The 117,408-nt window shown below is 38.8% G+C and overlaps 2 protein-coding genes across 3 annotated transcripts; one reads left to right on the forward strand and one right to left on the reverse strand.

Annotated features, from left to right (window-relative positions):
* Positions 1–7,568: 7,568 nt before the first annotated feature.
* On the reverse strand, positions 7,569–65,930 carry fam163ba (family with sequence similarity 163 member B, genome duplicate a). 2 transcript variants are annotated; one of them, XM_041811372.1, is made up of 3 exons: positions 65,083–65,930; positions 18,252–18,367; positions 7,569–9,989 (listed from the first exon to the last, which is right to left on the reverse strand). In XM_041811372.1, exons 2-3 carry the CDS (start codon positions 18,342–18,344, stop codon positions 9,552–9,554), a joined length of 531 nt encoding a protein of 176 aa, XP_041667306.1. In that variant the 5' UTR covers positions 18,345–18,367; positions 65,083–65,930; the 3' UTR covers positions 7,569–9,551. The 2 variants fall into 2 exon arrangements, with proteins under 2 accessions (XP_041667306.1, XP_041667307.1); XM_041811373.1 differs by lacking the exon at positions 65,083–65,930 and adding an exon at positions 46,992–47,104.
* An 11,270-nt stretch (positions 65,931–77,200) lies between these two features.
* Positions 77,201–113,096, forward strand: dbh (dopamine beta-hydroxylase (dopamine beta-monooxygenase)). Its single transcript, XM_041811166.1, has 12 exons — positions 77,201–77,569; positions 86,235–86,381; positions 90,594–90,851; positions 91,710–91,886; positions 96,838–96,940; positions 99,070–99,236; positions 99,406–99,549; positions 104,094–104,132; positions 104,553–104,612; positions 104,841–104,968; positions 105,290–105,449; positions 112,983–113,096. Exons 1-12 carry the CDS (start codon positions 77,201–77,203, stop codon positions 113,094–113,096), a joined length of 1,866 nt encoding a protein of 621 aa, XP_041667100.1.
* The last annotated feature ends 4,312 nt before the right edge of the window (positions 113,097–117,408 follow it).

The following is a 117,408-nucleotide window of genomic DNA, read 5'->3' on the forward strand; positions in this document are numbered from 1 at the left end:
TCATGGTCAATATAATTTGGCTCTTTTTGATTGTTTTTTTTTTTTCAGAAACAACTCTTAAATGTCAAAATGAAAGCAGATTACCACAAAGTAACATCAATTAGAAATATGCGATTGCAAAAATAGTCAGCCCCTTTAAAGTGACTGAGCTAAGGTCCTGGCAGTTGGTGCTATTAGTCTCACAGTTGGTGAAATGGATCATCTGAGTGCAGTGAATGCATTTTAAGTGATTTTAGTATAAAGTAGAATAAGATCTGTGTCTGTAAGGTCACTGGTTGATCAATATTCCTGGCTACCGTTACACCATGAAGACAAAAGAACACTCCGAGCAACTCAGAGAAAAGTTATTAAAAATCTTAAGATGGATACAAAAAATGTCCAAAGCACTGAAAATGCCCTGGAGTTCGGTTAAATCCATCATCAAAAATGGGAGGAATAGGGCACTAGGATCGGGTATTGTTTGGGTTTTTTCTGATAGGCTACAAGTACTTTTATACAATGCCTAAGTGGTGCCTGGTTGATACTTTTGAGTGGAAAAAATGTGTGTTGAAAGTCAGCAGGAGAATTAAAGCTATCTAGCCATCATACATAATTCGCAGAAATATCTTCATAAAATACCAGTCTAAAATAGGATATGAAAGGAAACCCGTGTAACTCAACACATAAACCACACAGATTCCTTAATGTATTTCTTGCCTTTCATTTGGTGGCAGGGTATCAAATGAAGTATCGATATCTGTGTTGTAATTCGGTCCAGTAGGTATCGGATGTGTTGGTACTGGTACCATGTCAGTACTGGTTTTTAATACTGGGGTTGCTTCTCGGCAGCTGGACCTGGAAGGCATGTGAAGGTAGAGGGTAAAATGAATGTGGCAAACAATAGGAAAATCCTGGAGGACTATCTCATTCAGTTTGCAAGAGAGGGAGAAGATTTACTTTCCAGCAAGACTTTGACCAAAGCTTACAGTGAAAGCCACACAGAAATGATTTAAAGACAACAATGTGAATTCTTTAGTGGGCGAGTCAAAGCTCAGACCTTGATCCAGAGAGTCACTTATTTTACATTACATATTTTTATCATATTATATCATATCTTTTCACTTTGACATTGTCAGGAACAAATAAGTCTAAAATGGATCAAATAATGAGTCAGAATTATTTTTAGGATCTTTCCTATTGTTATAGTGCAGTGATAAATTCTCACAGTATTAGAAACAGTGGGACAAACAAACATCCTTCCATATTGAAGCACAAGCTGTTTGTCAAAGTCTTTGAGAACCACAAACAAAACTAAAGACATGGCAGCAGAAAACCTTGAAAAATGTATTTCAAAACTTCAGGAAATGAAAAGCAGACTCCCTATTTATCTTCCTGCTGACAATGTAATACAAGTTCGCTGTCAGGGTTGTATATAATACAGATTATGTAGGATGTATAGGGGGAGAGTGCTGAGTAAAAAAGCATAAGAGGTAGGAAATCTGTGAAGGACTGTATGTGAGCTGGACAGGAGGATGAAACAGAAGGAGACCAAGAGGAGAGGAGGAGAAGCGAGAGGGAGCTCTGGCTTGTAATGCTAGTTGGAGAGCCTTGTATGTATCATGTCCATAATTCATGGAATCCCAGCAGCTCTGCTGTACTGCATCTAAATTCAACTGTTGGAGAGTTATGGCCAGGGACCATAAAATACACACACATACACACTGTACTGTAATACTAGAGTTAGGGGGGAGCAGATGAAGCAGAGGAAGGAGAGAGAGAGAGCAGGGCTGCAGGATGAGGGGTAGATGAGGGGAATGATTCAAAGCGTGTCATAAAACATCGATACACCTCTAAAGGCCCCTCTGCTTACACTGGAGGCGATTATGCCACTAAATAATTTACATTGGCTGCAAAAGCACTCATTCATATAAATTCAGTACAAACATTTACAAAAATGCTCACTACAATCAAACACTGCACACAACAGCATATATTTTAACACTTTATAGAAGCATAGCATTAAAAATGAGTGTTTGTTTTAAATACTGGAGGTCTGGCTGGAGATCATGTGTCAGATGGAAAGATTAGTGTTTATCTTTAGCCCAGTCAGACTCGCATCCAGAGCCTGTGTGAAGGACTGTCAGACACAGAGCAGCTGATGGATTGTTAGTCTGTTGTAGTTATGAGGCAGACTCTGCTGAGCTGGACAAAGTCAGACATGATGAAGAGTTACTGTCACGAGCCTCTGACCCCACTTTTACAACAACATCTCAATCATATCAGGATTTTTTTCAAACTAAATGTTATTAATGAGCATCTGCCTCTGGTGCTAAAAAATGAAGCCAATGAAAAAGAGCAGGGTCCAAAAACCAATGCAATCCCATTAACAGCCATGTTAAAGTTCCCATTTTTTACAGCAGAAAAAACTTATATTTGCAGTCTGCTTCTTAAAACTAATAGGGTCTGAATATTCTGTGAGTTTCAGCTTAACAGGAACAGCGGTAAAATTACATTAATTTTAATGAATCGATTTATGATCCAAATTCACGCATCACTGAGCGCTGACATAATATGTGACGGGAGACGCTCATATGACGAGATTACATGGATTTTAATAAATCATTTATAATAAATGATTCATATTAAAATAATAACTGATGGTGAAACATAAAAGCAGAATCAGCTTTCTTGTATTTTTTCAGTTAAATGAAAAGATGTACTTCATGGTTTAAAATAAAATCATTTGCTATATAATACAGTTTCATATATGTGTAGATATTTTTTATTTTGAATTTATAAATTAATATATGTAAGTTAATCTGATCATTTGAGCTTTTTATCCTGAAAACTTGCACAATTCTTGTCTACTGTATTGAATGAGGTAGCAACTTGCCTCTGCCAACATGGCTGCGACATCAGTGTCAGGCCAGCCAGCCAATATTGCGTTGCATATTATGTCTGTGTAAAAGTGATTTATTTGGATCATAAAGCAATTTATCAGAATTAATGTTATGTAATAGCTGTGCTTGTTAGTCTAAAAACTCCCGTGTTCTTTGTCTACCTGTATTTCCTTATGTGGCTGACTTGCCTATATTAATACGTCTGCGATGCACGAAGAAAACAACGAAGAAGACGTTCAGTTCAAGTGACTACCGATGTTAGAAGACAAGCTATTGCAGCGCTCATCTGACTTCCAGTATAAGGTGGAGGTCCTCACCTGCATCCAGGTCCCTCTCGAGTCTGATGTCATTTTTTTCTATAACCTTTTTGTCTGAAGCCTTTTTTCCCTGACAATCTAGGATTGGAGGTCATAGAGTTTGTGTTTCATGATATTGTGAAAACGCCATGCTTTTCCTAAAAAAGAAGGCTGATAACATCCAAACTTTTGTCTTCTACAGGAGAATATGCTAATTTTCACACCAAGGTAGCTTGAGTCTACCTTGGTTTTGGCATGACTAATACTTAATATCTAAACATAGCACAAAAAGTAAGGACATTTGTGTTTGGTAGATTATTTCTTTGTTGTAACAATGCTTCTTGGCAATAAACCTTATACCATTGAAAAGCCTGCTGATAGCTGAGTATGTGGGTTGCACCCATGAAAAAACAAGACAAACTAGCAATTTAACAATTTATTTATCTAACAAACAGGAGCCTCAGGCCCTGTCCACATGGACACGAAAACGATATATTGGCGTTTTGTTTTGAAAAAGTTTTCCGTAAAGACAGAGTCGTTTCAAGAAATATCCGCATCAGCATGAAACCACTGGAAACGACTGAAAATGCTGTAGGGAGCTACGCTGTGTGTGTGATGTAATCATTTCAAGAAAGATATGAGTAGCTGTCCACACAGAGACGAAATAGTAGTCGTTTATGGATTTATGCACTCTGGGACCCGTTTTCAAAAAGTGTCGTTTACAGTCACCCAAAACGCCGTTTCTGTGTGGATGAAACGCCGATACGACACAAAACTTTTGTGTATACACCTGAATTCGTCTCTGTATGGACGGGGCCTTAGTAGCGTGCGGAAGAACCACACACAACCACAACAGCCATTGCACCTTTTCCTCATGCTGGTCACCAGCCTGGTCACACACTTCTGTGGGATGGCGTCCCATTCTTCAACCAGCATTTGTCTCAGGTCAGCCAATGTGGTTGTGTTGGTCACTCTGGCACGCCCACTTCATGGTCTGTCTCTGACATCTACTGTTATACAGCACTTGGCCTTCAGTTCAGAGATGGTACTAGGACTCACTCCAAATAATTCTGCAACATGGTTTTGCAGAACATCAGCTTGAAAGTGCCCTCTTCCATGGGCCCTATCCAGATCAGTCAAACACAGCATGCCAGTTCCATGCAGACACATACTGACAGGGGTTGACAATCAGATGCCAATCAGGCACCTGTCAGCAGCTGGGGGTACCAGAAGCTCAAAACAAGAATCAATGGAAACAGCAGCCATTTGGCATTGGCGGAGAAGATTTGGCAAATTTTTCATAGTCAGCTTTGCTACTCATCCTACAAATGCATGTTCCTTACAAATGTGGCACCATTTAAAAGAGAAATAAACAGGCTTTTCAATGGTATAAGCCACCAAGAAGCATTGTTACAACAAAGAAATAATCTTCCAAACAGATTTACTTACTTTTGTGCTAAATGTAATAATCTAACATTTAAATCTGCAAACCCAGTATGATGTGGCTGATAAGGGACAGTAGGGAGGAGTGCATGGACGTGTTTAATCCCTCCCTCTCCTGGCCCGTGTTAACTCATCATCTTTCCTCACTCAGAATATCAAAGTGAGCCACACCTTTAATCCAGGGTTATTATGAAATCTCATGTTGACTTCTGATGGATATATTTACTTCCACCACAGAGGCTATGTGATCGGGAGCGTTTGTTCGTTTGTTAGTTTGTTAGCAACATAACTCAAAAAGTTATGGACAGAGTTTGATGAAATTTTCAGGAAATGTTAGAAATGGCATAAGGAAGAACTGATTAGACTTTGGAAATGACCCGGATCACCGTCTGGTTTCAGGAATTTTTTGAAGGATTCTGTACTATTGGGAGATAGGGCTAATGGCGGAGGTCTGTGCTCTCGAGTGCTTTTCTAGTTTTTTAGTGTGGGGGTCCTTGGGGGTAGAAGCTCTGGTGACAAAAAGTAGAACCACAGCTAGATCTTCAAAGGAGTGGTCGAAGTATTTCTACATGCAAATTATGGCCTTAGAATAAGAGTCAATAATTACATTTCCAACCAATTTTCCTTGTGGGTGGAAAGCAAGTGTGACATTAATTCCCCGTTACAGTGCTTGCATTTTATGTAGAATTAAAGTGAAAGCTTGAATAATGGCACATCAAAGAGGATCCATCATAATCTGAAAGGTTTTTCATGTCTGAAGCAGTGCTGTTGTATTAATGCCATCACAAAATGGCTATTCATGTCTGTGCCAGGGAGGCCTCGGTTTGATATCAGTTCCTCGCCGCCTCCATCTGTCGGTGTGTTCTTGTGTTATGTGCTATTCCTCATTCATTAGTTCTGACTCATTCTTCTAATAACTACTTCAGCTTCCTCTCTGAAAAAACAGTTTTAGTTGTGTTTCTATTGTATGATAAGTCTGCTTTCCTCTCTGTCTGACTCACTTTATCGTCTGAATAATGCTTCCCGTTTGCTCTTTTAGCCTTCCTGCAGGGATGACTTCTCATTGTGACTATCGCCTGCGTGCCTCTTACTGTCAGGTCAGGTTATCTTCACACTTAAGCGTCCTATTCTGGTTTCTTACCCTTCCAATTCAAACATGTCTGCTGTCAAAACTCTTACCTTGTTGCCTCAGGGCTGACTGGATCCATGTGCAGACAGGCGTTAGTGCTGTGGATTAAGGTTTGGCAGGCTTCATTGTTTCCTCATGTGAGTGATCGGTCACTGTATGTCTAGCTCTCTGTTTCTAATTTAACAAAAAACACATTAAAGTAATTTCACAGGAACCCATTTTCAAAATTGTGAACACCTTCAAAGCAACTTTTAGCTGCTAATTATTCTCTACAAGGTGAGGTGCAGATGCTAGCTTATTGGCATCGTAATAACAGTTAGCTGATGAATGCACCATTCCTTAGCTGAATCTAAAGGAAGACCCTGCAGGTGAATTCCTCCTGCAAAAGCTCATATAACTGCTTCAAATAAATTATCCACACTCAAAAGCACAATCCAGTTATTTTGAAAAGAGTTTGCGTGAGTTACTTATCAATAGGTGTATAAAAGGTCACAAAAGTAAGGTCAGTGCTGACCATTATCAACCATAAATAATATGCTTTGATGCATCTCATAAAACTCTAATTCAAACTTAAAACTGTCCCTGTAAATCCAGCAGTCAAATGTAGAAAACTGCACGCAATAGCCAAGAACGGGTATGCACAGTGCCCTTGAAATGTATTTACCCCCTTGGATGTTTACCCTTTTATTGATTTTATAAATCAATCATGGTCAAAATTTTGGGGCTTTTTTGACCCAGAATTCACATTGTTGACTTTAAACCTTTTTCTTTTTGCTGTATGCTTCAGGTCATCGTCTTGCTGGGAAATAAATCTTCTCCCAAGCTGTAGTTCTCTAGTAGACTGAATAAGATTGTGCTCCAGGATTTTCTCATATTTTAAATTAATTTTACCCTCTACCTTGACAAGCCTTCCAGGGCCAGCTGCTGAGAAGCACCCCACAGTATGGTGCTGCCACCACTGTGCTTCACAATGGAGATGGTTTGTTTGTGGTGGTGCACTTGACCATGGAGTCTCTCACATGCCGTCTGGCAAAATCAAGTCGAGATTTGTGGAGTTTTTTCAATCGTGGCTTTCTCTTTGCCACTCTCAACACCACTCAACTGTGCAACAGTTGTGCAGCTGACGCTTTTAATTCCTTCAGAATAGTCATAGGTGTCTTGATGGCCCCTCTCACTAGTGTCCTTCTTGCATGGTCACAGTTTTTGAGGACGGCCTGATCTAGGCAGATTTATATGTGTGCCATATTTCTTTAATTTCTTGATGATGAATTTAACTAAAATCTGGGGGATGTTCAGTGCCTTGGAATTTTTTTACATTCATCCCCTGACTTATATTTTTCAATAACCTTTTCTTTAATTTCTTGGGGTGTTCTTTTGTCTTATAATCACTTGAGACACATTCACTGTGCTCAGGTGATTCCTATTTCAGTAATTGTGAGACTACAAGAACCAACTGGCTTGCCTCCTGTTGAGTTAGGTCACTTTAAAGGGGGTAAATATTTATGCAGTCACTTACTTTACTTTAAATATTATTTTTTCATTGACATTACTTTGTAGAAATCTGTTTTCTGTTTTGTAATTTTGTTTTGTAAAAAAAATCCAAATTATTATGACCATTATAGATTTATAAAATCAATAGAAAGGTAAAACATCCTTAAATTGATTGGTGTTTTGCTAATGAATGCACCTTTTCCTCCATATTCCTTGTACTGAAATCAACAAACCAAAAAAGAGATGATACAGATTTTCACACCATTTTATTAGCAACAATGTGTCTGTTAGTTATACATTAGAAACAAGGACAGAAACATTTCTGCTGTACTGTACTGAGTCTGAAAAACCAGCTGGATCATAAAATAAAGCGAGTAATTCAAATACTTCAGGGTTAAAGCAACACTGCATTTGAATATACACTTGTAATAATAATAATGATACTCATAATAATAATATTAATAATTCTCTCATAAGTCTTTATGGCACTACATTTCTTGTGCAACTGTCACATTTCTGTTTAAAAAGTTAGGAAAGCAAAGCATCGACGACTCTGTTTGTGTGTATGGTTTGTTGTGTATTTGCAGGGAAGCACATGTCACAAGAGGGGGAAAATTAGAACAAAATCACTCACTGTTTCACCCTTTGGGAAAATAAATGAGCATGATAAAAAATTAACAGAGACGCAAAGAAATCAAAGCGAAGCAAAAGAGAAAGAGCATCCATTTAAAGGGAGGGAGTGGGGGTTGTCCAATCAGCTTCAAGCTCCTCACTCTACTGGCAGCATTTCTTCTTCAAATCAAGCTTTAATTAACTTCATTCATTAAGTGTGTTTCTTTGTCCAAAATGCTCCTCCTGTTACAATGAGCCCTCCAGCCAGGCCGCTTAGCCGAGCGCAGAAAATCAAAAGCATCCCTAGATGAACTCTCAGAGCAAATATTCCTCAGTCCAACGAGTGGAAAGCAAAGAGAGAGAGCAAGAGAGAGAAAGAGCGAGAGAGGGACTGGGGTGTATGCTATATGGCCTGTTAAATATTTATAAAAGTTGCTTTAAAAGTGAAATTTCTTCAGCACATGAATCTATGTATCAACAAATTGGGGACGACACAAAGAATGCAGTGAAGAGTCCATAAAGCTGAGACTTCAGTTCACATTGTAAAGAGTTTCTGCGCTGACTGTCGCCTGAAAATCCAGCCTGTTACGGCATAAATCAGTAAAATTAACATTTACAAAATAGCTTCAAATTTAGTGAAATGATCTGGCTGAGTCAGTCAGAAGTTTAAAAACAACAGCGCACACAAAAATCAATACAGTCCCTTCACTCTTTACATTAAATTTTCAAAATGTTATTGCAACCCCACTCTGGGTTTAGTATACATACAGTAGAGGTGACAGACTGTGTTAAACTGTATGGAATAAGAGCTCTGGTATAACAAGTTAAAGTTATACACGCACACGCATGCAAGCACAGTCACACAATCACACAAAAAATGCAAGAGCCCGCCCCCCCTTTGGCACCAACCCGCCTGCACTCAGAGGTCTTTTTCTGTAGAAGTGTAGTGTGGTGTATCAGAGAAAGCAGTCCCCCGTTGAACTGGAGCCCTCTATGATAAAGGATGTGAAAAACAAGCAGGGATTTCCATCTTCTGTGAGCCCTTTATGTCTTAAAATATTATGGCCTAAGTTAAGATAAGTCTAAAATGTCTGCGGCTGGCAGCTTAAACATAGTATCCCCCCTTCCTCTTCTAGCTTTCCACTGCTCCAGAGTGATATTTTATAATCTTTCTAATCTGTGGATGGAGGAACAGACAGATCATCCCACCACGGGAGGGGGAGAAACCACTGGACTTCACCTAATCATATTTTGTCTGTAGCAGCGATGGCAGACAGAAAATCCCTGCTGATTATGTCATTTGGACATGGCAGGAATTTGTCTATCATTCAGGCCATGGGTAGAAAAGTTCAGAGGACTCAGGGCTAAACAAACTTTATCAAATCGTAAAACAAAAGCCATTCTTTAAGTTTAAAAAATAACTATTCAAAACAAGCCACAGCAAGGAGTTAATTTAACATTTTTTTAAATACTTTAAATCTTTTTTCAGCCCAAGAGCAATGTCCTGGACCTGAGCATAGTACCTTTAAAAATCCTGTCCTGAGAGCAGTCTGAGTCCTTCATTCTGCAGGAGGAGCGCAGTAGAACAAGAGCAGACTGGATCAGACAACACCAGACTGGACTACACTGGTCAAGATGACAGAAAACAATCAGACTTAAGCCCAGTCCAGCCTAGGCCATCTTAATTCACTTGTGTCCCAGCTAAACATCAGTGCTGATGCTACAGCTGCGTTGGAACATTTCCCTCATGGTGACCGAGCGGGCCAGGTTTGGTTTCCTGTAGTTTGAAATGTTCACAGGCACAGGAAGCTCCAGGTCTTGCTGCTGCACGCTGCGGTAGCTGATCCGGTCTCCTCCGTTCCTCAACCCATCAGGCTGATGGTGGATCTGCGGCTGAGGCGGCTGGAGGTAGAAAGGCAGCTCATAGTGCGTACAGGATGGACAGAAGGTCTGTGAGCGTGTCAGTTTCCGGGCCAGAGGGGGGGTGGAGAAAAGGGCGGGGCCATTTGGGATGGAGGAGGCGGCGGCCGTCGCCGCCACAATGTTGTGATTGGAGTGGACCGGTGGGATGCGAGACGTGACGGCAAAGTCTGGCTCCTCCTCCTCCGACTCGGACTCTTCCTTCTTACAGCAATAGTACTGGAAGAGAGAGGAAGAAAGAGAGGAAGAGAAGTGAGTAATTAGGGACAAATTAAATGTAAGATAGATGAGGTTTAAAAGTGCAATAAAGAGAGAAAGTTATTGGACTACTTTATCTTCTTGATGCTATTAACAAAACATAGGAAAAGCTTTGGCAAACACATTTTTATGATATTGTGATGATTCAAGTACTGCTTTTTTTTTTTTTTTTAAGATTTATTTTCGGCCTTTATTAGATAGGACAGTGGATAAAGTCAGAAACAGGGAAGAGAGCGGGGAGAAACACGCAGGAAATAGTGCCACGGGCCAGATTCGAACCCCGGGTCGCCTGCATACATGGCGCACGCCCCAACCACTCAACCACCGGCGCGCCTTATTTTTTGGTTTTGTTTGAAGAGACCAAAATAGAACTTTGTGGGTATCAGACAAGACACTCTAACACTGCACATCACCAAAGACAGACACACCATCTCCACTGTGGGGCATGGTGGAGGCAGCATCATGCCGGGGGGATGCTTCTCAGCAGCCATAAAGGTAGAGGGTAAATGCTTAAAAATACAAGAAAATCCTGGAGGACAACCTTATTCAGTCTGCAAGAGAACTACGACTCGGTAGAAGATTTATTTCCCAGCAAGACGATGACCTGAAGCACACAGCAAGGTTTGAAATGGTTTGAACAAGTGCATCATTATTCACTGTATTTAAATACATGTATGATAAAGAATATAATACATGTTGATTGTAAACTATATTGTATTAATAGGTGAATTTGCTTGATTCTTTTTTTGCACACACAAACAACATGACTGCAAGAACTTCATTAATTAAATACATTTCCAGACATGCTGACACAATATGTTGAGTAAGCCAATGTTAATTTTGGCAGCTATTTTTAATTTTAGTCTTAGTTTTAGTCTTTAAATAAAATGCATTTTAGTTTTAGTCACATTTTAGTCATTTCAATCCTTTTTTAGTGTTAGTCTAGTTTTAGTTGACGAAAACTCAAAACATGCATTTATTTTCTTGCCTTAATCTGGTACCAAGTCATGGTAGTATTTTCTCTGCACTCTGCCAAAACTGGGGTCCCTGCTTTCTACAGCTGAGAGGAAGAACAGCTACAGCTGCATTGTTTTTTGACAGATTTACCCACAGTGGAGAAATATCACAGATTTTGAATGTCTGACAAAAACTACATTACATTTTGTCTAGTTTTAGACAAAAAAAAATAAACTAAACTAAACTAACTAAAAACTAAACTTCGTTTTTGGCAGTTTTAGTCATCAAATATCTATTTTTGTTAGTTTTAGTCTAGTTTTTGTCATGAAAAAAAGGCTTTCGACAAATAGTTTTAGTCATAGTTTTAGTCAACAAAATTAACACTGGAGTGAGCTGAACACCGAATAAAGGTAAGCCATAAACATTTATTTACTGATTTTCTCTACTGGAATTCTTGGCTGAAATCTGTGTATGAAGGGTGCTGAACAGTCTGTAGTATTATCTGTGGGCTATATTTAGGAGCACTCATCTGACTGACAGTTAGATACAATATGAGATTTACTATAAATCCAACGCTCTGCTGCAGGAGAGTGTGTGAATGCTTCTGTGTGTTGTGTTAGAACGTGCACTAGAGCAAGAATGCACGGAGGAGAGCTCGTAAACAGGCAAAAACTAAAGCTTGCACTCTCTCCGTCTCATTAAAAACTTTATTTGAATGCATCAGCAAATGCCCTGATGTTAAACTGTGGAGTAGATGTGCTGCTGTGCATCCTCTATGTGTAAAACAAGCTCAGTAAATGTTATGTCCATCTTTTTAATATGCTTGAATGTAAACAGTTTTAAGGAGGTTTAAGGTTCAGTTGTTAAGACTGGAACCCATCAGCTTTGTGAGTGACAACCACACATTTTCAGACAAACAAACCTATGGATGCAAGATTGTGTGCTATTTTAACACTGTGAGAGCTGCAAGCCAAAGCGCTTGTTGCCAGGCATACATTAGGACCTTAAGTACTGATAAAGCTAAATACTGTAGACAAACAACACAATAATGCAGCAGCTGAGGTAGAAGGCTCAGACACAGATTAGCAATGAAAAAGGTAATTGTGCAATAATAATAAAAATCAGAGCAGTAAGGAGCACTGGTTAAGGGCTGCTATGACTTGATTGAAACTAATTCTTATACTTCTTAGATGTTTAGTTTTATATCCATCACCTTTATAACACCTACTGGAAGAGTTAAGATGTGTTTTCAGGGGCTTCGACAAACCAGTAAAGTCACAAAAATTGTCTTTAGTTTGTACACTGTGCACTCAAAGTTTATACTCAGTCAGCATTTTTATGTCCAACAGCCCATTTCCCTCATCTCCACCCAGTGTGGTAAAAGTGCTAAAGCTGCACATGTTTAACATCATGATGTCAAAAAGGTTATTGTCTCTCATGGTTTGTGTGTTTATGTCTCTTATTTTTTTAATTGTGCCAAATCCCTCAACAATTACTGCACAAACACTCATGAATACATAATCCACTTTCCAGTGGAGAATTTGTGGTTGCTATTTCTGGCCAAGAACATGTAGCTCTCAAATTAATTCCTGGCATCCAGCCAGCTAATATGAAGCCATAATAAGGGATTAGTTTTGATTCTGTTGTGAAATATAAGAATCTTAAGGAGTCCAATTAACTTTAAGTGGAGAAGCTCAGGCATTTTCCACTGAAAGCATCATACCTGTGTTTCCTATGGGTCCTACTAAATGGACTGCATTCATCAGCTTTAATGTTTAGATTTAAGTTTGACTTTCCTGTCCAAGGATCATAAATACACATAACTTGGGTATAAACAAAGGGCAAGGTTCTGGAAAATCTGGAGAAATCTGGAAAAATCTTTGCATGTAAGGGCAGTACTGAAAACCAACACTGAACACCTATGACCTTTAACCCCTCAGGTGGCACTGCATTTCAAACCAAAATTATTCTGTGCTGGATTACACCATGGACTCTGGAACACTTTGGAAAATCATTTTCAGTTAACATGGTATGTCACTGCATCTACAAATGTAAGTTGAGACTCTGCCATAGAAAGCCAAAGCCACATCTGAGCTCATCTAAGACAGACTGAGATAAAGCGCTGTGGTGTGGGGGTGTATTAGTGCCCATGGCATGGGTAACTTTCACATCTGTGAAAGCACCATTAATACAGGTTATGGAGCACCATCCAGATGATTCCTTTTTAGGGGCCTTCTTGCTTGTTTCAGCAACAATGCCAAGCCACGTTCTACAACAGCCACTAATTTAAAATGTATGGAGCATTATAAAGGCTAAAATGTTACAGTGGAAACCCTGTACTGTTGAGCAACTTCAGATGTCCAACAAGCAAGACTGGTACTGGTTTCCACTTTCAGTACTTGCAATGTTTTGTTAGAAGAAAATAAAATGACATAACAGAGTGGTAAACATGCTCCTGTCCCAACTTTTTGGGGAACATGCTGCAGACCTCAAATTCAGAATGTGCGTATATCTAAAACAGGGATGGGCAACTTAGGTTACCAAGAGGGCTGCAATAATTTCATTTCCAATGCTTAAGGGCCTGTTTCAGATTGTTGGATTATTGGATGTGGATTGAACTCTGTGATCACTAAAATTTCAGTGAGAGGAAGAATATGTTGCTTTCATGAAGATTTATTATACCAGCATTTATGTTGTTAAACTCAACTGTAAACAGAAATAGTTTTTAATGAGAAACACAGAATTAAATCAATTTCAAGCTGCTTTTTGAATGCAGTGAACATGATTGTTATTTGTTACTTTACTTGCATATTTATTTTTTAACAATTGCATTTAGTGATGGGTGTAAAAAAAGGTTTTACAGAAACTCTTCCATCCAATAAAATCCACAAAAAAAGCTAAATCAACGAAATATAAACAATATCAAATCAAAAATTAATTAAGAAAGAAAAAATTTTAAAAAATCTAATTTCAATAAAATGAAATACATAAAAAAAAGAAATAAAGAAGTTGATAAATTAATTTCTATTTTAAAACAAATAAAAAACTAAAAGTTACTTCATCAAAAATACAATGAAATACAATAATACAAATAACAAATAAAAAAAAAAAAAACAAAAGTATTGAAAACAAGATTCAAATTGTTTTAATAAAAACCAGAAACTAAAGAAAAGAACTGATCATATACCAGTGGTTAATTACTATCAGAGAAATGTTTTTTTAATGTTTTCTTAAAGTTTATAATTTACTAGTATTTGAAATTGACCTATGCTGCATTGAGTGACTTGGAAGGCCACATGTGAGCATAAAGAATTTCCCCATTGTACTGTGGTCAATTGAATATAGGTTAAAATGGCTTTGCAAACCACTGTATTCTGTTTTAAACTCGTATTTCATGCTATGTCCCAACTTTTTTAGAATTTGGGTATTTATACTTAAAAGAGGAGGGTCCTGTTCATTGTACTTTTAAAGGGAGATAACTGCAATAATGTCATCGTACAGTAATAAAGTGTGAGTGTTTGGAGCTAAGTCTATAAAACTAATGAGCGTCTGAAACTGAGTTTGAGATCTTTGATGAAACTTTGATGAAAAGATCTATCTTTTATGTCCCTAGACTGAGCTGTTGAGACTAAATCTTGCGTGTATTAAAGCTGGATAAATGACTCATTCACAGATGTTCAAATGAGGAGTGCTGATAAGAGGATTCATTTTCTCTTGGATGTATAATCTGAGTCCTGATACTAAGGGTCTGAGTCCATGTTTGGCACAGAAGAGGGCTCAGTTTTGAAGGTGTGAATATGGCTTTTAATATGGAATATTCTGCAAAGTTTTGATATTTCTACTGAAAACCTTGAGAACAGGGCAGAGATTGTCACATGGTACAGCTTCTCAGTCACATATTGAATTCAAACTACTTTAATCTGAGTGGGTGAAATGCGTCATGATATCTAGAGTTCACTCTGAGGGCATTTAGATCTTCTATCATCTTGTTACAGTCACAGCTTGTACAGCTAAACAAGATAAAGCTGTACTGTTAGACGTGGATAAATCAAAGCGTAAGTTTGCCATTTTGGGAAATCTGTTATTTGGTTCCTTGCCAAGAGTTAGATGAAAAGATTGATCCCACTCTCATTTCTGTAAGGTAAAAAAAGCCATTAGCCAGCAGTTTGTCATCTTAGCTTAGCATTCAAACAACCACAAAATCAGCCTACCAGCTCCTCTGAAGCTCAGATAGTAACATCTTGGTTTATTGCCAAAAAGTGATGTGTAATAATGAAAATATGCTGCTTTTTATGAAGGTTTATGTGTCAAATTATTACGTGAGTTTGAGCTGTTGCCAGGCAGCTGGGATAGGCTCCAGGATGTTGTTTGGTTGTGGCCAAGGAATGGCATAACTGTTACATAAACAGTGATTAACCAGCATTTCATCATACTATGAAGACGGTATTGTTTGCTTTTTTTTCTTTTTTTGGTACAGAAAAAAAAACAAGAGTCATAGATACACTGTTGTTTTGTTACCATCCGATGATGCCAACCTGGCTTAGCTTTTGGTTGTATTAAAGAACTCATAGTGCCATATTACCCCTCTGGAACATAAAGCTCCCAGAACACAGCACAGTCTTAAAGGCACACACACATTACGCTCATTGCCCCAGCATGATTTTAACCTCCCCTGGATCCCTGATAGCTTCTTATTCACACAATCTAACCTTGCCTAAGCACGGTTACCTCTCGTACAAACATTATCAAGCTAAACACAGGGTTTTGTTTACAAGAGTCAGCACAATGGGAGTGAACATGTTTGCAACTTGACTGACTTTCAGTGTTTCCCCATAACCCCCATGCCACTCCTAATGAAAGTAAGAAATACTTTCTTAATTCAGAGTTGGCACATAATTTACTGATTTCATTTCAACAGAGAGCTAACATGTTTTGCCGTCCTGATCGGAGTCTCTGCTCTGCTTGCGTGCTCCTGCCCAGGGCAAATTTGACTCTTGCATAAAAAGTCAGTTTCCTTTTCTCATATCATATTTTTTTTGTCTTCTTCTAAAGATATTTCTCTGAAACATTTAAGACACTGAGACAGCTTTAATTCCCCCACTGGACTTGAATATTTTAATTGACTCTCAAGTAAAGCAGGCTGCTCTTTCCATGTTAAAACACAACCCCAACTCCAAAAAAGTTGTGGTCCTGTGTAAAATGTTAATAAAAGCAGATAACTCATATTTTATTCACTATAGAACGTAAACAACACACCTGATGCTGAAACTAAGACATTTTACCATTTCATTGAAAAATAATAGCTCTTGTAGAATTTGATGGCAGCAACACATCTCAAAAAAGTAGGAATGGGCAGCAAAAGGCAGGAAAACTAAAAAACATAAAATTGAAAAGACTATCTCAGAATCTAGAGTACATAATATCATCACAAGATTTAGAGAATCTGGAGTAATCTCTGCACACAAGGCACAAGGCCAAAGGCACAAGGCCAAAGGCTAATATTGGATGCTTGTTATTTTCGGGCCTTAGGATGGCACTGCATTAAAACCAGGCATGAATCTGTACTGGAAATCACTGCATGTACCCAGGAACACTTCCAGAAATCACTGTCTGTCAGCACAGTTTGCTCTGTTATCCATTAATGCAAATTAAAAAAGTATCATCAAAGGAGAAGTCATATTTGAATACAATCCAGAAATGCCATGGATGGAAAGGGGATTGAGGCAAAATGGAAAACTGTTCTGTGGTCAGAGCAAAGAAAATTTGAAATTCTTTTTGGACACCCAGGTGCGATGTCCTTCGGACGGTTGGCCTGGCAGTCTTGGTGCTGATATCTGGCATTTAACCGATTTTTTGGATTTACCGATAATAGGCCAAAATCCATTTATTAAAACAGTGTTTCCAAACCATTTTTCCCTGGCACCCCCTACAGGTTCCTAAGAATAGCGGACCCCCACCCCAGGACCCAAGAAAGAAGTAATAGTGACACACTGCTGTCAAAAATCAACATAGATTTTCAATTGTTTCACTGATAAAACCCTAAAAAGGACATATGCATGCTGTTCTTATCATAATACCTTTGTATAAACAACTTAATCACTGCTTTATCATGGTTTCAATCAATATTTGCAAATCTAATTTTGGCAGCCTTACAACAGACAAAGCCCCCCTAAGATCTTTGACCCCCCCCCCCCCCCCCCCGGGGGGTCCCAGACCCCAGGTTAGGGACCAATGTATTAAAAGATTTGCTACTTTGGATCCACTACAAGGTAAGGTGTGTCTTCCACTCTGGTTTTGTTTTCACTCAAAACAGTCTGCCCCACCCACAACACAATCTGACTGGCTTGATGTCACCCAAAATACCAACACAGAGGCCTGGGTGCAACTGACACAGGAAGTATGTGGCATCACTTCCTGTTTCCTTTTGCTACATTTTTTGCTCTTTATTATTGTTCATGTTCAAAGCTAAATCGCTTAATTTCCTTCATTTTTAACATGCGGTTTTCCTTTTGCCACACTAAGTACATTTTGTCTGGCATGACAAATGTGTACTAATTCCAAATACCAATTTTCAGTCACATGTGCTTCTAATTAATCAGTATAATCAGCCCTGAAAAACCAGTACCGATCAACCCTTACAAAAGAGAGTCATCATCCAGCTCATTATCAGCGCACAGTTCAAAAGCCTGCATCTCTGATGGTATGGGGTTGTATTAGTTTAGTGTAGGCTGCTTACACATCTGGAAAAACAGTATCAATACTGAAAATATAGAGATTTTAGAGCAACATATGTTCCCATCCAGACAATGTCTCTTTCAGAATAGGCCCAACACATGGCTTTACAATAGAAGAGTCCAGCCTGCCAGCCGTCCAATAGAAAACATTTGGTGCATCATAAAAAAACAACCTCGGAAAAGAAGACCTAGAAGTGTTGAGCAGCTAGAATGGAAGAACGGGACAACATTCCTCTCCCAAAACTCCAGCAACTGCTCTCCTCACTTCCTAGATGTTTGCAGACTGTTGTTGAAAGAGGAGAGGATGCTACACATTGGTAAACATGGCCCTGTCCCTACTTTTTTGAGATGAGCGATCTGCATGCACAGTAGTCACAACATGTAAATAAACCATACACTTAAGTAAAATAGATGGCTGTGGAAAAAACAACTATATCTTTCTTTGACCAACATTGAAGTGCTGTAATCAGAAACATCTTTTCTTTCCAGCTCTGTGAACTTACAGACAATGTAACCGATAACGTGGTCTCACCTGCAGCCTACAGTAGCACAGTACAGCGATGATAAGGAGTAATATAACCGTAGCAAGAATTCCACCAGTGATGACCACTGTCCCGGCTGTCATTCGAAAGGCTCTCCATCAACACCCTGCAGAGAGGGAGAGAAGAGGAACAGAGAGAGAAAAGGAGTGGGATAGAGTCGAAGGGGGGGGGGCGTTGGGAGTGAGTCAAAGAAGAAAGAGCAGAGGAGAAAGTGCACAATTCATCAGCACTGTGGTTTCATTAAGTAGATTATAACTGTGTGTCATCTCACTGGTGCTTATTGAATTATCCAGCAGTTAGGAGACATGTAATAGAATCATCCTACAAGTACCGCTCATAATATAGACCAGATCTCAGGCTGGAACACAGAGAGGAATAAAAAAGTGTGAGGGAGAGAGAGAAGCCTGGAAACGACAGAAGAGCAGAGATAAATGGATGGTAGGAGTTTGGAGCGCTGAAGTGACTGAGCAGGTGAGAGAAACAAAGACGGAGTGAGCAGTGAATTGATGTGGAGCGAGTGGGAGAAGGAGGTCAAGATGAGCCCAGTAACAGGCAGAGAGAGGGATTTGATGAATGGATGTAAAACAGGGAAATAAAATGATGGAGGGAATGGAGAAGGAGGGGTGAGAGGTGGAAAATAAACAGAGGGAACGTCAGAATTAAGAAAAATGGATGAGAAAAGGGATTTTGCTGAGATTTTGTGTTGCAAACTCGGGATTGAATGACAATGAAACCAAATTCTTTTATGCATGCATCCAGGACTCATGAATGCCTAATCTCAGAGACTTTTCCTCACGCTTAACGCTTCAAATCTTCAGAAAAAAACATAAAAAGTACTCGAGAGAAAGCCTTGGTCAGGAATTTTGCTTCCTTAAGGCCTGGACTACACCAAAACCCCCTCTACCCCCATGATAACAATTTTCTAATAGTATGTGCAAAAAAAAAAAAAGATTAAATCATAAAACCACACTCTAACAGATTCCAAACATAAAACAACTACAGCATCAAGTCTAAAAAAAAGAAATCTCCATGGTTTAGATACAAACTATACATGATAAAGCATGGTGTCAAAGTGAAGTTTCATTTGGAGGGGAGAGAGAGAGAAAAGGGGAGCTGCAGTCGCTGCTCTGCAAAGTAAATCACTCATTTAAATGACTAAAGAATCAAACCAGTTTAAAAAAAAAAGACAAAAAAAAGAAAGATGAAAATGTTGCAGCCAGTGTGCAAACATCAACACGACATTAAATCATTTCTTTTTTAACCGAATTTCATACCAAAAAAAAAACTTGTGTGCAAAGGTCTTCAGTGGTTAAAAGACCAATAAGTTCATAGCAGCACTTGGTAAAGGTGTGAAGTTCACTATAGACAATAGCCAATGTTAGCAGTGCTAGCACTGCCAGCTGTTGATCCTCTTTGCAGGCTAACCTCGGCTTTCCTAAGTTGAATGCTGTTGTTCAGGGCTGCAGTTATACTAGTGTGGTAGTACTGGTCGTGGTCTCAAGACCAGTCTCAAGACCAGGTTTTGAATGTCTTGGTTTTGTCTTGGTATTGAGAGCAATCTTGGTCTCAGACTGGCCAGGCTCAGGATTTTCCATCAAGGCCAGTGGAAACCACCACTGATGTGTTATTCTTGGATGTCATTAAGTGCTAATAAGGAGAAACCCTAAACAACACCAAATGCTTCTTCTGTACTCATGGAGGTGAGGACTGATTTTTGAGTATTTTGTTACTGAATTATTGTTGTTGTTCTTCATATTAACTATATGATATTGGTATCAGCAGATATTAGCCTAAAAAGTGAATTACTGGTACGAGCAGATATTCTTACCACTGATATTTTGGATACAAAAATCTGCCTATATCATCCGTAAATATTGGTCATGTGGACAGATAAGTTAGTGGAGTTTTAGACTGGCCCAACAAACCTACATCAGCTGAAGTCTTTATTCATCCTAATTCTTTTCTTTTTAAAGTGTTTTAAGGACTAAATTTGCTTATCTGTTTATCCTCGAACTTTAATTTTTGTGTTTTAAGCACTGGAGTTTTAGGTCTGAACTACGTTTAACCCGCCTGTATTCCTAAGGGTATTATTTAACCTTTTGGACTTTCTTTTCTGGATAACTCTGGTCGTTTTGATGCATATAGCATACATTTTGCTGAGGGTGTGTATTTTGGGATGAATTTTGGTATTTCGGGAAAAAATATTTTTAAAGTCTTTAATTCATTGTGTAAAAAAATAGTCACACTTGTGTCTCTAAGGGTATTTTTTACCCCACTGACTCCCATTAAAAACAGATTTTTTGAATATACTGCCTTTGCAGTTTGATTTATTATATTTTTCATTCCTTGGTGTTGAAATCCCTTCAAAATTTTATTTTCTATTGTTTTTCACTAGGTGGTGATATTTCTCATATACTATCTATTCACCATTGAGAGGCCAAAACAAAATCTATTTTGCATGTATGTGATGGAAAATAATTCACTCTTTTTAAAAATTATTATTATTATTAAAAAATTCAAATTCTAATCACAAAAACTTTCATTTAAGGGGTTAAAATTTCAGAACAAAAATTCCTGATATATGGTGAGGGCTGAAGTTACTTATAGTTTTTGTACAAAAAAACTGGAGTGATCCACTAATACATGAGTTTTCTATGGCAGTCTTTATTGGAGGGTATTTTTTTACCCTCAGGGACATGGGTGTCACTCTTTTTTAAGGGATGCAGGAGGGTTAAATATCAGTATTGATATCTGTATTGTCCAAAAATATTTTGCATATATTAGCACATCGGATATCAGCAAAAATCAAACATCTTGCATCCTTAGTGTGTTTCTACTCTGTAAATGTTTGTACCCTGCTCTGCATGCAAAAAAGACATGCAAAAAAGAATCATTATCCTTTTATCAATACACAAACTTTTCCTCTTCCTCCCAGTGTAAAATCATTTCTGTGATTCTTTTTTTATTTATTTATTTATTTTAATTTGCAGAGTTTCCAGTCAGAGTGTTTTTTAATGTGCAAATTGAAAATACGTATAAAGACTGGTCGATGGAAACCCCACAGTGGTGCTGTGGGCAGGGCCTGCACTTCAGTTTAGGAATTGGCCGTGATAGTTTCTCTGCTAGATTTTAATGAAAAATCAGGTACACAAACAGTAACACTATGCTTATGGTTAGGTGGTGGAAATTGCTTAAACATGGGCCATCATGTTACAGTTTCATTCAATGTGTATCCTGCCCAACAGGATATTGAGGAGTGAACAATTAATGTGTTTATTATGTATTATTTAATAACAATTTAGCCCTTTTGCACTCCTGAGCATATCAGTTCACTCTCAAGATACCTTAACCACAATAAAATCTAGTAAGATGATATCTAGAATCTAAAAAATAAAAGAAATGTCAAACTTTTATCAGACAAGAGAAATCAGGACCAAAACTGGCCTTATTGTAATGTAACATGTACCCCATTTAAGCAGATGCATTACTCCTAAAGAAACAGGGACTATTTTAAAACCTTATCATAGAGAATATCAACTATAGAAAAAAAAAGAAAATAGATGTATGACTTAAAATTAGTGAGAAAGGCACAAAAAGGAGAAAAGGAGAAAAGGAAGGAAACAGGAACAACAGACACAAAATAAAACCAGCAGATAGAGAAAGACATTGTCATTCATCACATAAACTAGTGGAAAACATCCATCTGGACAGCTGTGGTTGACCTTGGCCTTAAATCAGGGCTCAAAAATGAAAAACAAATGCAGATGTTGACCTCAGCGCTCCAAGCTTAAATTAATCTGGCTCAGAAGAATCAACAATCACTCTGATCTACAGTGTCTTTATTCTTTTGGTGGGATTGCACTGTTGTGTTTTCCTAATAGAAGTAAGCAAATTTAATAAGCATTTGTTTCCCTTGTTACTAAAGTTTTAAACTACATTTTAAATTATGTATATAAGACATACCGTATTACTGAGAGGCTGTCAGTGATTTATAACAGGGCTATAAATTTACACAGTCAGATTCAAATTAGTAGGAGTGGAAGAAAAAATCGATACAACATAGTATCGCGATATTTTGTCTGGTGATATATCATATCCTCTCGTCCACTAAGTATTGATTTTTTTTCAAATCATTGGTAATATGAACTGAACTTTATGATAATGGCACCAGGGGAAGGACATTAGAAATGCAAGAAGGGCACGAATGAGATGGACAACACTCATGAGGTTTGCAAGAAGTGCTACATGAAAATAAAATACTGCGGAAATATGATAAACATGAGGGCAAGGCTAACACCAAATCAGCTAAACAGTTGAAAAAATGGTATAGATGGCAATATATCACAATACCCACTGTATTCCAAAATGTTTAAAATCTCAATAGTATCTGGCGCGCTGGTAGTCAAGTGGTTAAGGCGCACACCATATACGCAGGCGACCTGGGTTCGAATCCGGCCTGTGGCACTATTTCCTGCATGTCTCTCCCCACTCTCTCCAATGTTTCCGACTATATCCACTCTCCTATCAAATAAAGGCAAAAAGGCCAAAAATAAATCTTAAAAAAAAAAAAATCTCAATAGTATCGTATCGTGATAATATCGTATCATGGGGCCACTTTTGATTCCCACCCCTACAAATTAAGTACAAATTTTGCAACTACCGTACACCGTGTTCCACATTATTATGCAAACAATGTTTTCCTCTGATTTTCTAAGTATCAATGCAAATTACAGTCAGAATATTTTTCAAGTCATCAGCAGTAAGAGTATAATTTAAATGTTTTTGAACAAACTTCATAATGATAACTATTATTTAAAAAAAAAAAAAAAAACCTCAAAATGCACTTTTCCACATGTTCCACATTATTAAGCAGGCCACAGGTTTCAGCAATATGGGAAAGAAAAAGGATCTCCCTGCTGCTGAAAAGTGTCAAATAGTGTAATGCCTTGGACAAGGAATGAAAACATTCGATATTTCAGGAAAAATTAAGCATGATCATCATACTGTGAAGAAATTTGTGGCTGATTCAGAGCACAGACGGGTTTGTGCAGATAAAGGCATAATGAGGAAGGTTTCTGATGGACAAATACATCAGATTAAGAGAGCAGATGCTAAAATACCATTACAAAGCAGCAAACAGGTATTTGAAGCTGCTGGTGCCTCTGGAGTACCACCAACCTCAAGGTGTAGGATTCTCCAGAGGCTTGCAGTCGTGTATAAACCTACTATTCAGCCGACCCTAACCAGTGCTCACAAGAAGAAATGGTTGCAGTGGGCCCAGAAATACATGAAGACTCATTTTCAAACAGTCTTGTTGACTGATGAGTGCATGCAACCCTGGATGGTCCAGATGGAGGAGGAGTGGATGGTTGGTGGATGGCCACCATGTCCCAACGAGGCCGGGATGTCAACAAGGAGGGGGCGGAGTCATGTTTGGGCCGGAATCATGAGGAGAGAGCTGATAGGCCCCTTTAGGGTCCCTTGAAGGTGTGAAAATGACCTTGACAAAGTATATAGAGTTTCTGACTGACCACTTTCTTCCATGGTACAAAAAGAGAACCGTGCCTTCTGTAGCAAAATTTTCTTCATGCATGACAATGCACCATCTCATGCTGCAAAGAATCCCTCTGTGTCATTGGCTGCTATGGGCATAAAAGGAGAGAAACTCATGGTGTGGCCCCCATCCTCCCCTGACCTTTAACCCTACTGAGAACCTTTGGAGCATCCTCAAGCTAAAGATCTATGAGGGTGGGAGGCAGTTCACATCAAAACAGCAGCTCTGGGAGGATATTCTGACATCCTGCAAAGAAATTCAAGCAGAAACTCTCCAAAAACTCAAAAGTTCAATAGATGCAGGAATAGTGAAGGTGGTATCAAAGAAGGGCTCCTATGTTAACATGAAACTTGTCCTGTTAAGATGTTTTTGATTGAAAAAGCTTTGATTTCAGTAAATATGACCTCCTAATGCTGCAATTTCTACAAATGACCATTTCAGTTCTTTACAATCTATAAAATGTTTTAAAAAGCTGTTGTGCTTAATAATGTGGAACATTGCATTTTGAGGTTTTTATTTTTAAAAAAATAATTTTTGTCATTATGAAGTTTGTTCAAAAACATTTGAATTATGCTCTAACGGCTGATGACTTGAAAAATATTCTGACTGTCATTTGCATTAATATTTAGGAAAATCAGAGAAAAATATCATCTGCATAATAATGTGGAACGCAGTGTATTTGAGCTCAATTCTCACGGTTTCCCAATCATTAGTGAAGTTTTCATCCAAATCTACCGTAAATTCAAACAGAAAAGAAAATGCACATTCATGCATGCTTCTATCCATTAATATTATGCAATTATTAGAGGTCAACAAGTTGAGCAGTTGGTGGTGTTGTTCATGCAATATAAAAATAAAACTGTGGAAAAGGAGGACTTAAGGCTGTGGTGCACCATTGTAGACAACCTCTGTCTTTGAAGCTAGCAAAAATATAACAGATGAAGGAGGATTTTATTTGCGGAAACAGAATTCATACAAAAAACCCAACTTTTTCTACTCCAGAGAACTCTAGTGACAGCCCTTAGTGTTAACATAAATGTGTCTGTCCAGTGACATCATCAATTATTCGCTGAATATGTTTCTGCAACAAAAAGTCACATTTTTCTTTTATTAATATTCCAACTTTTAAAGTCCTGCAAGCATAAAAACTTTTTAACGATATTGTAAGTTTCACTTTGTATTGTGCAAAAATGGATGGATTGCTGTATATTAAGATGGACGTAAAGACAACCACCTGGGAGTGAAGCTGAAAAATTTAGAGCTCCTCCTGTTGGCTAGCAGCAGTGTATGTCACAGACCCAGCCTCTTCCACGTAAACACGAGTCAAAACACAGCATAAAGTTAAAATAAAAATCATGTCATGATGGCTCATTGTTATCATGCTAATGTCTATTGAAAAATTCATTTAGAGTAGTTTTGTTTTAAGAAGTAAAAAGAGTTGAAACAATGTCATGATTGACACCTCTGCTAACAAATACTCTTAGCAGGATTCTTAGCTAGCAAAGTAACAGTGAAATAATTGAAATTTCCATTATCATCAGCATCTGCTTAAAACCAACGCTAGCATCTTTTATGGACTGTACCAACCAAAATAGTAGCCATTTCCTCTTTTGCAGGAAATTATCACAGGTGCAATATTTCAGCGCCTGTTGTGAGGGTATATTGGCTTCACTTTTTTTTACAGTAGGTAGGGACAGAGATGTGCTGACCATATTTATATACAGTTAATAGACTTACTGAGGTGTTGAGTAAAAAAATGTGTCATATGCCATGATCTCCTGCAGTTGTCACCATCACTGATTCTAGCTCACATTTGTCCTGATTTTCTTTACAGACATTTAATTCTCTGTCAGCTGTGATAATCCCACCCTTCAAAAGCCTGTGTCATACCTACTTCTGAATACATTTCCCCTTAGCCTCTGTTCCGGATATCTGAAATGAATTACATCTATTTGTAAGGCATTTCAGGTTGTGCAACTTCAGCTTAGCCTGCCATTTTTTAGAAAGATTCAAATAAATTCAAGATCATTGTGCAGATCTACTTCCCTCAGGCACTAGTTAACTGTGGAAAACCTTCCTGCACAGTACAGTGGTTCTTACATGCAGACAAAAATGACTGCAGTACGTCATAAGAGGGTTTTGCAGCAGTGTGATTGACTTGAGACTGAACTGACCTCATTCTGGCTTTATTAGATCAATGCTTCCCTTTAATTAGCTCCTTTCAGTCACTACAGCAGCTGGATTACCGGAAGAAGCCTGGAGCCTGGGGGGGCGCTTTGAAAACTCAATCTACTCTCTAAGGTAACGTACAGTCATCACAACATTTAAAGTGCCAAAATTATTTCCTTTCTTCATTCTAACCTCAAACTGTAAAAATGAAGGATGTGACAGGCTGAGTTTAATCACTGCAGCAGTGGTTGTGTTTTATTAACAAAGCCTTAATGTGAAGAATAAGCTATAGATCCTGTTTATACCTTTCATTAACACCTGTGTTGGGCATTTCAATACTGTGTGGTAATCCCTAATGTTTGGTGTGAATGCACCTCAATGCTTAGTAAAGATGATCTGATATCTGCTAGCTGTGGTATGGGATGCCTCCATCTGGATTGGTTTGGGAGTGTGGATACTATGAGTACTGGCACGTATTAAAGACCACCTGTCAGTTGAAGTAATCGGCGGTAGTCCACTAATAAACAAAAAAGCATGGCTTTATTTACAAGCATCTAGCCCTAGACATTTGGGGGTCACAGGCAAACATGAGGCCCCTCCACATTTAGCTAAAAACAATCACAGCCAGGAAACAAAATATTTTGTTATTTGTTATAACATTTATTATCTCTTTTCAGGTACTACTAGACATATAAAAATCTGAAATATGATTGAAAATGAATATAAAACCCATAACTTCTTTATTAGCTCCGAGAAGAGCATTATAACTCAAATTCCCCATATCATAATATGTTAACATGTCTGTAGACCAGGTGGAACTTAAAAAAATGAAAAATATATATGATCACTATTGGTGCAATATCCATTCCTTTGCAACAAATCATACATTTTTATATTCTGCATTCATTTTACCAACCAGTAATCCACTAATTCACTGTGTCAATATGTCCACATATTTCAAACTAATAGAACTGTCTTAATATGAGTTTTTGGGCTTTTTGATGGCTCCAGAGGTCCTCCCCAGGGACTTTTTTGGATAATAAAAATATATTTTGATGCTTTTTTATTCACTTTAGGCCAGAGCTTCTCAAACTGTGAGGTGTGACCCTACAAATGAAGCTGTTTGTGTTAAATTGAGGCTAAACAGCTGGTTTAAAAACAACAGCTGCTAGAGGTTAGCCAATAAGACAAATGTAGAAGCCCCCCCCCATAATCGCACAATCTTATGACAGTAATGTATTGTTATTGTGAAGAACTTGTTGAAAAAAGGCTTCATTATCAACAATTTAACTTAGCTTTAGCAGAGGTGCTATTACGTGTACTGAGCAACTGTGTTTACAGCTGCTTCTCTGACTTTGTTTAACATCCCAACCAGCTTCTTTGAATCATCATAGGTTTGAATTAGCGAGTCATCATTTTACCCTTCAACTTGCATTTTTACCATGTGGTTGACCTTTTTTTCGCTGCCATATTGCTGCTTATCTTTGGCTGTTTATCCCCATTTACCTCACTGAATAGTGTATGTAACACCGACTATATCCACTGGGTGGCGCTGCTGTACATTAATATGATTGTCTGGAAACAGTGGGAAAAAATGGAAGTGTCTCTGTGCTGCACAGCTCCTCCGAAATCTCACAGAGTAAGAGCAAACGTCCAGGTAAGAAAAAATCTTTGCACATATCATTTCTAGACCCTCTAAAAATTACATTTTAGCTGAAGGAAATCAATTTGAAAATAAAATATACATGTCTAGGACTCCTCAGAAAACTGGGTCAACCACCTGATTGAGTTGCCAGATTGTGGAAACAGCCTGGCTCAAGTCGCAAATTTCTCATTTTGTACATGTTTTCTAACCATTGCTGCTTATTCAATTTGAAAGCTACACAGAAATAATATACGTCAAAATATCTGTCTACTTGTCAGGATTCATAAAGTGTAAAACTCTAAGCTGTGACTTTTATACTTTTTGAGATAGTGCTGTCCGAAGACACACATGCAGTTCTTGATAGCAGATTAGCACAGTTCATTTGAATGGTGAGCACTGTTTTTGAACCAATAGTCACAGTCACATAAAGCCCTGGTCAGACCGACAGAGACAGTCTGCAAAGTAAGCACACCTGCTATATGTTGCTGTTATTACAAAAATCCATTACTACAGAGAAGAGGACAAATTTTTACCTCATTCATGTGCTTCATGTTGATTACACTGACAAGTTAGGCTTGTTTCCTGCCTGCTCTATAGCTTTAGAGTAAAACTGATTGGGCTCAGACTGAGCTGTTGTCTATTACATAACACTTCCATGCTAAGGCGGTAACGATTATGCCTTTGTAGGTGCACTACAACACAATGCATGCAGCTAAACCGGTGATGACGGTGTTGCAACCCTCCTCCACCCCAGCTCCTCTTTTTGTCTGCTTCCGACTTAATCAATGTCATTCTGTTGCCACTGATGCCTGCTCTGCTCTGCTCTGGGGTTCTCACTGCTTCCCTGCCTGACTTATGCGTCCCATATATACATAGGATGTAATTATACAGGTGACAGTAATACAAAATCTCTGTAATTCTTTAAGCCTTTAATCAAAAATCTAAATGCAGGACGAACAAAAACAATGTGATACAGGAATAACACAATTATTTTGAGGTAAAGTTGAAATTTTTTTTACTCCTCTGCTGACTGATGCAGAAGTATCAGCATCTTTGCAAAGTAAAAGCTGTGACTAACTTCCCAGTTTTGGTAACATTCCTATAAAAACCTGGATACCCTCACAGACACTTGACAGATGTGCCTACAGACCTCTTTTTCCCTTCATTACATCCACAATCTGGAAGTGTCGTAGCACCCCACCATCACACTGCATTGTGGATAATTGCCTGAAACCAAAAATAGGCCAGCAGGCTTGTTGCTAAGCTATGACTCAATGGTGCGAGCCATTATCAGCAGCAAGCACACAGCAGCATAGGCCCATGTTGTCAAGATCTAATTCAATGGTGACATGGACACGCCCATAAATAGAACTCGTATGAAAATAAGCAGACTGCTGAATCCATGGCAGGAGCATCGTGACGTAAACATAAAAGAAATGTTATTTCCTCTTTTACCAGTATGACTCTTGCATCGATTGTTGCAGATTCTACTTCCTCATCCTGAAAACAATGCTCTCCATCAGCATCCTTCAATCAGCTGACACTTCACTCAAAGACAGAGTACTTGTGAGCGGCAGCGACAACCTTCTAACCCTGAAAAGCTCTCTAATTGTGTTTAATTCCTAGCTAAAGTGTCCAAAGCACAAGAGCTTTTATTGTGTTTCTTTTACTCTCCTGAAATGCTTTATACAGTTAGAATGGATCAGATCAGACTGTCTCTACTGTGTTCTTGGTACAATCTGCCCTGTCTACAAACACATCACAGCCACTCTCCCCTCAGGCTGGAATACAACTGGACGCTAATCCAATCTGCAGGCCACACAGTCCACCAAGCAAATCAATATGGTGGAAAACAAGAAGAGAGCGCTTTGGCCTTGGAGGCTTTTGAGCTAAACTGGAGAGGGAAATGTGGATGCTTTGTGACATTTTTGGGTGTCAGAGAAAGACAAAATGAAATGAAGGAGAAGAGTTTTAGTTCTCTGGGTTTGTGTGGCACTGATGTTAAGCTTAGAGTAAATGATGTAATGGACTGCAGGCAAAGAGCTTAAAAGAGCAGAAATCAATACATTCATAGCAAAAATGGGGCAGATGACAACATGTGATGTGAAATGGATCATTCACAGTGAAAACGCCCCTACACAACTCCGAAGTTGCCTTCAGCTTTATGGAGTATATCAGCATCTTTAAGCTCATTATTTCGGTTTTACAGCACTAAACATTTTAAGTTCACTTTTACTGCTCTGGAGTTGGGGGGAGACCAACACAACACTGTGGATGCCAACTGGTGTAAAAATCTTGAAGAAGAGGAGCCAAGGTAGACCTGGTGCAAATGCAAAAAGGTATTTAAAGGTCACATATTATGCAAGATGCACTTTTTCAGGCTTTTCTAACAAAAATATGAGCCCCTGGCCTGTCCACAGTCTCCCCAAGAATCAGAAAAATCCATTCCCTGTCCTGCTCTCTTTCCCCACCTTTCAGAAAATGTGTGCTGAAATAAGCTGTTCTCAGATTTTCCCCTCATGATGTCATGTGGGTGTTAGCCCCGCCCCCAGGTTCGATATCCTCCCTGCTTGGAAGAACATTCCGCCTTCCTCTCCTGATTGACAGTTGAGAGGAGGATCAGGAGAGCCAAACCAATTTAGCCACATCCATGAGAGAGTTGTAGTCAGGGGCGGAGTCAGACAGCTCATTAACATTTAAAGCCACAGACACAGAAACAGCTCATTCTGAGCAGGGCTGAAACAGAGGGGTTTTTGGACATGCAAAAATCTTATACTGGAGTGTTTTTTTCTAGCAACAAACTTCACAGGCATGTTTCAGGGCCCTCAGAAACCAATATAAACTTGTCTTAAAAGGGTAAAATATGTGACCTTTAAAAGCTACAGTTTCAGAAATGGAGGCCAATGATTCCCAAATGGTGGCCCATGTGCCACGTCTAGCCCACAAATATCAGTTACTAAGGACTGGGCAGTATCCATATTTCAACACCATTACACCTTTCCCAAATTTCCTGCTGTATATGGCATTACCACCACGTGATCAGAAATAACATTATAAATTAAGTAATTTAGACCAAACATGTACTACTGTCCACACTGCATGTCTGTCATGTATATCGCAAGTTTTTGGATATATTAAAAGACTTAGAGCGTTAAAATACACTAAAGACAGTAAGAGTGCTAATTATTGGTACTGATATTGCATAACTTTTTATTATTCCAATGATAAAATATTAACTGATAAACTTCACCAATAATAAAAGCGTTTGATTTCTTTCTCACCATACTACACATTCCAAAACAATAGGTTATAGTACGTGACCCGTCATTAAGCCAAGAGAAGAAGATGCCTCCATACTGAGAGATAAACGCACGTCTAATAACACAGTGTCACTGGTATAGTTATCAAATATTTAAGAGGAGGACAACGCGGAAGTGTGTGTAAAACTTGACCCATAAAGGTCCCCAAGAGTGGAAAAAAGTCCTTGAGTTTTAACACAACAAATCTTATTAGTCACTTTAGAGTCGTCCTAACAACAAATTGTTAAAGGAATATAAAGCGGCATTAACTGCTAGCATTAGGACCAAGCCGAAGGCTAACACCAGGCAGAGAGCTGATTCAGCAGGCATTTGAAACTGCAGAAGTTTGTCAGAGAGCCAAAAGGCAAGTCTATTAATGACAAAATCAGTCTGACAGTGTCCTGATCCGCTTCCCCTTCTTAGACGCATCCCGCCCTGTTGTTTGATGTGGATTTATTCACAGTCTGATCAACAACATCAACATTTTTTACCTATCTCTGATATGACTTTCGTTAGTGCATATTTGAATCTTTATGAAGAACATCAGCTCTCTTTCAGCTCTGACTTGTGCATTAAAAAAACAACTGTCCTCCAAACCTCTCCATTTATTAAGCATGACAGTCTGTTATCATTTATACTGTTTTCTGTCTGGACATGTGTCAATTGAATTCTTGTTTAGTTGATAGGAACACCAGTATTGATAGTTTGTCAAGAGATTCAAATTCATTGTGTTGGAAAAGGGGAAAAAAATAAACTCATTAGGACCAAAGTATGTTAATGTTAGTTTAAAATGTACTCTGTTTGATACACAAATGTTCTACTTAAAGTTCAAAAAGAATAACAGCTGTAAAGTCAGGATTGTTCTTTGTTTTTTGATGTAAACATGAGTGATGTTAGTTAGAATTGGTTATATATTTCCTCACTATATCAACAAATGTTGCCCCAAGATGTGCATAAATATATAAAATAAACTTCCTTTGAAAATCAACAACTGAAAAAGAATGATCTGTTCTTTTCGGTTATCGGCCATCATGAGTAGGAAATTAGGCCCCCCAAAATACTTATCCTGCATCATTAATACGTAACTAAACTGCCGTGTAAGACATAAGATAAAGGACAAGAGACCTAAGAAAATTTGATACACAATATTGGAATTCCCCCACCAGAGGGCTCTCTACCAAAACAGTAATAAAATATGCTGTTCAGCTCCATTGTACACTTCCTGTTTTGAACACCACATAAAGTGTGTTTCCGAAACAGTGGAGTTTTATGGATGAACGTCACAACAAGAGGGAAAAAGCTGTAAAAATTTTCTTGCTGGTTTGTTCTACTTCAAAGTATTCTGGGATCTCTTGCAGTGTTAATGAGGCATGCCACTTTTAACAGCTTTTCTCCCTTTTGTGACATTCATCCATGAAATAAAAATTATGGTTTACTATATGTATGAAGTTCAGTTAAAAAAAAAAAAAATCCTCAATTCGATATAACAAGTAATCCACGGAGGTGGACGGCTTAGCTTGACTTTGAAATGTCTAGTGGGACCACAATGTTGCACAGCTGATGGCAGAGAATAATCATGGTCCACCACATGTAAGCAGCACAAAACATGAATTAAATGTTTTGGTAGTTCATGCTCTCTTGTGTAGCAGTGTTTGATTTAACATCCAGAGGTAAATATTTCTTGTTTGTCACTGCTGCTTTGTCAAAACACAGACCATTAGAACTACAAAAATTAGAAGTTTCATGAGAACTTTAATATATTTTATAAATCAATGTTTCTAAATTTGGGGTTTCAATTAATCAAAATGTAAGCTGTAGTGTTTTTTAGTGCTGACATATAATATCATTTTGACTTTCAAAATAAAACTGATAATCTTGTTCTGAGTTTGTAATAGCATGATGGTGTTGACCATGCATTCTGCAGAAAACTGCCCTTACTCCTTAGACCCTTTTAAATGAATGCAAATTTAAAGTCTGCAAGATAAACAAACATATTTGTAATGCTGGGAATACAACATTGCTGAATAACATCAAGCATGCACAGCATGCATACAAACGAACAAACACAAATGGCGCAGGAAAAGTCATTACTCATGTGTACACACACAATGAACGCATAAACAAGCACATACAAACATGTCCATGCATTAGTCACTACACAGGGAGGCTTGCTGTGTGTATCTCTTCCAGCTCCTTTAATCAGAGGATGTGTGTGAGGGATGAGGAGCAGCCAGGCGACGGACAACGTTAATTATTTAACCACACATACATACACTAACATGCAACTCCGACTCCATTGTGAATTAGCACCGAAGAGAGGCAAACTTGTCTGCTCAGCTCCTTTCTGCTGGTATTCCTCCACAGGAATGACAAGAGGTTAGGTGGAAAAAAAAAGACAGATAGTAGCAGGAACACAAGCACACACACACAAACACTCACATGCAATAATTTTAGTAGTAGCTAACATGCTCAGACAGTGGGCTTTGGAATATATTGCCACGCTTTGATGAAACATGGCAGGGATCACAGCAGAGGTCTTGCTAGGAATAATAGTTGTTGACAGGCTTTCAGCTGAGTGGGGTACACGCACACGGTAGGTGGCGGGTTCGAGAAATACACAAGAGACAATAACATGGCCTGAGAACAATGGAAAGAGCTCTATTACAGCTGTACCTGTCAGAGGGGGATTTCACTCATATATTCACAGCAATATACAAAGATACAGAGCCTACACACAAGCAAGCTTCTTCTGGGAAATCACACAACTGAAACAGGTCTTAAATTTATTAGAAGTTTGATGAAAGATGGCTCTAGGAGAGCCCAAGTTATTATGCAGGAAGTTTACTTTCATAGATTGTTTATCTGTAACCAAGTATCCATGCATCATCAGGGTTTACATTAGAGCAGAGCTTTTTCTTTGTCTACCTTTAACAAGGTGCAGTTTCCACATAGTTTTCAACCTACAGAGCTTGCAGCTACAGTGTGAATGAGCTCAACCTATGAAATTAGAATGAATTCAGAGCAACATTTTTTCTCATCCACCATCACTTACCGATGTGTGATACACACTATTAACACCATCATGGACTCAATGAAGAACCACTGTGATCCCACTTTTACACCTCATTACTGTTTCTTTGGAGCTCAACCTGTCATGCAGTGACATGTCTATAACACAGCTGTAGTTTAAAAGGGATAGTTCAACATTTCCTTATCTGATTTCTTACTGTAATTTCAATGTATACACTAAAGTGCATATCCATATGTGGTCTGACTTTACTCAGTCTGGATACCAGGCATTTTTGTTCTCCAATCATAAGTTTGCAAAATTGGTTTACAGAATGTGGACAGCTTAGCAGTATTAGCAACACTGGCCATCGATCCTCATTGCAGGTTAATGCCCTCTTTCTCAGGCCTGTCATTCACTGCTTCAGTTACATGTAAATATAATCTGCCTCTGGAAAATTTTATGCCATTTTCGAGACCAAATCCTCCTAAACTGCGCTGTTCCTACAAGATGCTATTGATCCTATCAGTTAACCGTTGTTTACGCTGGGTTAAAAAGCATTGTAGCAGTGAAACCGTAGCCATTAAGAACTAGATCATCAAATCAATATGGCAATATATTGTCAGGTGCTCCTTGCCGATAGTTGTTAAAGGATCATTATGGCCATAAATGCTGGGATGGCACTCTAAAAATGAACACCACCTACAGTGCAGTCAGCCAAAAAACCAACAGGCGGCAGTGTAGCTGACATGCATAAAGCAAAACATGCTTCGGGACAATACAAACAGCCTGCAAAAGGGATGAGGAAGTATATCTGCTGCTAGCAAGACTACTAAAGTTTATTTTAAACCCCAGAGAGTAGGACATGAGTCACTGGATATGCAAGGTGTGCAGAAAACAAGGTAAAATACAGCAGTAACACCAGTCTCACCAGTCAGCTAGGCTTGGTAATCTGTGTGCATCCAGCACTGAGGGATGATGTAAAGTCAAAATTTCCCTCAACTTCTACATACTACCCCTGATCAGGGGAGTTGGACTGGTGCACTTCTTTTTCCTATGTATAATGCAGTTTTGGATCTCTCTCTTTAACAATCTAAATAACACTTCCAACCAGAATAACGTGACTTCGCCCCAGCATAGAGGTCTCCAACCAAACGCCCCAGCGTAGAGGTTTGCCCAAGGGCTGCAGCCAGATGCCTCTCCCAAAATAGGGAAAAAGATCACAGAAAACTGACACAAACTTTCTTCCAGTTGCCCTTCTGGTTGTCAGACACAACATTCGTCTAATCACCCTATGTGTTTTTTTAAAGAAGGTTCTGTCCTTCCCAAACTCCAAATATGGACCATTGCCCAGATGAATATGACCTATCCCCCATGCCATGGATATGTGAAACAGTATCTGGTGTGTCAGGTTAACTTTATGACTGTGCTGAGACAATTTACAATGACGCCCATGTGCATAAATGTTCCCAAGGGAGGGAGAAGTTACCTAACAGTTATATGATGGGGATAAATTATACAAAATGAGCTTAAGCTATGATGTGATAGCATAACATTGCTTTGACTGGTTGTTTATTTGTTTTCTTTAATCTCCATTAAGCCTCAACGCATGTTGATGTAGACCTAAAAAATACTTCACCTCGTCAACACCACTCAAGTGAGGCCCACTTTGAAATAAGCTCACAAATTTCTCCTTAAGGGTCGTCATAATATTATCCTGTCAGCCGGCTCTGACCCTGACTGCTGCATCACTTGATTTTCCCTCTCAGCCTCCTGCAGGCTCACCCTGTTCCAGCACAAAATTTCACCGCAAAATGTATTTAGCCATTGATACTTTGTGTCCCTGCACCCATCTCTCAGAATAACGACAACACGGAGGCAGCCTCAGGTACACCTCTCCCTCCTCATCCATCTACTGAAAGATATTTAGAAGCTTAGCTAACCTCAAGCCCGACCTCTTCAAGGATATCCCAAAGGCTGTCAGAGAAGGAGGGAGATATGGAAAAGATTTAGGGCTGTGGATGAAGAAAGAGAGCAGCAATAAATGGAATCCAGGAATAGTTTTTATCCCTCTCGTGTTCTGCAGCGTTTCTGTAATTAGTGCCCCTCTGTGAATGATACATAATAAAAAAGGCTCTCGGCTAGAATGACTGCAGCACCATGAGGACGTTTGAAGAAGAAAAAATACACGTAATGGTGACCAGGGGGTTTCTTCATTTAATTATACAGCTCCCTTAAATGTCTCTCATCCATCTGAATGACCTTGCTTAGTCGCTCTCCCAGTTCAGATTGCATGCTGATGTAAGAAGTGCCGCTGAAACTTTAAACGTGTAGTGCATGCAGTGGCAGAAACAGAGCACGCACAGAAAGAAGTCAAATCTTCACAATCTAATTTCACCTGTTAAATCCAGATAAGCATCTCATTATAACATATTACAAGCAAAAACAGGGCCTCAATACTTATTGTGAGTAAAAATGTTTGCCCCCTGAAAAACAAGAATCTTACTTGTTGAGTGCCTTTAAATGACATGTCCACAGTGCCTTTAAAACGTATTCATCCCATTGGATGTTTTACTCTTTTATTGATTTTAGAAATCAATTATGGTCAATATAATTTGGCTATTTTGACATAAAAATGCAAAAAAAAAACTTTTTTCTTTTTTGATTTCTAGAAAGTAATGTCAAATATATAAAAATATGTGATGTAAAATAAGTGACTGCATAAATATTCACCCCATTTAAAGTGACTTTGATTTTCCAAGTCACTGTACATCCCCTGGACTTCAGTAAAATCAATCTTAAAAAAAATGGTAGGAATATGGCGCATGTAAATCAGCCTAGATCAGGCCGTCCTCACACACAGAATGACCGAACAAGAAGGAGACTAGTGAGAGAGGCCACCAAAACACCAATGACTACTCTGAAGGAGTTATAAGCTTCAGTAGCTGAGATGGGAGAGACTCTGAATACAACTGTTGCCCGGGTTCTTCACCAGTCAAAGTTTTATGGGAGAGTGGCAAAGAGAAAGCCACTATTGAAGAAAACTCATTTAATCTCAACAAGAGTTCACCAAAAGGCATGTGGGAGACTGGAAGAAAGTTCTTTGGTCTGATGAGACCAAAATAGTGCTTTTTGGCCGTCAGACAAGATGTTTGGCGGACACCAAACACTGCACATCACCACAAACACATCCCCAATGTGAAGCACAGTGGTGGCAGCATCATGCTGTGGGGATGCTTCTTGGCAGCCAGCCCTGGAAGGCATGTAAAGGTAGAGGATAAAATGAATGTGGAAAAATATGAGAAAATCCCGTATGGCAATCTTCTGCACTCTGTAAGAGAATGACAGTTTGAGAGAAGATTTCTTTTCCAGCAAGACGATGACTCGAAACATACACAAAAGCTACACAAAGTGGTTTAAAGACAACAAGCTGAATTTTCTAGAGTGGCTGAGTCAAAGCCCAGACCTTGATTCAATAGAGAATTTGTGGCTGGAGTTGTAAAGGGCTGCTCATGCCTGATCCCCATGTTACCTGATAGAACTTGAGCTCTCCTTGAAAAGAGTAAAATTACAGTGTCCAGATGTGGAAGCCTGATTTTGAGACATATCCACACAGACTCAGTGCTGTGATTGCAGCCAAAGGTTCATCTACTAAATGCTGACGTGAAGGGGTGAGTATTATTGCGGGCATCTATTTTATATATTTTATTTACTTGACATTACTTTGAAGAAATCTGCGTCCACTTCAACATAAAAGAGTAAGCTTATGAAAATAGTAAGCTTATCATCTATAAAGCATTATTAACCAAACCGAACCACACACACAGCTATAAAAGCTTCTGTTATGCATCATCAAGCATTAGTAAAGTATTAGGGGCATGGTTAGGGTCAAGGTTAAGGTTATAAATGCTATAAAGTGTTACCAACCTATGGAACAGCGTCTCGCTCCTCAATGTCACATTTCCCTCACTGACCAATAAAAACCAAGAAGGGGCGGGACTTATGATACCAGCTCTTTCAACAACAATGGTAGTGAAGAAACTAATAAAACTCATTTCTTTTGCAGGTTAGTCTGCAAATCTACAGCTGATGCCAGGACAAGAATCTTTTAAATGAATATGTTTTACTGTTGATATGTCCTCGGATGCAGGGAATAACTAAGAACTGTTTAAAGTGTCCTTTTGCCATTTCCTCTTAATAAAGGCAAAAGGACACTTAACCTAGCAACTTGCTTTAGTCTAGGAATTCTAATAATACGCCAATCTGGCATGGAAAATATAGAAGAAAAAGCTTATTGGCGGTGGGCAGCTAATTATTTTGTCTGCACCTACTCTCCAAACAATGGGTTCAGACACTAAAAATAACTATAGAGCCACAAATCTGTCACTTTACAGAAGTTTGGGCATTTTGTCCTAGTTTTTGAATTGTAACCACTGCAGGAAACAATTTAAAAAATTGCATTAAAAAAATTACAGTTCCTTATGAAATTCTCATCCTATTAAGAAAATTAAAACCAATACATAGTCCATATTTTGGAGAGAACTGTCTGTAGACTTTAGACTTCAGGCGATGAAATTTCACCATAATCCATCTCTGCTGTTACTAAAAAGCTCCTTTACATTTGTTTAAAGGATTTGCTGGGGATGTTTCCTCTTTAATTGCTTGTAGGCAGTAAGAGATATTCTGAATGTATTTGAAACTGGTTTTATTTTTGCTTTAGATCCTTTCCCTCCAGCTACAGCTATAAATCTCTTCTATGATTAATGTACTTTATGCATAATTCATACGGCATCTGCTGTAACTATCACCTGTATTCAAAGACCCTGAGCTCTAATACTACATACAGAAATGTGATAGAACTTCATGGATCATCATGGTTTCCTACAATCACAATCAGATAAAGTTTTCAGATGATTATATGAGTCACATCACATCAGATAAACATTCTTATGGTACTGCTGTAAAAGAAGTGATCATGTTACAGCATGGACAGCAGAAAATATTGGATAAAGCCTGAGTGACGTCAGTCATTTGGTTACTTAAGGGGGCTGTTGAATATGATCCAAAACTGTCTGAGGCAAGAAACAAACGAAGTGGAGCTGACAAACATTGCACTTTAACATGAGGTTTGAATGTGGCTTCTGTTGTGTCTGCTGTCAGGTTTAGGGGACACTCCAGGATTTGCTGGTTTTTGCAGTTCCTCACTGGCTTCATTTTTCAACCATTTTGTCAAATGCACAGTATATAAATTAGATTGCCAGGAGGCTCCCAGTAAATCACTGTTTTTGTTCTATGGATTGATTTCATATAATGAGGGACAAAAGCTGTTTAAAGTGTGTCTCCTGGTTTACGCTGTAAGTGATCACAGAATGCTTTATAAGCTTACAGCATTAACCAGGAAGGTCATTTTTAATTGTTTTTCTCCCTCGTTGTGTGAAATTCATCCATAAATCAAAAAAGGTGGTTTCATGTTTAGTAAATACACCGTATGAAGTGCAGTTTCCATAAACAGAGTCCTTGATTCAAAATGAGATATAATAGTCAGAGCTGAGCTCTGTGTCTTGTCTCTACTTGACAGGGATATGCCAAGTCCAGATTAGGGATGGGGTGACCAGAGCTACAGGGGGCACTTGGGTGATAGGATCTTGGCTGATGACTATTATTCATTAGCTATTTTAACTTTAGTCTTTGTCTTGAGATTAAAATTCTCTGCAGTTTTAGTCACATTGTAGTCATTTTTAACCTTTATAGTGTTGGTCTACTTTTAGTGGACAACAACTCAAAAACATTTAGATCAGTTTTACTTAATAAAAAGCCATAGTCTGGTCTTTACTTTCAGTCAAGTCAATTATTTTATTTTAATTAGCTTAATCAGCCAAATTGTAAGATTAATAGAAGTGTAAAACACTCTTACAAGAATGCTCTTGCTCTATCAAGACATAAACAGATTTAAAATACACCAATGGAAATACTGGCAAATGCATAGTGGAGCAGTATTAGGAATTTAAAAGTCCAGAAATCCAGCACTAACATTTCTGTCTCATTTTAGAGTCCTTGACAAGAACTAAACTTACTCATCGGCAGTTCTTATCACTAAAGATCTATTTTTTCTAGTCCTGACCTCGCCTTCCTGGTGGTAAAAGGTCGCTGACTGACGTTTTAGTCATCATTTTAGTGGACGCATTAAACACCGCTGATGGCAGATAATAATTGTGGTCCATCACAACTGAGAAGCACAAAACATGAAGGAGATACAGCAACAGAACAGCAGCTTCAAGTCGCAGCACATACTTCCATGTTTCAGTCACGACTACTTTGTCAAGAAACACCCTGCCCTCATCCCCCTGCCCTTCAACAAGCCTACGTTCCTGTGGCATGTTCCTGCTGCATGTTCCTAATAAAAATGAAAACATAGGGCAGAGAGAGAAGCTGCAAAAAAACCAGAGCAGAGCAGGCATCACTGACAACACAAAAACACCGGTTGAGTCAGAAGCAGATCTAAGGTGGAGCTGGGGTGGAGGAGGACTGCAAGAGCAGCGAGAGCATAGCCAGGCAAGCGCAATTTCAATAAGGCAGCATGAGAGCGATTAGCCAATGTGTGCTTATAACAAATCAGCTGGCCATCACCTGATGAGGGCTTTCATGATCAGCTGATCTCAACTGTGGCAGCACTTGGCTCCGTGACCTGCCTTGACTTACACTATACTTGATGCATGGGACCATTCAGTGCTTTCACAGCACCTTTTTGCATGTGTTAGGTGGCTCTTTAATGGCAAGAAACGGACTGTTCCAATTATAGAAATCAAGAATTTCTCTGACTTTGAAAACCTATTGGAGATACCTGAAATAATCAAACTAATCAACTTAGAAATATAAGGAAGATAGAAATATGTTTGTACCTTCAAAGCATCTAGATGTGTGAATACAAATGTCTGTTGTTGCACTTGAAAGAAGGATCTATTTGTAGAATATGGTTCATATGGTATATTAATTAGTTCATTTTAGGAAGCATATTAAACCTAATAAAAAATCACCAAATACATCATCTGTCACTCTGAGTACACTGTTAAAAGAAAATGAGCTTTCACTTTCAAATCATGTCAAAATAATTGTCTGTAATCACACTGTGTCAGTCTGTCACTGCATCTCCTGCTCCTCCCCTCTGCCATGCCATGCTCTCCCCTCTGCTGTGCAAATAACACAATGAGGCTGTGTGACAGGCTATAATCTCAGCACCAGCAGGAGCTGGAGTTGGCTGGGAAATATAAAAGTCTTTTGAACCTCACAGCTGATGGATTGAAGAGCAGTTCTTAGCCTTGAATTTGAGCAGTGTAAGTGGTATAAAGGTGCACTCAGTGCTCTATAGCTGTCGTCATAGAAATATACTGTAAAGTTCAGGGTTGAAAATAAGGCTGTGGGTGAATGTGTAAAAACGCTACTTTTTGGCACTGAATAACAAACACATGCAGCAGTCCTACTTTACAAAGCATTCACAAAATTCCTTGATACTGCAGAGCCCCAAATGCATAAATAAATACATGAATAAGTAAGTAATTAAGAAAATAAGTGAATAAATGAATAAAGGAAGGAGTGGATGTAACTTCTTGGTTTCAACCTGGATTCAATTAAAAATTGCCTTAACCTACATTTCCTGTATAGGCCAGCAGTAGGTAACCCATTGGTTTGCAAAAATGAATTTGATTAAATGAACCTAGTATGCTGTTTATTTGTTACCATATTATTTCCAGAATGAGTTTATGGTCTCAGTCCCTTGTTTAAAGTCTTTTTTAGATCAGATAGGATGATCTTTTGATATGAAGTTCTTAAGTTGTGAAGATGCCGTACAAAATAGTCTTTAATGGCTCCAAAACTAAGTTGGCCATGGTACCGTACTAACTCAAATCTTGCACAAAGAGGTTTCATTAACCCATGTTAAATGCCATGTTGGCTTTAACCACTTCAACTACAGTTTCTGGCTGTAACAGGTGTGAGAATCAGAGATATTTGACTCAAACTAGGTCTATGTAATGCACACAAGATCTCACAGACTGCATCTGCTGCTGATTCAACAGGCTCAGTGAGCCTCTGATGAGCCCTGACTGGTGCCAGCAGTGCTGGACACATCGCAAAACCCACAGCCAGCGGTCTGCTACTGAGGCTCAGCGATGGCTCAGCGCCATCGGATTTATGGATGTCAGCTTAGAGCATCAAAGTCCATTAGATACACATAGTGAACAGGCAACAATTGCAATTGCAACACATGCAGTAAAAACACAAAGCCTAATGCATTAAGAATGGACTGTGGTCACTTACAGTCACAAAACTGAATTTGTCACTCATCATTAGTATTGCAGGAAACGTGTTATAAAGTAACTTGAGTTCTCAGGTCACTTTTTTGTTGTAACATGAAATGTAACGGCTAAGTTTTGACTTCCTATTGTTAGTTACCTTTTTATGAGAGTAATCCATTACAGGAAAACTGTCTTATTTCAAAATTGTCAAAAAAGAATGAAAAAGAAAACCCTTGAGCATCTGGACTGTTTTTGTCTCTTTTCTACCTGTTGGCATGAGCGTGTCCAAAGGTAGCCGAATGAGCCTGTGAAATGGCAGAAAGCAAAGCATTACACAATGGTATTATCCCTACTATGTTGAAGTTTTGGACGAAAAAGGCAAGAACAACCTCACTGTGAAAGGTAAATCCATAAGCTTGTACTGTATTGTTTTCTTCAATGAGTCATACAGTATTACACACAGCCTGTGTGTACATAAAAGTTATTTTTTAGAGTACATTTTAAAATCAGTGCTTTTACTTCTACTTAAGTGAATTTTAACCAGATTAACTGTACTTTTCTTGAAGTACTCTTGTACTTTACCCATCTCTGTTGACTACACTGCATTTTCAAATCTGGGGGATACATGGGTGGAGTTCCTCATCATTCCCTAAGGTAAAATGTTTTTAGATGTGTTTTAATGTGTTTGCCTGTTGTGCAGTAATCACACAGCTGGGATTCTTTTAAGACGAGTTTCACTGTACTCTGCAGCAATCCACACTTACATAAATTGCTCCATTTCTACAGTCAGTCTTTGCAACTCAACAGCACACGCTCTGGGCCGTCTCTGGTGTGTGCCAGAAGCGCTACACCACACTGCTCGACTCAAGATACACACTGAATATTTTTAGTGGATTCTGCAGCCTAAACACAATCATCCACAAAGAGCAGACTGACCCAAACAGGAGTTATAACAGACAAATTTAACCAAACAACACTACGCACAGAGTCCCCGAAGGCAATTCTGGTCACTATAACAACATTATTTCCCATCCTGATAGAACACAATGTGTTCAGAAAGTTGGTTCTACCTCTTCTTATCTGGAGGTCACTAAAGGTGTGCCCCAAGGTTCAATCTTAGGACGAATTTTATTCTATATTTATATGAATCATTTATGTAATAGCCTGTCAAATGCCTTGTATCATTTTTATGCAGATGATACCGTCATTATGATGATAATAACTAAACTCATGGTATTTTCTAATACAAGTGAGTTACCATATCAGGTTAAAGCTTCCTCCCAGAGTGTAACAAACAATGACAACTTAAATGAGTAAAAACAGCAGTAACATCCTCATATGTAACAGGTGCAGACCTTTACAGACATTTTGATAAAGCGTGAAGAGTAATGGTTACCTATTTTTTACAGATGATTTATTTTTAAGTCATAAATAAGTGGAATATATTGTTACAAGGCAGATAATGCAAGACAGTAACAACAAACTCTGCAGATTGAAATCTCTTCACTTTAACTGGTTTGCATTAAGGTTGATATGACAGAGAAAGTAGTTTTGGGCAAGGTTAGATCATGGCTCTTGTGTTTTCCAACATGTCCACTAACACACATGCACTCTCTCACTAACTCTCTCTCTCCTATCCACACAAACATTCATGCATCTCAAACAACTTCAGTCTAATAGCATAAACAGTTCTGTTTCTGCTCAGCGCTGCATAAATACAGCAGACAGCCGAGCCATTACTCGACTGCATCTCCAATTCGAGAGCCCTGCGGAAATAAACTGCTGCTTACAACACAATATCAGTCTGCTGAGAGAGGTATTTATGCAAACTCACTGCACTATTTGTTCTCTTATATTGGCTAATAAAAAGAACAATAATGGAAGCAACAAACAAACCAAATCTCAGCATGTTTTACCCTTGGCCTTCCAAATTCTCTGTATGCTTGTAGAGTGCTCCGGTGAGTCTATTTTATTCCGTTGTAGCTCCAAACTGAATGATAACAGTGTAAGAGTAGTCGCTGCCTGCCTGCCTGCTGTTGGTTCACATGGTTTATAAGTTCACTGTCAGTCAAGTCTGCTCCTGAGAAATTGCAGCGACAGAGGGAACGGTTTGTTGTGACACTCGGTGCTTCGTTGGGACCTCCTGGTGGGAAAAACCACGCAGCCATGTTAGCCATGCAAGCAGATAACACCATGCTGAGTCTGGCCCTATGACAGATTAATATATTACTGCAAAACAAGCACACACACATAAACCCCCACACACAAGCCTTCCCTCTGGCTACATGCTCTGTTCAGGGTAATACACTGCCCTCAAATAAATTGAATTCCTTTTCCTCTTCCTGAATTAGATAAGACACCATTAAATTACATTTGCTCCTTGACACTTGACAATGAGATCATTCCTGTTTTAGACTCTTTCCCTACTTTGCCTTCTTTCCCCCAGCAACAGAAGTTCACATGAATTGAATGGTAATGGACTTCACTTACAGTGAGAGGTCCTGTTCTAGTTTTCTAAATGCTGAACACCAATTCACTCCTACGCTATTTTGCCATGGGTTTAGGGCTGGTAAGCATCCACAGTTTGGATGAACAAAAATAGCCAAGATCTCCAGCTCTCAGTTGGCATATGATTTGCAAATTTTGTTCTATGATTATTCATCACTGTAACCAGCAAAAGTAGAAATTAAAAGTAACTCTGTGAATCAGTAAAAACAGCTACATTTGTATGCCCCTCCAGGATTTTGCTTTTCCTTGATTGTTACAGCCTAAAATGCTTTGTTTTTTGTAGTGACTTAAAAAAAAGAAGTTAAAATGTAAGTTGTGTTGTGTAGGTGTAGTGTATATATAGTATATATAGGCCAATTTTGTGTAGCTTTTGTGTACTACATGTACAAATAGAGGTGGGCATTGAAGGCTAAATGACAATTTGTTATCATATGATACAATATGATATGATACAATAGGATACAATATGATATGATACAATAGGATACAATATGATATGATACAATGCTAAAGAATATGGTACAACAGAATGCGATATGATATATGATCAGTATGATACAATATGATGCAATGCGATACAGTACTTACAATATATTCAATACCATATGATAGGATATGATACTAAAGGACAGGTTAAAAAAAAGATAGGATAGGATCCAATTCGATACATTGTGACACAAAATGATAAACTATATTGCTATAAAATATGGTACAATAGGATATGATATATTCCAATACAATATGATATGATACGATATAGGATACAATTTGATCTAATACAATACAATAAAATAGCATAACATAGCATAGAATAGCATAGAATAACATACTATACCATCCTGTACCATACAGTAGCATAGCATAACATACCATAGCATATAATACTTGGGATACACAATATAAACCGATACCACTAAATTATTAATGATAATGCAAATATTTTTCAAAATTTTATCATTTCAATAATAAAATCTCTGGTATCAATGGTGTTTGTTTACAATTATAGCAATTTCCTACAAAATGTGAGATAAGTTTATGGTCACAAGTGCCATATATTTGACTTTAATTTGGTATTTTGTTGTTTCTTTTGTCCCTCTCCTCTTCTTGCTTTTCTCCAACCCTAGCCTTCCTTCTAGTCCTTTCCAAACCCAGCGCAGCTTCAGCAGAGGGCTGTCAACATAAGTCTGGTCTGCTCGACAGTCCTGCCCTATAGTTAGGGGTCCTCATGTTTCAACACAAGAGATCTTAAAAGTCACGTAAGAGTCATCATCCTAATAATGGACTAGTAACAGGATATAAAGTGGCAGTAGTTGCTAGCATTAACACCAAGCCAAAGGCTAATAGCGTAGTGCTGGTTCAGCAGGCATTTAAACACTAAAGAAAGTTTGACAAAGTAAGTCTCACAGCCTCCTGATCCGCTGCTACTTCTGCTTTATAAGTGTGCATCTTGCTGTTTCCACAAATATTCAGTCTGATCGACAACATCAGTAACATAAATTTCACCATGGACAACACCATTATTATGTATTAGGGTACATTTTTTCCTCCTTTTGATATGGCTACTGTGAGTTCATATTTTGAATCCTTATGAACAACATAAGCTCTCTTTAAGTTCTGATTTGTGCATAAAAAATAACACACTTTAAACTTTTGCATTCATAAAGCATGATGGGGTGCTCTATAACTTATGACGTGTTTTATCTGCCGACCAATTAGCATCAGGTCTTTAGCTCTTTGATTTTCACAGTGGCTGCTATTGTTGCAAACTATTACTGGAGCCAGTTGGTGCAACAAACTCTGTCTGAAGCTGATCAGGAGAAGATAAAAATCATCATTTCTGCTAAATATTTTTCTTCCAGTTCTGACAAAAACTGCAGCCATACTTTTCAGAAGACTTCAGTCTCAACTACAACTCCTGGCTAGCTTAAAAGCTAACAACAATTGCCAGTAACTGCAACGGAACACTGCCTGATCAACAGGAGACTACTGAATGCTACCTACTGAGGTAGCATGGGGCGGCGCGAACAACAAATGCATTGGCCTACACCAGAACTAACTGCATGCCCACAGAGTTTATATCTTTCCTGATGTAGATTATCTGGAGAATGGGGCGCTCGGAGACTGACAGGAGGAGAACATGGAGCAGCACAACACCTACAGCCAGCAAGGAGAAGGCAGCGACAGCATTGTGCAAGAAGGGGAAAGCGGGGCAAACAAGCCGGGCTGCAGGCTAGGCTAAGAGCGGCCACACACAAACCTGCCGTACTGAGCATCTTCCTCCCGGGTGCCCACTCCCTCGCCAGCAGGATGGATGACGTGAGGCTGCAGATTTCTAACCACCGCTTGGACCACTGTGTTTGCTGCTACAGAGGAGATTGCCAAATGTGATTTCGTTGCATTTTCACAATGCAATGACAATAAACGACTATCTATCTAGCTACATCCAGGCTAATTGCTATACCGGCAGCAATTGTAGGCTTACAGAACAGCTAAACTCTGGCTGTAACCAATGGAAACTAATGCCAACAACTGGGCGCTATCATTTCAGATTAAAGCGTTGCAAGATGGATCTGTCTCATGACTGACCAATCCATCTGCTTTGCAAAGTTAGAAAAATTGCAAAGAATGTGGAAAACTGCAAAGTCATGAACACATGCTGCCATTAAAAGAGGACAAGAAATCACTAAAAATCACTGGTGGTATGATTTTGTAAATTTCTTAGAATACAACAGTTGACTGAAGGAGGACTGACATAGATGTAGATTTCTGATTTGGATTTCTAGCAGCTGTCTCTGTCTCACACTGAGGAGTCAACATACACAAAGTGGCAGATAAACAATCTTGCTGTTTGTCTGCATGTATCAAGCATCACTTCTTCCCTTGCATTCAAAACCAGACTCGACACTCTTTCTTGTTCTGAAATTTCACTACCTGCAGGAAGTCACTTCACAGTGTGATGGTAATGTTGGATTTCATATCCTATCTTGTTTGCTTTTGTGTGTGCAAACGCTGGCTGTTTACACTTTTCATGCACGGTCAACCCCGGTGTGTGACTCTCTGTATGCCTGTCAAACAAAGTTTTGCTGTGAATAGAGAGAATACGCGCCTTTATGTGCACAAGGTGTTAGTGTCTTGCAAGCTGTATTCATGTATCTGTTTGGTGGCATTTCCGCTCTTAAATGCAGCCTATAACACTTCATTTTCATTTAAAGTATCTCACTTGTCACAGTCCTTGATAGATATTAGAGCAATCTCTTTACAGCTCATGTTCTTTTATGTTTCCTAGCTTTGATAAAATGTCTTTCTCTCTTTGTGTTTCTTAGAATAATGCCTGCATGAGAGGAGATAAGGTTGAAACAAAGGGTTGTTTTGCAGCAGAGTGAATATTGAGTCAAGGACACGTAACCTAATCAGCCATAATGTCCTCATTCTGGATAATGGATATTTCATGTGATATTTAATCTGAATGTGTGCATTAAAAAGCCCCATACAATACCTGAGGGGGATAAGTACTCACACTTTGCAGTGACACGCACACGCAAATGCACACACGCTTGGCCAGGTGCCAGAGTAAATGTAGTGAAACAAGAGGTAGTGTTGTGAAGGTCAAGTCATATTATAGCATCATAACCTGGTTAGCTCAGCGCTCACCGCTACATAACCCCAACTGCTGCTGCTGTTCATGCTAACATCTGGCTAAACAGAAGGTTTATAAGCAGCAGAATAAGCACAGGACTGTTCTTGAAACCAGACTTAACTGGAAGGCTTGGATGTTTGTGGAAGTTTGCAGTACACTGCAGGCTAAACTTCCTTGCAGCTGCTTGTGTTTCTGTGCATGTTGTTGTTTTTCCTTTGCTAAAAGCTGTCTCTAAAGCCAGCTGTGCACCTGTGCTGCTCTGCTGCTCTCCTTTATCTTTTTATATCCACATCAAAATTCTTGGCTGACTGCCAGCCGTGTCACTCACTTTTTTTTTTGTCATCTTTTGCTTTTACTCCACCTGCTCTCTTGCTGTCTCTGCTGTTGTAGCCTCCGTCTCTTTGTTTAGCCTCTCTTTGTATTAACTTTTTTCGTCTTTGTCTGTTCTCAGCTGGTGAAGACAAGCAGCCGCAGGGAGCGAAGGCAGGCCTCTGTGTTTTGAACATAGTTTTGAGCTGCATAGCCACCCACAAGCAGAGAAGGCAGCTCCAACAGAGAGACTGAGAGATGCTGCTGAATGCTACATTGCATACTGAAATGTGTCTGTGGTGTCTACAAGAAGTTACAGGAGACTAAAGCTAGAGATATACTTGCTCTTTCCTTGCATGTGTCCGTTTCAGGTAAATATATTTGCCTATGCACACATTAAAGGTCTTGAGGGTGCATGAGAAATCTCCCATATACAATGCATTCAAAAAGTATTCAGACCCCCTTCACTTTTTTCAATTTTGTTGTGTTGCAGCCTGATGCCATGATTTAGCTCAGGTTTCCCATTTCTCTGGATCGTTACTGGGATATTTCTATGCCTTGATTTGAGTCCAACTGTGGTAAATCAAATTGATTGGACATGATTTGATTGGACTTCTCTCTACAGAAGGCCTCACAGCTGACAATATATATTGGAGCAAAAACTAGCCACAGACAGGATTGCTGCAAGGGACAGATCTGGGGAAGGCTACAAAAAATTCTGCTGTACTGAAGGTTACCCAGAGCACAGTGGACTCCATAATTCTCAAATGGATGAAGTTTGACACAACCAGGACTCTTTCAAGAGCTGGTTGCCCGGCCAAACTGAGCAATTGGGGGTTGGTGAGGTAACAAAGATCCTGATGGTCACTCTGACAGAGCTCCAGAGATCCTGTGTGGAGATGGAACAAAGTTCAGTGAAGAACAACAATCACTGCAGCACTCCACTGATGTAGGCTGCAGTGATGAATGCCTAGACAGAAGCCTCTCCTCAGTGCAAAACAAATGACAGCTTGCTAGGAGCTGCCAAAGCACCTGAATGACTCTCAGACTCTTGAAAGATTGAAATGTTTGCTGTCAGTTCTAAAATTATGTCTGGAGGAAACCAGGCATCTACCCAATACCATCCCAACATTGAAGCATGATGGTGGCAGCATCATGCTGTGGGGGTGTTTTTCAACAGCAGGGACTGGGAGACTGGTCAGGGTTGAGGGAAAGCTGAATTGGGCAAAGTACAGAGATATCTTCAATGAAAACCTGTTCTGCAGCGCTCAGGACCCCAGACTGGGCCGAAGGTTCACCTTCCAACATGACAATGACCCTTGGCACACAGACAAGACAACATAGCTGTGGCTTGGGGACAATTCTGTCAGTGTGCTAGAGTGGCCAAGCCAGAGCCCTGACTTGAACCTCATTGAACGTCCCTGAAGAGACCTGAAAATAACTGAGATTGAGAGGATTTGCAAGAAGAATGGCAGAAAATCCCCCAATCCAGGTGTGCAAAACTTGTTGAGTCATATTCAAAAAGACAAGGTGCTTCAACCATGTACTGAGTAAAGGGTCTGAATACTTATGTCAGTGTGATATTTGTTCTTTTTGATAAATTTGTAAAAAAAAAAATCTTAAACTCTGTTTTCACTGTGTAGATCAATTACAAAAAAAAAAAAAAAAATTTAAATGGCTGCAGCATCAGGCTGCAACATAAAACTGAAAAAAGTGAAGGGGTCTGAATGCACTACCTGATGTGTTGGATGTAAACTACATAAATGGCGACACTCAAGGAGATTACTAAGATGAATAATGAGATCAGAAATCACTAAATATCAAAATCAATGATCAATGGTCATAAGACACCATTTGCAGAAGGTTTCTACAGCATTTCCTCCACAAACAGTCGCAAAGCTCCCAGTATATCAATTTAAATAGTGACTGTGTCAACTGGTAACTTACAACTGGCTGCTTTTGTCTATGTGGTCATTACAGCAACTGATAAAAACAGAGTTCTCACTAATGTCCCTTTTTTGTTTATCATTATGTCAGAACATTTGTGTTGCATTTAATAAAATATAAACAAATAGAAACAACCACAGATGCATTTAGCTGAAAGTCACCAGGTTGAACTGAAACAGCAATCTTACAAAACAAGCGAGCTAATATTGCTTGGGACGAGATGGTCTCAAGTCAATTTCAACCAAACCCTGAAATGGTTTATTTGCAGTGAAAACACACTTGACCAAACAGCTGGAACAAACAACTGGTTGTCTCATCACATTTCAAATACATCTGATGTTAAATAATAAGAATAGTAGGCTAACAGTACTCACTGTCTGCTCGGCAGAAGTTCAGAGAGCTTGATCACATCGTCTGGTTCAACAGCTTGCTTAGTTTCCTGCTTCTTGTACTAGGAGAATGTGTAATTTTCATAACTAGAACCTCTACTTTTGGCAAACTTTCCACTAACATTACAAACAGTTATGTGTGGCGGTTTCAGAGTGACCATATTATTTGGTAGTATTTAGCCACTTGGCTGTGATGCTGAAGTTACAAAAGATGTTGGGAATGCAAAGAGTGCTCATGAAAATGGGTGTGAATCTTTTGGTATCTGACGATGTGATCTGGTTTGACTGGATTAAATTGATTTTTATTCTGTTAGATTCCAGGATCATGACAGGGTTCACAAATGTTGCCTGCAAAGAGAAGGAAAGGAATATGGGAAAATGCATGGAAATTTTAGGATACTAAAACTAATTAATAATTGTGTTTACTTTATCTTGTTGTGTTTGCTTTATCTTGTTGTTTTATTGTTCTCTTTTAATCTGTAAAGTGACCTTGAGTGTTGAGAAAGGTGCTTATAAATAAAATATATTATCATTATTATTAATTATGAGGCTACTTCCAAGATATGCAAATTAAGCTTTCAACCTGGGACATTAGGAAGCAAAACTAACCTTGAAAAGTCGATTGACTGGCTAGATTTCATGTCTGTCGTCAGGCAGATTGAACTTGCATGCATCAATCTGAAACAAGTGTGTCGGTTCTCAGACCAGACCAATCAGCAACATTTGAGGAGGAGAGGGTAACCTCTGGTGAAATTAAGTTGTACTGCAAGCTCGCGAACAATGGCGACAAGTGTAGCAATTAGCTCAGATGTAGCTATGGCAGCAGTTTTGAGCAGAATTGGACCACCTTTTTTCATTACAAGAAGAGCTGGACTGGACACATATGTTAAACTGTGGATATGGTGTGTCAGGTTAAATCAAAGCCATTGACTCCTTTTATATCCCAAATGCATCAACACTGCAGTGCAGAAAAAACCTTGCGTGGATCAGAAACTCAAATCTACTTGATTTATTTAAAAAGTGTGCAGAAAGCCTGACAGGGCAAAAAGTTAAGTCCATGTTGGTAGAGTACTAGCTACTTGTTTGATCTGGTCAGTGGCAAAGCATGCCAAAATCTGACCACTTGAAAGCCCACAATGTTTGCTCTTTTAGGGATTTTCTCCGATTGTTGTTCCCCTTCAAGTAACAAAATACCAAAGTGGCAAAACAGCAGAAAAAACTGTCATCTGAAAAATGCCACTTCCCTGAGATTTGTTCCTTTCACCTTCATGTAAGAAGTCTAAATGTCAAACTTAACACTCCTCTGATCTCGTCTTCCCAGAGCTGCCCACTCAGTGATCTGGAAAAAACACTTTGATTTGTTTTTCAAAAAGCAAAACTCTTATCCAACAAAGGCCTCTGCTCTGTAAAAACTATAACTTCTTTCTGTAAGGAAAGAATGCAAAATCACCATTTCACTGTAGGACCAAATGTGCATGCTTATGCCTTCTATGGACTACAAGAAGTCAGTGCTGGTTCAAACCATTAAAATCAGACTAAATTCAATTATTACAACAGCGTATTAGAGACACTTTCAAAAATAAAAACAATAAAAAGGATTTGTTATTTACAACCATTAACCCAAAATTCTTAGGTTTTAAAAGTCATAACTCTAAAAAAAAAAAAAAAAATCCTTTGAAAGTCATAAATACACATGAAAATACACACCAAAACTATGAGTTTTTAAGACTATTCAGCAAAAACAGAAGAACAGTTTCCAGTTTAGTTTCTTGTGAATTTCTGATTTTACACTGACGTAATTTTTTAAAAATAAAAGCCTGACATTTTTGAGTTTCTATTGTTAAAATTTATGACTTTTTTATCTTGGGAATTTCTAGGATTTTTTTTCTCAAAAAATGTACAACTTTTTAAACTTTTCTAGTAAAGGTTTCTAGTAAATGTCAGATTTTATGGTCACAAAAAGTGTCCCTTTTTACTCACAAATGAACAGATAATCATATTTTTTAATCTTTTGGGGTGGCCCCAATACACTGTCATACAACATGTTTCTAATTAGGGTTTTAGTAAAATAATTGCACAACTATGTTTGACAACATCAGAGCAGAGAGGACCTTGCACCCCCCTTTTTGCAGGATGGGTGAACAAACTTTCAGCAGAAAAAATTAAGTTACTTTCCATATAGTTTGCAAATATAGTCCATAGTAGAAATGGCATTCAAAACTGAGAATCTGAGGCACTTTGATGTAATAAAAATCTATTAACCAGGGATAACTGATGAGGACTGTTTAGGGCAATGGGAATACGGGTTTTACAAGTTCACTACAAATGTAAAATCCAAACGCAAAATCTCTTCCTATATATTTTTTGACATTCTTTATGTGCATAAATTCAAACTGTAAACATTCATAGTGTCGATAATGATCTGCATTCTGTGAAAAAGGATTTAACCTTTAAAATCAGATGAGTTATGTGCAGCTTATCTGACATACGCACACACAACTGAAAAGTGTAATGTACTGAATAAATATTCTCCTCACCTACAGAAAAATGTCCTGGAGGCAAAGTCTTACATACGTTTGAGCTAACATATAAAATGCATGATCTTTCAGTATATTCTGCTAAAGCTAGCCCTTTAACTTCCTCTACTGCATCCAAAGGTCCAAATATTCATGCAGGTGCATCAGGGGACATGTTTTAATAAATCTACGGAAAGGTGTATGAGGTGGTAGCAAAGAGTTAGATATAAAAGCATGGAGAAGAGTGGTATGCAGGAATAAAAAAAGAGAAGAAGAGGAAGAGTGAGCAGAGTGCACCTTTAAGAGCATGAGAGGATGGATATAAGTCCTTCATTAAATGTATAGACAGTTAAAGGAAATGTGTTCAAAAGCTCGGGGGTGATGATTGCTTAGCTGTTAGCGCTAATGGTCAGTGTTCAAGCAACAGTATGTGTAAAAGTACAAACGGGGCTTCAGTTACTATGGTAACGGGGCTTTTACAGACTGACATTTTACCATCGCCTGTTCTGTGTCTTGAGTGGGTGGTTTAGGCTTAGAAGTTCTGGCTTTATTGTACTTGAAGCAACTTTTTTTTACCAGCTTTAAAACAGCATGATCCTCTCTTAACCGACAACATGACTGTGCAGACAAACAGTGTCACAAAATAAAGGAAAAGTAGTATTTCTGATTGTAAATCTTCATGTTTCTAGGGATCAAGCTTTGTCAGAGTATGTCACAACCTTGCTTAGTTCTCTTGTTTAAAATACTTTTGCTCTTGCCACTTTCTGCTGCAACAAGTTGACAAATGTCTTCCTGTCTCTGATTTGCAGCTTTTCTTTACTATTCCTATAATGAGGGTGAAGCCTTTGCAGCATAACGTTTGTAATGAGAAAGCCCCCCAGGGTTCTTTTAAATGTACTGTGTATACTGTAAGTTCTACTTAAAGACGTGATGCAAATGTAAAAGTTATAGTGTGTCGTCTGCCTTTATAAATGCCGTGTAATATATGCAGCATGCTGCAGGCCATTTAGACAGGCAAACTTTGCAAGGCTTAAAGGGAACTCCTGTTATTTTCTTCTTATATTTAAGGCCACAGACATCATTGCTACCTCTCAATTTAATTCAAAGTCTACTTCAAGCATCCATTTTACCTCATCTATCACTGTACTGTGAAGACTTTAAAAGTAGTTAAATTTGCAGTATGTAGACTCTGCCGCAAGGGAGCTCTCAGCCACAGCAGTGACAAAAGATGACAAGTACAGGCATGGCACTCCGCTCCCCATCTTCTGCTGCTTACTTCTTGTTTTGAAATGAAGTGTGAATACATGAATAATTGTGAATAATTTTTACACAATGAGGGAGAAAAGCTGTCAAAAAGTGACCTTTCTGGTTTGTGCTGCTTGCAAAGCACTTTGGTGTTTTTTGTGGCATTAACCAGCAAGGCCAGTTTTTATGATTATTTTGGGGGATTTCTGCCTTTATTTTGATAGGACAGCTGAAAAGAGACACGAAATATGGGGAAAAAAACACAGGGGAAGACATGCACCGAAGTGGTGACCAGTGCATAAAGAGTCTTGACTCTGTATATGGGCGTCTGCTTTACCAGCTGAGCTAAACCAGTGCCTAAGCAAGGCCACTTTTAACTGCTTTTCTCCCTCATTAAATGAAAGCAATCCATGAAATGACAAGAGCAGGTTACTGGTCCGTCAAAAAACCTTACAGACTTCATGAATATCTATAAAGTTCTCACTTCAAAACAAGTAGTAAACTGAGGTGTGGAACTAATCAGTGCTCCTGTACTCAACTTGAAAATGTCTAACAGTGTTATGTAGTCAGGGGGTTGAAGACAAGGGATAGAGTACCTTACTGGCAATGCTTGGGCAACAGGATGCTCTGCTGATGGCAGATTATGATCATGGTCCATTGCAAGTGAGCAGCAATGAACATGAACTAGGGCTGCAAACAATACTGAAGGGCCCTCGCACAATGGCACATGTCAGGGTGTGTCACAGTGGGGATGCCACTGCTGGGTGTTGGTAAACCATACACTGTGTTGCAGACCTTGTAGATCCTCCCAGGACTGTCATTTAATTGAAAATAATGAGTATGTTGCACTTTGTATATGAGATAGTACTGGCTGTCAACACTAGGGGGCAGGATGTCAAAGCAAGTTGCTAAGATGTAGATATTGAGTTACACCAACAAACTGTCAAGATTATCAAAATGCCATGGCCAGTGAGGCGTCCTTTAATCAAACACATCTATGTTGTGGAATATTACTGAGGAGTTCAGTTCTGAGCTTGATAGTTCATCATCACAGTAAGAGAGGAATTAACATATGACCCATTTGTGTGGTTTTCTGTTACCAGTAGAGGGCGCTATGATGAGATGTTTGCATTAGGTCGTGTTCAGTGTGATGCTGTTGTCAAAGAACGCAGAATAATTTCAACGAAAGTCCCAACAGGTTAAAGTTGGCACCATCAAAAACACATTATTTTTAAACTGACCCAAAGCTGGTGGACTTCCTGTTAGGATTCTGGCATGGGTACAAGAGGCCATTTTGCAGGTATCACGATGATGCATATGCAGACCAAAAATCATAAGGTCTAGACCTAGGTTGAATGGTCCGCAGAGGCTGATGGAATAGATTTTAGAGGAGATGATAATGATTCAAACTCTGGGATCAGATTGTAGCCTTGTTTTGAGGTGAAAACTCACAGTTCTCAAAACTTAAGATCTCCATCTAGTCTAGAATTATCAAAAACATCTTGAGACAAGATTAAAAAAAAGGAAAAATCCCTTAGCAGAGTCTGTTAAAATGGGTGACCTTGCTTTGCAACACAGAAGTTCAATAAATATGTTTTTTTTAATGGGTCATCTGTAAAATGTAAAAAAATAAATTTGTTTATTGGTTGTCTCGACATGATACATACATGTACCGATTTTCCTGCATAAAGACCAAACTTTGTGTAGGGGCCCCACAAGAAGTTTTTGTTTTTGCCCGCACACACACAAAACCACCAAAATGTGTATTTTTTCACAAGGGTTGTTATGTCTGCAAAGTTTGTGAGTTTTGAGCATGTTAAGCCCCAAAATTAGCAATTGTTTTGAGAGATATGAACACCATCAGCAACGTCTACTGGCTTGCAGGTAATCTGATCAGAATGTTACCTGCTGCTTTCACACATTGTCTCATCCTGACTTCTTACAGAACTTTTACAAAAGATGGCAGGAAAAACTCCTTCAATAGACCCAATCTCTATAAACCACGAACGTCAACCAGACATCAACAATAAGACCGGAAATTTGTAGATACAGATTTCTCAAAGGGGAGAAAATGAAGGGACTACACCAAATTGTCCTCAAATCAGCATGGTAGGAACTCTGTTGAAGTGTCTGTTGAATTTTAACACAAGTGCATGTCCTGATTTAATGATTTCTTGACAAGCCAAAACAAAACAGTGGCTTTACTTTTGCACCAATAGTGGTATAATGTTACCAAAGAGCAATGTGAAAGACACATTAAATTTGATTCGTGAACACTTCTTAAGTAATTGTTTGTTAAAGTGGACATGAACATGTCCTTATTTAAAAATAAGGCGTTTTTTGTTACCGCAGCCAGCTGTTATTACCTGCAAAAGACTTCAGTGAGAACATTTTATTTTGCAAAGTTGTGAATTGTATTTTTTATTTCATTTTACATACACAAATCTGAACTTTTGAAATGCATATTTTATGGTCTCTTGATTTTTTTTCGTGGGGCTGTATGTCATTGTCATGGGAGAAAGTCTGTGTGTATACTTTCTCCAGCCAAACGTAACAGAGAGTACTAAATCAAATTCTAAGTAAAAACAGACAGACACTTCCTCCTGAGATTTCATGTACAGGGCTCAGCACAAAGATCAAACTACCTCAGGGTCCACTAAAATAGACAAAATAAAGTTCCACACAGTTGCTTCAACATGACTCTGAGCGAACAGCTTGTCAGTAAAATGTCAGATGTGTTTACCACTTGACTTTTCAAAATAATGATTTCTTAAACGGCTGAAAAAAGAGTTTGTTTCCAACTCAAACAATCCCAGACAGTTCAGGACCAATTTTCACAATTATGACTTCAACTGAACACAGTACATTTTTGTTGTGATCTGGCTGTTTGTTATACAATCACAAGAAAAGCATTCCTGCTGATTTCATTGTGATTCAATGTGCTGTTCAACAGTTAACAAAGAGAAAATCGCACCAAAGTTGGGGACTCTGCTGTTGGTTCTACTCTGTCTGAGAGAGTGTGTGCAGTCATACAACTAAACTATCAAACATGACTGAAATCATCTAACCAGTTGGGACCAGCTGGTCAGGCCGTGCTTGGCTGACGTTTCCTCCTTTACAAAGCACAATAAATGACGCACAATCACGCTGGAAGTTGGTGCAACTTTAAAGAGACATCAAGTCTATAACCTTATGCAGTATGTGACTAACATCACTTATAACATCACTGTTTCATAAACGTTGCATCATAGCATTACAGTAAATTAGCCTAAGACAGCTAATGCTAAGGGCAACTTCAGCTTTGTAACATCATTTCATCATATCTTTTTGACTAACTCTTAGAGCTAGTCCACATTAACATTTGTGATACAAAATAGTTCTTAAGAGCTCAGTGACATCAAGCATGCTACTGTGATGGATGCCACCTTTGTAATAAGACAGATCTGAAAATTTCATACCTGCTGGATATTCTACAGTCAACTGTAAGTGATATTATTAGAAACTGGAAGCGTTTAGGAACAACAGCAACTCAGCCATGAAGCAGAAGACCATGTAAAATTACAGAGTGGGATCAGTAACTGCTAAGGTGCATAAAAATTGCCAATGCTTTACTGACTCACAGCTGAAGAGTTCTGAACTTCCACTGGCATTAATATGACACAAAATTTGTTTGGCGGAAGCTTCATGGAATGGAATTCCATGGATGTGCAGCTGCAAGCATGCCTCACATCACCAAGTCCAGGTTTGATAGATGCCAGGAGAACAATACCTGACTGGCTGTATTGCGCCAAGCTTCCTGCTTATGAGACAACAGGGATAATGGTATGGGGTTGTTCAGGGTTTGGGCTAGGCCCCTTATTGCCACTGAAGGACAAGCTTCATGCTCCAGCATACCAAGACATTTTGGACAATGCTATGCTTCTAACTTCGTGGCAACTGTTTGGGAAAGGCCCTTTCTTTTTTCCAACATGACTGTGCCCCACTGCACAAAGCAAGGACCATAACGACATGAGCCCTGACCTAAAATCCATCAAGCACCTTTGGGATGAACTGGAATGGAGCCAGGCCTTCTCATCCTACATCAGTGCCTGACCTCCTAAACGCACTCTACAGAATGAATGGGCACAGATTCCCATGAAAACACTCCAAAATCTTGTGGAAAGCCTTCCAAGAAGATTGGAGGCTGTCATAGCAGCAAAAGGGGGACAACTCCATATTAAAGTCCATGTATGAATACAATGTCATCACAGTACTTGTTGGTGTAATAGTCAGGTGGCCGATTACTTTGTCCATATAGTGTATTTTTGACGATGGAGGTTTTTGTTTGTTTTTGTACAAAAGGCCAAAACACAGAGACAGTCCTCTGTGTTCAAAAAATACCTGCCAATGTGTAGACAAGGCCTTAGCATTTGATTTTTTAACAGTCTGAAATTAGTGTTAACTGTAGCAAAAGGTTGTAGTTAGTTGTTTTCAGGTTGAGTTAAGGGTGTAGGATCCAGCAATGGGTCAATTGAGATGGTGAGCGAGAAGTTGGATGGCTAAAACTAAGGAAATACAACAGAATCTTGGAGGGAAAATCACCAACTCTAATTCTACTCTGATTGTTTTTGAGATTTAGTAAAAATTTTGGCTGTTTTTAATGGGAAATGACTGATATTCATGCTGCTCTGGCTAGGAAAGAAGGGCACAGAACCATAGCTGTTTCCTCTGCTGCTGTGCCTCCTCACCCTCTTTCTGTTCCTCCCTCCCCGCCTCCCCTCTACTCTTCAGAATGAGCTCCAGATTTTTACAATCACTCTTCGGGATGAGGGCAGCTGACCAGCGGCTCATGCGTGTGCTGGCGTGTACGTGTGCGCCACTGACACTGGTGTCTGTGTGGAGACGAATCTGTGCGTGAGCATGATGTGTTAGCATGTCAGGGGTGTAGCTGCGGGGGGGGGGGGGGGGGAGCACAGAGAGATCACCGTGCTGAAGGGGGGGATGGGGAGGGAGAAGGAGCGGGTGGTGACTATTTAACATGATCATTGAGCAGCCATATTCCCTCCCTCTCCCTCCAGTCTCCATCCATCCACTCCATTCACTTCTCCTCTTTATCTCCACCACAGCAGCTCTATCATGATTCTTCCTCCCAGCAGAGCATTTTAAAGGTAATTAAGCTGAAATGTGAGTACACTTTAAATACCCTGGAAAAAAAGTGCTTTCTCTATAATTGTATTCACTCTTAAACCTCCTCTCCTCTTCTTCTCCGTCCCTCTCGCGCCCTGTTTTAGATGCGTTCTTCTCTCCACACCTTTCCTCTTCATCTTTTTTTTTCCCATCACCCATCTGTCTTTGAAATTTGCTTCTCCATCCCACTCATCTGCTTGTCCTTCAACTCCCTCGCTCTCATCCTCGTCTTCTGCAGAAGCAGCAAGGAGGCAAGAAACACACAGTCACTCATAGTCACGCTGTGTCTATGTGCAGGAGGGAGTATGAATGATCTCCCAGGGGGCCAAGGTTGTTCCGAGGGTCATTGAAGAAGTCACCATGGGAACACAAGCCCCGCCTTGTCTTTCAATGTTGTAGCCCCTCTTAAAGCACTGTATGTATTTGTGCAGACTGAGTCCCACTTGTTATTCCTTATGCTTGCTTAAGGTCACACGTTGTTTGACTAGCTTATATGGTACTGAGTGTGCAAAGCAAGGCATGATGAGGCTAAAACCAAGGCAACAGAAGCAGAAGAAAATAAGTAATGACAACGTTCATTGTCATTCATTAAATGAGGAAATGCAGCAGAATATTCCAGATATCAATCTGAGTTAGTTAGCAACCTCTAGCCATTGGTGCTCCTGGGAAATTAATGGAAAGACCAACATTAAGCATCTTAGTTGAGGGTTGGTGTCACCATAAACCTCCAGAGTATCCTTGTAGCTACACAAGCAGAACGAACACCATCCTTTAAAAGACACTTGGGTTTTTGATGATGACAGCTACATGAATATATTCACATTAATATATTCAACGGCTTGGGATGCACAATATTTGATTTTTGCCAATATCCGATAAGCTAATTCTTCCAAACTCATTTTAGCCTATACTAATACTAATATACACCTTTTCTAAACTGAAAAAATACCAAGTGTCTCCTGTGCAAAGAGAGGTAGAGCTGAGAGAGGAGCAGGAAGTAGACCATTTTATCTCCGCCAAGGAGGCTATGTGATCAGGTGGGTTTGTTTGTTGGTTAGTTTGTTAGCAACATAACTCAAAAAGTCTTGGATGGATTTTGATGAAATTTTCAGGAAATTTCAAAAAATGGCATAAGGAAGAACTGTTTAGATTTTGGGAGTGATCCGGATCACCATCTGGATCCAGGAATTTATCAATGATTCTGTACTATTGGGAGATAGGGCTAACGGTGGAGGTCTGTGCTCTCTGAGTACTTTATGTAAAGTGTTATTACATAAGTTTTGTTTTGCTTTATATGAATAAAAACTGAATCAATGGAATTAAAACTTGATTTAAGCTTCTTAATGTACAAACAAGTTAGGGTGATCAGTTCAGAAAATCAAAATCAGTATCTTTAAATCAAATTTACCAGTAAATGAGCGATATAAATGAGAAATCATTAATAGATACAAGATGATGGCACAAAAATCACACATGAGAAAGTTACGGACCATTTGAATTTTTACTCCAACTTAGTAGTAGAAGACAAGTTGTTTTACAGTGACAAGCTAGCCCTTAACTGACCTGTACTCACTGTCGAGTCAGTGGATCAGGATCCAACTACATAGTCAAAGTTAAAGCGGCCAGACATCTTTGTTTGCTTTGTCGAGAAACCAGAATCTTTACCAAAGATGAGCTCAAAAATATCCACACATAGGTGGGTATTTTTGAAAACAAAGATTCTTATGCCCATTTTGGCCTTCAGGTTTGTGTTTGTAAAGTCATACTGGGTGACAGTTTTTCCTCTGGTTGATGTCACTGGTGTGCAATGTTATTACTTTCATCTTCATGGCAGACATAACCAAATTTGTAATGGTGATAAGATTGCTAATTAGACTTTTGTCATGCTTCCACATACACAGAGACACCTGAATTGGCTACAACTGTGGTTACTTCTACTTCATGCAAGACTCCAAAGACACAACTATCAGCAGTTCTGGACAAGACTAAGACTTAAGTTTGGGTTGGTGGGACAACTTAGGACAATTAAATGGCCATTGCAGAGGACCACAGACATTTTCAAGCTTGCTGGAGTTTTTGCTGTCTCTGATGCGACACGACTGTTGACTTGTTTATAAAAAATAAATACTTCTAACAGCATGTAAAAGTGCATTTTTGCATTTTCCTGCAGAAAAAGAGAGCATAAGTATGCGGACGGGACTTTTTTTAAATACAGTGGAGAAAAAAAAAAACACCATTTTCAAAAATATCTATGGACAAGCCCTTAACTTTCTGTTAACTAAGTTCCATAAAATACTTATAAGTCCCCCTGGTACCATGGTTCCTGACCTTTTTTCCTGCCCTCCCTTACTCATATCGTAGAAAAACCAAGCCCCCTCAGGACCAACTTGGAAACTTGAACATAAATTTTGGATCTCTTCAAAAGATCTATGTATTAACTATTCATTAGTACGATGACATATAGGGCTGCTCAAAAAAGGAAAAAAACTTTCTTTGACTTCACAGTTATTAAAAGTTTTTAATTTTCATGACACAAACTTAGAACTTCTTAGATTATAAAGTTAAAAACAGACAGTTGCCTGGAAGAAAATCCTACCAAATGAAGCTGTTTTCCTTGCACAAGTTCTACAGTTGAGAGCCTAATTTAATCATACATTTTACTGGGACTGATCAATAAGTAAATTCTTGGGATTTTAGTCCAGAAACATCACTTTATCAAATGACCTTAGAAGAAACATTTCTGTAGACTGGGGTTATTCTACCACTGTTTTCAGATTGGTCTCTTGTAAATTTCGGACTTGAAAAATGTTTGTGTTTATAATGTCAAAAATTCAGACATTTTAAACTTGGAAATTCATTTCTTTTTATAATTTGTTTGGTTTCTTGTAAATAAACAACTTTATAATCTCAAAAATTTCAAGTTTATTCTCAAAAATATTTTGTTTCCAAAAAAATTAACAGATACTCTATTTTTTTTAATCTTTTGGGTTGGCCCTGCCAGGCATTGGGTTTGTACTTGAATGCACATCTAATGGGTTTTATGCATGGATTGCTTCCACATTTGGCATTAGGTGGCTCCCAAACTTCTGGTCGGGAGATTGAATGCAGAAGAGTATGATGGCATATGATGGCAGATTTGTTGCGGTTTACTCACTATTTGTATTAGTTACTCAAGCTGACTGTCAAAGACGAGTAAATTTAGCTGAAGATTTACACTGTAGTACACAGCAATGATGTCGAGAAGGGCTATTAACACATTTTTGAAACATCATTTTGGCACGTTTGGATGCCATTATAATAAAGATTTAACACAAACAACAATCGAAACGAACAAACAAACAAAAACAGACAAATAAACCCAGTATCGGACGGTTTAGATTCTGTTTTGGATTAGCATGTATTGTGGAACGGAAATTGAAAAGTGGCCTTATTTTCCACCGGAAATACGTCATACCCTGCCTTGCATAGAGTCTATTTGGTCAGCGTCTGAGCAGACAGGGCCCTACCCTGAGATCTCTGACGCCCCCCCAGGGGTGCCCGGACCCCAGATTGGGAACCAATGCCCTAGTATTTTAGCTGCAGTCTATTTTTGAAATCTCCAAAGAGGGAAAAATTTAAACTATCCTCCTGAGTGACAATCTAAATTTTGTGCAGCAAAGCCCAAAACATGCAGTTTTTGTGTAGCTGTGTAGCTCTTTCAGTACCATCTGTTTTCGCTGTATGGAGTCTGCGCATCTCTTAGCTCTAATACGGTAGTTGAGTTCTTAGCCTGCAGTGATGAGACAGATTTACAACCTGTGAATTGCCCTGCACTTCTTGACCTGTCACCTGTTGTCCTTACTTAGGAGTGTTCTCAGCCAAACCAGCATCCTTATGACCTTACAATGGCAGAATCAGTAAATGGAGACAAATTTTAAACCATGTTAGGTCTTGTGCGGTGGCAGCTGCTGGCACTTGTGGTAATGACAGCACTTTATACTGGTATGTAAGTCATCTTGTTATATAAGCTGCAGCCAACATATTAGACTATAAAATAGGTATAAAAGTGCTGGTTATACAACTATGTACAGTACCTGTTTAATCCATGTTAGAACAATGTAAGTAACTACAAGTAATGCTTAAAACTTGTTTTTCTGACACAACAATGCCTGTGCAGCTGCTGTGACGTAATAATGTTGCTGCTCCTGATTGCTCTCTATCTGGGCTGCAGGCAACAGTACTTTTAATAAAAGATGGTCTATGTCCATCCCTTTCTGCTAAAGAAGGGTAAAGTTTACTATACAAATATTCCCAAGTTCTCTTGTGACAAAAACTTTTATCCTAGATCCCTTTATTCTTTATGACATGATAGCAGGGGGTACTTTTATGGCTCTCTGTTCTGTTTTAAGATGGAAAAAATCTTCTTTAATCAAACCTAAATGCTGAGCAAGTTGTGATATGAAATTCCCATTTCAACTTGTGGGTTCACCTTTGAGCTGTTACCTCATCCACCACACTGTTTCCAAAACGCGCAGTGTGTAGTGGGCTGTATCCTGTGGGTTTCTTTTCAAAAAACATTTTAGGTTTTTTTGTCATCTTAACCACAGTCAATAGGAATGCTTTCACTTTGTGCACAGCCCTACTGCGTTTCAACCCTTCTTAAAAATACCCAGGGATAAAAACAGTCTGGATGTGACCACAGCTAACAGTTGGTGACAAGCTTGGGCTCACAAGCCATGCTGTTTTTTTTTTTTTGTCAGACAGTGAGTTTATCATACACAGCACAGACCCTCTCCTTGTTTTAACCTCTCTGTCTTATCCATCTCTTTAGTCGTTTGTGTGTCTATAGCTCTCTCATGGATTAATTACAGCTCAGAAAAACACATTCTAAGGTACTTTTTTACTGTATGCTGGGTAGATGGACTAAAATGAATTATAAATGCTGTGGGTGAAACAAGGAGAAGAAAAACAGCTCTATCTAAGGCTCTGTCCATGGTGCTGACATGAAACTACACTATCTATTTATCTATCTAGCAAACCGATCAACTCTGTTGAATGTATGACTCAACAAGCAGATGTGCCCTATCCTCTTTTTGAACAATGAAAGAAATACAGGAATATGTCAGTGGATTGGAAAGCTTTTCCAGTAAATGATCTTACCTTCAGAGATAAGAGGAAATTCCTGGGTCACATCTAGGGTACTGGTGGCTCCTTGGAGCTCAGGACTCGACCTCTGCTGGTTGGAGTTTGTTTCAACCTCAGTCACTAAATAATGAGACTAAAAAGAGGGGAACAAAGCCACCAATGTTGGTAAAGTAGTCTGCAAAACACTGAAGAAAAAGATATCAAAGGAAGGATGGAGTCTGATCCACTTTAGGTGTTAATTAAATGCAAAATGCCCGCTTTGATTCTCTTAATCTTTGCCTTTAGACTACTTTTCCAGACACAATCCGCTTCCACGTGCAAAACATCCCCGACTCACAGAAAGACGTGAAAAAAAAACACTCCAAAGAGAGTAAAAAAAACGTGCCAGGCTTCAATGATAATTAAAATAGCATCTCCGGAGAGATATGTTTGGAGCAGGCAGTTCCATCCACCGCTCGTCTGGAGTTGTTTGAACAGTAGAGAGACTGGTGTACCAACGCCGTCCGCAAAATACAACACTCCTACGCAAACATCATCATCATCAGCAGCCTCAGCAGCGCGCGTGCTGGAGGAGGAGACGGGATGAGAGAAAATCTCGACATCTCCATTTCAACAACCAGTATTTTTTCTACCACCGTCCGAGGAGGTCGAGGTCAGGTGTTTGTTGACAGAGAAGCTCCGGAAACCGATGCGTGGTTTTTGTTTCTCTTCCTTCTGCACGCTTCCGTTTTCATTTATCAGTCTATTTTCCTATCTTCCTGACTCTTTTCTGCAGCCCATGCTTGGCGAAAAAGGGGCTTCAAAGTGTCTGTAAATCCAAGAGAGTAAAATTACTGTATATTTGATGCACGGTAGTTTGATTTCCGTGTATTTTGCTGATTCCTGTAGAGCGACATCCGACGAGAGAGGGAAAGAGAGAGAGAGAGAGATCTGCTTTAAATGCAGATGTGGCTTTTAGCGCCCTGCAGAGCCAGCGAGTAAATGCAGCCTGGAGTGTGCAGCCGGAGAGATGGCGCTTTAGTCACAGGCTCAGATTGGCTGTGGGTGCTGGAGAGACGAGACAAGAGAGGAAAGGAGGGAGGAAGGGAGGGGAAGAAGGGGGTTGTGGAAGGAAAAAGGACTAATGCCGGGTGAGGTCCCCTTTTGACTTCCAAGAAGAGGTCTGGGAGCTAGCTGCCATGCTAGCGTGTTATAGAGGGGTTGTGAGCCCAAAAATCCGTCGAGAAACAACAAATTATGTGCGCAAGACATGAAAATACATTACATTCATTTCTTACCCTTTTACTAACTAAAATACCTATTTGGTAAAGGCTTACCTGTCTATGACGAACTCTTACCTTTAGATGTTCAAATATTGTCAGTGATTTCTTCTTCTGTGGTGTTTTTTGAAGTCGGTTTTGTACATTCGCTCAAAAAATGTGGGTTTTAAATTAATTTAGGTGATTTATTTATGTTTTATAACATTTTATTTTCTTCAAAGTTGTAAAACTACAACTGTAAGCAATATTTTTTCACGAGGTACAGGTGGATAAATTTGTGTGTTTGAGGCGTACTAGCTGCTAGCTTAAAGTTACAACACTTAAGCTAGCCTTCACCAGTGATTCGTGTTTCTACTGGAGGAGGAGTAAATTCTGGTTGTTTTCTAGAGATTTTGACTTATTTCTATTATTTTTGGCTAGAAATATGAAGAAAGCTGACTATTAAATGAATTTGGGAACCACTGGCCTAACCACTGCTTCTCAACTGATGGTTCGTAACCCATAAGTGGGTTGTGGAGCTGTTTCCAGTGGGTTTCAAAAGGGGGGTCTAAAGACCCTGAAATACAGAAAACCTCAGTGGACGCACACAGATCAGGCATAACACTATGACAACCTGCCTAATATTGTGTTGATTCAGCTTTTGCTGTCAAAACAGCCCCGATCCATCAAGGCACGGAGTCCACTAGACCCCTGAAGGTGTGCAGCACCTTCAGGGGTCTAGTGGACCCAACCTTGGTCTGGCACCAAGATGTTAGCAGCAGGTCCTTTAAGTTCTGTAAATTGTGAGGTTAGGCCTACATGGATTGGACTTGTTTGTCCAGCACATCCCACAGATGCTTGATTGGATCTTGGGAATTTGGAGGCCAATATAACACATAAAACTTGTAATGCTCCTCAAACTATTCCTGAACCATTTTTGCTTTTTGGCAGGGTGCATTATCCTGCTAAAAGGAGCCACAGCCATCAGGGAATACCATTTCCATGAAAGGGTGTACATGATCTGCAACGATACTAAGGTCAGTGGTGTGTGTCAAAGTAACGTCCACATGGATGACAGGACCCAAGGTCTCCCAGCAGAACACTGCTCAAAGCATCACATTGCCTCCACAGGCTTGCCTTCTTCCCATAGTGCATCATGGTGCCATGTGTTTCCCAGGTAAGTGGCGCACACGCAGCTGGTCATATAAAAGAAAGTGTGATTCATCAGACCAGGCCTCCTCCTCCCATTGCACCGTGGTCCAGTTATGATTCTCACATGCCCATCATGCTTGCACATTTTTCCTGCTTGTAACACGTAAACTTTGAGGACAAAATATTTACTTGTTACCTAATATATTCCATCACTAACAGGTACCACGAGGAAGAGATAATCAGTGCTATCCACTTAACCTGTCAGTGGTCATAATGTTATGCCTAACTGGTGTATATCCATACTGTTAGTTTTCCTGTAATGAGAAAATTTAAGTCCATTGCACAAGATTTCACCTTGTTGATTGTATTTTCTTGGAAATACAAAGCTTTTTTTTCTTCAGATATGATGCCATTCCTCAAGAAATTACCAGAATGTCTATTTTATCTTAGGAAAATGAGGTAAAAATGTATGTATGCACTTCTGTAACTATGTGCTTTTCGAACATGCTTGCTTTGTCCTGTCTCTTTGTTTAATCACGTTTTGTTACATCTAAGGTCCAAACTGTAACATTCTTCATTTAATATATTTGTGTAGTTGAAAAGTTTTTAAAATTTTGGTCATAATTTATTACAAGGCGATGTTGATGCGTCCTGACGCCTGATCAACACCAGTGGCTCTCAACAGGTTAGTCATCAGGACCCACCGCTACCACCCTTTCATGAGAAATCATGACCCGATTTCTAAAAATAATTAAACCACTGACATTTATTTGATGACAAATGTTGCAGTTCGGACCTTAAATGGAAAAAACATGACTGAACAAAGCAACAGGATAAAAAAAATGTGATTAAAAAGCACATGATTACATGCATAAAATCTATGCATGAAGGCAAAGGCTACCTACTCTGTTACCCTTTTTACCAAAACAGGATGGAAATTTGGTCATTTCTCAATTAATGTTTTTATTATCTAGGTAAAACCAGCTTTGCTATCTGGGGAAATTAGATAAATAAGTTAAATATTGACAAAAGACACCATTATTTTTTTTTGTTATCAAAAGAAAACCTAAAAAATGTCTGGGTGTACTGTATGTCCACTTAGGACTTTCACATTACAGATTCTCAGTCACATTTGTTTTCCTGGCTCACACTGTGTCCCACTGGAAACAGTGCCAGAGCCCACTTTTGTGTCCCAAACCACTAGCTGAGAACCACTGGCTTACACTTAAGGAGCTGGAGCATGTATAAATTAACATGAAGGTTCTGCTTTTCTGTCTTAATAAAGTGTGCCTTATTGTATAATTTTATTCAAAACTTTGTTTTGCTGGTGGGAGAAGAGTTGGTGTGAGCAGTAAAACTAACATGGAGGTTATATTCCTTAATCTTGATATTTAAGATTATGAATAGTGACTAACTTCCAATTAGGGTTTTCATTGAATCTAAAATTTAAACTTCCATATGATGGTATTAAACATCAACTGATAGACATCTGTTTTGGTGCCAATGAAAGAAAACAACATGAGTCCTTGCGACACAGAGGCCAGAAATGTGTCCAAAATGATCAAAAATTGCACAAAAATGGTGCCCTGTGCTTTGTCTAGATTTCATGACAAGATTTATTCTGCAACAGCCTGCACTTTGCATTTTTAGTTTTTTAAAAGACAAGAAAGTACCCAATATTTGGTGCTGATGACTTTTTTTTTTTGTTTGTTTCTGTGGTTTGGAACCATATATCAACATCTTTCAACTAGAATTGTGTGTGTTTTAAAATCAGGCATCATGATGTATGGTTTGACAACATTTATCACAAGTCTGGAGAAATAACAGAAGTATAAGATCAATGAGATGAAGAGGTATGCCCCCAAGCCTGAAAGTCAACCTGTCCTCCTTTTACATTGACAACCCACTTACAACTTCCCACCTACAGTCACAGCAGTTTATCAGCTATATGCATATGTGGCAGCCAACTCTATAAAGATAATTAAAAAATTACACCTGTCCTCTGCCCAAGGTGGAAAAACAAACTGTCTCCTTATGTCTGGAACAAAATGTTCATTAAATTTCATTAGGATGACAGAGACAACTGTCCCTGGAAGGATCATTTTTCTCTCTGTGTTCCTCCTTCTGACTACAGGGCATATAAAGAATCAATCCATGGAAGAGAGAGACAGTCCTCCAGGCTTCTTTTTACCCTCTGCCATGTGAACCATAGAATCCCTCCTTCCCTGTCAGCCCGTCAAACTGAACAGGTTTGCTTTTTGTGTGTTTCTGCATCTCTCTTTTTCTTTGCTCCTCTCCAAACTCTTTACAAATAGTCCCCTCTAATCATCCAATCCTTACAGAGGCTCACCTTTCCATTCACATCAAACCAGGGGCAGTTTGAGCAGCGTAAGGTATAGCAGTGTGTTTTTATTGCATTCATTATTCAAACTCACAGAAGTGGAGATTAGTGCACTTTGAGAGTGTTCGCCCCTGAAATATTTATATTAGGAGAGAATGAGATGGTTGGATTGGACAAGTAGAGGTGAATTCTGCTTTTATCCACCCTCTATCTGTTTCTCTGTGTGTTTCTGTGTCTTAGCCAGCAGCATTAGGAGTGTCTGTGGCAAAGAGGTAGCCCCCCTATATATTAATAGCATTTTTTTTTTCTATATAAACTTAGATTCAGTAGCAGAATTTAGAGATGATTTTTCTGTGTAATTTTTGTGTTAGTTTGTTTTCATTTTTGAGTATACTTTGAACACCTAGTATTTAAACTCTGGCACCAGGGGGCTCTCATTCAAAATAATGAGAGCAGAGATAATGAGTAGAGATGGATGAGATTATTTTTCCAATCATTAACCCACTGTTTTCTCTCATTGATCAATTCAAATAGTGAGACAGAAAACTCTCAAAAAGTGTCTTTCTTGGTTTGCACTGTGAGCTACTCACAAAGCATTTTAGGACCACTTAAGCGTTAACCACAAGCGGCAACCTTTGTGGTGAAAAATGAAGGAAATGCAGAAGTGCAAAAACGGCAGTTCCTAGAGAGTCCACTAGAGGCCAGCTGTAGTAGCACTCAAAGCCACATACACGCTCATGTTAAAATGCCCAGTTTTACATCCCAAATAAACATGTTTACTGCCTCGCTTAAAAATGATTTTGGTCTGAATACTTAATTCCTTTTGAGCACACTACTGGTGGGTATGGCATAACAACCAGCAAGGTAACTAAACAAATACCACCCATTCATGCTGTAATCAATGTGTAGCACAGTAAACAAATAAAACGTGTGATCTCTCCTCTTGATGTCTGTAATAACAGCAACATAGCAAATGTGTTTGCTTCGCAGAGCATCTCTATTGGCCTGTCCACGACTTAACACATGCTGCCTGCTGCATTGGATCAACTAGGTTTGTCGATCCTGCATTGATTCATTTAATAATGGCTTGAACAGCTGTTAAGGTTGTGTTTTAGCTCATGACTCGCTTGTTTATAGCCCACAATGAGTGAAAAAAAACAGCAGTCAAACTCTGCATAAACTCAAGTCAAGTTCTTCAAAAAGACCACACCACATTATAGTAGTATAATACTGTTACCATAAAGTGCAAGAAAAATACTTTGATATACATTTCAGGCCATATCACCCACACATTCCACATACTGTAGAGGTGGGGAATTTTTTTTTTATAACTTTCACATTTTGCTTTAGTAAGGGTATTGATTCTATATTATAAGTGGCCCACTTGGCATGATTTAGCTGTCTGTCAGGGGGTGCAGGACCTGCCTTAATTCCACTCTTTTCTTTTCTGGGGTTAATTTTTGTTTTGTTCAGGACAAAATGAGTTTGTACTCACCTTCAAAAGAGTTCAAAAGAGGATTTTTTTGGCTTTGAAAATCATTCTAAATGTTGTAGGTCATGCAAGCACTCAACTGAAAATATATGTAACTGAGAAGTTGCCATATTTTAATTCAAATGGACATTTTGGTGCAAAAAGTCTACATTTTGTAAGAAATTTTACTTAAAAATGAGTTTCTTATTTGTAAAACTTTTGTAATATTTCAGCATAGCTCGGGGCATCAAAGACTTAAAGGTACAGATGGAGTAAGTTTTAAACAGAGATTGACTTTGATCCCTAAATGATCATTTAAAACTCAAATGAGGCTATATTCAACACCAGAAGTCAAGGACATTCACTTTAAAACTGCCATCCTGTAGATTTTTAATTATTTTCCTTGTGTTTGAGCCTTTCCCAGATTATAAGCAACGCATGATGGGAAGGTTTTTGGGGCAAAATTAGGACTTTTCGAGGCAGGATAATGTCAGATAGACCCCCAGGCCATTTTCATCAACAAATAAACAAACACTCACAAAGGAGCATCATTTTCTCTATAAATCTATTCTTCCCCTCCTTTCCTCCTCTCTATCCGCCTCCTTTTCTGCCATTCCCTCCGGATCAGAGTCGACTTTGCGCCGTCTTGTCTCGTTTATGTTTGCTGACACATCAGTAGCGGCAGCAGAAAGATAAGTGTGTTTGTGAGCAAAATAAAAAAGCAGGAAGGGAGAGGGCGATCAGCAGTGAGAGATGGCAGTGTGACGCAGAAGAGACAGACGGGTAAAAGAGGTAGAAGTGTGATGGTGTAGAGGATGACAAGAATACAAAAGAAGGCATGGACAGAAAGGGATAATTACTGAGCCTCGTGTGAAGGCCAGAGACATTAGAAGGACGATCGCTGCTTTTACCCTCAGGGACTAACAGTCTTTATTACATTAACAAACAAGATACCAGGCTGTGCCGCTCTGTTCTGCTCTCACTGCTTAGACCCAAATCTGTCCCTCGTGAGCCTCTTTTGGAAAATAAATGCAGTGGTTTGATGTCATGGACAAACTTTAACCCAAAAGGCAGCTTACAGCACGTTTGATGATGAGCTCTTCCAACTTTAAATTTAGAAGGGAACTTTAGACAGATATGTACAGAACTGGTGAATAAATTAGGCTTCACTTTATGAACAGCCAACCAACTATGTAGAAGTGTGAATCTCTTCTTTTCAAGGCGATTTGATTCAAATCTTGATTCGCAAACTACAATCTAGTTTACTGACAATTTATTACAATATAATTCAATTTGATTCAGTCCAATTGATTTGATTCAATCCTATGCAAAAGGACAAAATCCCTGTTGCAGTAAGTCTCTTAAAGAAGATGGAAAGAAAATATCTGTAATTTCACCCTGACAGTTGACTTTTTCACAAAAGACTCTGTGGACTTGCAGTTTGAAAAGAACTCAAAGGTTTTACTTACATTTGTGATGTATCTCTTCTGGTGAAAAGTCCCACTAGGCCATGTGAATTTAGTAGAGAGGGCTCTGAGACAAAAGCTGCTAAATGGAATTTAGACATTTTTTACATCTGCTATTCTTCAGGGGCATGTGAAAATACCTTTAAAACCTGGAGACTCTTGGATCTCTAAAGCAGATTTATTTGATGAAATCTAGACACTTGTTTTGTGAGGAGATATTATATGCAGTAAAAAAGCTTACAATTTACTGTAATGGTAACCTGACACACTAGATAGACTGTTTCACAAATCCATTGCATGGGATACGTCTCACATCCATCAGGGCAAGAGCCCATTGCAAATGTATGGGAAGGGCAAAACCTTTGAAAAAAGTCTCGCAGGATGATTGGACGAACATTTTATCTTGTCTTCTTTTTTATAAAGAAATGCGGTGCAGTTGGGATAAAACTGCTGTAGCTACATCAGAGCTAATTGCTCCACCAGCAGCCATTGTACCAGTGGTTTTCAACCTTTTTATTTTTTTGCTCAAGGAACACCAGATCCATATCCATACAATAAAAGCTCTCTTTAAAACATGTTATACTAATTTAAGTTCTGTTTAACTTGAGTATTTATGTATGGTTGTACAAATTCCCTTGCCTCAAGTACACCCGTGTGCCTTCCCGCGCCATTTTAGAACCACTGATACTCACTGTCAGAGTCCCGCCGGAAACTAACACAAAGTCATGTCAAAGTTGTTGGGAAGAAGAACAAAAACATTTTTTCCGCCAAGAAAAGCTTTCAGTGTGGTTCTTCTTCTTGTTATAAAGAAATGCGGCCCAGTTCTGATAAAATCTGCTGCTTTACTAAAGCTACATCCAGGCTATTTACCGGCGGCAGCCATTGCTACCAGCTTGCTAATTGAGCTGTAATCTCAAAGATGCTGATTGGTCCGATCAATTCAGAACCAGGTACAGTTGTTTCAGACTGGAGCTTCAAGAGGGATCTGCCAGATGACAGACATGGAATCTGGCCAATCCATCAGCTTTGCAAGGTTATGGTCGTGTATGGGGAGGCAACTTCATATAAGAAAGGGTCTCCCAAAAGACTTAGAGGCGTGCTGCTTCACTGAGTGCTAAATTCATGTAAGCGCTTTTGGGAAAGGAAAAATTGTCATCAATGCTACATGATCCAACCACTTTCTCTGCCAGTCTTTTTTAGCTGGCTTGAATGCTTCATTCATTTGTATAAGGTTGCACAGGCAGCATGTGTAGGAAGGCAGGTAAACATTCTTATCATCTATTGTACCAGCATGAAAGAATTAGACAGGGTTTTTAATAGGCTGCAAGAATTCTCAATATCATATTGAACTTTTTAGTTTTGCGTGTAAGCTACATTTCACATATTACACATTTCTTTAAATTAGCTTTGTTTATATGTGCTTGTGAGTTGGTGTGCTTTCAAATTCCCTGTAAAGTGAAATCCAAAATTAGTGTCTTAACACACAAGATATATTGGTTCAAGGTTGCTGTAAATATGGAGATCTATCTGTAACTGAATTTTTGATTTAGACCATTAGAAATTTGTTCTTTTCTTTCCTGACATGGTTTTTATATAATATTGGAGCCATGATATCACTGGTCTAAATGGGGAATAACCCCACCCTCCTAAGGCTACAACAGTATAAAATCATCAAGCAGTTCCTCTCAGTACAGTCTGTTTTCAGCTGTTTTCACTTCCTTTATTGAATATTAACAGCCAGCGACAGGCTTTGTTAACTGTGAGGTAAATTTCCCAAATCTAGCAGCCATGGTAGTCTATGGGTCATTAAAAGCATCATAACAGAGAGATTTGTACTAGAAAACAGTAAATTAAATCCCAAACTTCTCTGTCTTCTCTGGCACCGAGCCAGGAAGCTGTGCTCTAATCAGAATAATTTTTTAACACTGACATCACACACCATCTAAGAGCATACTTTACTGGTAGGTTTTATAAACAAGAGATGCTTTTCATGACCTAAATTTGGCCTGGTGGCTCATAACATAGTGGCCTGTCATACAGCAAACCTAAAATAAAAATTTTTCTTATCACTTTAGAGGGACTTTAATGCTCATAATGTTACCAGGGCCTGGTGTTGACTTATCAGAACAGACTGTTAAACAATGCTCTAAAAAGTGAAAATATGATTAGCACGTGATGCAGGACAAGGCAACAACACAAACACATAAACTTCCAAACACATATATACTGGGTATTAAATTAATGAATTTTCTCCTCTACCCTTTTCTGTTCCTGTAAAATTCACCTTAAAACACATACATGGAACACCAAAATAAAAAAGACAGTCTGACAATATAGGTCATCAGAACTTAACCAGACAAAAACCAAACCAAACTGAAACTGCGCAAAATAAAGACAGGCTTACTGTTTTTATGCATCCCTTAAAGAAACTAAAATTTGGGGTGTAAATGGCCTAGTGGTTTAAGATGCACCCCATGTACACGGGCATGTCTCTCTTCTACTCTCTCATCCTGGTTTCTGACTCTATCCACAGTCCCCCATCATAAATAAAGGCATAAAAGACCCCAAAAATATCTAAATACTGTATATCAGATAAATGTTAATTTTGTTGACTAAATCTGTGACTACAAATGTTCTTTAACTACATTTTTTTCCATGAGAAAGAGGGGACTACGACTACCTAAAAATAGATCTTTAATGAGAAAAAATTTGACAATAAGAAAGCTTAGTTTTTGTCAAGGAGAATAAATGAGACTAAAAAGTAATTTAGTTTTTGTTGAACATTCAAAATCCATGATATGAGAGATCACAAGCTGTTAGGTAGGGTGAATCTGTAGCTCTTGTGCCTTCAGCAGGGATACCAGGTTTTGAAAGATGCATAGATGTGTGATTTGCACCAGATTCATGCAAAGAGGGTACATGTTTTAACTAAAAGTTTGACAAAAATGTGAGAACTTTTTGTTTAACTAAAACTAAAATGTTTCTGAGTTTTGGTCAACTAAAACTAAATTACTGGTTAGAAATGACTAAAATATGACTTGAACAAAAAGGCATTTCAATCTAAAGACTAAGTTGAAATTTGAAATAGCTTAAAAATAAACGCTTTATCAGATACTTGGCACTGTGTATGCGGAACTCTAGCAATAGTTTCAATTAAGAATGCATGACAGTAGATTGTTGCCCGTATTTAATATGTCGATACTTAGAAATGAATGTTAGCTGATACCGGTATCTAAATGTAGACTTAAAACTTCAGTCCTTAAAACACATCAGTCAAAGTTCAAGGATAAACAAATTAACTTATTAATGATGAATAAAGAAAAATGATTTCATCTGGCATAGATCTGTTGGTCCAACCTAAAACTCCACAAATGTATTTTTTCATTTGGACAATATTTACAGCTGATACAAAAAGATTTTTTTAGCCAAAATATCTGTTGTATATACCGGTAGAACTTTTCATATCTACTGATACTGATATTATGTTGATAATGTTGTCTATTACACAAAAGTTGTTTTTGGCTGAGTTCTGCTTTGCTATACTTCCCTTTTTTAGAATTCCCATTTTAATCCATTTGTCCACTTAGAGTCACCTGTCCCTCACCATGCACACATACATGAACCCACACTTCCCTACAGGGCCTTTACTAACCTTTGAAACAAACCTGAATGTGTCCGTCTTGCTTTGGAAAGCAGTAATTGGCAGTTTGATTAGGTCTTCTGCAGCCTCGGGCAGTGGGTTGAGGGAAGGGACTAATGCATTAATGGCTCGTTTCCTCCCCCACAAGAACTAGCTGTTCCCTAAATCTTTGAATCAAATCTCCAACAAGCCAGGTGAGACAAATAAGTCACTGAATACTTTATGGTCAGAAGAACTAAAAGAACATGCATCAGGATCACCACAGGCAAAAAAAGGCCAAAAAAGAGTGGGCAATAAAGTGTAGTTAGTCTTGGCAGATTGTCATTGATAATATCCATGGTTGAATCTGGATCAATTAGGGGCTGGCAGATGTGCAGAATCATGGTTGACCCCAGGGCTTAAAGGATACAATCTGATTTCCCTCTACAAATGTAATACCATTAGGCAGGATACAAACAGACAACTCACAAGGGAGGAGTCTTTTAAAAACCAGTCAGAGTCAGACAGAGACAGAGCAGTTGTTCTGAGAAAAGAGACAGTACTCATCAGGGTTTAGTAACGGGAAAACCTTTGAAGAAGTCAACTTGTCTCAAATTTGAAGGCCTGGGAGGAGAGAAAACATGGGAAGAAAACAGTGAACAATCTCACCTGACAACTGCGAGAGAGATACGGAGTCCACTGAGGCCTGAAGGCAGAGCAGAAGAATCCAAAGAGTGCTTGGGCTGAAGAAAAATCTCCAGATCAGCTTTGGCTGAATAAAGTAGGTAATCCTAAAAGACTAAACAGAGAGAATATAAGAGAAGATTTCAAACCACAACCAGGGCGATGAGGGTCTTCAATAAGAACCTTCGCCTTCAGGACGTCACCATCATGTACTTCATTGCCCTGGCTGCTCTTATGGTCATCCTTGTAGCTTCGTATCAAGCGCCAATCAACGCTGTGGAAGTTTCCAGCCTCACACCAAGCCCATCCAACTCTCTCCCATATCTCCCTATGCCTTTCCGGGTGCCCCTCGACCCACGCGGAGACCTCCAGCTGGCGTGGAACATCAGCTATGCCGACCAGCAGGTGTACATGGAGCTAAGGGTCAGGGAGCTGAAGCACGGCGTCGTCCTGGGCATGTCTGACCGTGGGGAGCTGACCAACGCTGACCTGGTGGTGCTGTGGGACTCTGGGAGTAAAAGCTACTTTGGGGTAAGAAGCTTTTTAATTTAGAACTTGTAGAGCTACATATATGTAGATTAAGACCAGGGCTGGCAAGATCAATCACATTAATCACAGCTAATTAAGGTGCATTCATCTTTTTTAATGGTGATTAATCTCATGCTTTATTGTCCCTTCCAATACACTTAGCAGCATCTTCCTGTAGATGTAAAAGAAGTCCTTTAAGATCCATAACAAGTTCCTTTTTTCCATGCTTAAGTCCATGTCATAATCTATCTATGAAAGCAGGTCTGTATCTAAACAGGAAGTCAATTACCCTGAGTTTAAGATAGTAGATAAATCCAAAATGGCACAAAGACAGTTTTAAATGCAAACTAGTGGAACTATAACATGATAAAAATGATGCTGGCACAGAAATTCTGAGATTAATCACAATAAAACTGTAAATCATTTGACAGCCTTTATTAATACGTAAGAGAAAGTGTCAAATCAAACCTTCTACCTGCCTTTCTGCTTTCTTCCCTCCATGCTCACTAGTTAAATCCCTTAACGCACAAGGATTACATAAAGTCCTCAAGGAGTGGAGGTGTCTGCGGTCCCCAGGGCGTGAGATTGGTGGTTTTTTTTGCTCAAGGAGCCGGCGGACGCATTGCTTCATGATCCCACAGCCACAAATTATGTTATCGGCCCCTGCTAATTGGAAATCACTCAAACTGCACTAATAGCTGCAGTTCATCCAGGAATCATTAGCAGATATTAGCATATCAAAATTGAATCCTGTGCTGATTAATATGTGTGAAATGCCTTATTTTCATATTTCCACACACGAATCCGGCAGATTCTTTGAAATGAAATTCCCAGATAAATGTCCCTGAAGATAATTTATCCTCCCACAGAAACCCTTTCTACCTGCTTTTTCATGTACTCTTTATAAATGTAAATATTCATGAGTTACTGTAAGCAAAATGAATACTAATTGTAGTAAAGAATGATGCAGAATTCATTCTTATTCTTTCTGAAAAATGTCATGCTTATCACTTAATTAACAGACTAAGTAATTATTAACAAATTGAATAGATGACATATATTGGGACCTTGAGCAGGCTGGTTTTACAGAACCAGCTCCTGATGAGGAATAAGAATAATTAACATAACAAGAAAGAAGGTCATCAGCAGATAAAGAATGCATCTATTGATTCTAGATGCCTCACTGCAGAGAAAAATGTGGGGCTCATACCTGGTTCTTCATTTTAAAAAGATTAGCAATAGCATCTTTAGTGTTACTAAATCTTCTGTAATGAGCACAAAATATTCTAAACATCCTTCTGACCCTGTATACACATTTTTAAGCCAATATTTTCAATATTTAATTCTGTAAGTTTTTTTCATTAAACAAAAAAATTGGGATGTAGTATTTTTTCTTTGCTTTGTGGTGTGTTAAAATGAAACTCCCTTAGTCAAAAAAATCTGCTGTTATGAAAAATAGCCTCCTAACATAACCTCTGACAGCAAGTGGAAAATATTCGTCATTCAGTACATCATGTACATCATTTTTCCATGGTCAAGGTCGCCCCATTGTAGAGGTCTGCACCCAAATCCTCCTGATTTTTTCAGCATCTGCTTCAGCCCACTCTGTACTAACGCACAGATAATTATTGTTGTCCATGACTGTGCATTTTTTAGTCTTTTTGCAGTGTTTTTATCAGCTGATTATTTAATGGAAATGCACACAAGAAAACCTAAAACAAAGAAAAAAAATAATGTGCTTAAAATGCTTTCAATCAATAATAATTAAATATGTTTAAAATATGTGAGCTTAAGCAAGAAGAAGTATTTAACAGAAACCTGTCAGTGAAAAAAAATATCACAAATCTAAAGCCTTCACTGTTGATGATCCTGTAAGAGAGCAGGTGTTATGTTTGAACAGGTGACCATGTTAACTGGTAAGTTTTCAGATGAATGTTTCAGTGGTTGTTGCTGCTCTAACACTGAAAAACACAGAACATTTTGTGTTATGTCTAAAATATCCTTGAAACAGTGATCATCAGCTGGCAGCCCAGGGGGCCACATCAGGCCTTCCACAGCTTCCCATCCGGCCCCCAGAAGATGATCAAAATCAGTTAAAAAGTCCCTATAGACTTTGAAACATTGGCTTAATGTTTGATCCATTTCACAGAAACCCATCTGTCAGTCATTAGAGGTAAATATGATGGAAGTTAAGCACATACTCATTAGTCCTTTCTTGATTAAAGCTGCTGTTTTGCACATCAACCTTCCACTTCAAGCACTTTTGAAAGTTCTGTTTTTCCTGCCAGAGAACCACAACAGTGGACAGGTTTCCTGTCCTTATTTCAACACAGCATTTTAGCATCAATCCTAGTGATGGACAACATGCAAGCCCCAGAAATATGTAGCCCAAATATCACAATCGCCCCCTAGTAGCAGTTTACATGATTGGTGTCTTCCAAGTAAAAAGGTGGCTGCTGTGAAAATTTTTGAAATCTGTTATTATGATAACCACAGAAGCAATAGACATGTAGTCACTAGTTAACAAACCTGACTCCCTAAATAGACTATACATTGCATGGATATATGGAACAGTATATTAGGGGTGTTTAGGAAGTGCAGGACTTTTCAAAAATTTCTTGGAAGGTAACTGGATTAGCGTTCGGTCCATCAATTTTATTAGTTCCAATCAGAGCGACAAGACAAAATGAAGTAGTAGGCATGGGCAGCTCTGATGAGTTACGTGTGCTTGGCAGGCAGGCACTGTCAGAATTAACCAGCGGTGGAGCTCGTTGGTGGATAAAAGTCGTGCCAGGCCGGTTGGAGAAAAAGTGAGAACGTCTTTTCAGCAAAGAAGACCTTTCAGTGTGGCTCTTTGCTCTTACTCTTGTGCAGCCCAGGTCAGATAAAAATGCTGCTGTAGCCACATCCGAACTAATCCAGCAACCATTGTGTATACAGTACAACTAACCTGTTCGTAGCTATTGCAAACTCATGCAAAAGCAGGTCGATAGAAGAGCTAACACACCTTTTCCACCATGAAAAACTTTCAGTGTCTGTGTTAATCAAGGAAATGTGGTCCAGCTCTGATAAAACTTCTGCTGTATTGTAGTTACAATAGAATTAATTGCTACTCTGGTGGCAGCCATTGCTAATGGCTTCCAGTACAACTAAACCCCGCCCATAACTACCACTTCATTCTCCGCAAATGATGCTGGTTGGTCAGGTCCATTCTCTGACCTGGCACAATCATTTCAGATTGGAGCCTTGTATTGGAGCCTTGTAAGATGGATCTGCCTGATGACAAACATGGAATCTGTCCAATCTGTTGGCTTTGTAAGGTTTTTATTGTATTTCATCTTTTGGTAATGTTTTCATTTTTATTTATTCTTATAACAATTAATTTTTCTGTGCCAAGTTTGTGCAGCATTGGCACATGTGGTGTATGTACCTGTGGAGAAGATCACTATGGGCTGCCTTTTTCTGTCTATTGGATCTGGGTCAATTTGACCTCAGTCATATTTTGTATTTAAAAAAAATGTTTTTTTAATACAAAATATGACACCAGTTGTCTGATGAAGGGCTAGGGCCAAAAAAGTCACATATGTGGTTATAATCCTCATTAAATAAGCTTCAGAGCAGCTTCTGGTGTGTGGACTTATTTTCTGTTTTCCTGTGACTTTTCTTGGTTCAGCACACAGTTTTTAACCTTTTGGGATGTGACCTTCTGAACCTTTTTGAACATTTATTATGCATATCAGGATTTACATAGTGTATTTTAATTTTGGACAAAATCATTGAAGGGGACAGTGCAGCATAGCTCAGTGATGGGAGGGGCACATCCTATCCATCAAATTCTATGCAAAAAAACCACATTTGTTTATTACTATCACAGTTTTACAGATAGGGAAGCTGTAGACTGCTATGAAAAATTGGAGGAAAGACAGAGTTATGTCACACAACAAGAGGCAGACAGTTTGAGTCAAGCTCAGAGTCGTTTCATCAAGCTTGTAGCCTTTATATATGGAGCATGCTCTACCAACTGAAATAAACTGGCATCCAGCATCAACCATACAGTTAATAAAGACATTTTTCCAGTGAAAAACAAAGCAATAGAAATCACAAAGAATCATCAAGAAGTCATGAGAAAAACACTTGAAATTGCTGCATGTGGCGTGTTTATTCTATCACATTTTTTTCTTAAATGGTCTAATTCTTTAACTTAAAACACTTGACAACCTTAGCAAAAGAACACAACATTTTGTCTCCGCCTTGGCTTGTTTATTGGAAAACAAGTTATTTTCTTTCTTCCATCCTTTTGTAAAGTTTCACCGACTTATTCAGCAAAGAAAAACAACATCAAAAGAAATCTCAGCTTGGGATCTCTGCTGTGATTCGATCGGAGGCCAGAAGGAGCATGTGGGACTCCAGAGGCTGCTCTGTAGGCTCAAACACAGACGCTCTCTGAAGGCACATCAAAGTTTCACACATATCTGTGTGTAATAAGTCCACCAGCAGTCTGTCAAATTATGCTAGCATAATTATTTTTATTTCTGCTTTTTGTCTTTCTTGGAACAGAGTTTTAGTTGTTAGAGCAAATAAGACCTGTGAGATGCTAAATTAATGAGAGGATGCATGCTGATTATAAAAATAGTATGATACATTTCTGTACTTTGTTGGTAAATTGCATGTGCAAATTATCCACTGAATGTGATATAGTTGAATAAATGTAGAGAATTTATAAATTTTTGACATGCAAGTCTTTGCCAATGTAGGTGAATATTGTTGGAGAGGAACAGATGGTTAACGGTTACATGTTCAGTACCGTTAACTCTGGCATTCATTTATATCTCTTTTCTTAACTTTTCTAAAGTCCCTGCAGATAAAAAATAATACTGTAACCCACATCTCTGTAGAGCTTTTTTCTTGGTCAAATTGATCTCCTTGGTGCTATTCAGCTTTCTTCTTCCCCTCGTTCCATCTGTCTCTCCTCCCTTGGGAGGGCAAAAGCACCATGGAGAAAAGGTCACTGATGAGCCACAGTCTCTCTCTCCCCCTCTCTCTCTTAAATACACACAAGCACACAGACACAGTGAGGCACATTTTAGCTATGCTCTAGTTCTAAGACTTCTGAAATCCCCTTTTAAATCAGTGTATTTAAATGAGTCCTCTGAGACTTGAATATTAAGATTTTGTCATTTAATTTCAAACCCAAGATAAGGCGACAGAAGATTCTTCCCCTTCTTTCTTTTAGGATAGGTTTGACTTTCAGTGATACCAGTTATGTAAAATGAAAGTCGTTCTGGGAATTTCTAGGGATTGATAAAGTTTATAGTTTATGGTTAGTATAGGTTATGAGAGAGTTTGGTGCAGATGAACTTGACTGGCCTGCACAGAGTCCTGACCTCAACCCAATAGAACACCTTTGAGATGAATTAGAGTGGAGACTGAGAGTCAGGCCTTCTTGTCCAACATCAGTGTGTGACCTCACAGAAGAGTTGAAGCTGTTATAGCTGCAAAGGGTGGACCAACGTCATATTAAACCCTATGGATTAAGAATGAGATGTCACCTAAGTTCATATGCGAGTCAAGGCAGGTGAGCGAATACTTTTGGCAATATAGTGTATGTCAGTTAAATAGAAATATATAATATAAGATAAGTGATTGCATAAATAATAACCCCCTTTAAAGTGGATGACCTAATTCCAACCAGTTGGTGCTACTAGTCTCACAGCCATAGGATCACCAAATTGCAGTGAATGTGCCTCAAGTGAATGCAGTATAAAAACACCTGTGTCTTGCAGGTTAAGTCACAGGTTTATCGGTTTCCTGGTTACCATTACACCATGAACAGAAAAAAACACCCCAGGCAACTCAGACAAAAGGTTATTGAAAAGTATAAGTCAGCAGAGGGATACAAAAACAATCAAAGGCACTGGAGTTCAGTCAAATCCATCATCAAGAAATGGAAGGAACATGGCACATGTGTAAATCTGCCTAGAACAGGCTGTCTCACAAACTGAGTAGCCATGCAAGAGGGAGAGAGACCACAAGACACCAATGACTAGTCTGAAGGAGTTACAAGCTTGAGCAGCCGAGATGGGAAAGACTCTGCATACAACAACTGTTGCCCGGGTTCTTCACCAGTCAAAGCTTTATGGAGAATAGCATAGAGAAAGCCACTGTTGAAGAAAATTCATTGAACCTTGAGTTGAGTTCGCCAAAAGGCATGTGGGAGACTCCATGGTCAAGTGGAAGAAAGTTCTTTGGTCTGATGAGACCAAAATGGTGCTTTTTGGCCGTTAGCCAAGACGCTTTTTTTGGTGGACACCAAACGCTGCACAACTCCACAAACACGCCATCCCCACTGTGAAGCACAGGGGTGGCATCATCATGCTGTAGGGACCCTTCTGAGCAACCGGCTCTTGTTTAAAGACAACAAGGTGAATGTTCTGGAAACTTGAGTCAAATTCTAGAGCTTAATCCAATAGAGAATTTCTGGCTGGACTTGAAAAGGGCTGTTTGTGACAGAGCTTGAGCTGTTTTGCAAAGAAGAATGGAGTAAAATTGCAGTGTCTAGATGTGCAAACCTATTTGAGATCCATCCTCAAAGACTCTGTGCTTTGATGTCAGCCAAAGATGCATCTACTAAATATTGACTTGAAGGGGGTGAATATTTATGCAGTCACCGTGTAGGCACTGTATCTTCCCAGTCAAAGATATGCCAGAGTTCTCATCCTAATCCTTGAGAGAAGTCTTGTTCCAGGAGCCGGCCCAGATCAGCTACCTCAGGTTGAGCCAAAACAGTTACTATGAATTGGATTGTTGACACCTTGGGGAAGACACTCAACCCCAATTTGCTCTGCCGCATCAGTGGCGTGTAAATGTGTATGCATGCTTGGAATGTATTTGGCTAGTAGTGATGACCTCTCCCCATAGCAACCTTCGGCATAAGTGTATGAATGTGGAGGGAATCAGTGTGAATGGCCTGTGGTGTAAAAGCGCTTTTAGTAGTCAAACAGCTAGTAAAGCACTAGACAAGCTCAGGTCAATCTAAATCCCGACCATAGTTTTTGTAGTATTATTCAGAAAGACACGATATTAATTGGCCAGTAAAAGCAATGGCAACGTAGGCAAAGCATAACTTCTTTTTAACAGGGACAGAAACCAGGCACTTAACATCAACAGAGAGTACAGTTAACTGCATAGTTTCATCTGGCTTTTTGATAAGCACATCAGAGAATCATCTGCATAACCATAAACCACAGGCAGAACTAGCCTCAGTTGAGAACATGGCATCAGGTAGTCAGCACAGCATAAAGTTGACTGGTTCAATCTAGTTTTATCTATAGGTATACCAGATCATCTGCTGAATATTCAAAGAGTGCTTACTGCCAATGTGACATTGAGGAAGCAAACGAGGTTAAACATAATTAGACAAAGTACTAAACCTTGTGCTCAATGAACAAAATGAAGGTTTATTATTGACATTTACAAATGAATATCAACGTGATTTCTCCCTAATTGTAAAGGCCAGTAAATTTGATCCTTTTCTAGATAATTTATCGATAAACAGATTTAAACAGATCAGATTTACTGGCATTGCAATAGGAAAGGATCTCTTGAAAGCTAGTGGGATTATCAGGACCAAATGCTTTTCCAATGTACATTATAATAAGATATGTGATGAATTAAAACAGGGCAGGGAAAAACCCTCTCCTGTAACCAACAATATCTAAGGTTTACATCCTTACAAAAGCTGGAGGAGTTCACCACAGGTTCCTAACACCAAACATATCTTATGACAAAGCTTTATAGGTTAGATAAGCTATAATAGCCAAAATATCACCCATCTCTCATCCATCCTCAGAGATCATAGCTTTTTCATTCTGTTCACAGGCATGTAACACACATAACACATAGTGTATACAACTCATGTCTTATTTTAGATTTCTATCTTCTGTAGGTACTTTAAAACAACCGTTTGCTTCAGAGTCCTTGCAGTTTGTGTAGGACAGTTATGTAAGAGGGACAGAGCAGGAGACAGAAATAAAGAGAGAGATCTTAGGTGCTATTCTGGACAGATAAGAATGTGAGAAGCAGGAGCAGAGAGACAGAGCTGTTGCAAAGGCTCCTGGCTGAGAAGTGGAGTCTTTTTCATGGCTCTGGAGAGGTTTCACAACACAAATTATTACACAAACGCTTCACTTATTTTTTCCTCTTTATTTCATCTTAACTATTTGAAAATCTACATTAATAAAGTACTAATGAAATAGTTTAAAATAAGATCTTTACTCTTAATGGTATTTATTTGACATTTTAACTTGAAACTTTTGTATCTCTTTAAACACAACCCTTCAGACATTTTCTGAAATTTCACTATATTGTGTTGACCATTTTAGTTTTGATTTTTTTTTTCTCCAATATGGTTTCCAAAGACACACTTTTGCTCTTTTATTATTTAGTAACAGTGTAAGAAACTACCTATGCTGAGCCTCACCCCATCCTCAATTAAATCTTTCCTTTCACTCATACTGCAATTTATAACTCAGAAAACATTATCTGCAATTGAAAGTATTCCAACTTAAAACCATAAATACGTAAATGAAGTTCCTTCTTGATTTATTTGAAATATATACTATGTGGAGGTTTAAATACTCAGAGTTACTATTTTTCCCCTCTCCTTCAGGATGCATGGAGTGATAGTGAGGGCCGGGTTTCACTGGACAGCCAACAAGACTATGAGTTGATGGAGGCCAAACAGAAGCCAGATGGATTCTACCTGCTGTTCAAAAGACCCTTCAGCACCTGTGATCCCAGAGATTACCTCATAGAGGTGTGTAAAGCTTTTCTTTTACTCCGTATGTATATGCTTTAGAGGCAAAACATGGTTCATTTGTGTCTGAGTGAAACAGTAAATATAGCTTTCTGGACTAATTAACCGCAATGTCAATTCTTGTACCAATAGTCTATTTTTGTAAGTACCTAGTTTGGTTCTGTCAAACATTTATTTTCTGTTATGTGCCTTTTTTGGAGACTTCAGCTGGCTTTTGTCACTCAAAGCTAAATTTACTTGTCTGTACACAACAACTTTTACCCTCTTAAGACCCTGCATGAACATATGAGAGCATTACAATTTTACTTTTCTACGACATAGATGTAATTTCTTCAATTACATTGTTTTTTCAGGTAATAGTCCAGAATGTCCATTGAAGTTTAAGTAATTTGCCTGAAATGTTTGCTTTGAAATTTAGAAAATTTTAATTGAAATTCTAGGAAAATTGTTTGTTTTTCAAGGAAATTCGGGGAAATGTTTGGACAGTGTCCATGTAATTTTTTTGAAAACTGATTTAAAAAATAGGAGGAATTTGCTTTAAGACTTTATGGAATTTACTTGGAATTTTGGGGGAATTTTTATTGTAACGTTTAGGCTTTATGATAAAGTTTTACAGCTCAAATCTCAGGAGGTTATAGGAGGATACCTCCAGGGCAGCCTTTCCTAAACTTCAGCAATTTGAAACCTGAATATCTTCTGGGGCCCACTTAAACTTTTGTGCAACCATAACATGAAACTCAAATATTGATGTTCATGTTTTTATTTCATATACAGGAAATTTAAAAGTAAAAACTTGGCTTCCGGAGGCATTAACATTTCTTGAAAAGTGTTTGTGGGGTAAAGCTATTTATTTTGTTTTGATCAGGCAACTGCAAATTCACTTAAATTTTCTTTTTCTTTTTATAATCAATCTTTTTAAACTTAGTTTATGGCTCAGAAAGCTCTTTCCCAGCAGCATTACTGTCTCTGAAGACACCTACCAACTCTTAAACTGGCAAGCAAGCGGCAGAGTAGAATGCTTAATTTATCACCAGATAATCCAACACCAGTCAAACCATGACACTGGTTCCATACATCAGACATAACCAAAGATAGAAAGGTGACATGAGTTAAAACTACTGGCTGTGAGACTTAAGATAATAATAATATGTTATCAAGTATTTTATGATAATTTGAAAAATGATTTAACGTGGTTAATTTTTAGCATAATTTCTATGGCTTTTAGTTATTGTAAATTACCAGTTGTGTTGTGTTATGGAGCCCACCAGGGGTCCCTGGCCCATACAAGAGCGGTTACACCAGAAGGAGCAAGCCATAGAAATCTATCTGATATTGGGGGTGGAAACTACAAATATGGTGAAACTTGAGGAAATTCTGGCATCAGAACTAACACAGTAGATACACATAATTAACAGTAATATTAGATAAGTTCACACAGATGACCGGTGGTCAGAACACAACACCAGCACTTTGTCTCCTCGATATTTTCCACCACGCATGATAAAGGTAGTAGTATTTCTGTTTAATCAATGACCATGCTAACTGGTGACTGTAAGATGATTGTTTTAACCACTGTTAAAAACATAAAGAGTTCTTGTGAACACCACTACACTAATCTTAATTCCATCCATGTTGTGGGTTACCCGTCAAGTTGTACAACAAAGTTTTTTCATACCAGCTAGCCTGACAGGCAATTTTGTCACTGTTCAGCATCAATAACACATAAAGATGTGTATATCTGTGGACTTGGTTTATTGGTTTGTCTTTGAAACTCTTAAACATGTAGTTCACCAAAGATATTTCTCTGGCCTGAAACCTTGTTTTCACATACACATGTGACTGATGACTGTGTATCTGTAAAGATATGAATGATGTCTCCTGTTCTCCAACACAATGAAGTGCACTTCTTAACAGATGGATAGCAGCCTGATAGAAACCTCCTGTAGCCATGGGGCGAGGGTAATTTGTCTGTTTACTAAGATAAAACAGGACTAAGAAATACAATATCTGAAGAAGATGACCTGCCAGGAAAGAAGCATATTTTGAGAAGTATTTCATTCAAAGACAAATTAACCAAATGCTAAGCTAACACGATTAGCCATTTAAAGGTCCATATGTAAATTAACTTACCAGTTTCTAACTGATTATACCTTCTAATTTTTCAGTGAAATGTATGAATATATTTCAAACTTCCAAGACGAGCTGACAGAACTTTTTGTTGACTTGTATATCATGTTCATTTCATATCAAGCTGATTAATCTGCCTGTATTCTGTGTAAGCTGATGATTATATGACTCATCAAAGTATGTTAGCTCCAAAATCCACCCCCAAGTCCAGTTTTTTAAGGTACTTATGGCAGATCCCAGATCCCAGAAATATTATGTAGGGTAGGAGTTTCGCAGGCACATTGGATTTCAGAAATCTCCATAGGAATGAAGGGACTTCTGGTCAGTTCACCTCCATAATTATACATGTGGAAAGGAGGTGTTTGGCTTTTTCCATTCTTGCACTACTGAAAATTTCCAGAAAATTGTCAGACAGGCCGCCCTTGAAATCTTCCTGAATTATCTGTTTACATATGCACCTCACATCAGGAGCCTGTCCCTGTCAGATGAAGAGATAGGACAAGCAAGACACGGCAAGAAAAGACGGCATGGAAATGGCAATGGTGAAGCAACGGTGACTTATGCTTTTTAACTGTTTATGCTTCTGTATTCATGCAGTGCATGTAACAGTATGTATTCACAATATTGAAGAGGAAAGGAAAATACTTTTTCTTTCTTTTCTTTTCAGAATGAGTAGGAGGCAGCTTCTCTCTCATTGGCTGCATGATGTAAATGTTATCACCCCAAACAGCTTACTAGTGGTTAATTTTACTGAAATAATCTGCTGCTTTCACACATCTGCTCACCAGAAATTTCACTGGGCAGCTGGCAGTAAAAACTCTGAGTAAAGTTATGAAAAAATTGGCCATTTGTGTTAACACATGCATCTCTGCCTACTAAATTTTAAGGTGTTTAGTGCATGTGTGAAAACACCAACAGTTTAATAATCAGTCAAAAGACAGTTTCAAAAATAACAGAAATGTATGACTTAACACTCAAGGTTTTATGTTAAGCCTTGATTTGCTCTGTGATTCTTGCTTGTCAGCGTAATCCCTATTTAACAAGCTAGGGAAGCCTAGCAAACATAACACTGTATGACTCTTTCACTTAAAAGTCCTCTTGTGACAAAACTCAGAAAGTTTTCTCTGTTTCCAAAATCTAAACAGATTATTTATAAACTGGCCAAGGCTTCAGGCATTGCTGTCTTTTAAAGATTTGTTTTTGGGCTTTTTAGTGCCTTTATTTGACAGAGGACGGCAGTGGATAGTATCAGAAATGGGACGAGAGTAGAGAGAGACATGCGGCAAAGGGCCAAAGGTCGGATTCAAGCCAGACTGCCCGCGTACATGGGTAGCACTTTAGACCACTAGGCTGTCTGCACGCCCCAGGCATTGCTCTCTTTGACATCCTTTACTGCCTCATTCTTTTCCTGTATAAAAAGTTCTGTACAAATAATATTTTACTGTTTTCTGCAGGATTTTCTACCCTACATTTGTGCTACCTCGTAATTCCAACCTCAGAACATTCAAGGGTAGCATACCTGTTGCTTTCTATGTCATATATCAGCTCAGCATTGAGTAACATCCGCCAGTCCTGATCTGACTAAATCTGACAGACAGCAGGTGGTAGGGAGATGTTAAAAGCATGGATGAGGGTGTTTGAGTGCATGCATAAGTGTAACCTAAAGAGTGTGTTTTCTCCATGGCCATGTGTGCGTGGGAGGTTGTGTGTCTGCTCCTATTTTCAAGGTAATTCTTTTGCTGTTTTTAGTGCATATATATAAAAGGAATGAGACCAGATAACACAGAGAGCTCCTTTTTGAAGGTTTAAACATTAACAAAAACTCAGATAGATGAAACTAATATGCACTGAAAAATGTATTATTAATATTATGGTTTCCATGGTAATACATCAGACCTCCAAGTTGCAGACTCAAAGCCAACACTCATCACTATGACAACATAATGAAAAGCTCTCCGTTTGCTTAGCATTTCAGTCAAATAATAAAGAGGAGTGACTTAATTACAAATTCACATCCGTGCTGTTCATGATAAGCAATGTTCCTTCTCAATATGATTCTCTTCTTTTCTGTATTTGATTGATCAGGAGGGGACTGTGCACATCATTTATGGACTCCTGGACCAACCACTCACCTCTTTGGAGCAGCTGAACCTGTCCCGCATCCACACAGGAGTACAGAGAGTGTTGATGCTTCGCCCTGACACGCCGTCACCCACCCTGCCACCAGATGTGGAGACCCTTGATGTTGTGGCACCGAACGTCATCATACCAAATCAGGAAACCACCTACTGGTGCTTCATACAGGAGCTGCCTGAAAACATGCCCAAGAACCATATTGTTATGGTGAATGCATCTATACAGATGGAGATGATTCACATAAAGTTTAGTGACACACAGTAGAGTGGGTGTGATGGCAGAGATTGTGCAAAGGCAGCTATTATAGGTTGTTTGCAGATGATGTCATGTCACAGTGAAGAATTCCTGATGGGGGGCAAGAGGTGATTTCTGCATAAATGGGGGACTGTTAAAGGGGCACAGCTAGCCTCTAAGCTCAGTACAAATCTCCTTAAGACTTTTGTCTCTCTTCAAGGCTAGACGTTCAGTAGGTCTGCTGGACTAATTAGTGAGATCTGTCAGCTCAACAGCAGGGGAATCAGTTGTTGCAATAACTTTTTTGTAAAGTGTAGGGATCATACCCAATGTATGTATGAATTTTCTCACGATATCTGGAGTAGGTAGATCCATTTTGAGCATTATCATACTAACTTTCTTTCACTCTCATTTATTCCTAACCTGCTCTCTTCACTTCTTACCCCCATCTGACTGAGGTGGGATCATATGACTGCAAACAACCAACTGTTCCTTGTTTACCAGCTTGGCCTTAAAAACAAATCTAAAGCCTCATTGTCATGGTTAGAAAAACAATAAAAATGGAGGTAGGAATATTGAGGCTTTTAAACACAAACCTTGCATATGCACTATTGAAATGCAATTAAATGTAAAAAAAATCAAGCAAAAACACATATACGACAAATATCCAGACTCTTTTACTCTGTGTGTTTGATAGAATTCATTTTAGAGATGTTTCTATTGACATACCTGTCCTTGGTAGCAATATTGCCACAGCCTTTTGCAGCTGAAACAACCAGACTCACTCTTTTTTCCACTTGTTTCTTTCCCACCTCTCCCTGTCTCTGTCAGTATGAGTCAGTGATAACTCCAGGTAACGAGGCCATCGTGCATCACATGGAAGTGTTCGAGTGTTCTCCGGATATGCGCAATGTTCCCCAGTACAGTGGCTCCTGCGATGACAAGATGAAGCCGGGCAAGCTCAACTTCTGCCGCCATGTGCTGGCTGCATGGGCTATGGGGGCTGAGGTATGATGCGAAAGAGACACCTGCACAGATCCTCAAACTTAACTTCAACTGACTAGACTTATAAAACTCCACTCTTACCTTGCTGAACTTTGCAGTACAACATTTTAAACCTTAAATTTGGTCTTGAAGTTAAAAAAGAAAGTGGCATCACGCTGCAAAAAGCCTAAGACTTAAACTCACTTAAAAAATAAAGCAGCAGCCACACATACAGAACCAGAAATTAGGATAACTACAAACAATGGCAGGCTTTTAATAAACTTTAGCCTACAAGTTTATAATTGAATAAGAGATGGTATAACTTTTGATTTCCCTCCAGTCTTTGTACCTATTATAAGAGATAAACAATAACTCCTACACAAGTAATATTTATGCCTTACTGCAGGCAGGGAATGTTATAAAGATGATCCCACGCGAAGCAAAAATCTATTAAGAGCCTAAAGACCGTCTGTATGTGGGAAGAACACTTACATACAAAACATCACATGCTTGGTTATATGAACTCACAACACAAAGTCAAATGAACATCATATTTATGTACAGCACATGGGCTGGTAGGAGGTAGAATATGAGAGAAAATAGGCTACATAATGGCTGATTTTCAATTATACTGACGTATTTACTGAAAAACTTGTGCGTAAGAGTAATTTACAAGCATAATTATGGTTCCTAGTCTAGGTTATGTCTAAAGCAGTGATACTCAACATGTGGCTCTCACACTACATGTGGCTGTTTTGTGATGACTTGTGGCTCTTTACCTGAATAGTTCGTCAGGCAGCTGCCCTCTGGCCAGAGTTCACAGCAAGGTCAGGGGCAGGCTAATTGCTGGAGTGCTTGTCTACAAACATCTTACTTGCTGAAGGTGTGCTTTAATCCATATTTCATTTGTCTTTAGTCCTTAATGATGTAAAGGAGTAGGACGTGGCTTTGTCTCTCTCAAAGCAGCCACAGTTCAATCCCTCTGTCAGTTAGCGTTGTGATGCTAAAGCATCTGATGACAGACACGTTCTATTCCTACCAAGTCTTTCCCAATAAAAGCCTCTAATCCTTATCACCACTGAAGACTTTTATCTTGAAGAGCATCATCCATCTCCAGGGTGTTTTAAGCAGCAACTTGACAACAAAGGCATCATAAACGAGTGAATGGGACATAACTTCACATAACCCAGAAAATGAGATATAAGGAATAAAACACAGTGAGAAAATAAGAACAAAACCTTTAAGCTGTACACTGTCTGTCGTAACATAAATGTGATTGTTTCTCTGGTAGCTTAAAAAAGAGAGTTTTAACATAGCAATATAGCAAAGGGATGATCCCTCTTTTCAGGTTGTAGCATTTTTTAATGTTATTTGAGAGGATCTAATTTCTAATGAGTGGGTGCTGCTTAAGATCATTTGGGTACCCCCTCTGGACAAAATAGTATTTTTTTTTTTTTTTATTTCTTTTCCATTCTTGTCTGATAGATATCTAACTGCTTTTTAATGACAAAAAAAACTATTTTTCAGTCTTTAAAACCACTTAATGTATCACTCAGAGAATCTTTGCTGTGGGGATTGTGAAACTGACCAGTTTCTCCAGCGTTGTTGTGATCATCTTGTCTGACAGCTATTTCAGGGATTAAAAATAACCACAGAGATGTGATCAGTCTTGATGCCAATGGTCTCTTCTGCTTTTTTGGTCATATAGGGGCATCAGTGTCATTTTGGGTTTGTTCCATAATCACTAGAAAATTCCTCACTGCAGCTTTAATTCCTGAAGCTTCAGTTTTCTAAGTAGTCAGTTAAAGTTCCATGGCATTAGAGGAAAGATATTTTGTCTGAAATCTATGCAACGAGTTTGACTTTTTACTCAGGTAACTATTTTCTGAGCGGGAAATTAAACTGCTGTTCCTTTAACAGACAAAGCTCCTCTCTGAATCTAGATAACAGGCAAAAAAGCACCTGTTTCCACTGCCAGCCAGCACCCCACGTATGCACTATGGCTAGTTAGCTACAAGCCAGCCAGCTGACCGAGCGAGGACGAAGCCTTCTGGTCACATAAGCGAAGAGGACAGGGATCGGTGAGCCTGTCACCATATTTCCCCGCTCTGCTCCCTGCTGTATCACAGCCAGCCTGGCCCCTCTCTGATTGGATTATCTGCCATCCAAACAAAAACAAGCAGGATGCCTTCTGTGGGCTGTGAGCTGTGAAGACATGATTAGGTGGGAAATATTCAGGCCTCTTTCATCACCTCTTAATAGTGTTGTTTCATTCTCCCCGGCACTGCATCAGACGGGAAACGTGGCCCTACAAAAACATCAAACAAGACAGGAGAGGCAAATAAAGTGTGGGGAAGTTTGAGAAAAACAATAACGCCCAACACTGGATGCAAAGAGAGAGGAAAAAAAGGGTGCATGTGTGCTGGTAGGGGAGAAAGTGAGTCTCTGAGGGTTTTACAGATTAAATAAAACATTTCTTTCTTCCATTTCAGACAGCATGTGTCAGCAGAAGAAGCACAGGGTAAGGCTGCCCTCTGAGATAGGTGAATACACTCATGATGAATCAATATTAAATCCAGAATTCCTTTTTATAATCAAACAAATGTTTGATAGTATGGAACATGACTCTTAATTTAATAGCTGCAGCTTCCAGTAGTTCAGAACCCAAAGATTAGACGAAAAAGACAAAGAAAATATATCTCAAGTTGAACCTGCATCCCTAAGAGAGTAGCTTCATAAAAAACATTTTTTTCTTATATAAAAATCGATCAAACTTTTCTAAGCTAGCTCATTAATTCCCCCAAGACCTGAAATATAAATGACAGGTGCGGGAATTGTAATGATTTGACAAAATGACCAATTCACTGTAAAATAAACACTTTAAAACCACTCTTTAAACTGCTGCTGTTAAATTTTTAACTCTGTGGGTGGCTGGGAGTTTGTGAGTAGGCATGCTTTTATTTTTGGCCACCAAAGAAGATTTGGAAAACAACAGTGGTATAGCTGAGAGGTTATCTATTATCCATGCCTTGTTGGTTAGATAATGACATAATCTCATTGTGATCCTATCATATTTAAAGTTACTGTGGATTAAAGAATTTATTTTCATCTATTATTATGGTTTTGATATCACACTGAATAAAAATTGAAGCCGTAGGCACCCAATATTGATAAATTTCTTGTTTTTTATTGACAAGATACTATAAGCACACTGAAAATTGAACAAATACGCTGGCAGTTCTTTATCTCAAATCATGTTGTATCTGTTCAAATAAAAGCAATTCCAACTCCTTAACACTCCTGCTGTTTTGCCTTAGAGGCCAGAGGCTTTTGGAGTGGGTCTGCTGTCTTTCCTCACAGTCAGGGATTTGTGTGTTTTTATTTAGTTCTTAGTTGATTGTTGTTCTTTGTCTATTGATGATAAATCCATTCATTCATTTTCATCCACTTATCCGGGTTTGGTTGCAGTGGAAGCAGACTAAGTAAGTCCACTCAGTGACATTTTCCTGCACTTCCTGGGGGATTCAAAGGCATTCCTGGCCAGATGAGATAAATAATCCCTCCAACGAACCTGCAGTCTTATTCTTTCCATTATTAACCAGAGCTCATGACCAAAGGTTAGGGTTGGAACAAAAATTGATGAGTAAATTGAGTTTTGCCTTCTGGTTTAGCCAGTTCCTGACCACAACAGTCCGGTACAACATCTGACCCTCATCTCAAGCACTTTGCGCTCAGCCACAAACCGCCCCAGTGCTTGCTGGAGGTCTCCAGTGAAGGAGGCCAACAGAACCACATCATCTGCGAAAAGAGGAGACGGAATTCTGAGGTCACTGGACCGAAAACTCTTCTCCCCAGATTTTCCTCGCATCTTCCGTCTAGATGGACACCCTCGCCTGACATCAAAGACGTGTATCCAGATGCTTAATGATAGGTCACACACATAACAGCATTTCAATTAGGAGAGACCATGTTTCACAGGTGCATGATTTTTGGGTCTTTGAACATAGAGCTGATATGACTTGCCAAAAAGCTCCAGTTTTGTCTTATCTGTCCAAAGGACATTCTTCCAAAATCTTTGTGACTAGTCTATATGCCATTTGGCAAATTTGCTTTATTACAATTTCCTTTCAACAGTGGAGTCTTTCTTGGTTGTCTTCCAATAAGTCCACTTTGGCTCAAACAGCCACGGACGGTGCATTCCCACACTGATGTACCTTGACTTTGAAATGCACCACTAATCTCGTTGGAAGTTGGTCTGGGCTCTTTGGTTACCATTCATCCTGTTATCTGTCTCCTTAATTTATCATCAATTTTAATCTTGTGGCCACAAGCAGGGAGGTTGGCTACAGTCCCATAGACCTCAAACTTCTGAATAATATGTGCAACTGTAGTCACAGGAACATCAAGCTGCTTGGAGATGATCTCATAGCCTTTACCTTTGACATGCTTGTCTATAATTTTCTTCCTAATCTCTTGGGACATCTGTCTACGTAGCTTTCTGTGGTCCATGTTCAGTGTGGTAGACCATGATACCAAACAGCACAGTGACTACTTTTCACCCTTTAAATAGGCACACTGACTGAGACAAGTTTGAAGACACATGTGATGCTAATTACGGAACACAACCTATGTCTGACCAAAAACCATGGCCATTGTAAAGCAGGATGAAAGTTTAAACCTCCTGGGGGATTTCGAGGTATCCCCTGGCCAGGTGTATAATCCTTTCAGCAAGTTCTATGTCTACCCAGGGTTATCCTCCCGGTGTGATGTGCTTGAAAGACCTCATAAGTAAAATTTCCAGAAAATGACAGTAAGGCAAGAATAAAACGATAATTGTAAGGATTCAGTAGGTATAATATTTGAGAACATGCAGGCTTATTTTGACTCTAATTGATCTTTCAATGAATGCAAAAAATTAAGAGGTGATACAGCATTAATCACAGGAATAATGATGCTTGTGTTTGTTTGCTTTCAGGCTTTTTACTACCCTCCAGATGCAGGGCTGGCTATGGGTGGACCAGGCTCCTCAAGATTCCTCCGTCTAGAGGTCCACTATCACAACCCCCTCCTTATATCTGGTAAGAACAACTCACATGTAAATACAAACCAAGCTTACACTTTACTGTTGGTACTCCTTTTGTTACTTTCAGAAAGTTGTGTGTGCTCCATTTGAAGGGAGTTTTGGGCATATGCCACGCAATTCTTGTAAAATCTCATCTCACAAGACTCCACTACAAGGAAGCTGAACTTTCAAAACCTGTTGCTTGTTGGTACAGTTATGATTACATCTACAGCGGTTGCCTTGATAATTTTGAACAAAAGACAACGGCAACACATGATAGTTCAGAGGCAAATTCCATATGTATGGTTAAAGCCACCTATAAGGGCATAAGTATGATGTTAAGAAAAGTCTTGTCATCCCTCCTGTCCGCATGTACCATGCCATGTTGTCTTGGAGGGAACTGGTCATGGTCACTTCTCCTACTTGGTTTTTAGAGCCCCCCCACTTTTATTGCTTTTATTCCTCTTTTTACAACTATATCGGTTTTACCAGACTATTATCATTATTATGATTAATATCTTTTACTGTCTAGAATTTTAATTTTTGTATGCTGACCTATTAACCGCTACCAATTTAAACTTTTTTTTTCTTCTTGTTACAATTTTGATTTATATTCCTTTCTGTATCTTCCTAATACTTTAAATGCTTTTACATTTCTGGTCCTTAGGTCTCTTTTATATAGTTGGTTACTGTGTTGTCTGGACTGGTCTAGGTTATTCTGGGTTTTTATTCTTGGTCTTCACTTTTATTATGGAATCTTACATATCTGGGGTTTTATACTGTCTTCTAATTTGACATCATTTTCATGTTTAGAATGTTCTGCTAGATTTTTATGATGTTGGAGTTGCATTGCTGGCTGAGTGTTTTCATGGGTTGGGGTTTTGTCTTTCTTGTGACTTTTTGCTGTTTGTGTTTGATGCTTTGTAACTGTGATTCTGCTTATTATCAAAACACTTTGTAAACCTCTGTTTTCAAAGGTGCTATAAAAATAAAAGTTATTATTATTATTATTATTAATAATATTATTATTATATGCGACACTGTACATCTCGCCCTGTGACTTGTAACTGCAGAAAAAGTGTTTCCATTGCACTTTTGCGATAAACTTCTATATTGAAATGTCTGAAAAGGGTTAGATAGCGTAAAAACTTATTTTTTGATATTTTAGAGTTTTGTTTTTTTTTTTTCAAATTTCAGGTGTTTCCATTACCAGTTTTTTATTGCACTATTTAGATTTTGTGCACTTCCAAGGGTAATGGAAACAGCTAGTGATTCTGGTGCCATATAATGGTTCAAAGCAACAAAAACTTACAGTTTAAATGAATATCTCTGTTTTTGGTGGTTTTCAGGTGGCATAAACATGCATCACTTTTAAAAGATGATGAATAAAATTCCTGTGCTGCAGTGCCACACAGCATTAAATAGCTATAAGTGTTCAAGTTCTATTTTTTGCTTTTGAGGCCTCTGCATCGCCATGTGACTGAAATTTTTAAGATATATTTGATCCTTTGTTCCTGTCTGAGCACATTATATTCTTATAACCTTCATTTCTATCCCATTATCTTCCTTCAACTTTCCTGCAGTTTAACAGCTATAGATGAGAAACAACTTCACATTCCCAACATTAACAAACAAGAATAAAAGCATGCAAGTATTGGCCAGTTTCTGTCTGGTGTCGAAAGAGACGTTTGAAATTAAACCCCTAGGACACAAGAGAACCTTCTTGATTTGAATTTTCAAACCCATTTCACAAAAATTACTCCAACGGCTCTTAACATTTCAGAAATGTTGCCAGGCTGCTGTCTTTTTTTTCACCAGTGTCGCTTGTTCCTTTGTAGGCTTAAAAAAATTGCCATTCTAAATTGTTTTTCTTGCTTCTGCATGATAAACTCCAGGCGGTTTAAAATGTGGGAACATGTTGGTTTGAGTAGGACCAGATGGAGTGAAGACATTACACACTCATTACGCCTTTTAAATTCTTCTCTGATGTTTCCATCTTCCTCCTGACTCTGCTGTGTTGTATTAAATTCACTACTTACAGCCTTGTTTAGTGCATCATAATTCTGGCTGTTATTTTACTTTGATCTTATGGTAATTTGTGACTGTAAAAAGCAGATTTTAAAAAATAGAAACATCTTTCTGCAGGTCGTCGAGACTCATCTGGAATAAGGCTACATTACACACCCAGTCTGCGGCGGTACGATGCAGGAATCATGGAGCTGGGCCTTGTTTATACTCCAATCATGGCTATCCCACCCAAACAAGACACCTTCTACCTGAGTGGATATTGCACCTCCAAGTGCACCAACACTGTGAGAATAAGAAAAGCCTTTCCTGCATTATTTATGATTCCTGTGTTAATAATACTTTGTAAATATTTTAGCTGCTGAGCCATGTTTTTCTTCAAGTTCTGGTCTCTAAAGCACAGAATCTTGCCTGAAGTTTAACCTTAAATGTTTGTTTCCCTTTTTGTCTGTCTAGGCTTTGCCTCCAGGGGGGATTTATATATTTGCATCCCAGCTGCACACCCACCTTGCAGGGCGTGGGGTGAGGACGGTTTTGGTGAGGGGAGGTAAAGAGCTGGAGGTGGTGCAGGAGGATCAACACTTCAGTACACACTATCAGGTGAGCAACAACAGGGTGCTGTTTACCCAGAAGAGCTCAGAGGTAGAGATGCACCTGTGTGTATCGTGTTACATCGAGCTACACAAGCAAAAAAAAAAGATGTTTTACTTCACATCACTGAACTGTGTGATATGGAAACATAAGCACTGACATGAAAAAAAAAGGAAATTTTCTGGGCCATGTCCACGCTATATTTTCTTAGTTATTCTCTGTTTCTCTGAGTTAATTTTTGTTGTATATCAATATCCAGAAATCCCTGCTGGCTCTGAAGCTCTCATCTGCATGTAGTTGCAGGCTCATACTCCAGCAGTCTAGCATGTTTGCTTCTTTGAAAGACCTGCATGAGAGCTTCTGCTGCTATTTTGAGCTGACTAACAGAGAAAAAAAAAAGAGAAAAAAGGAACTCAGAACATCTGAGCAGAAAATAAAATGCTTATGTAAATGCAATAAGTTTCCCTAGTGTAACACTACAGCAAAGATGCAAAATTACTTAAAAAGTAAATTTAAAATAGGTTTTATTAGCATTGGCTGTTTCAAAAATGGACACGGCACCCCATGGTTTCTAAAGACACATTTCGAAACCCAACAATGGCATTGGCTATATTGGAAATCCTGTCTACATGTAACTGTCTCAAAATCTAAATTTAAACATGCAGGGAGCTGAGGCAGACCTTCATCCTCCAGGTAAATAAACAGCACAACACAGCAACCTATAAGTCCACTTAGCCACGCTCCTATGCAAACTGATGCATAGCTGTTAGCCTTGTATGTATTATGTGGGTGAGTTGCAAAAATGATTATTCCCAATGTAGTTATTCATGAATTAAGAAATGAGCAATGCTACAACGATTTTTAGCCAGGCTGTAATATCTTTAGCATGGATTTATTTCACATTAATCTGGGAAAGCTCCCATAGAAAGCGTTTGGGAAGGGCAGAACTTTTCAAAAAATTCTCGGAAGGTGATTGGAGGAACAATCTGTCTGTCACACTCATGATGGGCCAATCAGAGCAACAAGGCAAAATAAGGCATCTTGTCCAGTTCTGACAAGACTGTGGCTGTGGCTAAGTCCGAGCTAATCACTCCACTAGCAGCATGTTGTGTGAATAGTTGTATACAACCACTCACACAACAACTAACCTTTTCCCCGTAACTATCACAAACTCATGCAGAAGCAGGTCAGTAGAAGAGTGAAAAAATCGTTCCCATCATGATGAGCTTTTATAGTTGTTTTTATTCTTTATTTCATACAGAACCGTGATCCAGTTCCAGTAAAACTGATGCTCCCCTGGAGCTATAGCCGTGCTTATCACTGGGAGCTATCGGCTTTCAGTAAAACTAAACCCCACCCTTAGCTACCGCCTCGATCTCCTCAAATGACACTGATTAGTCCAATAGTGTTTGGTTTATCACAAACGTTATGGATTGGAGCTTTTCAAGATGGATTGCCTGATGACAGAGATGAAGTCTGGCAAATCCATCTGCTTTGCAAGGTTACTGGAGTGTTGACACTTGGTCTCAACTGGCAGCTTCTGTTTGAGACAAAAAATACTTTACAAAATCTAAAATCTATGCTTGATGAACGACTGCATTGGTTCCTAACCTGAGGTCCAATGTTGAAAACTGATGTGTGCAGACTGTACAATGACAACTTCCGCTAAATGCAGCTGAATCACAGGCTACAGTGTACCTGGATATTCAAGAAATTAACGTCATCAGTATGTGCCATCCATCTACGCTGCCAGTGTTGTGGTAAATAATTCAGTAAAGCAAACAACAAAACCATTGTAATTGTAGCATTCATGTTTTAAAAAAACAACCAAGATCAAGATTTTCCTCCGTGTTGGAATCCCACAACTTCTGCGTTTGGCTTTGTCTCTGTTCTAATGCTAACTTGTTTGGTCACAAGACCATGACAATGGCCGTCTGTCATCCTGTCTCACAGTGTGACATAGGACCATCATTTTGGAGCCACGACCAAAGAAATCCCTACGATAGGTCATCTGTCATCTGGGACATCCTAAAATTGTACAGTGTATACCAGGCTTTAAAGTGCACATCCAAAAAAGACTCACAAAACTGAAGTGTCAGCAATCTGAATTGTCCTTCAGGGACAATCATCAAGTTCTGATAAAACTGGCGCTTAAGTAGCATCCACACTAATGTCTTCCACCATAATTTCACCGGTCTCTTGTTGCTGCTTGCTTACGTAAAAGTAAGTAAAAGCAATGTACTGTATATAAATACTGTTTTGCAGGGCTCTGGTGGGCTAAGTTCTTTTTGATAAATGTAGGGGTGCTCCAAAAAAGAAAAAAAGACTGGGAACCTCTGTCAGGTTGAAGGTTGTCAGTTGTTGAAGTTTTCTCTATTGCTTATCTCATAAAAAAGTTATGATGTTTAACTCATATAAAGTCAAACTAAACAAGCATTATCTATGTTTCTCTTACCATTAGGAGGAACCCCAAAGAAGGGTCCTAAACCAGCACTGGAACAACCCTTTTCTGTGGGCTGATACATTTGAATGGTCATCATTTCACTCTCCAACAACATTAAAATCCCTCCCTAACACATCACAACACTGCGGTTTTCAGCGAGTCTGTCTCAAAAAAGGAGTGCCTTTGTTTAGGACTTTCCTAGCAGTGGATTTGCATGCATATGGCGCTTTAGTCTTGTAAGCACCTCCAAACAAATGACAGAACCCATGTTTGTTTTAATGAGGTAACACATCAGGCAGCGCGACCATATGTCTCTCTCTTTGTGTGTTATTAGACAACAGAGGCTTACAGGAACCACCGGCTCTTCCTCTGGCTTTACTTAAAATATTTGTTTGAAGGTAATTTGTGCTTTAGTAAATCTTAAGCCTTGTGTGTGATAGTTTTAAAAGTTAAGATAATTAACACACACAGCATACAAGTAGTCGACCTCCTTCAAAGTTAAGCAACATTGAAAAACCTGGACTTCATCTTTGCGTTTCTCACTATTTGATAACCTGCTGTTATTCTGGTAAAAGTTATGACCGATTGTTAAAAGACAGCAGGTAACATCTGATGCATTTTTATCCTAAGGCAGGTACACAAAAACAAAGGAAGCAGAGGCCATCTGCTAAACATCCTGATAAAATCTCCAGCTGCTGTTGATGTCACACTTATCTGAGCGTACCTGTGTGGCGGTGTTGTTTTAAACCCTGCAGCCTCATCAGACTTATGAAGACTTCATCACACCAACCTAAGCAAGGCTAACAGAGCGTTACACACTCCCAGCTAATAACAGCAAAAGGTGCCTTCAAGGAAAGCATCAGGATCAAGCAGTGTTTTCACACTCTGCTTGTTCTACACTAATTGACTTATTATGCCTTAATTTAAGATGCAAGAGACTATTGCTCTATAGAAGTACACCTAAAGGTAACAAGGGGCTTGTTTTTACTTTACATTGACTTTTAAAGGACAAAGAAATGAGTTCAGGTTACAGCAGAAACATGTTTCAAAAATGTTGGGACAGTGTCATGTTTGCCTTTCTAGTATCAACTCCTCTTTGAACAACTGTGTCAGTGTTTGTTGACTAAGGAGGTCAGTTTCTGTAACTCTGGAAGTGGCAGATTCATTCTTGGTAAATGCATGACTTTAGCCATTAAGTCAAGAGTCTTCTTTTGGCTATGCCATTCTTTACAATGCATCATATATCCTCAATAGGTGACAAACTGGGGCTGCAGGCAGGCCAGTATAGCACTCAGAATGTTGTTGAAGTGTGGTTCAGCATTAATGAAGCCTTCAGAAATGTTTGGATTTTTTCACACCGTTTGCATATATGCAGCGCCATGGCTGATGGCTTTTGAACTGAGCGCTTATTGCAACCAGGATGGCCCCTCTCCCCTTTAGCCCAACAAATGGGGCATCTAGGATTTTCAGACTCATCAGACTTGATACATTTTAAAAATGACATTTTTTGAGTTTTTAATGTCAAAATTTAAGACTTTATAAACTGGAAATTTCAAGTTTTTTCTTATAAATTTAACATTTTTTAAGTCTGAAATTCTGAGGTTGTTTTCCTGTAAATATCAGACTCCATTATCCTAAAAATGCCAATTTTTTTCCAAAATTTTTTGCTCAAAAATGAACAAACTCTTAATTATTCTGTCTTTAAAGTTGGTCATAATATGCCTCTGTAGATGATGTTTCTAATCATGATTTATTTTTATTTTTAAAAAGTATTCGTACATCTAATTTGATAAGGTCAGACCCCGAAATCTTTCCGCCCAAGGGTGCCCTGATCCCAGAAGCTTTGTTGTTAGAAGAAAAGTTGATGTAGCATAGAGGGAAACAGGCTCATGCCCCAACATTTTTGGAACACCTTTTAGGTATCAAAATCAGAATGTGTGTGGATTTTTTCCCTATTAACAAAAAACTGCAATTTTATTCAATGTTGGGGTAGTAAAGTTAGTGTTTCTATGTCAAGATAAATGGACAAAATAAAGGGAATAGGAAGAATAAGCCCAGGTTATCCTCCCCTTTATAACCTACTTTTCTTTCCATCTTTTTTTTGTCCTAGACAATCCGAGTTCTGAGGAAAATGGTGAATGTTTTACCCGTAAGTATAAAAGCTGTGGTTCTTTTTACCCCTTTGTGAATTTTACATCCTGACAAGAATGAGAAATTTACTATTCTGCAAGCTCAGCCGACTCATTCTGAATGGAGTGGCCTCAGATGTTCTTTCTTCCCTCTTTTTTGCATTTAAAGTATTGAATTAGAATACGTCTCTGCAGTGTAAGGTGCTTATGTGGGGGGAAAATGGGGACAAGCTGTAAAAAGCAGCACTGTAATGGGAACTTCTTGGGCAGACAGATGAGACAAAAGCAGCTGCTGAGCTCCATGAAGCAAAAATTATCTTCTACAACTTGTGGTTTTCTTTAATGACTTGTTTTTTGAGTGAACTTCAGTTATCGTAAGTGTTCTTTGGTTAAACTTGAAATATGTAGAGTTTGTGGTGTGTTTTTGCTTGGTTCTGCAGGGCGACGTGCTTATAACAAAGTGTACTTATAACACAGAAGATAGGAGCAAGCCAACAGTGGTGAGAAGCTTATTTGTATAAAATTTAAGGGCTATTTTTATGCTCCAAAATTTGACCTTTAACGTCCACAATAACAGAATATATCCTTGAGTACTTCTGTCTTTGATATCTCTCCTCCCTCCATCTTTCTTCCTCATAATCCTTCCATCTCTGCCCCCTAATACCAACATCTGCTCTTTGCACTGTCTGTCTACGCCTCCCTCTATCCAAATCTCTTTTCCACCTCAGGGAGGTTTCGGCATTATGGAGGAAATGTGTGTTAACTACATTCACTACTACCCTCGCACCAAGCTGGAGCTGTGCAAGAGCCACGTTGACCCAGAATACCTGCAGAAATACTTTAACTTCATTAACAGGTAGCACACGCTCCATCTTTCCTTAAAATCATTTGCATGTTCCCCTTGTCCTTCACCCTCTTTGTTTCTTCTCTCTATCTTCAGTGTGACGAAGCACTTTTCAGTTTCAGCATACATCCCTTCCCCCAGCATCCTTCACTCCAAGGAACCGGAGTGATTACTTCTTTTAATCTTGGAAATCCAGCTGCTTTGTCCTTTAAGTGTTCTCCTAACGCCAGTGCTGTCTGCTTTTCTTTTCTCCAATCTCATCCTCCTTTTTCAATCTCACTCTGCCTCCCTCGTTTTATCGACTTTCCGTCAACCTCTCCCTCTCTCCTCCAGGTTCCACGGAAATGACCGGTGTGTGTGCGGTGAGGTTAGCGTGACAGAGCAGTATTCTCAGCTACACTGGGACGCTTTCGCAGGAGAAGTGCTGGATTCCCTTTACAATACAGCACCCATCTCAATGCACTGCAACCAGTCGACTGCACTCCTCTTTCCTGTAAGTCCTTAGTTACAGGTAGAGCTGTAACGATATTGTAACCCAAATCCCCCCGTCCCATATTTTATTCACAATAGAATATAAACAATATATAAGATGTTGAGTCTGAGACATTTTACCATTTCATAATAAAAGTAGGAACGGGGCAACATGAGGCTGGAAAAGTAAGTGGCACTAATGAAAAACAGCTGGAGGAGCATTTTGCAACTAATTAGGTCAATTGGCAACAGGTCAGTAACATTTGTGGACATATTTTGGCTTCCGAAACATTAAAGCCAGTACGTACTCTGACAAGAGTCAAGTCATTTGCAAGATATGCCAAGCCAAAGTGAAATACTTAAGACAACACAAATTTGAGAGCTCACAGCTAGACATGATAGCAACAGCACAGCTAAAAGCTTATGCGACAAAAGTGGATTCCTTTCAGCAGACTCTGAAATGAGTGATGTGTATTATATCCCCAGATTCTTGCCAATACACAGACCTACTCATGATCTTCAGGCCCTCATGCAACACTTCATTACAAACAGGCATGATTTTGTACTCAAAATAACTGCATGGACTCCAACACTTAAAGAAATCAAGCTGTATCATGTGAAGAAGAAGCTGTATGTGAACACAACACAGGAACACAGCAACTGAGCTAATTTAAAATGCAATGAGGCAAAAATAGAAAACTGTTCTGCGGTCAGATGAGTCAAAATTTGAATCTTTTTGGAAAACATGGACACTGTGTCCTGTGGACTAAAGAAGAGAGGGACCATCCAGCTATGGTGTGGGCAGCTTACACATCTGGAAAGGCACTATCAATGCTTTAAAGTATATAGAGCTTTAAGGGCAAGATATGCTTCCATCCAGACAATATTTCTTTGAAGGAAGGATGTGCATATATCAGCAAGACAATGCTAAACCACATACCTGATTCATCACAACAGCATGGAAGTCTGGTTGCTGAGTTTACCTGCCTGCAGTTCGGACCTTTCACCAACAGAAAATATTTGGCACATCATAAAACAAAAAATCAGACAAAAGAGACGGGGTACAGTTGAGCAGCTAAATCCAAAACTCTTGTCTGGTCTCATCACTTTCCAGATGTTTACAGGCTGTTATTAAAAGAAGATGGGATACTACACAACTGTAAACATGGCCCTGCCCCTACTTTCAGATGTGTTGCTACCGTCAAATTCAAAATGAGCTTATATTTTTAATGAAATGGTAAAATGTCCCAGTTTCAGTGAGATTGTTAAGTAAGCTAATTATCTTCTATTCTGCTGATTTCAACAAATTTCAGCACTGGAATTACATTTTTAACTAACGGGAATTACTACAAAGTTTAGACTGCTTTTCATAAACTTTTTGGGCCAATGAGGAGCAGCTAAAGCCAGTGAGTGCATGCAGCTCCCACAGTCTGATTTTTTTCTTCTTAAAGCTGACAGTGGAAGGTGCTGCATTTCAGTTTTTTTGATTCACAATGCTGGTGTACTTTGAGCTTTTGAACTGACTAGCTAAAGTGCTCTTTAGGCCTATTTGTTTATCTCTGTCTGTGCTCTGAACCAGACAGTGATGGTTAGGTGTAGAGGAGAAAGACAGGGATGTCTCCTTTTCCCTGAGACATTTCTTTGCATCTTCAGTTGACCTGTGGATGTTTTTTCCCCATTCATTCACCTCAGTAAACAAACCAAAGTAGCACGCTTTCTGGACAGTATTTATCATGATATTAAGCAAGGGTGTTGCAAACGTTTTTAATGATAATGTAAATTTGAACAGTATGATAACTATGGGGGAATTTTGTCATGGTTATCATTAAAACCGGTAACAGTTATATCTTACATGCATTGCTTACATTTCCTGCCAAGCCACCAATTAAAGCAGCTTAAAGGCAGGCATCATTTGGATGGCATACAGTCCGACCAGCTGTATCGAAAGTTTTCTGACATGTGATCCAAACAAAAAACGTCCAGATCAGACCAAATAATAAATCAACCACAGTTCAAACTGTGTAGGGACCTTGATCACTTTTTTATGCAGCATCAGTTGTGCAAGTGCAAGTGAGGTCAGTACACCTACATGAAACAGATTCCAGTGTTTGAGTTGAGACATCAAGAGCACAAATAGGCGGAGGACAAGATTAAGAAGTCAGCTGAACTAGAATTGGAAATCTGCACATAATTTAAACATCAAGAGGAGGCGAATGAAAGGAGACGTACTGCCTGATCCCTTCTTACATATGTAAGAGATGCTGTCAAGGGTATTCTTTTTCAAACATTTATTTCATTTACTTCAATCAAAATATGTGGTCTTTTACATAAGCCAGCACAAATTCCATTAGTAGTTCCACCTCTTGAGGGCAGTTGAAAGGCATTCAAGATATTTTGGGTGAAGCCATCATGCATAAAATATATCAAAGTAGTTTAACAGTCAGTCTTATATCAGGCTCCTGCAGTGTTTAGTCTTTGTAGTGTTGTTACTGTGGGTAAAGAGCTGCTGATTGTGTCTGGCAATCAAACACTGTGAGGGACTGAGAAGCAAAGGCACAAGTGTTGGCAGGAGATCGTTTGAATAGAAGGCGGCTCGACTATTTTAATATGAGATGAGCATCATGTTAAAAGAGATGACTTAGGGCATAGGTTGTGGTATATAAAGCCTACAAAACCATCAAAAATTGTATCTTCTTGCAGGTAATCTGCAAATTAATTTAAAAACACCCAAAAGAATAGCTTGACCTTTTTTCTTGAAGCTCTGTTACAGCATGGCTAAAAATACATTTTCATCCTCCAAGGGCTAGATTGGACATTTAGAGCTGCATACCTAGGATATAAACAGTCAGGCCCTATGATCAGAGAAGCCTGTCTGAGAAAACAAAGTAGGCTACAAGATCTCAAATAGCAATACATCATGCCAATATCTAAAGAAATTCAAGAACAAAAACAAAGTCATTGACATCTGTTTAAAAGGGTTACAAAGCCATTTCTACGGCTTTGGGACTCCAGCGAACCAGGGTGAGAGCCATTATCCACAAATGGGGAAAACTTGGTAGAGTGGTGAACCTTCCCAGGACTGACCAGCCTACCAAAATTACTATGAGTGCGTCGATGACTCATCCAGGAGATCACAAAAACACCCAGAACAACATCGAAAGGCCTGCAGGACTCATTTGACTCAGTTAAGGTCAGTGTTAGTGATTCAACAATTAGAGAGAGCAAAAATGGCATCCTGAGAGTTCCAAGGCAAAAACCACTGCTGACCAAAAACAACCCAAAGGCTCATCTCACATTTGACAAATTTGTGAAAATATTCTGTGGACTGATGAGACAAAAGTTGAACTTTTTGAGAAGGTGTGCATCCCGTTGCATATGGCAACAGCATTTCATAAGAAAAACATGATACCAACAGTCAATCCTGTTGGTGGTAGGGTGATAGTCTGGGGCTGCTTTGCTGCTTCAGGACCTGGACCACTGGTTATAATTGATAGAACCATGACTTCTGCGCTCTACCAAAAAACTCAGAAGGAGAATGTCCGGCCATCAGTTGGTGACCTCAAGTTCAAGCACACTTGGGTTTTTCAGCAGGACACTTATCTGAAAAACACCAGCAAGTCGACCTCTGAATGGCTCAAATAAAAGAAGGTTTTGGAGTGGCTAAGTCGAAATGTGGCATGACCTTAAACAGGCCATTCATGCTCTAATGTGGCTGAATTAGAACAATTCTGCAAAAAAGAGTGGGCCAAAATTCCTCCACAGTGATGTGAAAGACTCGTTGCCAGTTATCACAGATGCTCACAGCTGTTGCCCACTTCTCAGCCCACTTAGTGTTGTAATCCAAAACACTTCAGACAATTCAGCATTCTTCTCATGGGCCATTAGTGCCAACAAAAGAAGATATTTGCAGAGCGGTGAAGAGCTTACAAAGAGGTACCTGTCGTGTTGGATGAATATGAACCCTTTGCTTTAACTGTGACAGTCAATGTTGGACATATAGCAGCAGTGGTTGTGAAAATTACAGCAGAGCTGATGTTGAAGATAATTTAGCCAATTGTTGATATCAGTGTTTTTCTTTACTTTTTTGGTGCAAGACTCCCATCACAGATCAGAGTTTGTCCCACGGGTGACTTCTTCTTCCTGGTAATAAAATCTCTTATTCTGTTCAGCAGTTAGCTATACCAGATGCCAGCATTAAAATGACTGGACGCAACAAATAAACACTGGCAACTGATATCTATTCCTGCCACATTATTTTCAGATGGACAATGTTTTTTTTTAACAGGGGTGATAACATGTTTACCAAGGTGCATCCCTAGATGCAGTAATTTTGGAAGGCTGACGAGATTAAATGACCAGACGGCAAGCTGTTAGTGACCCCTTGTGGGACATCGCCTCAGGTGCTAAACACTTCATCTCAACCCTCAGAGCATTGTGAAGCGGTCAGGGATCTTTAGCAAAAGTCGCATTCCTTCTGAATGATGGTCTCAGCAAAATGTGTCAGTGACCCTTAAGACCTACAAGCAGAAGTGCTCTGTATTCATGTGCTGGAACTCAGATGGCCAAGACTTGGCTCTTTGACCCAGCAACAACAACACTATGTGTCATCTCAGGGCGACTTTAGAGATGAGAAATATTTTATCTGAAAGAGTGCAACTTGGACAGCATTCCTCTGTATGCACCTGTAATGATCATCAAGAACTTATAGTACCATATTAACATTTGTAATTGCGTAATATTGTATTGACAATGTGGCAAATGGAAAAGACGTTTGTGCCGTATTAATGTCAATGTATCTTCGCCTAGCATTTGGGCAAGCAGGATGAGCTACAAGCTGACTAACTGAAATGTACACAATAACATGTCATTTGAACAAATGTTATATGTTCATCATTACTTAAGTGTACAGACCTAAACTGCTTAAAGTGATGGTTGCAGTCATGGAGCCTCAGTGGTTTTAATTGTCTGGGGACAATTAAAACCACATAACATTTAAAAACTGCTTAAATGTATGCTAACCCCTTTTATCTGATATGTAGATTAAGTAATTGGTAACTGTTGGTTGTTTTAGGTGCTAAAATAGTCTGTAACTTTTGATAAGTTTCTCACACAGTGAGGTTGCAGCTAGACAGCTTGCCATTGATGCAAATGCTGTTTTTAAACTTCTGGCGGTAATACTATATACCATGGAAAAATTAAGAGAAAATCTGACGTGTTGACAATTGAATAGCGCCCAATCCTACACAGATGTGTGCATAGGAACAAGGAAAGTTGTAGCAAAACGTCTATGTTGCACAGCTATTTTAGGGAAGTAATAGGGAGGAGGAAGGGTAGCTAATGCTTGTTCCCATTCACCATTAGCTGGCTGCTAAGCAAAGTGTGATTCAGATATGACACAAAATACTTGAATTATTGGTTCCCTTTGTGACAAATAGGGCAATGGTGAGATGTGAAGCTATCAAAAAGACATGCAGTGATGTTTTGTACCATCTCAGGCCCAAACTGAATCATTCTTCATTATAGACTTAGGGATGCACAATATTAGATTTTTGCTGATATCTAAAATTTACAAATTCACTTTAGCCATAGTGGTATTGATACAGATGTTTATATGTAGTTCAGACCTAAAACTTAAGTCCTTAAAACACACAATTTGACGTATAAGGATGAACAAATGACCAAATTTCAGTCCTTTCAATAGACTTTCAAGTTTAAGGAATGATGATGAGTAAAGAAAAAGACTTCAGCTCAAGACAGTCTGCCTGCAGACCATACATCTATGACAGCCACTCTCAGATACAGAAGTGCCATAATTTACTGGTACAAAATTTTAGATTTTTTTTTTTCTTAAATTCAACGTTATTCATAAACAAAGTCTTGCCGTTACATTCGTGAAATAATTACATTGCAAACATTACAGACTAAGCAGCAGTTAAAAAAATAAAACGGAGAAAAAAGATCGGAGGTTGAATCTGGAATTAAATTATGTATAAACCTGTTTTAGAGTAGTAGCACAAACAGTGGCTGACTTTAGCCTCGTTAGCTTTAGTTAAAGCTAACATAGCTATGCTAGCTACACAAGTAATGTTTCTACATAAGCCAGTGTAGCCAAGTTAGCTTTAGCATTGTGAGTTTTAGCAAATGTAGTTGAAGATAATGCAGCTGTGTAGAGAACTTACTTAAGTGGCTGCTTTGTGGCCTTAGCTTAAGCAATATTAGCTATGTTGCTATATTATTTACGTAGCTAACGCAGTTAACAAACCTACGTGAGCTAAGTATGTTGCGTTGAATGTTTTAGAATTTTGGGACAAAATTTAAGTGTCCCTATTTGGAGGACTGAAAAAAATGGTCACCCTAAGCTAAATTAGATATATAGCTACATTATCTATGCTAAATTAGCTTTGTTGACACCAGCTATTTAAGTTACATTTTTGTATTTCCTATTTTGTATTATTCATCGTACTAATTAAATGCTCTTTTTACTCTTTTGCGTGCTTTGTTTACACCACTCTTGCTGCTGTAAGTTTGGAATTTCCCCTTGTGGGACTAATAAAGGAATATTTCATCTTATCTTTAGCCATAAAGCTTTAGCAATGCTAGCTTTAGCAATGTGAGTTTTAGCAACACTAGCTTTAGCAAATATAGCTAAGGCTAGCTCAGCTATTTAGATGTATAGCTTACGTAGCTGCTTTGTGTGCTTAGCTTTAGCTATATTTGCGACATAATAGCTCTATTATCAAGGTAGCTAACGCAGCTAACAGAGCTACGTAAGCTACACTTGCTTCATTAGTGTGTCTACATGGAGGACAAGCTTTTGTCCAGTAAGCAGACTGTTTACTCAGCTTTATTGCATGTTTTGTAATCAGATTTTGCAGGTTAGGCTTTTAGCTTTTGGTGTCCTAACCCTTTTTTCCGATGATACATGCAGATTTTTATAGACAAAATATTGGTTGTAAATATCAGTGATACTGATGTGCTGATAAAGTCGAACATCCCTAATTTAAATGGATAATAAAAATTTAAACTGACGTTATTTGACATCATAATGTTGGGGGTGGGTCCTGAGGCTGGACCCGTTGGAAGCCATTGGCTTGGAGGGCCTGTTTGTGGACATTCACTTTCACTGTCAACTCATGCACTCTAGAGAAAAACTGAAACAACATCTGAAACAGAACCAAACTGTAAAATAAATCAGCATACTGCACAGCAAATGGAGAATGAGAAACCTTTACCAGTCGACCATTAAAAACATGCTTTAGTGTATGTTTAAGTTATTGTGCAGTGACAAAATAGGCAACCATGAAAGATGTTTAAAACACGTGGATACCTCCCCTTTTTCCACCAATGAAACCCTCTGTAAGGTACAAGAAGGTTAAGGGATTTGGGCTGTGTGTGAATAATTCTTACAGTGGTCAAAGTGTCTGTTGTCTGGATTGTCATCTTCTGTATTCCTGTATAATGGGTTGATACTAGACTAGTCCTGCCCTGGTAGTGACTAATAGGATACTTTCATACAAATAAACCCTCACTAGATTTGGGTATTTTCTTTCTCCAGGGAGACTGGGAGAAACAGTCTGTGCCAGAGGTCACCACAGTCCTTGAAAAACCTCGCTATCCCTGTGAAGGAGGGGCAGCACCCATTGGACGACCCCCCACACCCACAGCCTGAGTGAGGATTGTCTGCGTTATGCTTCCACTAAGGGCGAGAGCACCATACCAAAGAAAAGTTAAAGATGTCACTTTTAAATAAACCCTGTTCAGTTAGTTTTTCTATTTCCATCAGTGATTATATATACTCACCCACTGTCTATTATCCAAGCATAAATCACTGATCATATTTAGAGAGAATTTCTTACACTAAGAACTGTGGATTCATATGTAAAGAGAATAAATACTACTGACTTGGTGCTAGAAACAAAGTGTTGTGAATAAAGTCTGTAAGCCATGCACTTCTGCTGCACCTCCTCTAACTTGTATTGATGTTTCTGATAAAGAAATTCTTAAGACATCAAATATTAGTCATACGTCTACACTACAATATAAGTACACACCCCAGTTCCAAAAAAGTTGGGACATAATACAGAATAATGTTATCTCTGAATCCCTTTTAACCTATTTCAGCTGAATTTAGCACAAACACAAAATGTTTATTGTTCAAACTGATAAACTTAGATGATTTTCTGCAAAAGTGCACACTGTCTGAATTTGATACCAGCTGCATGTTCCAAAAAAGTTGGGATAGGGCAAGAAAGACTAGGAGGTTTTTTAGAATGCTCTAAAACACCTGGGACATAAGTGCCATGATTGGGTATAAAAGGATGACTCCTGAAAGACTCAGTTGTAAACAATGGCACAAAGTTTATAAAACACTGAGCAGGCAATGAGCCCAAAAGTTTATGAACTTGTTACTCAATGAGCAATTGCAAGGAAATCTGTCAACTACAGTCCATGATATCATGATATGATATCAAGATTCAGAGAATCTGGAGAAATCTCGGCACATAAAGGGCGAGGCCAATACCAACACAGAATACCTGTGACCTTGGACACCTCAGGTGGCATTACATTAAAAACTAGCATTATTCTGTGATAGATTTTACAACATGGACTTGAGAACACTTTGGGAAACCTTTGTCAGTTAACGATCCCCACTGCATCTACAAATGTAGGTCAAGACTCGAAAAGCCTCAACAACATCCAAAAGTGCTGCTGCTTTCTCTAAGCCTGAGCTCATCTAAGATGGACTGACCAAATGTGGAAAAGTGTACTATGGTCTGACAAGTAATAATGGCCTGGAGTCCTCTGGGTTAAAGAGGAAAAGGACCATCCAATTTGTTATCAGCACAAAGTTTACCAGCCAGCATCAGTGATAGTTTGGGGGTGCATTAGTGCCAGTGGCATGGTTTACTTGCACATCTGTAAAAGCCCCTTTAATACTGAGAGGTACATAAAGGTTTGGGAGAAATATGCTTTTATCCAGAGGATGTCTTCTCCAGGGATGTCCCTGCTGAATTCAGCAAGACAATGCCAAGTCGCTTTCTGCATGAGTCACAACAGCATGGCTTCACAGTAAAAGAATACAGGTACTAGATTGGCCTGTATGCAGCCCAGACCTGTCTCCTAGTGAAAATATATGCTGTATTATGAAGCACAAAATATGACATTAGAAAACCCAACTTGTTGTGCAACGTAAGATGCACATCCAGACAAAATGGGAAAGAATTCCACTTTCATACTTACATCCTTTTAGGAATGTGATGCAGGCATGAAATACAGAATGTGTGTATATTTCCAGAAAAACATGTTTGAACATGTTCCAGAAAACGAAGGTTTACATTTGAACATTAAATATCTTATATTTGTGCAGTATTCTGTGAGGTTGAAAAGTGGCAAAAAACGATATGCCTTTGTTAATCACACTTCCACAATGTCCCAGCTTTTTTGGAATCTGGGTTTATAAAAAACAATTTATCCTGAGGAAAATTTTCATGAGCAAAACATGCCCTTGTATTATTTGGAGTTATAATAAATAATAAAAAAATAAATAGATAATAAATAGATAATGAAAATGTTAAGTGCTCATAGATATTTATTAATACAGTAATTCATAAATCCAACAGACACAAATGGATCACTCTTCTCTTCTGCTGGTCACTGATGTTCTTTAAACTGGTCAAAATACTCCCTTAAGACTATTAGATTAACAAATGGCTCTCATCCATAACTGTGCATTCATATATTTCCACAGTTTACATTAAGACTCTGCTTCCCTGCTTTCATTCAAACCTTTTGCATTATTCACATCACACTGAGATGCACAGAGAAACTCTGTAAACTGTAGTAGAAAAAAAACAAGTGTGGACATTTTTCAAAAACCATTCGTGATAGTGTTTTATCGCTTGGTTTCGCGTTTTCTGTATAAATCTTGTTATTAACCTAAGCCACTACTGAGAACAACCATTTCAATGATTAATGGGCTGCTGGGCAGAATCAATGAATCACTCTGCATTAGTAAACATTTTATGCTGAACATGCAGCAGCACAATCAGAGGGCCGAGTGGGACCTATACATACAAATGCTTTGTTCTGCATCTGCACACTTGATTTAGCATCTGTTTACTAAGTGAGTGTGATGAACTTTGGTTAGTGTGAGGCCCGATCTGTCAGTGTTAGTAGATGTAATTACAGATAAAAATGAGAATCATGAATCATGGTATGTGTAAAAACAAACTCTATCTTCAATAACTACATGTGCCATCATTCTTAGACACATGATTTGGTGATAATATCTGAAAAATTGTGGAAAACTTTGCTGGTATATTTTTCCTAAATCATTGTCTGTTTTATCACCAAATTGCCAAATGAGTTAGCACAGTGTTTTAAAATAAATGTCATATTTTCTCATTGAATTGTCAACATGAATTATATAATTTTCCAACTTTGCATAGGAAAACACCCCTATTATGTCCATAGAAGGACATGAAACTGCAGGGTTGTGTGAAGATACAGAAGACACACAAGATGGAGAGAAGGAGCAGGATGTTGGTAATGCGCACATTTAAACAAACCATAAAAACAAGCATACACTGAGCTTCAAGTAAAAGAAACAGTTTGATCAACGTGGATGTAAAGCAGCTTGAAAGGAAACGGAGAAAGGCAGATTTAATTCTATAGTCAGTGCCAATAGCAGATATTAATTACATGCTACAAGCACATTAATTAGATTCAGGGTTTTCCATCAATTACATAGACCATGGTGCTCCGCTGTAGTCAAATTTTTTATTGCCATAGTCTATTTTGCCCCGCCAACGTTACACTGTCAAGCTCAGCAGAGAACCAGTGAGCCTTTCTCCATGCTCATACAGTGGTGTGGACGAAGAAAGCTCTGCACCGTGTGACTGAGCTTCAGACACTCAAGCAACAGGAGACAAAAACATCTCAAGGTCAAACATTTGTTCCTCTCCACCTTATATCCATGTACGGTCTGCATATCCATATGGATTTTCGAACTCCTATCGTGTCTTTCTCACATGCGTGCGGGCTACCTTAAAGTCTTATTTATTAAATATTACAGTAATATTCTCCCCAGAGTGTGAATTTGGGATTGAGAAGAATAGTAGTCAGATGTCAGATGTAGTCAGATGTATCACCTAACAGGAAATGATTCAAGTATTTATGGCAGATGTAAAAGATGTTAAAAAATTTTGCCCCCACTGATAAGGCAGAGAAAAGGAAATAGGCAGTCAGGTCAACAATTCTCAGTTCTAGCTGAGTGAAACAGTCTGATTTTGTTGGAAAATTCTGTCAACAATAGCTGCTGTATTGTCTCTTTTTCTGAGATCGGATTAATTCATGAGTTACATTAAAAAGGGGGGGAAACAGAGTTTTAATAATGACCAATTATTTCTCTCTAGAATGAAACTTTTACATTTCGATACATTTTATTACTTATGATAACAAATATGATAGACCAGGTCCGCCATAACTTAAGGGATAGAAAATAAGTAATAAGTAAGTAAACAAGAATACAAGAAATAAAGGCTGGGACACAATTTTCTGGTGGCAGTTTTAGTTTTTTTTTTTTCAGATAGTTTTCACAAGTGATACCCAAAAGGGCTTGAAGAAGTAAAAATCATACATTTTTAGAACACACTTCAATGAGCTACTTCTCACTTTTTATTTTATTTATCAATATTAGATGTTTGAATACAACTTAAGACTACCATTGTTGGAAGTCTTTTTCGTTCATATAAAGCCATTGGGTTTTCATGTCAGTCATTAGTTGCTGTCAAAGACTAAAACTAACAAGACCCTTATTTTATTTTAGCTTTGTAAGCAAAGAATAAAGTTTTAATTTTCTTTTTTTTTTTGAAAAGCTTATTTTTTTATTTTACTTTCAGTTAAATAAAATGAGTTTTACATTTTAGTTTAATTATTTAATAAGCTTTAGTTAACTATAAAGGTAGAGACCAAACATTGTA

Source organism: Cheilinus undulatus, linkage group 17 (genome assembly GCF_018320785.1).
Source record: "Cheilinus undulatus linkage group 17, ASM1832078v1, whole genome shotgun sequence".
Classification (NCBI taxonomy): Eukaryota; Metazoa; Chordata; class Actinopteri; order Labriformes; family Labridae; genus Cheilinus; species Cheilinus undulatus.

Excerpts from the sequence above, each read along its gene's own strand:
- fam163ba (XM_041811372.1), bottom strand. The coding sequence starts at position 18,344 with ATGACAGCCGGGACAGTGGTCATCACTGGTGGAATTCTTGCTACGGTT. Across the intron at positions 9,990-18,251 it reads TGTGCTACTGTAGGCTGCAG|TACTATTGCTGTAAGAAGGA; the intron begins GTGAGACCACGT and ends TCTCTCTTCCAG.
- dbh (XM_041811166.1), top strand. The coding sequence starts at position 77,201 with ATGAGGGTCTTCAATAAGAACCTTCGCCTTCAGGACGTCACCATCATG. Across the intron at positions 90,852-91,709 it reads CCAAGAACCATATTGTTATG|TATGAGTCAGTGATAACTCC; the intron begins GTGAATGCATCT and ends TGTCTCTGTCAG. Across the intron at positions 105,450-112,982 it reads CGACTGCACTCCTCTTTCCT|GGAGACTGGGAGAAACAGTC; the intron begins GTAAGTCCTTAG and ends TTCTTTCTCCAG.